Source organism: Tympanuchus pallidicinctus, unplaced genomic scaffold, assembly GCF_026119805.1.
Source record: "Tympanuchus pallidicinctus isolate F22 unplaced genomic scaffold, pur_lepc_1.0 scaffold20, whole genome shotgun sequence".
Classification (NCBI taxonomy): Eukaryota; Metazoa; Chordata; class Aves; order Galliformes; family Phasianidae; genus Tympanuchus; species Tympanuchus pallidicinctus.
In genome coordinates this window covers 5,750,798-5,876,112 of record NW_026294722.1, presented here as the reverse complement: position 1 = coordinate 5,876,112, position 125,315 = coordinate 5,750,798, and the positions used below count along the sequence as shown (strand labels likewise).

At 45.8% G+C, this 125,315-nt stretch overlaps 1 long non-coding RNA gene across 7 annotated transcripts; it reads left to right on the top strand.

Annotated features, from left to right (window-relative positions):
• Nucleotides 1–79,634: 79,634 nt before the first annotated feature.
• On the top strand, nucleotides 79,635–124,027 carry LOC128080917 (uncharacterized). 7 transcript variants are annotated; one of them, XR_008206918.1, is made up of 4 exons: nucleotides 79,635–79,975; nucleotides 80,101–80,259; nucleotides 114,264–114,437; nucleotides 117,350–124,027. It is a non-coding gene; the product is annotated as an uncharacterized LOC128080917 (long non-coding RNA). The 7 variants fall into 7 exon arrangements; XR_008206919.1 differs by having other exon boundaries at nucleotides 114,264–118,522; nucleotides 121,387–124,027; XR_008206923.1 differs by having other exon boundaries at nucleotides 114,264–121,593; nucleotides 123,038–124,027.
• Nucleotides 124,028–125,315: the final 1,288 nt, after the last annotated feature.

The following is a 125,315-nucleotide window of genomic DNA, read 5'->3' as shown; positions in this document are numbered from 1 at the left end:
TGGGCACAAAGGCATGTGGATGGTTCCCTGGTGTTATCATCCTTCTGCTCTCATTTGCTTACTGGGCAAAATGAAAGTAGCTCACTCTGAGTATGAAAGGAACTCAGCATCGACTCCTACCTCATATCTATTAGCTGTAAATTACTTTAACATGAGTGACATCACACTTGACTCTTGGTAAAACAGTGTTAAGTTAGTGGGTAATAAAACAGCTTGACACTAATGATGGGTTCTGTGTGATAAATTACTGTCAGTGATCAGATAAGGGTTCTTGAGACTAACCTTGAACTAAATCTGTTTTGTTGCTACATCTTGTGTGCAGCGCTCCACTCCTTACAGCAGGGATTAAGGGCTCAGAGCCCAATCCTGCTCTGTGCTCAGAGGCAAAGGAGTGCTTCCAGCAGCTCCCACCAGCCTTGGGGAGAGCGGGTCCGCTGCCAGAGCAATTTCTAGCAGGGGCTGAAGTGTCTGAAGGTCTGCTACTTTCTGTAAAAAAAAAAATAATAAAGCAACATAAAGGCATTGCACAACACAGCTTTTTTACATTTTTGTGTGCGTTTGCTACGATGGGTTTCGTTATCGGATAAATATTTGTTGGCCTGTGTAAGAGCTCGGCAGTAGTCTGTCATGCTCACCATAGATAAAGAATCACAGGATCGTTAAGGTTGGAAAAGACCTCTAAGGTCATCAGGGCCAGCTGTCAGCTCCTCCCCACCGTGCCCACTAAACCACGTCCCACAGACACTGGTATCAGCGAGGAAGTGCTCAGCAGCCTGCAGGTTCAGGCCCTCATTCAAAGACCTTGTTTTACTTGCAAAACACTGGGAGAAAGCTTTCATACCCAGGAGCTGGGAGCTGGCCAAAGTCAATGTACCGCGTGGGATTTTGAATATTTTTTGCATGTATTTTCTTTGGAATCTAACCAGGGTGCTGCTTAGAAAAGGCTTCACAAATTGTTTTACATTGTTATTATTACTTGAGGCTCTGTTTTCGTTTATCATTCAGGTAACGTGCTTGGGAGATATTTTTGGGTACTACTTCATGTATAAACCATTGTCTTAAAACAGTTCCCTTGGTTCAATTTCATGCCTAATCGCTGTTTATTATGACTGGTCTAATCTTGGTGTACCTGTGCATGGTAAATGGCTTCAAGGAGCTTTCATTGTGTTAATGTAGGTACCTCATTCTTATGTGATTATGGCAAAGCTCATATTAAGATGTACTAATTTTAATGCAAGCCATAATGAATGCACCACTCTGGAAAGGGCCCTTGAGAGGATGGCTTTCGTGCAATAGAAAGAAAGGGCTGCAAGGAAACGTGCCTGGGATGTGCCTGTAAAGCAGGGATTGCTGACCCATGGCTGAGAGATGCAGTTTATTGATGCCTCCAGGGGAGTGGTCAGGACACTACTTACATTGAAATATTAATCCAAGCCCAGTATTGATATAGGTTATACTAATAGTATTAATAAGGTTAATAAGGTTTCCAGGAAAGTTATCCACAAGTGTGATCTTGGGGATGGAGATGAGGGCTGAACCCCGCTGTGCCTGCAGTTTCTGAGCAGGTGGCACAGGAGCCAGGCTGCTGGAAGTCACAGGTTCTGCAAAATGCCTCTGATGAAATGAAATGTTTTTTCTTTTTTTCCCCATGCATTTTTCACATTAAATCACTGTTCTTTTTCTTCCCTGAATTTCCTCTCCATTCAACACAAAAATTATTTTTATTGATTCTTTTGTTTCGTTCCATTATTTCCTATCCTATCTCCTGAGTCTCTCTTAGAAAAAAAAAAAAAGAAAAAGAAAAAGGGAAGAGAAGGAAAACACTGCTTCTCTTTGCAAGAAGGGATGTAGTCTGTGTGGGAGATGTCAAATGGAGCAGAAAATCACTGGACTTTCTCCAGAAACTCATATCCACTTGAGCTGCAGATACCATCAGTTTATCACAACACCTCTGCTGCATCACTGGGAGGCAGTTCAGCACCATCCCTCCATCCAGGAAAGGATGCCCTTTTGCATATCTACTCATTCCACCTGTGCCAATTCTGTGTTGGGGTGAGAAGCCCTCAGCCCTCCAGACCCATGATGAGTTTGCTCATGTTTGCATGGAGGATGCCTTCACCAAACCCAGTGCACAGCCCATGCTGGGAGCCTGGGGTCTCACTGGAGACATGACCCGGTGGTGATTGGGGCTGTATGGCAGATTTCCCCACTGCCAGGAGGGGAAGCAACACAACAGCAACATTTGGGCAAGATTTGCACGCGCTGTGGAATTCCTTCTCGCTTCCACCCTTTGATTTGCTCAACACGGCTGGGGGCTCGGGTTTTGCATCCCTGCTTCTGACAAACCGGCCCATGAATGTGTCACACATATGCTCACAGAACTGTCCAGGCTTAAATACTTCTGCCTTCAATGTGCTCCTTTTTTCTTTCCCTCATTCCATCACCAGACGTAACATAGCCCAACCAACAGACACTGCCATGATGTAGGAAAGAAGCAATCCCTGGCTGACGCAGCGGACTCCAAACAGCTTATCCAACAGATGCATGAACAGGAAATGCAATATCATGTCCAATTTCTCATACCTCATTCATGACTGCTGGAATCATGGAACACATGTCGCCCAGCGATACACATTGTGTAATGCTTTTGGTGAGAGCCTGCTCCAAACCACAGGGAGAGAAGAGGGCTCCTGAGAGGTCAGATCTGGATGAGAAATACCCATGGGCGTATGTAAAGCAGCCCAAGCACCGAGAATGGAAACGTGCCCACATTTGCTTTGCTAATTGACCTTAGCTTTGGCTCAGAGGGACTCGTGTTGGAAGGAGGAATGGGAGGAGATGGAGCAGAGCCCAAACCCTGCTTGTCTGCTTCTAGAGCTGCCTCTGGGGCCCAGCAGTGTTTTCTCCTTATCCTCTCAGACCCAGATCAATCATTCCTTTTACCAGCAGCATCCTGATTCCATCCAGCAGTGCAAGCTCTCAGTGTCACTGCTTCCCAATGCACCAGGAGCAGCTTCTGACCCATCCAGACCAGACTGCAGGGAGCCTCAGCCACCCAAACCCTACCCCTGCTCCTCCATGGAACCTTTCAAAGAGCAATGGCAAAAGGATTTGTTTCTTTGGTGACCATCATGTGCTAAGGCACCGTCTGGGCAGAGCAGTTCCAATAAAAGATCACAGCATATCCCACATTGGAAGGGACCCACAGTGGTCATGGAGTCCAACCCCTGTCTCCACACAGGATTATCCAAACCCAATATTTGAGAGTGATCTCCTTGAACTCCAGCAGTTCAGGGCTGTGTCCACTGACCTGTCCAGCTACTCCATGCCCATCATCCTCTGGGCCAGAGCCTTTCCCTGATATCTGACCTGTCAGGAAGGAACTGGGACTCATTTCCATGCTGGGATCCTGAGATTGAGCACTTTTTGGGCTTGGTCCTGTATCTCACTGACCTCTCTACCATCCAGTTTCAACAAAAGCCTTTTTATTAATCGAATCACTTTCTCCTCTTCCAATTATAGCATGCCTCAGAAAAAGGGAAGAAGGGACAGGGAAGTGAGGACTTCAGACCTGTGCAAGATGAAAATGATATCTTCATCAAGAACTGCAGGAAAGTTGAGTTTTAAAAAGATGCCACATGAGTGTGTTTGTGTGGAAACACTATTTCTGCATGGCAGCACTCATACAAGAAAAAAGCTCACTCCCATCCACCAGTTTCCAACACCAATTTGTGCAGTCAGACCCCAGTGATGAGGTTTCCCAATAGCATTCACTGCACTTAAAAAAGTGTCCACAGATTTAATAATAATCTTTACAGACTTTCTGCATTCTTGCCCAAATTCCAGGGTTTTCCTCTAAGCTAGCTGGTTGTACTGTAAAAGTTCATCATAAATATCTGTCTTTGGTATAATAAAAGCAATGTTTATATTCTTGACAGAATGCATTTGTGAACTTACAGTCATTAGAGATGTAAACTGAAGGCAAGAAGATAACCTCTCTCCCAAATGTTCTATTTATTTCTGTAAAGTAATTTGTATGATTTATCTTATAGACTAAGGTTTATGGTTCACTTTGAACTCCAGGTTCTTAACTCAGCAATTGCCTGTTTGGGCTGAAGCATATAAGTGATGGCACGACCCAAAGTGCTAGATGAAAGGAGAAAGACAAAAACAAGGCAGGCTTCTGGGATTTTAACCATCATTTCTATATTCCATTGACATCTCTGGGTTAAATATTTTCCTTTAGAGGCCAATATGATCGTTCCGTCTGTACGCCATATCTCTCAGTGACAAGGGAAAGCACAGAACACGGGCATCTTCAATGAGGCATGCCAGGATGCGTGCAGCAGGGAATTCCAGGAGGTCAAATACTGCTTTAAGTCACGACTCCCAATTTACACATGCTTGTAAGCAAGGCAGCATCTACTTCGTGATTCATAAAAGAAGCATTTGATGTGGGTCCATGTATCGCTGCTGTCCTGTGCTGGAAAGCCTCTGCATTTTTTAAAGAATCTTCTAAGCCATGTTTGCTGGAGATAATATTTAATGTTAAATAGACACAGCCTTCCTGACTTTGCAAAGTCTCAAACAAAACAGAGAGATGTGACCTGCCCCATTCATCCAACACCAAACAGTGAAAGCTGTTAATGCAGCAGGGAAGCTGCTGTAACTCTCGGCTCTCGGGCAGCTGGATGCAGGATGGATGGGGGTGCGAAGCTCAGCAGCACCGCAGCATCTGCAGAGCTCAGCTCTGTGACTGCAGGATCTTTTGGCTCAGTTCTGCATTTTCATAAGAAACGTCCCACTGTGGCATCTTGAAGAAGAAGGGATTTACTGAGAATCTGAATCATTTGAGTTGGAAAGGACCCTTAAAGACCACCTGGTTAAACCCCCCTGCAATGAACAGGGGCCTCTCCAGATCCATCAGGTTGCTCCTTAGGACAAATGTCAACCTCTTATAAAATCAGACCAAGTAAGTTTGCATCAATCTTAACACATTAATGCAGAGGGCAGTTAAACACGACACATTTTCCAGCATATCTGCTGTTGCCATCAGAAGGGTCAAACCAATGTTTCCATCTTTTAATCTTGCAAAAGATACTGGAGATTCAAGAGTATGCTATTATATGTTTAATTTTTCATTAATAGGTGAGAAAACACAGAATAAGAACAAAATTACCCCTCATTGCCACACTTGGCTGGAAGATGACATTTATCTTCTGAAGGGAAGTTGAAATATTCAGAAGATTTTTTTTTAAACCAGTCAAAAAGTCAGCCCTTCTCCTAAACAGTGCTCATTAATAGGAAATTGTGAACATTTTCCATTGAGAAGCATCCAAGGAGGACAATAATAGAAAAAAAATGGATCCATTTAGGAGTAAAATTAAAAGCTTTGAATGCACCAGAATAGAAGTGAGAAAGGCAAATTATTCGCTTTATTACATTCCCGCTGAGGACCTTCATAACAAGAGGGTACCTCTGTGTTTTCAAGATGCTAAAGAACAAGCATAGATTGCTTCAGGCAGATCGTTATCTTTTGAGGGGGAAAAAAAAAAGAATTTTTAGTAGTTCAGGGCAGCTACAGCAGACAGTGAGATGGCTTTGAAATTGGTGAATGTGGGAGCTGTAGGCAAAAGGTGCTGTCATGGCACGTGGTGGAGCCACCAATGACAGTGGGCTAGAGGCAGTGCCATTGTTCCATCTGCTTTCTGACTTTCAGTCAGCACCAATGCTTCTCAGTTGCTGGAGCCTAAATTGTGCCCTTCTGCTGCCTGGCATGGCTGAGTGCTGTTTCAGAGGATGAGGGGGATTGCTGTGCTGAACGTTGCTATATTTTGGTGCATTTAGTTATCAATAGGTGAGATTCTGTCCAGTGCTGGATGTGAAAAATCTGTATCTTATCTGGCCTCTGCCAGGTCAACATTACTCACAATTCAGACACCATTTACCCTGCAAGGCTGAGACCCGTGTGATGCCTGGCTCTGACCAGTACTATTATTCACTTACTCTTGAGAACACTATAATTAATCAGAAAAACATGTTAACACCCTGTCTTCTCTCCCCTGCCTCCATCAAAAATCCCCACCAGCCACCCAGCTTCTGAAAACCACCGGCTTAAGCCCTTACTGAAGTTAATGGGAAAAAGCTCAGCAGGAATTCATCATGCTTGGGGTCAGCCTTCTGCTTTCACTTCTAAGGCAGGCGAAAAGCCTGGGGAATGGAAGTGGAGCAAGGCCCTGCCAGCTGCATGTGCCTGGTGCTCTTGGGAGCCATCCCAACAGAAACTTCTCTGCCTTGGTTTTGGTAGAGCTGAAGTTTGATAAAACAATAAAAATTATAGGCTGAGGATAGAAATCTCTTGATTTTTGAGTGAACATTTTCTTTTTCAGTTGTAGGTATAACCCAGAGATGTCAGATAATATTCCCAGTGATGTACCATGCTAAATAATGCGTCATGCTCAGAATTTTCGTACTCTCAGAGCATCATTTGGCAGTTAACACAACCAACAAAAAGATACCTGGCTCTGGGAGCTCCAGGGATCATTTTTTCCCAAAATTTCATCAGGGCTATCAGGAAAACCACCTTGATGCAGAGGATTCTGAGGTGCTGTCCTGCTTTGGCTTCCTCTTAGCGCATGCATTTAACACATGGAAAATCAGCAGCAATAGCTGGCCCCAGCGCCGGGCTCTCTGGAGCCTGTGCTGGAGCACAGGGCAGGAGCAGCACTCACAATGGGCCATCTGTTTCCCTCTGTTTTTATTCCCAGATCGAATCAGCTCGGGTAAAGAAAAATACAGACACTGGGAGCAGTGGCACTCAGCACAGGGTTGGGCACTGGGGTGTTCTGCGCTGCTCCGGGACATTATACTAGCAGGTTCTAAAAGTGCAGCTTATCCCAGCTGGGCAAGGAGCCAGAAATCCCCCTAAAAGCTGGTGTTAAGCGTGTGATCCAACACTTCATTTAGTTAAGCCTTTGGCACATAGATAGGCGCAGGCTGCAAGGTGCACAGGGGTAAATGTCTGCAGGATGCACAGCCCTGTGTGCAGCCATGGAGCAGAAGCATCCTAGGCATTAGCAGAGCCTTGGCCTGTCCTCGATCAGATGTGGAGCTGTGCCTCAATCTGGCAGGACAAGCACTGCTTCTCATCAGGGAAGGCACTTCTCGTCGTGTTTCGGAAAGTAGAACCATTCTGCAATGGCCTGTGAGGGAACTGCACGGCTCCTGGGGTAGAGGAAAGGAAAACTAAAACCAACACTTGCTGCATGACTTGGGGCAGTGTCACAGGAGCTGTCATGGGTATGAAAGGCAAACACTGCACATCAGAAATATCTCTTTTATAAAACCATATAGGAGTTTTGCACTAAAAATTAGCCCTCGTCTCTGAGCTGTGCCGCAGGAGAACCACTGGTCCTGGGCTGTAAACATGATAGGCACCCTGTAAACAAATAACAGCAATATCTCCTTCCTGGCAGTTATACCTGCAGAAATAACACAGGGAAAAGGAACTTCTGCAGAGGAGGATGAGGAAGCATGAAGGCATTATAAACCTGCACAAAGAAGGCAGGAGGAGAGACATGAGTGAATGCAGAGCGTCTTCTCATTGAGATCAGACACAGACTATTTAAATATGTATTTTTAATGTGAGCACATAAAATATTTCAATTTTTATTTGAAAATATATTATTAAGTGACAGCACAATAAAAGGGTTCATATAAATGAAGGTGCTGAGGGCAGGAACACATTTAGTACAACTTAATATATATAACAGAAACGGTAACGCTTGTTAATAGCATGGGAAGATTTGCAGGAATACTATTTTGGGGCAGTAAGGTTATTCATTTCAGAGCTTTTTAATGTCAAACTCCTTCAGAAAAATGACACTCTTTCACTCCAGCTCCTTTACCATGCATGCATTTTTTTCAACAAATAATCTCATTCATGTGTTCAGAAATGCCTTTTTCCTTTATGTGCTTCAAACAAACTTTTACAAATAACACCTCATTGCAACCCTTATTGCTCTGATAAATCACTGAAACAACACTCGAAAATATTAGAATCAGTTGACACAAGGAGTTTAACATTTTGAATTGAGATAAGAGCTGAAAACTCTCTGAAAGGCAACAATTATTTTGAGTACAAGAGAAAAAAAAAGAAAACCAACAATGGAGATCTGAAAAGGGAATTTAAAGTTAATGTAAACACTACTTGAAATATTTACCTTGTCACCCTACTGTATTTTTGCTACTAGATTAGTCTTATGACCACATACACACCAGCCTCCCTGGCTCATGAACCTTTCCAGTGCTTATCTCCTCCAGCAGCCCCATGTCCTTGGGTCGGGCAGCGCGCTCTGGGGAGAGGCTGGGGTTGTGTGTTGGCTCCAGGGGAAGCCTCTGTTGATGGTGCTTCTGCCCAGTTGAGCACTGGGCATATGGAGGCTGTCCTTTGGATGGGACTCAATAGGAAATGCAAGAGCTTCTGTTTGCTCCTGCCTTGGATCAGTCCCTAAAACAATCTGTTGGAGGCACGTATTGGTATGTTACAGCCCAAGGGCGGCGGGCACCCACCAGACATTCTTCTCCATGGAAATCCAGCTTGATCCCATTTCCTCGCAGCTGAGATACCTGAACCCATCCACTTCTCTCCTCTGCTTTTCATAAATGGGATTCCAGCATCTCAAAGTGTTTTAAAAACCTTACAAGCACTTTATTTATCCTTAGGATTGTGCAAGAATAATCAATCCCTGGAGCATCTGGTTCCTTTTGATTTCTCTGCTCCTATCCTAGTCTGGAAACCTGCTGGGGAGCCAGCAGGAGACACATACAGTACCAAGCAAATTCATTTGGATGGCTTATTTGGTAAAAACCACCTCCTAAATGCATCCTGCTGTTAGAGGCAGGAGCTGAGTTAGAGAAAACAGAGACAGACCTCCAACATGGTGGGTGGGAGGAGAGTGAGATGTAGAGAAGGAGCTCAGAGATGTGGTTTAGTGGACGTGGTGGTGATGAATCAACTGTTGGACTTAATGATCCTAAAGATCATTTCCAACCTTACTGATGCTGTGACTCTATGAACCCAGGGCAGTGAAGGCACCTGAGGCTAAAGATTGCCGCTGGGTTTTGGTGTGTGGATAGGGGAGCAGATGAAAGGTGAGCATGGAGGGAAAGGTGAACATGCAGAGAGAGGGAGGAAGAGGAAGTGGTAGGGGGTTTTCCACTGCGATCCTGGTGCATATGTTGGGGGCAAAGTCTTAGTTGTAGCACCAGTGTTTCAATGAAAGTGGCCAGGTCTGCTCCTGCTGGGTGAACCCATGCGAACTGTCTGTAACAATTTTAAGGAAGCACCTGAGAAAAAGATCATTGGGAGTATGAAAGGAACATCCACACACAGCATTATTCTGAAGTTCGTAGAATTCACGGAGTACTCACAAATTCATAGAATCAAAGAGTCATAGACTTGTTCGAGTAGGAAGGGACCCTTAAAGGTAGTCTAGTCCAATTCCCTGCAAGGACACCACAGCTTCATCAGTGCTCAAGGCCCCATCAGCCTGACCCTGAATGTCGCCAGGAACAGGGGAAACCCATCACCTCTCTGGGCAACCTGTGCTAGTGCTTTACCACCCACATCATAAAAAACTTCTTTCTTATATCCAATCTAAATCTCTCCTCTTTCAGTTTGATTCACCCCAAAGTTTATGCAGGAAAGATGTCAGAGAGAGAAAAAAAAATAAATCTGTATTGTGACTGCAGGCTGCAGACTTTCTATCTTGGAGAGATGGAAATAGCTTTTAAAATCTGGGTCCAGAAGCAGCCCCTCAGCCCTGCCACGCAGCCACAGCAGTGGAGCTGCTCTGTGAGTCGTCTATTCCCAAGCAGGCTGCACCAACCCAACGCAAATGAAGGTTCAAAAGCAAAAGTCCCATCCACACCCGCTGGCTTAGGGGCTTTCACCCCGTTTTCTTGGAATGATGACCTCCGTGAAATGGCTCCCATCCACTGCATGGCAGTAAAATAAATAAATGCGTAAATCGGCAGGGCACACTTCAGACTTTGAACCGCAGAGGAGGGGGAGCCCGGTGTTTTCACAAGCTCACAATTAAGCTCTAGCCCTTTGTAAACTTTTACTGTATTGCCATGGACGTGGCAGAAGCAAACAGTCAGCAATTACAGGCACCAGGAGGCTGCGGCTGCCCGAGGCCGTGCATGGCACCGCCAGTTACGGGGCCGGTGACTCACGGCCCCACCGCCCATAAACCCTCTGCTCGCACGAACTGGGCCACCTCCAAGGAGCTCGGAGAGGCTCTGGGCTGCTGCTGCTGCTCCGGGGCTGCCTTACTGACCGCTGCAATCCCCTGCAGATCAAAGAGGGTCTGAGAGCGTCTTCCTAATGCCGCGTGAACTGCGCTGACCTTTCCCTCTGGAACCTCTGTTAACTCCTGCCCATTACTCATTGTAAACAAAAGGGAGATCCAAAGGGTTCCCAATGGCCAAGACGGATGGGAGATGTTAGGAAGCTGGTGAAGGATGCTCGGGAAGATGACATGATTTAGGGAAAGGCTGGAATTCAGCCCCAGCGCGCTGCGATGGTCTCAACTCATGTAGAAATGGCTCTGGAAAGCCATGAGGATGAACTCCAGAGAGGCTTGTTGTGAATTTTATAACTCAGCCGTGGGTCAGACAGGGAGAATGAGGCACCACACAGAGCACAGGTCGGGCCATGTGTGGTTTGTGGCCATGTGGGACAACATCGTCTGATCCTGCCGGGGGGACCTTGAACTCTGCTGGGAGCACTGAACTCTGCTCAGCTGCCAGCACAATCCTTGTGCTGCTGCATGGATCTCTGGCATTGCAGCTGATCCTCTCCTTTCATATCTTATCCTCTGTGGGAAGCACTCTGCTATAGCTCACACTCTCTTTCTACTGGACAGACCCTGTGCATGGGCTTGAAGCTATGCTAAGCCCCATCACAGTCAATTACTCTTGTTGTAAAACTGCCTTTTTTCTTACAGTGCATCAGAAACACCTGGTTCCCACAGAAGGCCCCATAAAGAAGGACAGAGAGCTGTAAAGCTACAGTCAAAGAGGACAGAACCCTTCTCTATCAGTCGGGGGCTGAATTCACTAATGTTGTACTCCATGCATGGTTTCCAGTTTTATTTTGTGTAAAAAGCTCTGGAGCAATTTCACTTCAGGGAATGTACTGGTGCAGAAAGAAGTCCAGAGTAGCATGGAGAGGAAGGCATGGCACATGTGCCATGCAGCAGTGAGAGGAAGGGGAAAGGCTCCCTATATATATATATGAGCAGATATTGTATCTCCTTATTCTTCTCAATCCCTTCACTGCATTACAGGGATGTTGGGGCTCAGGACATCTCCTCCCAGTGCAGATTCAAACCAGAATCCTCCCAGCCTTAAGCCCTCACCAACCCTTTATCTCCCCTGAGCTGGAAACAAAGACTCAGGCTGCAGCATGGCACTGAGGTGTGGATTCCTGCCCCAATAGCATATGATAACATCGCGTTCCTCTCACCCGTGCCTAGGCATGCTACCTCTGCCTGCACCCCGTGGGCTGGGATTGGGAATTCTGCCTGCATTGCCCATGGAGCCCACTGCAGACCCACAGGAAAGGGCTTTTAAGATGCTTCTGTCCAGGTGGCTTTAGAAATGTAAGCATGGTTGCCCTGGGATTTTGCCTTTTTGGGCTTCAGGATGATATGGAAGTGTGCTTTGCTGTTTGTTGTCATGAGCTGTGGTCTGTGGGCCTGTGCTGTGGTGGGAGACTCTGTGTGTGTGCAGAGCCTGGACAATTTGAATGCTTCTTTCTGTTGCGTTTTTGTTGTTGTTGTTCATTTTAATTTTTTTTTTTTTTTAATGCATTTGCAAAATGGGATAGAGGAGAAGAAGAGGGGAGGAATAACTATTCCATAGAGCTGTCCCAACACAGCAGTGTTTATGGCTGGTTCAGTGCTTTAACCAAGCCCAAGTAAGTCATGCAGTGACATTTATATGCACAGAATAAAACTACTTCTGGAGTTTCACCAGAACAGGGATGAAACACACAAGTATGGAAAGTATAGGGTCAGTTTCACCATGATGAGCCCCTGTTTTGCTGGACAGGAGGGTCAGCCCTCCCCCAGGAGCATGTGCCAGGCACACAGTGACCTCTACTGTCCCCTCCCCAGCCATCCCCAGCCATCATGTGAGCAGCCACGCATTTTATGGGCAATGTGAGCCGTGATTATTGGCTGTGAGATGCTGTATTAATCACACTGCAAGTATAGCCGTGCTGGGGCTTGCCGCCCGCTCGTCCCAGCCATTCTTTAGTGCCATCTTCAGGCAAAGCTTCAATATTGCTGAGATCAAAGAGCCCAGGTCCAGCGGTGGCGTGATGGAGCCCTGTGGGTTGTTGGTGGCTTGGCCAAAGTCTAAGGGATATGTCAGTCTGATGGGAGCTGAAAGGGCTTTGTGCTGCCTCTCCCATTCTGCTGCATGGGATGCAGTGATGATGGAGAGATGGACAAGATACATCCCAGTGCAGGCATTGAGAATGCAAATCCTGACATCCTGACATTCACTTTCCTTGGGCTGCTCCCAGCAGTATTCACCAGTGTGCATCACCCAGCCAGGCTGGGTTGATCCCCATTCCCAGACTTCTCTGAGGCTGTGGAGCAGCACAAGTTATCTGGTGGCTGCTGTATGTGCAACCTGGCACACAGATGCTGGGAAGAGCTCCTCTGCTATGGAAGAAAGAAACAAATGGAGTCAAAAAACCCACCTGGAACTGGAGCTCCAGCATCTTTTAGGGCTCTCCCCAGTGCAGCCAGGTTGCTGGCATGATTATGTCTGAAAGCTGCAGTTCCTGTCACCTCTAGCTTTGCCAGCACAGGGTTGCAGAATGAGAAAGGGTTCAGCTGTGCCTGCCTGCTGCACACATCTGGCACAGACATGGATGTGATCCTGCAGGCTGTGGCTCATGCTGCTCTTCCGCTCGAGGATTTTTCAAAGACCAGGCTTCCTACAGCTGATTTACAGCACTTCTTAGAGCAAAGGGGCGATTCCAGAGAAGCCACCAATTATGTTGATGAAGAGCCTGACAGTAAATAGTGTCTTTTCTCCCTCTAAAATAAAAAGACGCAGAGAGAATTCAGCGTCTTCCCAACATCAAAGCTAATAGAAGTGAAGTGAGACTCTGACCTTTAACAGCCTGCCTGTTAGCGTGGATTATATCATGTCAGCAGCCATCTGCAATATAAACTATACCTGGCTTTGATGAGACCTCTTATAGACCTTTAAATGGATGGAAATACTGCAAGGCTTTCTGCAGAGAGGAAACCACACAAATACTGAGGCATTAGCCAGGCAGCACTTGGGATAAAGGCATTTGCCAGAGCTTGCTGGGTCACAGGCACCGAGGATGCTCAGGGAAATGTGGCTCAGGTAAAGCACCACATGAATATGCTGCATTTGAGGTGAAGATAGATTCCGGGGACCTGAAGAGGCTTTTCCAATAGCAGGAGCAGTTTGTGTCCCTGCTCTCATCTCAGTGTCTCTGTGGAGATGTTAGGAGCTTTGGTTTATCAATCTATTGGACAAAGATATCCACCTAGGCCTCCATCCCTGCTTTTGTTGTCTTTCTGTTTTTTCCACCCTGAATGCAATCCCTTCCATGCTCTGGGCTGGACACCTTGCCCCAGGACACAGTGCCCTTCTTCCTTCAGAGTCTCTTGGGCTTCAGTGGGTACTGGAGCAGGTTTCAGGTTCCTATGGTGGTTAGCCAAGCTAGCAACCTTATAGATTTCCAATTTCACTGGCTTTTGCCTTCATCTGAAAGCCAGGGATGAATAAAATATAAAATCACCATGCTAAATATAGCGGGAGCTACTTCCAGTAACATATTAGTCTAAATGTCCAATAATTAAAGCTAAACATGAGCAGAAAGTCTGTGGAAAGCACATGCAGCACCCCTGTGAATACTAAATGCTGTCATTAAGAGCACTGCATCACGTCAGATGCTGGTGGCCCTGAATGACAATGACATCGTACCTGAACAGCAGCAGGAGTTGAACCCATACAAATGTGTGGGAAGTCTCACTGGCACAGGGAGGGTACAGGAAAATGCAGGTGAGATGTAACTGCTTGAAATACAAGGGACATGAAGGGAACTCCTAGGTGGCCAACAGCCAAGTGGTCCAACCCCAGGGCCTTTGGTTAATGGAAAGTGCAGCACTGATTGATTTGTGACCCTGACAGCACAGGGCAGAACTGGAGCATCTCAGCATGGTGAGATGTGTAGAAAAGCATTTCTGCATTGAAGCATTGGTGTAGATAAGGGCAGAGTGGGACTGAGATCATTGACCTGGTTCCTTGGAAGCAGCTCAGTGTGTTGGTGGGTGACAGACAGACACGGCACCCCAAAGAGGACCCAGAAACATTAGGTCTGGTGGAGACACAAAGCCACTGATCCAATTTCTTAACGTGTCAAAACACCTCACCTATTTCTCAGGGCACTTATCCCTAGGATAAGGAAATTTTCTTAACCACATCAGGAAGAAAAGAAAAACGGAGGAGGGAAAAAAGTCATCATTACACTGACACCTGGAGATAACTTTTACAGCCAAGCACTGGATAGGGTAATGCCGCTCCTAAACAAAGCTGATTTATTAGCAAAACTCACCCGTTTACAGTCTGTAAGTTAAGGGTTCAGGGTTCTGCGCACAGCGATGTTTCAGCCATCAAGGAATACGGTGATCATGCTTTATGGAAATGTCTGAGACTTCCTCTCTGCAGGGCCCCGGCCATTTGTGTTATGAAATACACAATGCTTTTGCTTCTCGAAGTCCTACACATTGAGCCATAAAGACAAACATGAGTGATCTTGTATCTTCTGGGGCTTTATGGCGTTATAAAATATGTTTTATGTTCCAATCAGCAGCGACAATTTATGAACAGAAAGGCTCGAAAAGATATAACATCACACTATGTATTTTAATATAGTTTGAGAGAACTGTAATGCCTTGAATGACATTTGCTCTCAGCACACATGGAAAATGAATAGTAATGCAGTGGAGATTGATGGCTTATTTCATCAGCAGGGGTCTTCTGTGAGCAGTGTTTTATGAGCGTTATAGACAATAACGAGTTGGCTCAAGGAGGACGATTTATCGGCCATGTGGCCACCTTCTCCTGGAGCACTAACATTACCTTAGTGCCTGGTTTGGGAAATTTGTTAGCATCAATTCCAAGAGGTTTGTTTTTTCTTTCTTTTTTTTTTCTCCTCCTCTCTGTAAATATTAAAATTAAAGCCAGACGTAACGCCAGGCATCTTTATTAATGTTTCATTTTATTTGCACGATGTATCAATTATAAGAATGTATTATGAAGTAACACCAAAATGATCTATTTTATATGCAAATCCTCCATGGAAGGAGAATAAACCTGCTCAGAAGTGGAGGTAACACAGGCATCAGACAAGAGTTAGAGCACGCTCTTTGTTGGGTATTGGTCATGTTTAAGCATCCTGCTTTTAAGATTACACTGAGTATTTATTGCCACTGCTGGATTTCTGTGAGTTCAGCATGTTTTGGTAAATCACCTTCAAAGCTTCTGCTGTAATTCAGCCTTGGTTAAGCACTGCTGCAAAGCACGATATGCAAAAGGCTGCTGGGGCTGGCAGCAGCTCTGCTGGCCAAAAAGCAGCTGTTGGGTCTACGGCACCCAAGCTGTACCCCTGCTCTACCCCCAGACTGCAGGATGCTCACCACCAGCACACCTAAAACCCCAACGTGAGCCCCCATTCTCCTCGAGGTGTGTATGCTGCACACAGTCATAGAACCATAGAATCATGAAGGTTGGAAAAGACCCTCAAGATCACCAAAAAGATCATCAAATCCAACCATCAGCCCACCTCCCATGCCCACTACACCATATTGCATTCCTTCACACCCATCTTATTGCACCTTCTGATTTATTTTGACTCCAAGAGTTTTATTAACACTGCTGACTCTCCCATGCTTAGTCCACAGCCCTCAACAGTAATTAAGCATTAAGTAGTACCTGCTCAATGCAAAACAAAAGAGAGCTTTATTAGCAGGCAGAAAAAAAGCTGTGTTGAATTAGAAAATACAGTTCACCTGGTAATTTTGGTGCCCCCTTAAAAACCACAGCAAAGTGATCTCTGGAAGGTAATAAACAAGATGCAAAATCACCATGATAGCATAAATCATTGCAAACTCACTTGATATTAATGATTGTGCCATGGATCCAGCCAAGGGAATTGCTTTGTAATACGGTATCAGTACACCATTATCTTAATGTAAAGGAGAAAATGGGATTCTTTAAAGTGTGTGTGGGATTCTATTAAGCTCTCCTCTGTGGAGAGGGGTGGGAGTGCCTGGGTGCACCTCACATTGATGACATCAGCTGAGGTGATCAGTTTTTTCTCTCACCTGAATCCATCTGTGAACAACTTGTCCTCAAATCAGAGCAGGAGAAGCTGAATCACAGAAAACAACGATGAGCATCAACCTTCTTGTTTCAGAATGGGCAGGCAGGGAAAGCTTGATGGACACCTCAAGGCTCAGTCACACCCCTTCTGTTGTCCGTGCACATGGAGCATCCCTGGTTGTCACGCAGTTAGGAGCAGAGGTGGATTCGACCCTTCTGGCAGCTCTGCAGTTATGTTGGCATTACACACAGCTATTCATTAGAGATTTTCCAGCTGCTTTTTGCCTAAATGTTTGCACAACACCCTCAGCATGTTTCATTCCATAGGTTATTTTATCCCTACCAGCCTTAGAAGTGTTTTAGAAAGAAAATATACTTTGCTGCAGTAGGACATTTCATTGAATCCAAATCCACAGGAAACTTAAGGCTGGTTGGAAATACAAAGGGGGTCAGTGTTCAGAGAGGGACTGGAAACCAGTTATGCCAAATTTTGGCTGGGCCCAGTGGCTGTGACAGTCACTGAGGACAGATGCAGGCAGAGCAGAGGTGAGCTCATTTCTGCAATTTTCAGCCTCTCCTACTCCTTTAGAATCAGTAAGGAAAACAATTCCTTTTCTTCTCACTGCTTATTTTTTTCCTCCCAGCGGCACAAGCCAATTCTTCGGCCATTCCCCTAATGCTAAAGGATGAATAAATTCTGATGTCAGTCCAGGAATGTTTCCTAAGGGGCACTGTAGCTTCACAACCAATGTCACCTTTCCCCCCAGCAGAGTCTGCCCAAATGGTGGTGGGAATCATAGGGCAGAGTTATGGGAAGACTGCTCCGTTTTATAGAATTGTTGTTTCTATCTTAAAGTCAACATTTCAAACTTGCACTGAAGTTCTGAAATTCTGCCCAGTAGTGACAAAACAAACTCATAAATGGCTGAAAAATTCTGTGGATGTTTCTCAGCTATCCCAGAACCTTCCTCCAAGCCTCCTGAACATGGGAACTTCAAAGTGACACCAAATTAAATCTCATGCAAACCAAGGTACCCATCAGCCAATGGCCCTGGGAGAACAAGTGCTCAGCAAGGAGCTGAAACCACCACTTCTTTGCCTTAATGCAGCAATGCTGATCCCCCCAGCAATGGGTCTGGTACCAGTGGGCACTGGAGGAGTTTGCCATCTGAAGCCAGCTGCAAATCTGCTCTAAGTGATTTTTGTTATTACAGATCCTTAATCCAATGAGTTAAAGCTGTGCAGACCAGAACAGTTCTGCTCTTCAAGCTGCAGCTGTAGTCATCCCCCTCATCTCAGTGTTTTAAATAAATCCTTATGTGGGTATCTTAAAGAGCTGGCCTAACTCCCCACAGCATTAATGGGTGTTAAGTGGTGTGCTGAGATAAGAATACATCCCATTGTTAAGAATGACTGATAGAGCTCAGGGGTCAAGTGAAATTGTACTTATCTGCTGGCAATTCCAGCTTTTTTCTCTTCCTATGTTTGCTGTCTAGAATTTTCTTCTGGAGGGGAAAAAAAAAAAAAAAGAAAAAAAAGAAAAAGGAAAGTATAAGGCAGCCCTGATTTTAATCAAGGATCAAGCAAAAGATTCTCCAGGGGCTATCAGCAGATAAAAGACAGACACAGCACTTCTGTTGGAAAAGCCAGGGGATACCTTCTCTGCATGATGAAACCCATGGGACCACCAAATTATTACAAATTACTGGGATGTCAGAACTCCCTTCATGAAGGCAGTGGTGCAGGAAAAGTCCCTTTCCACTAACTGATGAGCAGACAGCTGTCTGCTACTTTCTGTAATGAACAGAAGCTGGTACCTGGAACTGCAGACTTCTGCCTGGTGGGTAAAATTTCACCTTGGGAATGAATGCTCAAAGTTGTTCTTTTTTTTTTTTCCCAGCTGTAGCAGCCCGGTGTGTTTTGGATTTAACTGGATGGGAGAAGTCCCTCAGCTCTGGAAGGGACTCTGTGTTCTTGGCAGGGCAGAACCCACTCTCACTACCTGGGACGCTCGCCCAGGATTTGATTAAAAGGTTGTTGTAACCAGGAGAAATGAGGATCTGATGTACTGGGATGGGACCCAGCACATCCATTTCCCAGGGCCAGCTTGTTGGGCAAAAAGCACTCCATCTGGTCCCAAAGTGTGACCAGCAGCAGCTGCCCAGCATCACGTCCTTGGGTCCCACCATGACCCTCACATAGAGCAGCAGGATGCACAGAGCACTCTTTGGTTCAGCCAAATTACTTTTCCCCAAGAACTTATGGCTGAGCTTTTTTCCAGCCTGCAGTATCACTCTGCTTTCACACACTGGTTTTGGTGCAGAATTTGGTTTTCTGCTTGGAGAAACCAGGAGGCAGCAATGGCAACAGGCTGTGAGCATGCAGTGGTGTTTGGGAGTGCCTTAGCAGTAAGGTGGTGTTAAAAGGAAGGGATGGAAGAAATGCTCTTTAAAAGCCAATTCCCAACCCAGCGATGGGCTGTCTATCAGATCTCCCCTTGGGCAGGACTGGGCTCCTCTCCCTGTATTTCTCTATTTCCCTCGGGTCACCACACCAGAAGTTTCCATAGTTCTCGCCATGACTTTTAACAGAAATGGAGAGTTGAGAGTTATTTGGTCTGAGCACAGAAATAAGAGTACGTATTCTCTTTCCTTCTGATTAATAGTTCCAGTCAACATCAGCTAACTTATTCCTATTGACAGATCTATGAAATACTTGCAGAATCAACAGCTATAAAATGTATGGCCATGCACTGGCACCATAAAGCTGTAACGCTCGTGTCTATTGCAATCAAGGCTTTTAAAACCTAATTACTTCTGGGTGACATCAGTCATATATTTTCATGTGAAATTACAGTGGCATGCAAGTGCCCAGCAAAATAAAAGAAAACAAATGATGTCCTGTAATAACGGAGAAGTGAACTATCATTTTTAATCTGGCATGAAAGCTCCAACTGATGAAGCTTAATACAACTTGTTAAAACACCTAACAAGCGAGGAAGTGATTAAGTATTGTCCTTTTGCCTCTGGGAAATGGGATCTGCTCTCAGCAAGCACAGAGTGACTGAGATAGCCCTTTGGAGCTGATTGAGCTGCACATAAAGTAACTTCTAATGATCTCAGTCCACTTTGAGCCATAAAGATTTAGAAGGGACAATATTTTAGAAATGATCAAGTTCCACTCGTTTTATTAGTGAGGATAAAACACCTTTGTGGAGGAAATTAAACAGAATAAATTGCTGAAGCCGTCTGCAGCTTCCATCACTTAGTGGTGTCGGAAGAGCACAGCGTGGCACTGCACTGAGCAGCAGCTCATCCACAGCAGAGGGAAGCGAGGGGAGAAGCTGCCTCGTCTTCCAGGCTGCAACATGAGGAGTTTTTCTTCTCAGAGCAGCGATGAAGTGGCACAGCTACCCAGGGAGGTGGTGGGGTCACTGTCCATGGAGGTGTTCCAGAACCATGGAGATGTGGCACTGAGGGGCATGGTCAGTGGGCATGGTGGGATGGGCTGGGGTTGGACTCGGGGGTCTTAGAGGTCATTTCCAACCTTCATGATTCTGTGTTCTCCCTGGGGAAACTGAGGCACTCAGAAACCACAGCAGGTTTAAAGGCTGCCCGTGCTCCCTCTGCAGTGGGAGTGAAGATGCAGCATCTTTTGAGCATACAGAGGGCTCTGGGGATGCTCTGCCCTGCTCTCCTGGCTGTCAAATCACCTGCAGCACTGATCTCTCCGCAGGGACAAACATGTATGAGTTCCCAGATCTTGACCATGGCAGAACCTGCTCCAGTTCTCCTGACTTTTATTAAGGACACTTTTTTTTTTTCTTTTTTCTTTCTTTTTTTTTTTTTTTTTCCAGGAGATGTTTCTTTTATGGTACTTAAATTAAGTTTTCAAGGTTAATTGTCCAATTTGATGTCTTTGGTTCAATAAATAATTCAGAGACAGTTTACGTCCTCCCATGTAAAGATGCCTGCTGAGGTTACCGTTGCAGCCAGGCACTTCCTCTGATGTGCTATTAGCTAATGTGCTGAAGGTTTTTCTACCTCATTTTGGAACATTTACTCTCTTTGAGAGGACATTTGAATGGAACTGAAGTTCACTGGAAGGGACTGTAGTGAAGACAGCCAAAGCCACGGAGCAATGGATGCCAACACCAGTGACCCAGTGCTTTTCCTGCTTTCAGCCCTCAGGCGATAGCACAGCAATCACTTCAGGCCTAATAACAAGCCAACAGGTCAAGATGGGGAGCCTATTATGTGCTCTTTGGGGACTCTTTCTGCAGAGCTGTGAGCTCAGAAATGCCTTTTCTGAGAGCCTTGGAATTGCTACCAAGATGCCATTAGAAATTTCACGTTGCTAAACTGCCGTGTGCTGTATGCGTCGCTGCTTCCCTTAGTCACACTTTTATAGCACTCTTACAAACAATCTGCAAGAGTGGTTTTCCTACAGGCTTTCTATAATGGGATCATTGCCCTGCTGGGACTCCCGGGTACCAATGCAAAGGAAACTCCGTAAGTGATAAATATCCTTGTGGTGCTCTGTGTGAGTTCCAGCCCTGTGGGGAGGGTGGGGGTCCCTGGGAGCTCTGCAGGGATGGGGCTTTTGGCCCCCCCTAGGACCAGGGGCTGGCAAGGAAGGGCTGCTGCTTTCCCTGTCGATGCTGTAGGAGCCTTGGGGGACCAATTAGTTAATGTCTGCACCACGCTACTGATACACAAAGCAGAAAAAATTGGCAGTGCTTACTAAATGCATCTTTTTTTCGGTTTTAAACTCCATGCTGAGTTCACACTGCTGGTGCCTTCAGCAAACCCTCCAGCCCTGTGGGTGCTTGGTCATGTCAGGCCCACCCGCTCTGCAAGCAGTGGTACCCATGGGTCAAGGGGTGGCAGGGGACTGGGGGAAGAGCCGCAGCTGGATGAGTCCCATTGCTGACACTGCAATGCAGCTCTGATGCAGAGCACATTGATTCGACGCTGTGGTTGCGTCCTTTAAACAAAGGTCACGTTGCAAGGCTGGCTCTGCTCGTGTGTGAGTGTGCACCTGGAAGGTCTGGACCAGGAATTTGGGTAAGAGTGAGCTGCTGTGCATCATGCTGCGACAGGAGCCCTTGGCCCGCACGGCTCATGATGAGGGTGTCAGGGATCCAACTTTTCAAGAACCTCTGGGGGCTCAGCAGAGCAAAAATGGGTGCCAAGGGGATGCCGTTCCCATAGCTGATACCAAAGTAGTGTTACCATCCCACTTTTCAGCTCCTCCACGGATCCCTCTGATGTGACACAGAACCATCAGCTCACCCTCCTTTCCCAGCCACCCCCACCCCCTGCTCACAGCTCCTTGAAACCATGCAGAGAGTCACACCGAGGGGAGGAGAAAGCAGATTTTAGGCCTGCAGGACACAAATCAAAAGATGTGAATTTTGCCTGCTCGAGCAAATTGTGGCTACAAATATTCTCACTTAAAAAAAAAAAAAGAAAAAAACACAACACGCAGATATTGGCAACCTGGCTGTTGGCTGAGCAGCAGATCCTGAGGTTTGCAAGCAGCAGTGTATTCAGGAGGCATCTGATCAAAGCTATAAAAGAAAAAAAATCATCAAAGCAACATAGTAAGAGATGATAGTTGTTAAATCTAATTTCAATACCGTGTGTGCATAACCTCTAACTCGGAGGCATCTAAGCATTCCAGACATGGCCGGTGCATTGTAATTTTTGCATCGTTTCACATTACTCACAAGGTACATTAGATGGACACTGAAGGATGAATTATTCTTTTCAGCAAAACATTTTTGTGGAGTAAGTAAATTTATCTTGCGGGGAGAGTAAAAGGAAGAAATATGGCATTAAAATGTGCAGATCTGAGTTGAACACATCTCTCTTTTACAGGGAAACCATGATTTAAGTGCACTCTATTACTAATGTTTAATAAAAGCCATAATTCAGAATGTCAGGCTGAGGCTGTGTGCATTGAAACTATGATTTGGGGAAAAAATGACACGAACATTTTTCAGTACAGTAGCTCTTCTTTAAGCCATTTGTCTGCTGGCCCAAATTAGCTTCGAAACATACTTCATCTTTGCTAAAAAGGCATTGATACAGCGATAATGTTTTATCAATTAATCTCACCTGGAGTGCTTGGGAGGGCAGAGGGGGGTGGGGTCACCCCTTGTTGGCCCCTCCAGCCTGCAGAACCTGGGTGCCCAGTGCCAGCACTTGGGCTCCTGCGTCACTTCCAGCCCTGAGCCGTCCTTGCAGAGTGTGTGCAGAGCCAACCTGCTCGAGACGCTCCCCAAACGCTCCCCCAGTCCCCGCAGCTCAGGCTCTGACCCCTGGCAGGAGGCGGAGGAGTCCTTCCCTGCCCGTGCTGCTGCCAGCCGATTATTTATTGCTCTGTCAACGTTGGCTCCGAGGGGAATGCGGGATTGACGGATTGATTGGGAAGGAAAGAAGCTGTCTCACGTTGCGTCCCCTGACGCTGCGCAGACCACGCTGGCCGCCAGCCCTGAGCAGAGTTGCCTGAGGGTCGGCCCTTGTTTGCTGCCTGTTCCAAACTGATTCTTCTGTAAGCTGCAAACGTCCAACACTTGGGTGTTTCCTGCTGCGGGGTGAGAGCCAGCAGTGCCTGCGCAACAGCAGAATTGTTGTGCTGAGTTTGGAGCAGCCCGTGGGACAGCAGTTTGGGATCACAAATGAAATACTGCACAGCTACCACACCGGGGTTATTTCTTCAGTGGTGTCATCCTGCAGCTCCACTAGCTTTGCTATTAAGGTCTGCGTGTCATAGAGTCATACAATTACAGAGTTACAGAATCAGAGTCATAGAACCATAGATTGGTTGGGTTGGAAGGGACCTCCCAGCACCCAGCCCCATCCCTGCCACAGGCTGGTTGCCCCCCACCAATTTGGATCCCCAGTGTCCCCTCAGATATCTTCAGGGATAGGGCACTCGCAGCTCTGGCAGCAGTGCCGAGGTCTCACTGCGCTCTGAGCAAAGAATTTCCTCCTCACATCCAGTCAAAATCTCCCCTCTTTTAGTTTAAAGTCACTTCCCCTTGTCCCCTCCTTTATAAGCTCAATTTAAGTACTGGAATGGTGCAATGAGGTCATGCAATGAGGTCGCCCTAGAGTCTTCTGCAAGCTGGACACCCCCAGCTCCCTATTTCTGTGTCATTTGGAATTGTCAGTCCTCATCCAGTTGTCAGCTTGGAGGTGCAAGCTGCAAGTGAGTGTTGGACTGAAGCCTAAATGTCTTCATGGACAAAGGGTTGTTAGAAATGCTGCTTGTTTGGTTTTGCTTTCTAGGGCTCTACTTCTTTAGGTTGGATAATCCAAAGTTATGCACCAGAGGGTGGTGGGCAGGGAACAGCTGCCCAGAACAGCAGGAACAGCCCCAAGCAAATGGACACTGCTCTCAGACATAGAGTCTGATTTTTGGGTGGTCCTACGTGGAGCGAAGTGTTGGACTCAGTGATCCATATGGGTCTCTTTTAACTCAGGATGTTCCACGATTCTGTGATTTTCCTCAATAAAAGCTGAGTTTCTAGAAAATAATGTAAAAATAAATACATAAATAGAAAAGACAAAGCAGCTTGGCTCATGTCTGCTCTACTCCTCACTTGTGCAATGAGCTGAGCTGTGACATCTCCCATAGAGATGCATGCGGGTCAGTAGGATCCAGGTTTGAACAGTGTACTGGAGGATGCTGCTTTACACCAGATGAGGATCTGCGCCATTAAATACCACTTTCATTTGCCACCTGACCTGCAGCCAGGACATTTATTAGCACAAACCAACCCCCACAGGGCTGGCAGAGGCCTCGTTGTTCCTCTCCTAGGGAGAAGCCCCCAGGGCTCTGCTCCCAGGCACCGCAACACCCGCAATTAAACTCCCCTTAAACTTTAAAGGCATACTTAAATGTGTTTTTATGGCCCCATTACTTTCTCTTTATAACCCGAGGTGAAGACTGGAATCCTGTCCGAGACATCTTAAAGGTTATATGTACAATTAGCCACTTCTCATCACGTTCTTTAATATCTCACTGCGTAAGCCAAAACAAACCCGGATAAATCACAGCGGGGCACTGGCGGGGCAGTGTCCTCCATCCCTCCCTCCCTGCTAATTCACAGGGTCTCAGCGGGGACCAAACAACATGGGACAGAGCTGGGAGACGTCACATCCCACCCCCTCACCTGCGTGTGCTGCGTGCCCATGACAGATGTGTACACTTTTGCATGGAGGGCTGCCAATATTTTGCATACTTACACGGCGCTGCCATAAATATTAATGCGGTGCTAATATGGGTAGTTCCACCAGCTGTGTCCATTCTCGAGGGATACTTCAACTATTTATATTCGGGGCAATGAGCAAGCTGTTATTATATAATCAGGCTGTTGGAGAAGCCTTTGGAATAAAAGTCGCGCTGCGAATTAGCCAACAGCCGAAGCGTGTTTGGAGCCACGGGACATTACAGGTTTAATGACAGAGGCTTTGACAGAGCAGAGGCAGGGGACAACCAAATGGGAGAGAAGGAGAAAGGTGCTGAGAGCTCGGCTCCTCAGTAATTAGCACTGACTGGGACTTTGAGGCTTTTCACAGTCGCAAATTTGGCTCCTTCCATAGGATCCATCTGCCTGAGCTACCAAGGTCCCATTGTCTGTTGGTTTTTTTTTTTGTCCTCAAATCTCTGCTGTTCAGAAGGCAAACTTCTTCCTCTTTACATAAAATAAAACCTAGAGAACACTCTGGAAGTGATTTAAACCTTCTCTCCTCCTTTTTTTGGGGGACGATGAATATTTAATTGAGTTGCAGATGGATAAATGATCATTTTCTTCATCCTATATAGTAGTGAGTAGTAAATTACTTTACCAGAAAATCCGGTTATAATTACAAAATTGATAACAGAGGTGTGAAAATTTACACCTGTGATAATAAAGGCTAGCTTCCCTTCGTACATTGACATTATATCTTCTGAGTTATCTCTCGTGCATGATCTAAATATTTCATACGAGCCAGCAATCGGAGGCTTGGGCTCACCAGGTAAGAAATAACCTACTTTTGTATTTCATGTGCATATATCTCTCACAAACAACTGCATTCTGCATGCGCCCACACACCTGCACAGCAGTGCTCTATGGGTGGGTGTTTGCACGCCTGAAAACGGAGAGAGAAACCCAACGTTGTGCTGCAATGCAGAGTTCAGCAGCAGCACGCGACAAAGAAGAGGACAGAGAGCAATAACCTTGGGGACACCCAGGTTGAAAATTGCAATTTGCCCCCCTCCCTCCCCACCACCATTTCAGACTGGGTGCTGTTGAGCTGCAGAACTGAAGGATTTGCCTTCCCTTCTGCTTCTCATTCTTTGGCTTTTCCTCTGGGAAGTGCTGAGTAAAGGGAAGCACCAAACTTCTGCTGGGCTTTGGTAGCAGTGCTGGGGCTGGGGGAGCAGCAGGCAGAGGGGTCCCATCATTGGAAGTTGGCACTGTGCTGGCTGGTAATTAACGCGGCAATCAGCAAGGCTCTCAGCAGAGAATGCAGAAATGAACTCTGCACAGATCGAAATGAATACTGAGCAATCTAATGGACAGAAGTGCACTCGCCAGAATTAACCGAAGAGGAAATCAAACCCTTTGTGTGCAGCATTTGGCAGCAGGAATCGCCCCTTTTATGTCCGGCGAGGGGCTCACTTGGAATTAATCTGTATTTGGGGAAGATTTGGTCAAGGTCATGGCTTTGTGCTGAATCTGACCTAAATCTGCACTGGATGCAGGAAGGGATGGGGGTTCTGGGGGCTCTCCTTGGCATCGGGGACGGTGGGGGGGGGGGGGGGGGGGGATCAGTGCTGGGGCTGCTGCTGCATGCGGTCATTAAGACACACAGATTGGAGCCTTCAGCCTGAATCTGGCTCTAATCCATTACCCCCTTCACATCGCATCTCTAGAAAGCGGAGCCGGTGCCATCAATTCAGGCTAACAGAGACGGGCTGTTTGAAAAAGTTTGGTCTGGTTAACGGCGCTGTGTTCAAGATATCTGTTACAGAGGTGCCAAAGCCATAAAATACGTAAATTGCCTCCTTCTCCTCATTTTAGCATGTCATTTCATGCTTTTATGTAGATATATATATTACTGTTCATTCTGCTTCTTAAGACATCATCACTTTCACCTCGGTTAGTTTATTAAAGATAATTATATCGAAGTCCCTGTGCTGGATGGGAGCATTATGTTAACAAGAGCATACTTTGCTGCACATGAGACAGTTTTTTTTTTGGGGGGGGGGGGAGGAGGAGAGGGGTTGTGGGAAGAAGTGAATCATTCTCCTTCTCCTCCTTTCAGATATTTTTCTTCATACTCATTTCAGCAGCAAGACATCTTCAGCTTCTCCTATACTAAAGCAAGAGACAAGATGCAAGAGCCATTGATTCACCTCAGGGAATACTTTGGAGAGATCAAAAAGTGCTCGTGTGCAAGCTGTTTCCTGTGGGAGGAGCGTGGCAGTACAATCAATCCATGAATGCATTGTAAAATCAATGCTCTGTATAATTAGGGCACTCCAAGGGTAAAAAAAAAAATAAGAAAAAAAAAAAATAAGAGAAGCTCTTCAGTGCATAACAGGACTCTTGAAGGCTGGAGAACTCGCAATCCCCTGAATGAACAGATTTTAAATACGTTTTGGAAGCAGTGAGGGAAGATGTTGGGGGATCAGTGTGAGATGTGGGATGCTGAGCACACCTCAGCACTTCCAGCACGGTGGTGATGGGTCAGTGATTGGACTTGGTCATCTTACAGGTTGTTTCCAACCATAATGATTCTGTGATTCTACAACTTGTCTGCTTTTGGCCACCAATGGAAGGATATCTTGATGGGGACACCCTTGGGTGGGCTGAGGGTGATGGGGTGAGGTGTCTGAGTGGCAGAGAAGAGCTGGGGGAGATGAATCCCTCAGGGTTTGCAGGGGTAGCCAGGAGCAGGCCTTCTCATGCAGATTCTCTCCTCTGTGTGCAATAGAATCATAGAATCATTAAGGTTGCATTCCCATGCTGTGAGCAGAAAAGCTTCGACCTTGGTGTGTCACCCCAAAATTTTGCTTTTCTTGTCTCAGTGTTTCCAGCATTTCTCAGGGATCAAACAGATCTGGATCATAATTCCAAGCTAAACACAAACACTGGCTACAGATCATGAATATACAGCAGGGCGTAAATAGTTTCCTTTTATATGGTGCTAAATTATATGATGAGCCAAGTAAGTTAGAAGACAAGAATTCCTTCAAATTAGCAGTCCCTTCCACAGGTGGAAGCAATAATGGGGTTTTGCCTGAAAAGGCCCCTTTGGAGGGCAGGTTGAGTTGCAGTGGACCCACTGAAGCTTGCAGAGGCACTGATTTATCCATAGATTTCCACCAGACCCTGTCCTTGAGAATCATCTCAGTGCAGCGGGGTTGAGGTGCTGGAATTTATCCTTGGATTTAAAAATGGGGCCAGGGGCTGTGGGCAGAGGGTTGGGAGGGTGAAACCAGCTGCCAGCCCAGGCTAGTGAGCAAAGCTTGACTGCCCAGCACCTGACACATCAGGCTTTAAACATTAAAGCCTAAGCCACCCTTCAGTGCGATTTTTAATTACTCCATGCTACAAGGCCCTGAAGACCCAACTCAACCCCAAAGATCCTTTCCAGAAATTACAGTCCCAAGCAGGGGGCTGAAAACAAACAAATGCAACGTCTCCAATGGCCAGCGCGCCGTTAACGTCCCTCAGATGGGTCATTAGGTCTTTTATGGGTTGTCAGCATGGAGAACCACTCCTGGATCCAGGGCAAAGAAAACTACTTCATATTAAAATACATGGCTCTTGTGGGACACGGCGCTTTCACAGGGCTGCCTGCGAATTTGGCAAGAGCCCTGAAGTTTAGAAAGACAGATAACTCCGCAAATCAGAAACGGCAGATTTTCATCAATAGAAAATTACAGATCCCTTGTGAAAACTCCTATCGTTATCTATCAAGAAATAAATTGGCCTGAGTTCCTCTTAACTGGTTCATCATGCTGGGATCTCGTGGCGAGAATGACCTTTGCCTTTCAAGCAGCCATCGGCTCGCTGGGTGCTTTATTGGTTGTAAGAAAAACCATTGCTTCTGGGGAAAGCTGCTTGTGCCCCAGTTTCAAATAAAAGCCATTTTTTTGGAAGGATTCATTGGGCTGGAGGAGGCTGGCTGGTGGGGAAGGGAGAGGTGCCTGCAGGGAAAGGATGCAGAAGTACGCTCCAGTGTGTTCAGGCACATAAGGCCACTGCCCACCTACATGGAACCAGCCCTGTCTCCAAGCTGGGCTGAGTGTTGTTCCCCAGAAATTCTCAAAGCCAGCTCTGCTGGAACAGCTTTCAATCTTTTAATCCAAACTTTGGGAAATGCATGGATCCACCTTGGAAAAAAACACCCAGGAAGGTAAATGCCCCAAACATCATCCCAGTGTCACCCCAGCACCACCCCAACAATGTCATTCCCCAGTGATACCTTCAGCTTATGAACACAGGCTGTGTACCAGTAGGGTCAAGCTGTCACCCAGCTCACAGGAAGCCAGAAAGATGAACGGCTGCAGCGATGCCGAAATAGCACTTGGGAGAAGTGCAGCGTGCCGCGAGAGTGCACGATGCCCCAAAATACACTTCAGGCTGCGGCTGCAAACAGCCTCTCCGGGAGGACTGCGGGTACTGGCTACGAGCTGAAATACAGCAGCTCTGTACCCGGAGGAACTCCGGAGGAGCTTCCAGGAGAGGGCACTCGCGGAAAGCAGCAGCCCCGGTGCGGGCTCCGGCCCCGCCGCACCGCGATGGGCACCCGGAGCGCAACGGGAGCAGGGAAAGGTCCGGGGGGTTCCTATGGCTTAGCCTGCGTGCTGCTGTGTGCTTCTGCATCCTCTGCCAGTCCTGCGAAAACGAATGAATAAATACATAAAGTGCTGTGTATGTATGCATCTATAGCAATAATCGCCATAAACACTAATAATAGCAATAATAACTGGGCAAAAGCAGCCCAGGTCACCGGTGTGCTACGTGAGTGGGAAACATCTCTGTTTGCTAATTGGCTTTGGGTACTTAAAGCAAGATTGAGACTTGTAGCGTTGCCACGGATTGTTGGAAATTCCTCCGATAAGCTGACAGATGAATGTGTCTCTCTCACGGAGAGGTGAGAGAGCAGCAAAATGCTTCCAAGAGCACAGGCAATGAAGCAGAGAAATTTCAGGCATGTCAACACGCTGGGATGGTGAGAACACTGACCACTCACTGCGGGAAGGAAGAGGAAGGAAGAGGGCAAGGCAGCGGGCGGGCACAGAATGGCGAGCTGCTGGGCATGTCCTGCCACCTGCATGCTGAGAAGCAGCTTTTTGTGTGAAGAGCTCCATCAATTTGAATTAGGGCTTGTACAGCAAGGTGAGAGTGAGCAGGAATTACTGCCAGAATTTGGCCCATGGCACGGCATATGCAGGAGTGCAGCTGGGAGAGATGCAGGCTGAGATTAATGGCCTGGCAAAGATTGTTGTTGGGGTGTTTTTAAGCCATAAACCATGCTTGCTTGTTTGCCTGTTTTGCTTTTTCTTTGTCCCACATGTCTGAAAATTAATCATATCCATTGTCATTGATGGGCTCACCTCTGCTGAGTGGCTGGCCCTGCTGTTTGAGGGCTCCTTCTGGGTCATTTCTGAAGCCTTCATGGAATCATGAAAAGACCACCAAGATCATCTGGTCCAACTGTCAACCCATCCCCACCATGCCCACTGAGCCATGTCCCTTTCAGCTTGGTATCTTCTTGCAGTGCCACAGTGTCCCTTCCCAGACCTCAGCTATGCTGTGCTCCCTCTCCCCAGCTGCACCAGAGCTCCACGTGTCCATGAGCACACTTGCACCTGTGATTTCCCACTTGTTTTTAAGTGTGCAAAGAGCAAAAAATTGTCCCAAGGCATTTTCCTGAGCCTGCAGTTTCCAGATCTATGTTCAGCTCCTGACCCCATGGGAAAATTTCTAATTTGACCTTGATCAAGGTCATCTTCTCCATCCATGCTTCAGTTCCCTTATCAACCAAATGGGGTCAATAATACCTCCCTTCTCCAAATTTCACCTTTTTCCTCACTGTGCCTAGCTTCCTGTCTTGCACATACCTGCACACTGTGGATCCAAAGGGACCCTTAATTTAATGAGCACAAGAGAGCCTATTATTGTAACCTTCATGCCATAGCTCTATCCTTATCTCTGCTTGCTATTTGCTGTGGGAAATTTCTCCACTTTCTCTTTTCCATTTTCATTAGCGATTGCAACAGCTGTGGTGCAGGACCCTGGGATTTTCAGCTGAAGTCTGAGTGCAGCTGACAACTGTATGAATCTTATGGCCAAAGTAAGTAGCTAATGCAAATATCAACAATGTAGTGAGAAACACTCAGAAGCAGTAAGTGACTGATAGAAAAGTGATTATATGGACTTTATGTTGGAAAGTAAATATTTACTCTCCAGCATTGACAGATGCCTCAAGTACCATAGATCTAAAAAAAGACATTGATTCGCTGTCCTCCAGCCTCTCTTATCTCTTACTTACGAAAATATCTGGCAAACAGCACGTCATCTGCTTCCCCCACAGCCCAAGCAGCCATTCAGGTAATGCACTTGGCAGCCGAAAGTGCAATAGTTAACAGCCTAGGTGGTGTCACTGGGGAGCTCTGCTGTAGCAACCCAGAGCCTTTGGCTTTGGCTCAGCCGCTGCCCCACTCTGCATCCGTGCACGTGTTAAAAAAGGAAAAATAATAAAGGAAAAAACCCAAGAAGTCAAAGCAAAATGAGAGGTTTTTCATACACAGAATTATTAGTATTATTATTTTCTTGAAGAAGAAGGAAAAAAAGAGAGAAAGAACCCCAAACAGCAGGAAAATGTGACTGTGCTCTTTAAGAGCCGGCTGGCGGCTGTGCTCCCACCGCTCTCCTCTCTGCCCTCCCAGAATTGCCTTGAAACAACTGAAATGAAGTTGAGCCACTCGTGGGCTGTCATGTTGGTAGGATCTCCTTGGCAGTCAGTTTCCTCTCTGGGTCGTAGTGAAGCTGCTGAGTCAGCGTGGGATGGCCAAGCACTGCCGTGGTGCTGTGCCCTCCCTGTGCCCAGCAGCTTTTGCTGCACCCCGTGTTGTGCCTCTGCTTTGCTATATTTGGAAGGGGCATTCACAGCATGTGAAACTGAGCCATGTGTGAGCACGTTGTCAGCAGCTGTGTCTGTGCCCGCCGTGTGACAGACCTTCAGCATCCCAAAGGACTTTCCTTGCCCCATAGAGAACAACAGTGATTTCAGCCTTCCGTTGGATTTAAAACAGAAAAGCACACCGTGCTCCTGTTCTGCCTCATTCCTGTCCCCTTTGGGGGCTCTCCTGCCTTTAGAAGAACTTCAGCTGCGGTGGCATTGGTTGACATTGGCAGGGCATGTGCATGCACGCAGTGTGGCAGAGCAGCCCTCCTCCCAGCCACGGGTTTGCAGCACCTCACACTGCAGCAGCTTTCCCTACAGTTGATAATTACTCACCTCAGGAATAAATAATCACGAAGTGGAGGATACAGAGAGTCCTTCGCAGAAAAAGGGAGCTAAGAACACTTTGTCTGTGTTTCCTGCAGAGCCTCCACGTTGGGCTGGGGTGACCCAAGCAGTTCTCTGAATGCAGTGTTCGGTAATTATAAGCATGGGAACATTTTTTTATTGCTGTTTTATTTTACCTGCAGGTAGTTACATGTGAGAGTCTCGTTCATCAGCCTCCCACTGTGCTGCTCTCATTTCTTTTCATACCTGGGACAGAAGAGGGGGCCTGCTTTGAAGTGGTGCAACCCAGGGTGATGCCATCCACGAGAGCCAGCCCGAAATACCCTCCGGATGAAGCCCAAAAGCCAGCTGTAGTGTAAGAATAACTGCACCTAGAAGTGTCTTTAAAAGAAGACCAAGAGAAAACGTGCCTGCCAAGTTTATGGCTGCGACCTTGAGGTGTAGGTCACAGATCTCACTGCACTTTGTGGCAGTCGTGGTGCGAGGGGAGGCTCGGAAGTGAGCACGGGTTGGGCTGAGTCATTTCAAGGAGAGGTTTGCTGCTAATTGAGCTTTGGGTGCTCGCAGCACTGCTGAACTCTGCTTTTACTTTCACATGAGCATCTACAGCCTGTGAAGTAAATGAAGTTACAGGAGTTCTGCATCCGTGTTGCTGGCCCCTTGCATCCAAATTGTGCAGCAAGTCAGGGCTGGGTCTCAAGCTGTCCTGCACACATGCTATTTGCAGGCTGCCTGTCCCTATTGCTCTCCTACTCCATCAAGCCCTGCTGCCTGCATGCGGGCAAACACCTCCAGGGCTTTGTATACAACCGTTTCCAGGAAAGAGTCATGCAAATGTGACTCATTTCTTGCAAAGCCAGCACTTCTTTTCTCCTTCCTTCCTTCCTTCCTTCCTTCCTTCCTTCCTTCCTTCCTTCCTTCCTTCCTTCCTTCCTTCCTTCCTTCCTTCCTTCCTTCCTTCCTTCCTTCCTTCCTTCCTTCCTTCCTTCCTTCCTTCCTTCCTTCCTTCCTTCCTTCCTTCCTTCCTTCCTTCCTTCCTTCCTTCCTTCCTTCCTTCCTTCCTTCTTTCCTTCCTTCCTTCCTTCCTTCCCTCCTTCCTTCCTTCCTTCCTTCTCTTTCTCTGGTGCTCTGATGCCTGTTATCAGCCAGGAAGTGTCTGGGCCAGGACAGAGATGTGCAGAGTTTTAATGCCATCAGAGCACAGAGGTTTGCGGACAGAGGGAATTTTCTTCTTGTAGTAAAAATTCAGATTTCTTTTATTTCTGTTTTTACCGTGATGTGAGCAGCTCAGGATACGGCTGCCAGCAATCATAGATGTGCATTAGCTTCCATTTGATTGCTGTACAGCAACTCTTATCTTTGAAATTAACCATTTCCAAAGCAGCAGGAGCGTAATGCACCAGGCATTGCACCACAGACTGCAGAGTGCACCACTCCTTCTGTCAGTGCTGAGTCCTTGACACCTATGAGAAAAAGTATCCTCCAGCCCTGTCAGATGTACGGAGTAATAATACAAAACTGTCTGTAAGAAGACATTATTCTCAGGACTTTTACTTTTTTTTTTCTCTTGTGAGGCAGTATTTCAACCAAATCCTCACCTTTTGTTAGATCATTCTGTGCCAGTTACAGTAAATTATATTGGCGCAGGTTCATTAGCACGTCTATGTAAATTCTGCTGCCCTCCAGGAAAGTATCCTCACACTTTAAGATGCAAAATGATGTTGTTAAGATACAGCATAAGGTAAAACAAAGGAAAGGCAAGCAAGGTGGCTCCTTCCTCTGCACTGACTGCGCGGATGTTAATGAGAGCCATCTCTGCGTGTAGGTCTAGCAGCTGGGTGCTGTATTTATTTTAATGGTAGAGTATTTTTTTTTCCCAAGGAGAAATCCAAGTCCCATTTGTGTCTTCTTATGACACAAACCCTTGCAAATTTGGAAAAAAAAAACTACGGATGAAATGTCCCTGTGCTTTTTAATGGCTCCCTTTTCAACGACAAAATAATATGGGATGTTTTAGAGTGAGTTACAAACTTTCCAGCTCCATCTCTTCCCTGTTCCCCATTCTCCTGGCTGCCTGCTGTTGACTCCTTGTAGGTCATTTCAAGCAACATAAGCAAGACAAGCAAACAGCAAAACTGCAAGATGCAAATGCCCTTCAGTTTTGGCTTTGAGTCAAAAAATAATAAGTTGACAATAACCCTGCCAGCACATGCAGCAAAGGTGACTGCATATTTCTTCCTGCTTGTGTGCCAGTACAGGGGAGCTGGGCAGCAGGAAGGGACAAGCCCGTGTTCCCCTGGAAATGCAGTGTGTGCCTTGTCTTGGAGTTGTTTTGGAGTTTTTCTGGATAAAGCAGAAACTATTCCCCTCAGCCAACAGCTCCTTGTTTCCACTCACTCAGCATTAAAAAAAAAAAAAAAAAAAAAAAAAAGCAAAAAAGCAAAAAAGCAAAAAAGCAAGTGCTTTACCAATAGGTTAAAATAATGGTAAATGAAGCATAGCCTGTTTTTTAAAAGCTGCTGTGAACACAGACAAGAAATGCTTTTCTGGATGATCTCTCTGGTGAGGATGTGAAGGCAGACGGGAACCCAAAGCCTGCACTGTGCACTCCTGCAAAACACCATGCCCCTGGCACGTCCCTGAATGCAGCACAGTGGCTCATTCCTCTATGGCTGATCTTCAAGCGTTGCCTTTTTTACCATATCCCATTTCTCTGTCTTTTTTTTTTTAGCAATTTAATATCTCACATGAGCATCTTCGGAGCCAAAGTGGTTCCTCCATGGTCCTTTCTCTGCAGAGAGCCTCCAGTCCCGCAACATCAGTCCTTTGGCACCAGGTGTGCACAGAGGCTGGGACTGCAATGAGGACATCCCTGTGGTGTGAGTGGGTTCATACACAAAACCTGAGAGCTTTTGGAGGTCAAGATCAGGGACTCGGCAAACATCTTGAGATATTTAGTTGAAATCCTTGGGATGCTCGCAGTGCATGTAGTCTTCTTATGCAGGATGAAGAAACTGCGGGGCCTGGCCATGGAAGGAGCTTTATCTTCCAGAATCTCATATTTATCTGAGGTCCAGAGCCAGATCCTCTTTATCTCCCGCCAAGAGGAGACAGCGGAGAAGAATCCTGCAGTGAGCAGCACTTTGGAACTTTGTGATAGATGCTGTCTACCTCGTTACTGAACAATGAAACTTTATTGTTCCCCCCTCTTCTATTGATTTTTATGTCTCCAGAGCGCACTGGAGAATTCTGAAATGAATATCTGTCATGGGAAGAAGACCGCTGTTGCTGATTTGCATCTTTAGAGAGAATGGCCACGGATCGAGCGTGGGCTGCAGTATCTCTGCTGGGGCATCCCCAGCACCTCCAGAGCCTCACAGAGACCCTTGCCATAGGGGCACAGAAAGCTTTTGCCCTTCCTTAACCCCTCTGCTTTCTCTGCACACAGGTTGAGAGAAGGATGCACCCATGGAACCATTGGCAACAGTGGGGAGAGCTTCACCTCTACCTCTCTGCTGGAAAGAGGCAGTGTGTTTCGCTTATATATAGCCCTCCAGTGGAGAAGCTTTTGCCCTGCCTTCTATGTATATATCTGGGAACATCACAATTAGTTAATATTTTATGCATAATTCATAAAATTATACCACATTTTCTGGGAGCAATTAGCTGACTCTGTACCTCTAATGAACTGCGGGTTCAGCTCTGACAAATACATTGGGTGACTCCAAGGGGTAGCAACACGCAGGCGCCTTTAAGCAAAGTTCAAGCAGCTCCTAAATTAACCAAAGCGAATCCCCAAAGATGCTGTATTTATGCACCGAAGCAAAAAAGGAGGGCTCTTGTCTCACAAGCCTCATCAGCCATCAAGAGCCAGAAGCAAAAGAGAGAAAAGAGTTGTTCACCTTGTGCTAATTGCACCGCTCTGGACGGGAGCTGCTGTAGCGCTGTGGTTGTGCAGGCACTCCTATGGTTGTGTGTGCAACTGTAGTGGTGTGGTTGTGCACATGGCAGCAGAACTGTCCTGCTTTTCCTGTATTTGGATGATTGCACAGAACTGTAATGGAAGCGATCCTTGCTGTGCATGTGATATGCATCAGAGTTTTCAAGCTTCAGATGCAAACTTTCCTTGTAATTCCTGTCTGAATCAGAGGAAAACCAAAATCTGATTGTGCTGTTCTGTTTTGCTATATTTTTTTATTTTTATTTTTATGAACAAAATGCTCATTTCCACCACAGCTCTCTGCCTGGGTGGCTGCACTGTGCCTGTGGGCTCAGCTCCAGCATCTATCTCCTTTGGGGCAAAACCACCCATGGCTGCCAAACCAGCTGTGCGTGGCAATAGCTGTCCATGCACAAGCTGAAGTCTGGGGTGCTGGGGGTGCAATGCCTGCACACACAGACAGCTTTCCCTTCGGCCTCTTGCATCCAGGCCAAAAAACTGCAGCTTCACCGCCAGCATCTACAGGGCACATATCTCCTCCCAGCACATGGGGAGGTGGGCAGCACAGAGCTGCCTGCTGCAGGTGACCTCAGAAACATGGAGATCTAATACACCACTACCAGGAGGCTAAAATATTAAATTTTCCCTAGACAGCAAGCTCCCGAAAAGGGGAGACAAGACAAGCCTGTCCCACAGCAGCAGGGCATTGCACATCCACCACTGGTAATTGACTGTAAGTGGAAGGTTGCAAACTGGTAAGTCTATTAACTTTATGTGCCTCCCTGACATTAAAAAAAAATTAGATTTCTGACTCAGTCATAGGTACAAAAGGAGATGCAGAGGAAAGCTCGGCGTGTCACAGGGTGAGCACATTAAGGCAGCCGATGATGACACATGTCTGGTTGAGTTTAGGCTGACAAAATTCAGCAGTGAGACCCGGGTGAAAGGAATGGAGTGCTCAGAGGGTCCTCCTCGCATGCAAAACATATTTTTTTAATTGGGTTATTAGTCAATTACAGGGCTCTTTATTCCTAACAAGTTGTCCATAATCTTAATTTGATCTCGTGTCAGAAGGTACCTTCATCTGGTCCCCATCCTAGCTAAGAGTTTAACGGGAATAATAGCTGATTAAAAGGGGTTAATAGATACACCTCAAACAGAAGTAAATTAACAGGAGACGCTGTCTGTTGGCTAATGGGATCAGAACAGTATTTGTTTAGTTTATGAATGATTAATCTCCCTCTCTCAGCATTCCTCAGATGCTAATTGCACTTAGGGAGCCTGTGTTTGTTTTTGCAAGGAGTGGAGGTGGCAGAGGAGAGGTGATGCTGGCCCAGCAGGACCCTGCTCACCTCCGGTAATGGTATTTCAGCTGCATCCAAACCAGGGGCAACACCAGCAAACCAGACCTCACTCCAAACATGCCAAACTCTTGAATTAAAGACGTTATTAAAGTTGTGCACGGATTTAATGAGTGAAAGTCGAAAGCACCTGAATGCAGCGGGGGGTGATGCCCATCGCGCTTCCCAGCCCCAGGCACCACGTGCCCCATTGGGATTTAATGTCATGAAAGCACTGGGATGTTTCCCTGCAGAAGTACTCCAGACTGATCAGAGGAGAACTGGAAGAGATGCCAGAGGAGGGAAAACACTCTCTCATGACAACTTCTGCATCTGAATATTCCAAGCGGGAGCCCAGCAGCATTTGTCAGACGTGCTGGGAGGACGCGGTAATTGCCTGGAAGAACCACAGATGCAGGGCTCACTCCAGCTGCTGCTGCATCGCTAAGAGGTGACCAAATCATTTTCCTCTCTGCGCTCTTGTCAGCATTTTAATACTCCATTATCTTTGTGCCTAACAACACAAATGTGCTATCTCAGCCATACCGTGAATTTACTAGCAAACAAACCATTTCAAACAAAAAAGTTTTCATCCTGAGCTTAGCAAGCGTGAGGCATTTTCTAAATAAAACCCTGCCAAAAGGGGCCCTGATTTAGCGACATACTAAGACACATGTTTAGCACTGTGCTAGGAGTGCATCAAGATTGGAGCCAGGGGCCAAATTATCTTTGAAGCTGTGGCAGCCATTTGCAGAGATCAAGGAACCAAGCCTATCCAAATCAAAGCTGTGATAAAGACAGTTCCTAGTTCAGTTTAGTTCCTCACTCTAAGAAAGACATTGAACTTCTGGAGTGTGTCCAAAGAAGAATAATGAAACTGCAATGGGCCTGGAGCACAGCCCTTACGGAGAGTGGCTGAGGGAAATGGGATGGTTCATCCTGGAGAAGAGGAGGTTCAGGGCAGAACCTCATTGTGCCCTACAGTTCCTGAAAGGAGGTTGGAGTGAGGGTTGGTCTCTGCCCCCAGGTAACTGCAATAGATCGAGAGGGAATGGCCTCATATTGCATCCAGGGAAGGTCAGGTTGGGTATTAAGGAAAAAGAATTTTCTGAAAGAGAAGTGATGAAGTGCCCAGCTGCCCAGGGAGGTGATGAAGTCACCATCCCTGGAGGTGTTCAGGAATCATGAGCATGTGGCACATGGGCAGTGGGCACAGTAGAGTGGGCTGGGGTTGTACTTGGGGATCTCAGAGCTCTTTTCCAACCTCAGTGATTCTATGATGTCTCTGTGAAAAGTCTCATCTGCTAGTGGGATATTTCTTTATGGATAAGGAAGGCTTATGAGGAAAGCACTATGGAGATGGAGGCTGAGGTACCCAGTCTGGGTTCATGGTCTTCAGCTCCTTGCCTTGGACAAGGGTTAATGTTTGAAAAACGTGACAGTGAGAAGGCCAGGCCAACACCACTTCTGCACTAGATTTTTAAAAAATGTTAGGGATAAATTGGAATGATCTAAAGGAAATCTCTTTTTAATCTCAAAATTCTGCTGTTACTGAAATTGCATGCTAAGAAATGGGATGCTCTTTTACTATTCTCCATAAATAAAGGCACTTTGTACTGTTCCCTGGTATTTCATTCATCACTGTATCATATAGAAATCCTGAGATGAATAAAGCCTTGTGAAAGAAGATGAGGAGATGCAGTCTGCCTTATGGATTATTCTACAGTTACTGAAGCCATTCATTTTCTCTGCCTGCTTTCCACAAATGTGTAAAATAAACCATATACTGGGAGGCGTGACTTTTGCTTTTTGCCAAGCAACATTGGAATAAATTCTCTATTAGGGGAGTCACCTAAAAATATCACTTTTAATAGTAAATTACCAGATTATTGGCTTCCCAGCTCAGTGGTGCAAGCAGTGTGCCCTAAGGCATGGGGATGCTATGGAAAGGGTCCAAGCTCTGCCTATGGGGTTCATGGTGAAGGCAGAAAGCTGGGAGAGCCTTTGCAAAGCCTGAGTGAGGATGCAGGCATTGCTTGGTGCTGGAATATGGGAGTAGAAGGGAAATGGGAAGCATCTGAGTATTCATTCAATATCCCCATGTATCATTTTCCTGAGCTATTTGGTCCCCTAAGCTGTGAGTATTTGTTATCCAAACCAAACTGCAGCTGTGGTCTCTGGAGAGCTTGTGGAAAAAGTGCTGGCCACAGTGCTAATAAAGCCGATGAGCTCAGGAAACGTGTGAAGGAGAACTGGAGCTCAGAGGGACACTGGATATTAGAAGTATAAGAGCACTTTGGAGCACATATGAAATGGCTGTGATAAAACCTTCCTCAAAAACTATCAAACTCCAACAGAGGCAGTGCTGGAGGAGTGGAGGAGGCACAGCGATACACCTCTGGGCTTTGGGATCCCAGGGAAGTGGAGGCTGATGGACGCTGCTCACCTGTTGGTTACACAGTGCCTCCAGCCCTTCTGCCTCGCATTGACCGCCCATGTCCACAGTCAGATCAGACATTTGCACAGCCCACAGCAGCAGTGTGAAACCATTCAGGCTTTTTCAAGGGCTGACAGCTGCAGCTGGCTGCCTGCTGAAACGTCCAGACATTCCTAGGCACACAGAGCACCTCACTCCCATCCCCACTGGCTGCCTGCCTGCCTCATTATGCACCTGATTGCTCCTGACACCCAGCTCTGTGAAGCATTGCTCCTGGCCACCACTGCAGCTCCAGCCCTGCGGTACCCAGCAGGCTGCTCCTGCCTCAGTTTCCTGGTACAACAGCCACATTATTTGCATGCCTTTGAGATCTCCTGCTGTGAGAGAGAAGTGGGACCTTAGGGCTGAGCATTGCAGTTACTGCTAAAAGAAAACCAAACACCTACTAATCTGAAGTGCAGTGTGGTACCAATGCCAAGGAACTGGGAGCTGGGTGGAAAACAGCCTGGCAGAGGATGACAGGAGCTGCCCTTTGGCTGTCAGTGTTTCTAATGTGTCCTTGCACAGAGGGGCTACCAGCAGAGGAAGTTTTTGCTTCTTGCACAGTGATGAATAGTCTGGCCAGGTAACAAATTCTGGGCTGGAATATGCCTCCTCAGCAGCCCAACAACGTGCGATTGCAGTGGACATTGCATTAATTCCTGAAATGTCCTTTTAAAATTGGTTTTACAGTTCATTGGGAGTGTGAGGTTGCAAGCTCAATAGCGAGCACCATTGGTGCTGGAGGAAATAGTGGCAGGAATGCTCCTTGTCCAGGATGCTGACCCCTGTGAGAGATGTGTGCCTGGGGATGTACCCAGAGCAAGGAGAAGGGAGTCAGGTGTGAGCTAAATGCATTTACATTGTGAGCAATGAGCATGCTGCATGCATAAGAAGATACACAGGTGCATGCAGCTTTGTCGCTGAAAAATGCTCCTGCTAAACTCTTCTGCAGCATCCTGAATTGTGTCTGCATGCACATTGCAAGGACTTTGTTCCCAACAGTGCAGTGCCTGGAGCAGAAGGAAAGCTTAGGGGATGCTGTGCTGCTGCTTGGAGCTGCTGGTGCAGGGCTGCTCAGCTCCATGGAGTTTGCGGGACCAAGAAGGACTCCAGAACCTGACCTGAGTCTGTGGGATTCCCTCTGGCAGGAGGAGGCCAAGCAACAGTCCTAAGCAGCCCAACTGTGAAACCAAAGAGATGAGGCAAGCAGCACCACTACTCCACGATGCACTGATGCTCTTCCGTATAACTGTAGATACGTATCAGATGTGCCTGCAGCGAGAACCAGCTTCTCACCCCAAAGGGATGTTGCTCATGCTCAGATCTGCTGACTTCAGGGATAAATGCTTCCCATACTGTGCTTTGCTCCTGTTAGCGCAGCACAGCAGGGATGGGAGCTGCTCCTCTCATAGCACCACGTCCCATTGCTGGGACACGATGCGGCCCCTCTGCAGCTGAGCTTGCTGAGAAAGCAAGCAAACAGAGGAAAAAAAAAATCAACATGCAGAAAGAAAAGAAAAACCTTCTTTTCTTTCTTTCTTTCTTTCTTTCTTTCTTTCTTTCTTTCTTTCTTTCTTTCTTTCTTTCTTTCTTTCTTTCTTTCTTTCTTTCTTTCTTTCTCTCTCTCTCTCTCTCTCTCTCTCTCTCTCTCTCTTTCTCTCTCTCTCTCTCTCTCTCTCTCTCTCTCTCTCTCTCTCTTTCTCTCTTTCTCTCTTTTTCCCTTTCTTTCTCTCTTTCTTTCTCTCTTTCTTTCTTATTTTTTCCTTTCTTCTTAACCTGAAAGATGAACTGGAGCCCATGAGCCCAGAATCCCACAAGGGCAAGATTGGCAAGTCACTTTGTGGAGTATAATCACACTTGGAGAGACAAATATCTGCAGCGTGTCTGCATGGGCAGGATTCATACCCAAGAGCTGCCGGGCTCATTCAGCCCCTCTGAGCTTTCAGAAAGATTTGAGAGACCCTGACACAAGCTGCTGGTTTCCCCCCATTGCATTTTAATTTAATTTTATTTTTTTATTTTAATCTTGAGCAAATCCTGCTCTTGGGAATCATTTGCTCTTTATTCTAATATGTCTTAACAGGCAGGAGGCTGCGCCGATTGCTGCGTGATGTGTCTATCATCTTAGTCCAGGCATTTTAATTTACACTGCAGTAAAAATATTGGCACCCACCATTTTCTCCTTTGAGCAACACCAGAGAGGCTGTGCCAAAGGCTTGGCTGAGCGCATCTCTCTCCCATTTGGGGGGTGTGCCTGGAAGAAGGACATCGGAAAGAAAAAGCCCCAATCTGACATGTCAGTTTTAATCACGTCTGCTTCGGATTGCATTGCTGGTGTGACTCTGCCAGATGCATGTCTGTCTGTCTTTGCAGCACAGAGCACAGGTGATCCATCCCGAAGCACCGACTCTTTCAGTCCATATGAGTTGCTTTGCACCAGGAGGTTGCAGCAGTGCAGAGGGACTCCCCGGCCCCTTTGGTAGGCTTCAGAGCTGGGCTGAGGTGAGCAGTGGAAATGCTGTGGTGGGACACAGGGCTCAGTGGGTCCCAATCTCCTGCTCTTCTCCCTGGGCTGTGCGCTGAGCTCGGGAGCGAGCCAACAAGGGGACTCCTGGTGCTGCAATGCAGGGCTGAGTGCAGGTTGCAGAGAGCGAAGGACGTACAGACACTGCAGAAAAAGGTCCAAAGCTGGAGGCAAGCAGCACAGCCGGCTCTGGTGCCACTTTCTTTTTTCCTTCCACTTAAAGCCAATGCCACCATCCGTAAGAGAGCAGCCAGCAAAGGGCACCTTGGGCACCATTGCATTTAGGATGCAAAGGGGCACAAATGCAACTGACGCAGAGAGGAAGCACCTCACCCGGGTGCCAGGGCTGAGCTGCACACACAGCCACTGCTTAGCTAATGCTTTGGCAAAAGGCTGGAGCCAATTCATCATTGTTTGTCCCCCAAACAGCTGCTGCCTTTGCCAGCTAACGTCTGGAGGGCATTGCCTCTTCCCTCTTTCAGGGCTGTTCCTGCACTCACACGACCAGGCATGGGGAAAGTGTACCAGCAGGAAGGGACAGGACCAAAACTCTGAAAAAACTTCGGAAAAGAGAGAAAAAATAAAAAAAATAAAAAGTAAAGCAGTTTTCTTTCTCACTCCTCTTGCATATTTATCACTCACTTTTTTTTTTCTTTTTTTTTTTTTTTCCCAATGCAAAACAAGGAAAGGACCAAAAAGAAACAAAAAAGCCCCTGTGAGTAGAAGACTAGCAGCCTTCCCATGGCATTTGTGCATGTGAATTGTTCCCATGAGTTACAAAGGATATTTCTGTTTTGTTTTGGATGCAAACTCCTGCAAATTATGAGGAGTGAAAAGCTAAAAAAAAATTGATAGCCAAGTGCCCAGGCAGGAGGTTGAGTGTACTGATCTTCTTTCCTGATCTCACTGCTCATTGCTGATAGCTGATGGCTTCATTCACTCCTGTGCTGCACAGTCTGAAGTGCATGATATGAAGACTTTTTCCTGCAGTAACTGAGCAAACCTCTGGACATAAAGCAGCCTGGCTTTGTTCTACAAAACCTTCTCTGGCACCTGCATGCATGCAACCATGGAAACTTAAAAGAAGAACACACCTTCAGGAGATGAAGATGAAAGACAAGGAGCGGAGTTGTAGACGACGTATGTTTGCTATTGTACAGAGCGATGGGGGAACAACCAGCTGGGATCAGGGAACAGCATGAGGAATGGCTGCCAGAGATGTCTTAAGGACAAGAAACAAATGATCCATGCACTGGTGATGGGATGGAGGGTGATGGATAGCGGGCATGGCTCTGCATTGAAGGAAACTGTTCAAACCCAGCTTTGGGAAACCTCATCCTTTTGTTTATTGGCTCTTTCTGTTGAAGTCCTAATGGCACAGCTAAGTTTTGGGGCATTCATGGAGGGTGCTGAGGAGTGGCTGGGAGTCCAGGAGCAGCGGGGCTGTGTGGTGTGTTATGGGATTTTCATGGATGCACTCCATGGGGAGAGGGAGGCTGGCAGGTCGGGAACTCGTTGTTATGGAGCATGAGGGAGGCAGAAAGAGATGGGCAAGAAATGAGCAGCCATAAATATTTCAAGGCCCGTTCTGCTACTGACAGCTGAAACAAGCATATATCAAAAGCTCCCACAAACCCAGGAAATTTCATTAAGAAGTCCACATTGCCTGGACACATATGGAATTATGATACTCCTCATCCTTTCCCATGTCAAAAATCTTCCAAGCCTCAGCTACCTTAAAAAGTTGTTTATAATAGATCCGAGAGTTTACATCTTCTTAATGCTCCCATATAGGATATTTTCAGCTGGCTATATTTGACTGATATAGTGCATTCTTTATGGTGATCATTCCTTGATTAAAAAAAATATTTTTTCTGTGTCAGGCTCTTTCTGTTGCTGTCTCCCATAAATCAATTTGTCACATAGATGGTAATAAAACAAGAGGTGTTTGTGCTCTTAAGCACCATATCCAAGTGGTTTTGCAGCATTGTCGTGCTGTGCTTGGGCACGGGTCCACATCCCAACCTCTGTGATCCTTACTGGTCCCTTCCAGTAGGAGATGTTCTATAATTCTATGAACTGGGTGTCCTGATCCAAATTCCTGCGCATCGATCTCTGAGCGATGGGATCGCAGGGCATGGGTGGATATGAGTAAACCTCTGAATATCTCAATGTCAGAGTATTTTATTCTTTAGCAAAAGCCCTGTCCCTTACGACAACGGCATGCAGAGTTCCACGAAGTGATGCTGGAGCTGCCTCTCGCTTCTGTTTCATGCTCTCAGAAGCACAGCTTTGCAACCACCCCTTGTTTCTCAGCATGTGATATCCTTCCCAGAAGTCAGAACTCCTGGGCCAGGCCAGCAGAACAATCTATGCTGCAGAACCCATGCTGTAAGCTGCCTGTGGACCATCCATCTCCCACTCCTCACTTTCAGAGTGTCTCAAATTTCAGCCAGGCATCTCCAATCGTGAGTCTACTTAACCATTTTAATAGCACTAAATGGAGTCTGTGTTACTGCCCTTATCTGCTCTCTATGTCTTCCGGGTCATACATGCTTAGTTTGCTGTCAGAGACAAGTTTTTACTGCTGTCAGCACTGCGGAGCCGCGGTACCTGCAGAGCAGCAGGCTGTGTGCTCGCCTCTGCCGTGTTCGTTGTCAAGAAAATTACCACCCGCAATCTGATTCTTGAATATTTGTCTTGCGGTTGCTTAATTGGTGCCATCAACAGAATGCGGGAGGAAAAACACTACACAGAGCAGAACAAAAGGTGATGTTATCTATTTACAATCCTTTTGTGCAACGGTAATAAGAATTAACATAACAACAATGACTAATAATTAGAATTGCCTGCATTAAGTTAAGGACGTTATTTTGTTTGCGTATCTGGACCCATTTTCCTCCTGTCAGCGGGGGGGAAAAGTCCCCAAGCAGGCACAAAGCAGGCGAGCAGGAGATGCAGGGGGAGATGCAGCTGCACACCCAGCCCCTCGCTGGTCCTTGGCACACAGCACATATATGTTGCACAGGGATTCGGTGCAGGATGCCAGGGCTGTGTGTGCTTGCTTGCCTGGGTTTGGCCCCTAGGAGACCCAAAGCAGTACAATGCAGGTGGAGACGCGAAAGATGCAGAAAAGATGTGCACGTGGCTCCACTTTCACACCCCTTCTCTCTGAGCCCTGCAGGCTGCATCTGCAGTTCCAGCAGTGAGGGAAAGCCTTTGTGAAATGAATGGATTTAGAAGTAGCAAGCACTCACTGAGCGCCCAAGCGCGCTTGTATTCACATGCTTGCATTTTACACCAGCAGCACCGATGGAATTATTTTTGCTTTACAGCAGCACAAATAAGAGCAAGATCGGGTCCTCTATCTGCAAGAAAAGGATGAAGTTTTACAGCCTCCCTGTCCTTATCACCCCCAGCCCTGCTCCCCCAAACCCCCAGCAGAGTGGGGCCAGGCTTATGAATGGATCATTTATTAAATCCCATTTGGCTAAAGTGAGTCCTGCCGGAGTGAGGGTACAACAAATTACAAATGAATGATCTCTGCTGCTGCTGGCAGGGGTGAGAGACCACGCTCCCCGCCTGCTATATTTAGCCCAGGTACAGTAAATGCATTCCTAATGGAAACTGATCTCCCTCAAAGGTCTCTCTTTGTGGCTGCACAACACTTGGAGAGCTCTGTTGCATTATTTGGGTGGCTTCTGCTCCGGGACACATGCAGTGGGTATGAAGTTGCTATAAACCTGAACAGAGATTTTGGAGTCACGAGCAGAGATAAATGTCTCACGGTGTGGTTACTGTGCATTGCAGTGATCCAGCATCAAGCACGTTGACCCTGCTTCATCCAGCACCTGGCCTTAATGTAACTTTTACATCAGCCCAAAATAAACTTTGCATTTCATTTCCTTGGACTATGAAAAAATACATTGCTGTATCATGCCCTGGGATGGGGATGGAGACAGCTATTTATATCATTTCCAGCAAAACACCCTGCAAAACATAAAGTAAACTGGAAAATCAATAATAATTATTATTACAGTGGCTGCAGGTCTCCAGCATGTGGGGTAGATCCCCACTCCAGGAACCAGCCCTGCTCAGAGCATTCACCACTCTGTTGTGTGGAAAGGAAAGAAAGCAGCAGGAAACTGAGGCAAGAAGCTGGTTCTAAAGGGGTGTTTATGGCATGGCAAAAATATTCACCCTCACTGACAGAATATCTCAGCAGGGAATGAGGGCAGCAAACCAATGGATGGATATCAGGCACCTTCACAACCCTGAAAGAGGCACGGGGCTCTGCAAAGCACTGCAGGACTGATGTTCTTTACTACTGAGTGACACTGACAGGGATATAAAGCCACTCAGGTGGCACAGCTATGTTCTGGTTCATTTGGGTCAGGCTTTTCTGCCGTTCCCCCCAATTTATCCTCCCATCCCCAGAACTTCCATTCTTTCTGCTTCCACCCCCTGTCTAGGAGCACTGCAGGAACATCCTGGTGCTTTCCACAGGGTGCCTGCCCCATGGAGTAGAGAAACCCGTGGCTGTTGCTTGGGTTGGTTTCATCCAGCTGGGCTTACGGTGCAAAACCTCCTGACAGATGGACGACAGCTCATTGATGGGCAGGGAGGAAAGGAGAGATGGTCTGGGATGTACCTAGGACAGCAATTGGTGCTGCTCTGATTGCGCTATAGTGCTCTAAAAGCACTGACCGATGCATCTCACTCCACCACCCAAGCACCTTTCAGGTAAAAAAAGCCATGGGTGTGAAAACCCCAGGGGATCTCCCGGCTCACGGCTCTCACACATTGCTTTAAGATCAATCTCCTCTACTTGGAAGGCAGCGCTGCAGGAAAAAAAAACACATCATCCTGCTTCTGTATGGCTGAGAAGCAATGGGCTCAAGAGGAAGATGAGGTGGGGACGGATTCCTTTTCTTTCCTCCCTCCTTCCCCTGCAGTTGCGATGCAGCTCTGGGTAGCACCGCCGTGGGCTGGGTGCACGAGCCACCTCTTGCCTGCTTTATTCTCAGTGCTTGCCCAGAAGGTGGATAATGGCGATTGATGTGTTTTTTTCCTCCAGGTTTAGGTTTCCTGTCAGCTGAGCCGCAGATAAACCATAAACACGAAGAACAAACAAACAATTAGCCTCCCTCGGACCCAGGCGCAGAGGCACTCCGCTCAGGTTTATAGCCCTTTTCCAGTTTTACTGCCAAGATAAATCTTTCACCACCCTCTGCCCAATCAACCCCAGTACAAAAAAGAAAAAAAAAAAAAAAAAGAGGTGTTTATTATTATTATTTTTTACAGGAGATATTTGATTTGTTATAGTTAGGAAACATTAAAACAATGGTGCAAACAGATACGTGGGCACTGACTTGTAAATTATAGATCATTCTGGAGGATGTGCCAACTTAATTCTTCCTGGTGTGGGACCGGATGAGAGGATATCAGTGCCTGCTTCCTCTGAGACGTTGTTTCTGCTGCTCTTAGACCAATACATGCAGCATCTTTTAGTTTCACACACTCACTGGCATGCTGTTCACATGCCAGCGATTGCAGGAAGCCCAAGGATGCTGTGAAGCTGAAGAATGCTGCCTTGCACATGTCTTGGTGCCTGGCTACTGTTCATTTTTGCAATGCAAGCATTTCTTTTTTCTGTTTTCTTTTTTTTTTTTTTTCTTTTTTCCTTCAAGGAATGAGAGAGAAAAAAAAAATCACATTTTGCATCACTATCAGTACTTGCTCTGGCAGCATCGAGTGCCAGCATTCCCATGGGATTTGCTCGTGTGGGATTGCCGGGCTGCTCAAAAGAGCCCAATTAAATGCCCATCTCAGGAAAAAAGGATCCAAGGGCAGGGCTGAGACATCCATCTTTGGCTGCCTCTTCATTACCCAGATTTATTTTCCAAGCAGAAGAAAATTAAGATAAATCTGTTTGGGAGCTTGTTTGTTTGTTTGTTTGCCTTCCTGTCATTTCTATTTACTCACCCAGGTAGGCGTGTGGTCTCTGGATGATACTTTGAGCAGCCTGTGGTGCAGAAGGGAGAAGGCATTTTCTGTTGTCCTTACAGAGGAGCAAGGGGGTTATTCCAAATCATGCTTGGATTTGGGGACATGTAGTCCAAGAGACAAGCTATAGGTGGATGGGTAACGTCCCTGGATCATCCCAGGAGCCTGCCTGCCTTGCTGCAGGTGCGGAGGAGCATCAAAAGGGAGAGGTTATGTTCCTGCAGTGGAAGAGACCAGTGGGATGGGGTGTGGGGTGGGCTGCATCCCATCCTGCAGAAACCCAGCACAGCATCTCCTGTCCATCGGCCATTATACGCCCAGAGGAGACATTTCTGTTTCCCCTCTTGGCACCATTGGTGCATCAGTGTCATAAATGGCTGATTCAGTTTTGGTGGTAAATTACCCATGGGCATTTTTTTTATTTTTATTTTTTTAAACATATGACTGTGAATTTTTTTTTTTTCAAAACTCTGTGTGGCAGCTTCATTTTGTGTCTTTATTGTCCAGAGAGGGAGAGCTGGGTGTGCTAAATTAATTTCCGTGGTGAGACCAATAAATTCAGTTCTCCTGCTGTAAAAGATACATTAATTCTGCTACATTCTCTTTTTTAATAGGCACAAAGCCACCTGGATAAATACAGGTTGCACACAAAGAGCAGCCATGGGCCTGGGCACTGACTGTCAGCTGAAGTAAAGTCAAAGCTAAGAGCAGAGTATCTGCTGATGGTTTTCACTTTATTTGACTTTGTTTTTTCATATTTTCAGGTGAAGTGAGGGAGAATGGTAGGCTGTAATGATCTCCTCTACCTTAAAGATACGAAAAGGAGGTGGAGGGTATTCCCTGCATTTAAAATATTCTGTGTTTTGATGGTTAATATCAAATATGTTGGTTTTTATCAATGCAGCAAATGAACTGTTATTCCTACATGCCATGAACTCACACTCAGGGCTTTTCCCTCATTAGTGCTTCACCAGCAGCAGGGAATCCTGTGTGGTCCGGACCATTTTTAGTGAACTTCACAAGGATGGCGCTTGCACAGAGGATCAGAATGAAGAGGCAGTTCTTCAGCTGAATATCATCCTTTAGTGGGCTCACTGGAAGATCTTCTGATGGAAGCTGAAAGTGGCAAATCTCAGGATAGTGGCTGCCCTGGGACAAATCCTTTCAAGGTCACCAAGTCAGAGCACTGTGTTTGGAGGACGCTCTCACATATTTCTTGTTTTTCAGTTGTACTTCCAGCTTGGTTCTGATCTGGGGGGGGCTTGGTGTTGCCTTTCCAGAAGAAGCCAGGAGCAGTGGCAATTAAGATGCATTGGACAACTTTCTGGATGAAGGGCTGTGAGGTTCTTTAGTTCCTGAGTCTGAAAATCAAAGCCAGAGGCCTCCAGAGGCTTGCAGAGGCGAGGATGGGCAGCGATGCCAAATGATGTCTCAAAGAGTTCTGTGTCCACAAGAATCCTGCTCCCGGCAATGTGTTCCCATTTCTTAGATGGATCTCTGTCCTGTGCTGTCTAGCCAGCTCATAGATTTCCTGCCAAATTCTCTTTGCTGTGCTATTACCTCATCCCTCTGATACTTCACTTGTCCAATCTGAACATTATTCCTTCTCTGACTCTCAGAGGATGACTCCAAAAGAAGGACTTCATGTCCATTGCAGCTCTGCAACGTGATGCTGAGGGACGTGATCTGGTGGGCACAGTGGGGATGAGCATATGGTTGGCCATAATGACCTTAGTGATCTTTCCCAGCCTAATGACCCTATGATTGTTTGATCCCCTGATCCAAGCACCATGCAGGTGGGTGAATCTGCAGTCCTGAAGGGATTTCTCTTCAGAGACCCTGGGAAATACACTGTAGTGCCAGTCCCAGCCAGCTGGTTTGGGGAAGGCAGGGAGAGCAAGGGGCAGTGCCTGTGTTTGTTGAATGCAGTCAGGGAAAATCAATAGGAGAAGAGATAAAACCATATTTCCTTAAAGCTTATAACGTGACCCCATCAACAGCAAGGAGGAATGAAGCAAAGCAGGGAAGTGAGGAAAAAACCCTCAGACCTTGCAGCTTTTGTGAAGCAGAGAGCAGACAGCAGAAGCACTGCATGTAAATCGCCATGCAAATGAGGCTGGTGAAGCTGTAAAGAGATGAAGTTACCACCAAGCTTCCAATGCAGCCCCAAGGCTAGAGAGGAGTATTTCACTCTTTACATGAGCATCTTGCAAGAAGCAGAATAAAAGGGGCAGTTTAAGACAAGGGTGGCCATAAGTAGCAGATGAGAAAACACAATAAAAAGGAAGATTTCTTACTCTGCAAGTGAATCCATTTACTTCAAAGGTACTATATTTCCGTGATACAATAGTGTAACATTTTTATTGGGGACTAATTGAGCCAGTGATATAATTACGACAGTAAATTAAGGACTGAAGTATACTCTGAATTTAGGAATAAATTTGTAAATACTCCCTTATCAGTGGCAGGTAGGAAAATGGCCAGACTGATTTAGCAAGGAGGAACACTTACATATTGGCCACCTTCAGCAAATGATGAGCCTTCTCTCCATATAAAAATGAGTGATACACTAACGGCTTTTCTGCAGCCCTTTTATTCATTGCTCAGTACAGTCAGTTTTACTAGTGGGTTAATAAAATTTAATTAATACTTAATTAAGGTTTACAACCAAGTATATCCATTTTTGATTACTTTGTCATCTCAGTGTTTACATAAATGTGCAAACCACAGGCCAGAACGGATCCATCTCTCTGGGTGCTGATGTCTGCTATTTGCCCAGAAATTGTTTGCAAATCCAGGCTCAGCCCTGCCAGCAATGGGACGATCTTTGCAGAGGTGCATGCACATCTCCTACATGCACTCGAAGTGGCACTCAGCCCCAGGCATCCTTCTCTCCCATCTCACCCCCCATCAAACCACCAGTGCAGATGCAAGCATGGAAGAGAGGTATGATCATTTTGTGCTTGGGGAGGGAGCAAAGGGTGGTCAGAAAACCTCTTTTTGGGAGGACTGTGCGTGGGTCTTTTGCCTACAAGGCTGAAACAGAATTATTCAGCACCAGTCTGGCTCTCCTTTCTGGTTTCAGCCATGCCCAGCCGAACCATCACATTGTCATCATGCAACCTACTGGTCAGGAAAATAAAAAGGCAATCAACCAACTAGCCAGCAACATTCTCATCAGTTCTTCCTTTCCCCATTGCTGTGCAGCTAATTACCATCCAGGATATACTTCAAATTAGATTAATAAATCCAATTCCTGCCTTTTCACTGGAATAAGTTTTTGCAGTTCACTGGTAGCCTGAGTGTCTTGTATGTTGAAGGAAGCTTCAGCCACATGAATACCCAGCGGAAACTAGATATTAGAGAGGTGAAAAGCTCTTGTATAATGTGTTTAATGCAGAAAATACCATCAAACTATTTTTTATGGAAGTGTATCCTCAGAAACTGCTGACTTCCATTTTATTATATTTAGCGATACAAATAGCTGAGGACTGCATTTGGACCCATTGCAGATAAAGTGCTGGAAAGACAGTCGTGGAGTGAAGGGACATTTATTTCTCCTACTGAGATCTGCGCCGCGCTGCCACAGCTGGTGAATCTTATCTCTCAGGCTTTTCTCAGGAATAAAGCATTTAGCCTTTGTAGCTGGGTCTTGTTACAAGGAGGCTAAGAGAAGATTCAATTATGTGCCACAGTGCGGGGAGAGGGAGTGAGTAACAACTGAGTCCTGAGGCAGAGGGAAGAAAGTCAGGCAGTAATCACAGATTCCCCGAACTGCACACTGGAGACCTGACTGACCACAAAAATGTCAATCTAGAGAGAAAAAGAAAGATGAGAGCCTCAAATACCCTTCCAGACAGACGTGATGCTGGGACTGGGTTGCCTGCAGTTGTGCTGTAGCGTGCTATTAAGATCTCTCTAGTGTTTCTCCTTGGAAGGGTTACAGATGGAGAAATATTGCCCTCCCCAGAGATTCCCCCAGGAAACAAAAGCAAGAGCTCAATGAACCTCTCTCTTCCTCAGCTGAAACAATGTAGAGCACTGCTAGCACAGTCTAAGCGTTTGTTGTTGTAATTGTAATAATTATTGATGCTCTTCTTATATCCTTGCTAACCTTGCATGGTCAAGACCAGGGAACTATATTACAGGAGTGCATCCTGTCAGGCACTTTGACACCACTGCAGATGGATCTGATGGTATTGTGCCCTGTCTGGTGCCAGCCCCCCTCCAGCAGAGCTGGAGCCCTGCTCAGAGCACAATGCTCACCTCCAGGTAGATCCAGACCCAGGGCAACTTGCTGGCTGTTCATCCAGGGCTCATTTGTCTCTTGTGAAAGTACATGACGTGTCAAATGTTTTGTCTTGATTAACGGTGCTAATTAAGCTAATGGATTTGAGTAATTTTACAATTGATATTTTTATGAAATTTGGTTTTTGGTCTGCAGTAGCCAGAACTTACTGCCCTGTCAGCTTCTCTCCGTCATTCAGCATTACGTATGGACATCATCTCTAAGGTCATACAAATAAACAAAGCAAGAGAACTCTCATATTCTCCTCAGCATTCCTCTTGCCACCTGCTGCACGTTGCCAGGGTGTGCAGTGAAGCAGATTTCCAAAGCAGGGGGAGAGGAGCTGCCAAAAAGAAAGATGCAATAGAGAGAAAGTTTGGATTTGGAGCCAGAATACTGGGCTAGGCTCTTAGAAGCTCAACAACTTATCCCAGCTGAGCAAATTTCTTGAGGAATCACGAGGAAGCCACTCTGGTGTCCATCGGTGGTAGGACAAACAAGGTGGATCAGCTTTCCATGGCAGAGGCCGTGAATGAATTCTGTGTGCAATGCAGGCATAGATATGTGACACAGGGTTCTGTGGGTGCATTATTGCTCATGCCAAAGAGGCTTTCAAGCCCCTGCAATTTTTATGCAATGCTTGGGACCCCACGAGAAGAATTGTTATGTCTTTGTTGCTTACAGGACACCACCAGCCAGAGAGTGACATAAATACTGACCGTGTAATTACACTATAAGGAAAGTTCTATGTGTTGACAGGGCAAACAAAATACCAGGTTATTTTTTACCCTCTGCAAGGGAAAGGCTTATTATGAGGTTTCACAGCTGCAAATTATATAGTAATTATTGCTTCAATAAGTAAGCAACTTCCAATAATACTGCTGAGTGACTGTCAGGGACAGGGAGTGTTGTGTGCTGTGGCCACGTGAAGCACAGAGACCAACCTGGCAGCTCAAAGCACCATTCTCACCAGTTTATTTTCCAGCTTTCTAGTGTAGTTTTGATCATCTCAAAGGACAGTTTCCAAAATCACTCCTGGGAGATGATTACATCCCACAAGAGGAGAAATGTTGAACTAATCTACAGTTCTGATTGCACGTGTGCCTCATTTTTCTCAACAGCATGAATACTTTATGTCCATCCTTGACTCCATCTTTGACACCCCTGGCTTCAACTCCCTGTCAGTGCCCCACTCTGGTGGCCTTAGAGGAACCAAGCAAGAAGCTAAGAGCAAGAAAACCTCTGACCAACCTCACTCAGCACCCTTGAAATGGAACTAATGGCATCTTTAGGGCTCAGCTGATAGCACTGAGTACCACCTGTAGGCTGAGATCTTGGCCAGAATTGTATACATTTCTGATCTCTCACAGTCAGTGTGCTTGTAAGATGTGGTACACCTGGGAAACCAGAAGGCTGTGTGGGTGAGAGAAAGAAATGAGTAATGATTTGGACTGGGAGTTCATGTACTTCAGGATTTGTGCTTTGGCTGAAGCAGAAGCTGCTTACTTATACATGTAGGAAGCCTAGAAACCTGATCAATAGGCCAACAAGTAAATAGCAAAGAGGAATCAGGATGTGTGCTCTGCTCTGCACGGGGACTCTGAGAAGCAAAGCAGGAGTAAAAGTGCTGCATTTGCCTGAAATGCAGCAAATCCTACTGTGAGAAGATGACTGTATTGCTTAGAGAGTCACTGGGATCTGAGTTCTCTGCCACGCAACGACACATAATTTTCCTTAAACTCTACAGTCCTTTAATTCAATTTTTAATTATTATCCCTTATCATGCTCAGCGCGTTTCTGCTGCACTTATGAAACCCTCTCTTGTGGTTAATTTAACACCTGCAAATTCCCAAAGCTGTTAACCTAAATCTAGTGGATAAAGTCTTTGCCATATGTTTAAGAGATCATGAGGTCAAATCTACTTGAGGCTGTGAAGTGTATAGGATATCTATTTTACTTCCTCCATGGGACAGATCAGCGCAGGCTTTGCACTTATTTATCACCACTGTCAGAGACGTTGTGCGTTTGACTGAAGCGTTATGCAACAAGCAAAATCTCAGAAATGAGTGCTTTCAGGAATAATTCTTTACCATATCCTCTTCGAGAAGGATAAATATTGATTTGGAGACTTTGGGTGCATCGATTATTTTTTTAGGGAAAGCGTGATAGCATTAATAAATCTTGGAATTTTGCTTTCTGTGTTTCCGAGAGACTCTTTTCTCAGCCACATGCTGAATAAGTGATTAGAGTCCCTTTTACTTGTTTTGCTTTTTCTTTCTACCAGTGCAGTGCTGGCTCCACTGAAATGAATGTGAGTCTTTCTGCTGCCATTGCATGAAGTCCTGACTTCCCCCCTAAGCACATGTACAGTACAGAAAGGGTCACTAATCTCAGCTCATAAACCTCTGTCAAATGACAAGCTATTATTTTCCTAGCCTGTGGGAGCTAACACTTGACTGCTCTTTTTCTTAAAGTAGAGGTAAAAAGAAAAACCTTCAGGGGTAACCCAAAGCCAAGCATTTCAGATGCTTCGGGATGCTTGCCTCAGTGCCAAGGTCACCACTCATCACAACACTCTCGCCATCCTCTCTCTCACTTAAACTAGAGAACTGTTAATTTGATCTTCTCAGAAGCTCTATAACTGGCAGAGGAAACTCAGTGTTACCAGTAAAATGGGAGGAGAAACCATGAGCTCCCTCCCTGTATCAGAGCAGTGGTGTCCAACAGGTCTTCTCAAAGCCTTGTTCCTTCTCTGAGGGTATGGACAGCAGCTGGTGGGTCAGAAGGGCTGGGGAAGGGGGTTGGTGGGCCATAACATCTCCTGGCAGTGGCCCTAATGCAGTGGTTGCTTTTCCTCTTTGGGAAGCAAACAGGACAACCACCCTGAAAGCAAATGATGCTGCTCTTCTGGAGCCAAGAGGCAATCTTTCAGAGGACATCTGTGGCACTAAAAGATCAATGGCAGGTCAGATACTGCTTAGAGACACGTGTGATATTGGCACCCTCCTGGCCGCTGCTCTTCAAGGAAAGCCACCTTGGCCAATGCTTCCTGAGGATGAGTCAGCTTGTTTGGGCTCATAAATCATGGATTGTAGGGAATCACATTGGAGCACCAGACCTGCAGTTCATTCTTATCAGAGCTTTTCAGGTCTTTGTTTGCTGTCAATAGCCCTCCTTCTGATGTGGCAAGGGGCATTCTAACATGGCTGTAATTACGGTCATCTTGAAGCAGCTGTGAAAGTCAAAGGACTTGTGTTGATGTACAGCTCTTCAGGATCTGGCCTAGAATTTTAAATCACTTTTAATTTGCTTCTATCATTTTCCGGCAGAGGACCAACATGTCAAACTATGATCACGGAGATGAGAAGCTGCAACGAGTATTTTTCCCCACTTCTGGGTAGATTTTTGGGTGTCAAATTATACTGAGGGCATGCATAACTCACTGGGCTATGAATCCAGGTGCAGTGCAGGCTGTACCAACTTCCCACTGGAGAGTGAAGCACTCTGCTTGCATTTTCTTCAGTGCATGCGGCATGCCACAATCAAAAAGAAAGCAAATATGGAGAGTTTCCTGACGTTCTTGTCCTCCAGAAAAGCAGGAAAGGGAACTCACCAAGGTCTGAATTCAGACCCATGCTGCCTGGCTGAAAGCTGGGTGGGTGCCAGGGCTGGGTGCAGGGTAGGGGTGGGCAGAGACACATGCATCTGTCTGCAGCTCCCCAGGGATCCAGTTTCCATATGACAGGAGCAGGCATCTGTAGGATATGGGTGATTCTCTGGGATGACATGAGCTATCTGGGGGAATAGAAGCATTTTGTGGTGCAAGGCACTCCCTGGTAACAGCCCTGAGCTCCTGTTCATCACCTTCCCCAGTTCTCCTACAAGGACTGCCCATGCTGGGGCCAGGCTGGCAGCCCAGGATGGTTCTGTGTGATGTCCTTGCACCTGCTACAGAAGGAAGACATCTTGCAAATGTTGGCTGGGATGCCATAGAGGCTGTTGCTTTTCCCTAGCACTCACTCTGTCCCTCTCCAGCAAATGAGGAAGCCTGAGAGCCCATGCTGGTGAGAGCAGTGAGCTTGACAAGCTCATAAATACCACACCAGGTACCCTTTCCTCTTTGTCCTTTGAAAGAAAAGCCCAACGCTGGGAAAATATTTGATAGCATTGGATTTGTGTCATTCTGAGGCTTACTTGAATGAGCTCAAGAGGAGAGCCAGGAGCAGTGGGATTTCACAGCTCCAGGAGAGCTGTGGGTAGAGAAGAAGGGCAGCCCAGCCCTGGGATGGGAGAGAAGGGTAGGCAGTGTGCTGAATACCCTGGTATATTTACAGCAGGGAGAGCATGGCTGCTCCAGCTGCACTTGTGTCATGGCTGTGCATGGTGTGCAAGATAATAGGTTTCACCCTGCTGGTGTAGCCATCTGCCCCATATGTGCATTTCTAGCCCCATTGCCTTTTGCTGTACATGTACACACTAGATGGAAGAATGCATAAACAGCTCTGTACTTGCAAAACAATAAAAGGTGTTTAGAAAAAAAAAAAAGCCAGACTGTTTCTAACAATGAAACTAAGTTCTCTATCTAATTTCTCCTGATTTTAAGGGTTCATGGCTATAAATTTTGGCTCTTGACACAGCCTCTATAGTTGGGACAGATGGCCTTTTGAAAGCCATTCTTGTTCCACTTTGGAGATCTGGTTTGCCTGAAGATATGCGCTCTTAGTTTGCAAATGCAGTGTAAATTTATAGTGCTATGCAGAAGAGGAGAAATGATTCTTTATACTGGGTCCTTGGATTTTTTACAGCTCCTATGAATAAAATACAAAAAGGCTTGAAAGGCTTTATTAAATAAGAAGGTGGGTGTCTTGAGAATGATCAGTTATAGCACTGTGCTGGTGTAGCGAATTGTTGGTTAGAAAGCCTTTGGGGCAATCTATAGTTGATGCAAAGGTAAGGCCTTTGTAGGCTTCAGGGGGCTCTGACAACTGGGACTTGTACTGCATTCCCAATGAGAGTGAACATTGTGATGCTTTTTTGGCTTTGTTTTGGCAAGGAGCTATCTCCTAATCACCCAAGAGAGAGGGAAAATCGATTCACACGTGGACAGGTGCTTGGTGCATGATTGCAGCACTGTGCCCATGGAGCTGCCAAGGGCTGCAGGAAGGATCTGGGGATGATGCCCCAGCAGTGGGCCAGAGCTGGAGTGCAATGTCTTCCATCCTTTCAAGCAGCCCACTGTGGGCTGTAGGTCTGAGCATCCTTCCTGGTACATCTCAAGGCTGGACACGGCTGGGTTTCCTGCTGCTCTTCAGCTCACTGGGTGCATGCAAATGAGCACATAGAGCACAGGGCAGTCTTTAATTACCCACTAAAGAAGAGAGCTCAACGGCTATCCCATACTAATGCCTGTCCAGCTGTCATTTCTTTACATCTCCTTCCTCTCTGTGGGAATGTAAGGGTATAGACAGAGAGACGGGAACAAAGTGAGAAGGAGGAAGACATGCATAAAAAAGGTTTTATAGGTGTACAAATGTGTGTATATAGATAAGGTATGTACATGTATCTGTACATGCAGGCAGACATTTGCAAGAGCTCTGCTGAATGACTTGCCTGGCATAGCAATGATCCACTCAAACAGCACAAAGAGCTCTACCAAGAAACTGCAACAGTAAATACTTCTATCATTATTGCCACTGAGAAATGTTTTTCATCGTTAGATGAAGAGATAGAACCCAAAGACTTCACCAGCTGCCCTTCCCTACTGATTGTGTTGCTGACCATGCTCTGTGTCCTATACTCTGTGACACCTCTTTCTTGCTAGGGAAACCCCAAACTGAGCTTTCCCTTGCTGTATTTGCCTTCCTGGCCACACACAGTTGATTTTTTTCCACATTATCACTTTCTAAATATATCACAAAACATCATTTACTTTTCTCCGTCACTCCAAGACCTCTGTATGCCTTTCTTTGACTGCACAATGAATCACTGGCTCAAATATTTAGGTTTTCAGAAGAATACCATCATACAGTATACAAGCAATTTGTTATCACAGTGTGCAAACAAGGTAGAGAGGGGAATATGCTAAAGTAAATTTTATGTATAGCTACTGTGTAAATTTGCCTATTTCCCAGGAGCAGTATTGTCACTATTAATCGTAATCGCACTTCTAATATGGCATATTTCCAATATTTTGCCCTTAATTAGGATTCTGATCATACAGTCCCATTTCATTCCCGTTCAGCTCTCTGAAACCCACTTGGATCCCATACAGGGGTTTTGGGCAGCAATAGGGAGGTCCCAGCACTGCTGTCCCCTTGTTGCCCAAGGACGTGGAACACCTGCACTGTGCTGTGCTTGCATGAGCTGACCCCAATCCTATTTCCTGCAGGAGATTTCTTCTGGTGAAGGGCATGCTGTTATTTGCTATGTAAAATGGATGTGTATGCACAGGGTTAGGGGAAAGCCAGCAAACCAACCCCATTTGGATGCCAAAGCCGGAGCTCTGCGGGAAGGGAAATAGAAGCAGATCACTTTCAAGTCAAGATCATTTTCAACTGTGCAAGTTGTCCTTGAATGCGACTGCGAAGGGTTTGTGACAGCGTGAGGATGTGCTGGTCCTTCCACCTCAATGAGGAACAAACCTCTGCCTTTCACTGTTCCAACGTGCAATTTCCCCATTTATACACACACGGTTTGACAAGGACTGACCTCACACCGTGGCTTGTGCCCCTTTCACCCTTTTCTATTTCAAAGCTGCGTGCCCCCATGTTTAAAAGAAAGACACAAGAAGCACGCTCACATACAGGTTGTGCAAAGCACGCCTGTGAGCTGCTGTTGGCATCAGGTGCAGGATGCTGACTCTGTGCCAGCAGGGGATTTTCATGGGAAATGCGAACAGATCGATAAGCCCCAGATGGAAAGACAGGCAAGGGCAGACAGCCAGCAGCTGTGATAGCATTGAAATAGTTAAAAAATTATAATTCTGGGTTTGCCTTGAAGGTGAAGGGAGTGCTATAGGGATTTTTCATGTATTCTCTTGGTGGGAGGGTGAATTTTTTGCAGTAAACTTGGTGACTTCCTGTTCTGCGGCCTAGAGCAAAACCTTTAGCCTCTTCTATGCCTGTGTCCTCCAACATAAAGGGAGAACACCAGTCTGATCCTGCTGTGGTACACTGATGCCATTGTGGAAGCACATTAAACAATGTCTCACAGCCCTGTGAGATGAGCAGGGCAGGGCAGAAGGTCTCCTGTGCACCATGGGGAGCTCCTCTGACTTCTGTGGAGCATCATCAGATTGTGTCTTCGGATACTTTATTCCCCTTGGAAAGGACAGAAAATGGGTCACCCACAGCTGGACTGGGACCAGGACTAGGAATACTCCAGCGGTTCCAATATTAATCCCCTGGGGTCATCATCAGTCCTTAGAAAAGGCACAGAGCAGAGACTTTCTTAGTCCTCAAAAGGCAGCAAAACTAACTGGCAGTCCTTTCAAATTCCAAAAAGACAAAAAAAAAAAAGGGAGAAAAAAGAGAGAAAATATTCAAAGCTCAGTAAATAAAGAGGGCACTGTTGCTATGACCTGTCCCAGCCCCTCCTGGTCTGAGTTCCCCACTCTGCAGTAAATAAAGAGCTACCTGTTCCACAGCTATTTTTTAAAATAAAAACACCTTGAAGTGTTTTGATTTTCCTTAATTAAAAACACATCAAGCCATGGATAAAGCACTGCGGAAGGTCTTGTTGTGGCGTTGCATTTTACAGCTGGCAAGCAGATTTCTAATAAAATGCTTTTTGAAAGGAATATTGCTTTCATTCAAATCTCCTATAAAAACTACCCATCCATTAATTCCAATTAATGACACAACACCATTTCCACTAACACTGGTAGTAATTCTTGGCTAATGGATGATTTTCAACAAAATCAGAATCAATGTAAGTTTGGACAGGACCTTTGCAGAATTAATTTACTACCCTGATGCTAGCTGAACCAGGGCGCAGTGGTCTTCTCAAGTGTATAAATCACAGTGCTTTGGAATGGCCTCTCAGCACCACTGCACGCAGCCTGTGCTGAGTTTGCTGTGGCTTTGCAAAGTGAAATGCATCCTGTACAGCTGGTTGGTGTGCAGGCACAGGAATAGGGGTGTTAGTGGGAGGACTCTGCGTGTAGGGAATCAGAGTTAGAACAAAACCGTCCTCTCCCAAGAGCCCCAAATCTTCTTCAGTGTCCCTCAGCTTTTGTTCCGTCCAGCCCCAGAGCTGCTGTGCCCTCTCTTCTGGGCCAAGGATCACAGTGGGTTCCCAAGCCTTCACTGATAGACCAAATGAAGAATGGGATCTTCTGTGAGTTGTGTCTGATTTTACAAGAGCCAACCCCATCCACGAACATGCTGGGAAGGCTTAAAAATAGTTATTTATTTTTTATTTCATGTATCAGTACTGTCAGAAAAGAGAGAGGAGAAACACAAGAGATTCTTAAAGAAAAAAAACAACACTAGGGCAAGCTGAGAGATCAAAAATGTAATTCTTTTCTTCTTTTCTTTTCCCCCAAAGTATTCATTTTCTAACAATTCAGCTGTGCAGTTCAAGTCAACTCCCCTTTTATATAGTGAATTTAAGTAGAAAACCCAAAGGACATTCATCCTACAATGTACTAAATCAAATGGCACAAGCACAGCCAGGAGTCCTAGGATGGAGAGGACAGAGGTCCCACAGCAGCATCCTGTAAGGCCAGCTGGGTCCTGGTGGGGTGCAGGAGATCCCCATCAACATCCCTCTTGCTGCTACTACACGAGGAGGCAGTTTAATGGAAACCCTTTCCAAATCACACAGCCCTATAACCTGTCATTTTCTGGATGGCTTTATTATAGCTTTCCTTTAGTCTCCACCACTTGAGAAAACAGGTTCATCCTCTGTCAGGTTAGAGGGATTGTGGGGTTTCCCTGCTGACTGCAACTCCGTGCTGTGCAAATGCTGGCAGGAGGGGGAAGAGTTATTTCAGCTGACAATAAGGAGCATTTGGCAAAAGAAGCCTCATGTGCTCTGAAGTGCTTCTGCTGTCAGAAATGCTTGTGGTGGCCCTGGGGAGGCTCGGGTACATACTTGAGGGTTGCAGAGTTTGTGCATGGGGCAGAGCAGTGCCCACCATGATTTAGGTGCATGATTTTTCACAAGCCTGGAACTATGCAAGTGCTTAAGTGTTCACCTGGTTAAGTGTTTCCTGAACTGGGAATGAGTTACAGTGTTTTTTAAACTGATTGATATATTTGGAGTAAGGCAGTATTACTGATCATGTAAATTAAAACCTGGAAGACCTCCAACTTTTTAAAAGCTGCTTCTGACACTGCAGCTCCTTGCAAATTGACTTCGTGTTCCAAAGATACCTACGTGGAATTATGCTTTCACTCACAAATATTTTTGGGTCCAGGCTGCCTTTTAAAGAATCTCCAGTAATTACTATGATGAAGTGGCCATGAAGGTCACCTGGTGTTAAGGCTGATTTGGAATGCTTATCATTCAAAATAACCTCAGCATGCCTGCCATTAATAAACTGTCCAAAATGGCAATAATAAGGTGTGTGTATGTTCTTTGCCATTGGGATGACCCAAACTATATGGCCCTCAACAAGAGGGGATCTGCCTATGGGTGCGTTGCAGGAAAATACTCTTCATGTAGAAAACATTTAATTCTGTATTATGTGTTAATTCTCAGAATAAAATAAAGCCACTAGGTTTCCCCTCACTGATTTCCATTTATTACTCATCCAGGGAAGCTTGGCATGCCAAAAACAAATCTGTTGCATTAGTCAGGGTTAATTATCAGCCCTACAGAATGACACAGAGCTGCCCTTACATCTCACAGCATATGCAAGAGAATTCACTTTAACAGCATCCAAACAATGAAAAGATGGGCTGAAATCCATAGCCACGATCTGACCCAACCTCAGCATCCTGGTCCCGGGCTCCTGGGTCAGCTGCAGCCATGTTGGTTGGGTTGCTTTTGCCTGAGCCCACAGCATACTTCGTCCTTCCAATGTGCCAGGGGAGGGGATGCTGCCAGGGTTTACCCAGCTCCCTCATCCATGCTTGCTAGTGACTGAGTGTGTTCCAGGATTCACCCTTTGTGCAATCAACAAGTTGTTTGCATGGCTGGAGGCAGTTAATGGCACAGTGCTTGGAGCAGGTTTTCTTTTCCTAAAGAGGGAAAGAGCAGTGGCTAATGCAGGCACTGTGGCTTGTACAGATAGACAGACAGGCAGATAGACAGATAGATAGCATGCGCTGCCTCAGACAAGGCGGTGGGACCTGCTCAGAATGGGAGCATCAAGTTGTGTCAATGTCAGGTTGGATATTAGAAACTACTTCTGCTCTGAAAGAGCGGTGATGCAGCTGCACAGCTGCCCAGGGAGTGGTGGGGTCATCGTCCCTGGAGTGCTCCAAAGCCAGGGACCTGTGGCACTGAGAGATGTGGTCACTGGGGCATGGTGAGGTGGGCTGGGGTTGGACTTGGGGATCATAGCGTTCTTTTTCCAACCTCAATGATTCCATGATTCTTTGATTCTGCCAATTCCTGGAGCTCTGGACTCTCCACTTGAATCACAACAGCAATAGCCAGCAGATGTGCAATAGCCAGCAGATGCTTTCCCATCCCTAGGCAGCATCAGACCCAGATGCTGGCATCTTGCAGAGAGGCGAGGGCAAGCCCCAAACACACACTGTAACTTCTTGCATCATCTCTGTCCTTCAGTGATGTCCCCTTCGCTCCAGGCTGAGCTGTTCCAAGGGACAGATTCCGGGCCACTGCCTATACTAATCTTGTAAACGCTACTCATTTTTGCCCAGGCTATCAAAGTAAAATGTCTCTACAGTGCAGTACATTTATTAAAGTCCTAATGGAATTAGAGTCCTCCCACCAAAAAGCCAGATGGTTGGTGTTTTTATGTTATTAGTTAATGCAATTTAGTATTAAAGTTTTGAGTTAAAAATAGTGTGTGTTGTTTTCTTTATGGCATCTACTTATATTCTGCCAGAAAGATGAATTTATGTTTAAACAGGGCTTTTCCTTTATTAATGAAGTCAATTAAAAGAATGACCCAAACGAAGGCGATTTTGGGTTTGGGGAACAATCACCTATTATTACTGCAGGCAGTTCTAGCTCTGGGAGCTGCAGTGCTGAGCAGGCACTGGAAAAATGCCTTTGTTGTCCATGATGTTCAGCATCCACAGAGAAATAGGGGGGAGGGGAGAATCAAAACAGAATACTGCAAGAAACCTCATATTGTTTTCACTGCAAAATGCCTTCTTGGCATTGAGTGGCAGCTGCCAGCAGCATGTGTGGGAGGCGGCAGGGCTGTGTCCTTGGGCTGCTATGGCCCATGGATTGCTTCATCCTCATCTTCCCTTTCAGAATCTATCATTTGAGGTGCAAATGTGGCTCTGAGGACTTTCTCATGTGTGCAAAAAGTTTGAATTTCACACAGTGCCACTTCCTTGTTTTATTCCATTCTCTATTTTTCCTTCTGCCTTTTTAAGGCGTGTTTTATGGTATGACCACAAGGAGAGGTCCCTCTCAGCTTTAGTGCAGTATTGGGAATAGGGAGGTGTTTCTGAGCATCCCAATCTCATCAAGGAGCTGCTCCGGGGGAAGCAGGAACCTCCATCCCATTAGAGTCCGTCTGACTGTCTGTCTTACCTTTCTTTCTCCATTTTATTATTCTTCCTTTAGAAATGCACACATCCCCAAGAGCCATCCAAGCACCAGCAATGCAGTCAAGCTTGCATGTCTGCAAACGCTCCCAGTAGTCATCACAGTTGTCCTGCGATGTGAAACTGTGAAATTCCCACTGCATGACACTGAAAATATTACTACAGCTTTTATGGATAGACACTTCCAAGGGAGCTGGGCCAGATTTTGGCTGGGTTAATTTCTAACCTGACAGAAGCCAGTGCAGAAACATCAAATTAAACCAGTTCGGATCTCAGTTGTAATTCACCTGCTGTTTCCTGCATATCAGGCTACCATTGCTTCTAAGTGATTAAATAGCTAACAATTAGGAAAGTAAGAAAGGGCCTCAGCTCTATCTCAAATAAGTAAAGTGAATCACCAAAATAAAATGAAGTCACTTTTTTCAGTTGCTTAAACATCATCCTTTCTTTGGAACACCCAGAATGGAATTCATTGCTGCAGTTCCTAGAAGAGTAAAAAGGGTGTCTTAGAAATGGACATCTGGAAGATGTATTTTTAACCTGCAAAATACAGACTGATACATAGCTATATATAATATCTTCTATTCCACCCCATCCCATCCCATCCCATCCCACCCCACCCCACCCCACCCCACCCCATCCCATCCCATCCCATCCCATCCCATCCCATCCCACCCCACCCCACCCCACCCCACCCCATCCCATCCCATCCCATCCCATCCCATCCCAAATTTTACTCATCACTGTTACTCCTCACTAAATGCATCTTAGCAGGTGCGCACCAAACAGTGGTGTGCATGGCAATTTCCTTCCTTGTACCTTCTCCCCTGGCCCAGGGCTGGGTTTCTGGCATGGCACTTTGCATGGCTGATGCTCAGCTTCCCAGGTTGCTGGATGCCTGTGCTACTCTGGGTTTACAGGAGAAAACAATGTAACAGTGGGCTGTGCTGCCAAGGGCTGAGCACTGGGGGGTCTCAGAGAGGATCCTTCTTGCCCACAGTGCTTGGAGAAGCACAAAATAGTTGGGCTAAGGAAGGCGGAATGGCCACAGCTGCAGAGGTCATCCATATACAGAGCTCTCTGCATCTGGGAATCTCACACAGCCTGATGCAATTAAGATAAGGTTTGTGCAGAAAAAAAAAATATTAGAACTCAACTGATCATTTGCATGCCAGCAACCATCTTGGTTTCCCCGTCTCTTCCCATCCACTGGCAGTTTGCCGGCCCTCAGCAAGGGCTGCATCGTGCCAAAGCAGAGGCAGATACAGCTCTTTGCGTTCCCCAAAATTCCCAGCACAGCGTGTCCCAGGGTTTGCTCCTTGAGCCCTCTCTGGTGGGAGGCAACATCTTTCCCCAGAGGGAGGGGATGTTTCCTTGCAGCGGTGCTCGGGCAGAGCATGGAGCCCAGCCAGACCCTGGGCTGCAGCTGAAGCTGCCTCCTCCTTTCTGTTCTGCTACAAGAGAGAAGTGCTCTGCGGAAATCATCCCTTTTTCTCTTCACTTGAAGCAGTTCCTGTAAACCAGAAGACATATGACTGTTTCAAAGAGTTTTAATACTTTTACCAGTAACTCCGTGGTGCAGTTACGAAGAAGTGAGGCATTGCGGGTGAAGAAGTGCACGGCAATTTAGAAGATTTAATAGAAGTCGATTTTACACTTACACACATTAACATTCACATGGACTTGACGAGCAGAAAAAAAAGGCACCACCCGGTGTTCTTGCTGCTACATGATGCTGTTTGCCAAAGCCTTTAGTTATAATTAGTCAGATTAAACTCTGTCCATAGACAGATTCAACTCCATCCAGAAAAGCTACCTCACTTTCTATTTTTACAAACCGTGCTGACAATAAGTACTCTCACATCTGACAGGATATATTGTCTTTGCCCATTGCCTCTTATAACCTGACAGTGAAAAATGTACACTTCAGCATCCAGGGAGTCATTTGTTACCTCTCCACTTCCTTCTAATTAATGAAAACATAAGGGAAGAAACAATAACCGGGCAGAAAATGATCATTGCTCTGATGAAATAAAAAGAAAAAAAATACTTTTGGCACCTGATTGCCTCAGCAATGACATAATCAGAGGGGATTTTACTGACTCTGCAATAAAACTACATATAACAATAAATGCAAAATGCTTAAAGGTTTCCCCTCACTCCTTCCTTTGCATGCAGTTACACCTCCCATAAAGGCTATCTTGAAGATGATAAAGAAGTGTTCTTTTACTGAGGCTAATGGTCTTTTTGCAGAAAAGTGGAAGGCTGTACCCAAAAAGCAGGCCAGCCTGGCTTCCCTCACCGAGAGGCACTGTTTGGCATAGAGCACTGTGATTGCTGTATTTGGGCCAGGTAGCATATTTTTGTGCTAGTACATGGAGAAATGATTGATACAGATGAAATTTGGAACACGGCAGAGCACGTTCCAGGCTTCTTTTTTTTTCCCCTGCAAGTATAATAGGGGCTGCAGGGGCTGGGAAAGCCGTTGTCAATGACACAAAAAGGGTTCCTTAGCAGCTTTGGGGTTTCTGTTGCAGAAGGTAGAACCTAAAGCCTTTTTTTTATTATTATTTTTTTATTTTTCTGCCTCCCTGAAGCACCACACATAGCCAGGGCATTTCTGCTTGAGAAGTTCTTATCCATCTGTAACACATCTCTGGGGTATCTGAACTCATTTCAGAATTGAGATTTTCCCATTCATCGTCCATTCCTTGGGTCTTTCTATAGAGGTGTCCTGAATATAATGACTTTGCTGACCTCCATAAAAACAGGACAGTATTTTCTCAGTTGATCAAAATTGCTGAAAGAGTGCAGCTCCATTTCTCACAAAGCAAGTTGCAGAGAGCTGTTGGGCTGGGAAAAGATGTCTTCATTAGCTGCCAGAAGTAAATGGAAAACCAGTGTAATCCAGGGGAGAAAAAAAAGGAGAACAGCAGTGATACGTTGATATTCTACTTCAAGTTGAGTGGTACTTTATTGCACGGTCTTGAATAAGATTATGTTCTGAGCAAGGTGCTTTAGTACACCCAGATGCTAAAAACCAAGCTTTGTGTAACCTGGCTGTGGCTCATCTTCACTGTAAACCCAATGGTTTGGGAATAAACAACATGTACAGATGGGAAAGCACCATTATTGACCAGACACTGGGGATGGCGAAAGTGGATGCACTCAAAAGCAGTTCAGCATCTTTTATCCTGTTAGAAAAAGGGTGAATACTCAAGTTAATAATTGTGATGCACAGCCAGAAATAATTAGAGACTGCAAGACTGGCAATCATAAATTACTTTTCTTTTAATAACATAACGAAGGCAGAGGCACAGAGGCAATAGAAAAGTGCAGCTTAAGCACAGAAGTTCAAATGAATAAATCAAGGCCAAATCCATTTCTTTAATTTCTTTCTTGCACAAAGAACAATATAATATTCACGGTTTCCGACGGACTAACTTTAACTGTAGGTGATTTTGTCCATGACTAACTTGTCTAAGGGAGAGAAAGAAATCAAATCTTAAAGGAGAGCTCCACGGACTATTTAAAGCTATGAAATATAATGCTGCAAAAGTTTCCTTCCCATCTGCAGAGGATGCCCTGACCAGGTAATGGTGGTTGCAGACAGGAGTGGCTCTGCTCTAACAAGCTGTTTGCAACTTGAAATTCCAGGAGAAATTCTGGATATCAGCCAGGCATGCTAATGGGAGCTCCAAAAACACCGTGCTCCCGTGGGATATTCTTGGGATACATCAAAGTGATAGCTCTTCCTTCGCTGCAGACGTGTTGTTGGACTCCTGCCCAGTTTGCATCCAGAGCTGGTGCAGAGGAAATTAATAGGCTTAACACAGGTGGCTAAGTTGCATGGGACGAATTACCCTATGAGATTCTGAATGATTGACTTAGCGTTCATCTTCAGAAGCTGAAGTTGGGGGCGATGAATCCTCCTGAGAGCAGCAGCCTGGAGAGTGGCTTTGTTTCAGTTTGCTATACAAGGGGCAGGGGAGTTTGGAGCAGTGGAAGCAAGGCCGTGGATGCCGCCGAGTTGATGCTATCCAATGCAAAGATTTTCTTTAATTATGGTAGGAGCTGAAAATCCTTTTTGTCTGCGCAGTACAACAGACTTATTAAAATACAGTGTAAAACTTGAAATGTAACAAAGGGAAGTGAATGGATTCCTAAGTTACTGTGATTCTTTTGGAAAAGAGGAAAGGCTTTGCTCCCATGCCCAGACCTATCTTGCAGAGATAGTATCAGTGTTTCCATTACAGCAGCATCCGAAAGCCCTGAGCTCATGGCTCAGTTGTCTTGGGTGACGTCTTGCAAAAAACTGTACAACCTTTTACATGAATATAATTAAATACTGTTTAATATATTTTCCAATAAGAATGTAAACACGTCAGAGCCAAAAAAGGGTTCTGTTTGAATTGAGTAAGCAGATAACGTGGGCTGGAGGTTCCAGTGTGACTTTTTGGTAGTAGCCTACAATTTGTTCTATTTTAATTTGGCCCATCCATTTTGATGGGTAGCCTCATTAATACAGCGCAGTTTCACATTAGAAATATCTCCACTGAATGCTATGAAGCCTAATGCATTCCTCCCACACCGAAAGAAGCATAATAGGTGGCAAACATAGTGCACCTGGTGATCCTCACTGTAACTGAGCGATCGTCAGCTTTCAAAAAGGAAAACCATCGTTGGGTAGAAAATGGATCAGCTGTTGAGCCAGACAATTATCTTCTCTCCTGAATGAGATGCTGTGTGCCAAACCAGAACGGATCAGCTATTTGGCAGAACAGTACACATATAACTAATATCTTTAAGACACGTTGGACAAAATTATTTACTACTAATGCTCCAAGGACTGGAAAAAGGCTCTGGGACCAAAGCACGTGCCCCATTAGTTGCAGAAAACCACTTGACAGTGGTACGAGGGCTCCTCGCCAGCCTGCTGCTGTCCCTGCTTCCTGCTGGAGGTCTCAGCCTCGAGCTAGAGTAAAGTGGTGGAAGTCCTTCAGCAAAATGAGATTACCAGCTGTCGCAATCCGGTTTGCTCTTTTAAAAGATGGATGTCAGCTTGCATCAAGCCCCTGGTTGGCTAATGGAATATATCAAAAGCACACTGTCAAGGGTTTTTGGGCCACAGGTCTGACTTATCCTAAAATAGTTGATATAAAACAGGAGGGTTATTTGAAACTCAAATGTCTATTTTTTATTTTTTAAAGAGGAAAATGACACCCTGCTCTTGTAAGTTTCATGCCTGCAATCAAATATAAATGAAAACAAAAGATCCAGACTGCCAGAAAAAGAACAGCGTTCTTTATTTAGTTGGGGTCTACAGAAACACAGTGATTTCTTCCTTCCTGTCTTCCAAGCCTGGCTGGCTGAGCAGCCTGTTGCTGGAGCTGTGCTGTCACTGCTGCTGAGGCTGATGCACACGCAGAGAGATTCTGGCATGATGCTCCCTGGCATTAGCATATATTTTCTACGAGTGACACTGTTTGTCCTGCGGAGTGGAAATTCCCTCTGCCTGAAAAAATGGTCTCGAGGGATTAGCTCTAAAGGGAAGAAAGAAATTTATCCTCCAAGGCTCACGCGGTCTTGGTCCCTCTGCTGAGAATGACAACCAGTGTGACTCTATGTGTCAGTAGAGGTCCTGGCTCAGGAACTGGGCTGAGAAATATGGGGTAATTTGATGTTGACATTAAAACCTGTCACCATCTGAAACAGCAGGGGAAAAATAACAATATTTGCTAAAAGGCAGAAGATAAAATCACCAGATGAAATTACTGCTTCGGAATGACCTTCTAAAAATACCTGCGGTGATCAGTCTGGATGGCTGGAGAGCTCCAGACGGAGATGGCAGAGCCTCTGCTCCAAAGCCAGGTCTTCCCCGGAGAGAGATAATTTGCACCTTGCAAAACACTGTCCCCAAATAAATTATGGTCATAATGAGCCACAAAGACAACAGACAAAAAGAGCCCTTTCCTTGTAAACAAAAGAGCAGGAGGGAAGGCTCCAGCTGCAGCCAAGAGCCTGCTTGTTTATCTCTCATTAACGCAAAGGTTAACCCAGGAGGCACACAGGGCTGTGACATGGGCAGCCCCAGCAGCTTGTCCTGGTGCGTGCTGCCAGCACGTCTCACAGCCACCGTGATCTCAAAACAGGCTGTGAGTGCTTTGCTGCTCTTCCTTTCCTCTGTCTGATGACACATGCTTGAGTTTTCCGGGGAGCTCAGTGCAGAGGGAGCATTTCCCACTTGCCCTGTTGTAGGACTGCATTTCCCTTTCCTTCCCGAATTCTCTTTTGATTCCACAACCTCTTTGCTATAGGCAGGTGCAGAACATGCAGCTGGATACAAACACCCCGTGAGTGAGTGTGCACTCCTAAATTCCAGTATATTAGCAGCATGCTCCAAACCTCCATTCCAAGACACAGCCAATAAAAATGAATTAACTGAATAGTCATTAGGATATAATGTGGTAGTGTTAAGATGAGCCACAATATAATTACCATTATTTCTAATGGCGTTACCATGCTGTTACTGCAGCACAACACACCTCACCTCTGCCTTCAAATGGGCACACACCTCATTGCACACTCACTTTGGGGCATGCTTGATTCAGGCACAAAAATCAGGAAGTGATTCAGAGAACACTTGGAAAAAATGCAGCTCCAAGCCAAATGTGTGAAAAAATGCACAGGTACTGCTACTGGACTGGAACAGCTTGCCCAAAGAGGCTGTAATTGCCCCATCCCTCGAGGAGTCAAGGCCAGGCTGGATGTGGCTCTGGGTAGCCTGGTCTAGTGGCTGGCAACCCTGCATATAGCAGGGGGGTTGAAACTAGATGATCATCAAGATGCTTTTCAACCCAAGCCATACTATGATTCTATGATTCATTAGAAAAACCAGGTCCGTGTAGGTGGCATCAAAAGGAGTTTTCATGGAGCATGGTGGGTTTTGGATCAGGAACCTCAGATCTCTTCACTTGTTTTTTAAAGAAAAAGAGATTAAGAATTCCTGATCTATGAGCTTCTCAGTAATTTTGATCCTGAAGGCCAAATTCAGCCATGTTCATTGGAGGAGGAGCAGGCAGCAGGTTGTTTCTCCTGTTGCACTAAGGCAGGTTCAAGACAAGCACAGACTCCCAGTGACCCAATGGGGGAGAAGGCTGCAGTGTTTGCTCCTCACTTCAACTCCCAAGGAGACCTTTAGCTTGATCAGCGTCTCACACAGGCATTGAGGCACCCCCAGCAGGGCTCCTGCTTTACAGCATGGTCCTTGAATTTCTCACCAGGTTCACTGCACTGCCAGGTTTGGGTACATGGGCTGGTTTCTGAGAGATTCTCCACAAGCAGCCTGCAAAGGGGCAGGAATATGGGATGTGACATAAACGTATTCTGCTAATGCTGTAAATTAGTCATATCAAATATGTATTTAATATAATAAATTTAGAAGACAGCTACTGTAGGTTTAGTGGCAACTGACAGCACTTATAATGAGGATTAATATACATACTGGTCCTACAGATTCGTTAAATTTCAATAAATATTTATTATAATTCACCAGTTCTTAACTTACACTTGAATAAATTAGCTAATGTTAAATAAATAGAGAAGCATGACCGAAAGGAATGGGCAGAAGTCTGTCAGTACTGGGGCGAGCTCTGAGCTCATGAGGGCTGTGCTCCAGCAAGGAGCAGCCTGCTTGGGTTTGGCTCCAATGACTGTTGGTTTCACAAGCTTCATGTCAGAGCCTGTATTTCCTGCAGGGTTCCTGATCAGATGATCCTTTTAGGTCAAACATTGCCGTCTCAGGTTGAATATTAGGAAAATTTTTTTCTTGGAAAGAGCAGTCAGGCACTGGCACAGCTGCCCAGGGAGGTGGTGGGGTCACAGTTCCTGGAGGTGTTCAGGAAAAAGTAAATGTGACACAGAGGAACATGGTAAATGCGACATGGTGGGATGGGTTGAAGGTTAGATTTGATGATCTTAGCGATCTTTTCCAACCTCAGTGATTCAGTCATCCTATCATTCTATGATTCTATGAACTTGTGTCCTTCAAGGAGAGCAGCCATTGCTGCGGCTTCTCTGAAAAAGCTCTGTCAGAACTAGCTTGGTTGCAACCAGCTCAGGCTCATGGCGCTGAGCTGGAGGCAGCTGTGTGCCTGGAAGGAGCAGGTTTGCAAAGCACAAGGGTATTTGGGTGTCTTTAGGTGAAGAAGGAAGTTCTGTCAAATTTCAGAAGTATTTTGCTGTAAGTAAGTGGCTAATTCACTGCTTGCCTTTTTGGAACTGTTGCCAAGCAGCTCTGTGTCTGCATGGGTTGGTGCCTAATTGCTGTTAAAGGTCTGGCAGGGGAGGCCCAAAAGGAAGCTGCAGCAGCAGCAAACACGCAGCCACAGCCACCAGCAGGGCACTGGGACCAGTCCTGGGGGGCGAGAAAGCAGGAGCTGCTGTGTGCAGCACACTGTGAGACCGGCCCTCTGGGGATTCCCATGCACAGAGCAACTTCTGCTTGAAGCACAGACCTTACGGCATGGGGACAGCAGCAGTGAGATCAGAATCTCGCTGCAGGAAACCTCAGTGTCTTCAGAAAAAAAAAAAAAAAAAAAGCCAAAAAAAACCCAGTCCACATTGCCTGCAGACACATGGCTGCATTAAAGAATCCTCAGACATTTCAGAGCAAGTTGTAGATGAAGAGGAGTAGAATTTTTTTGAACTGATCAGCTGGATGAGTATGGAGCGCGTTTTAAACATTATTTTTACCCATTGCTTTAACTTTTTCTTCCTGGCTTATCAAAGGATTCCTGAGTCTTTCAGAAGAAACTTTTACCAATATCTGATGATAAATCATCTTCTCCTGTAAATGCAAGATGGTGTACACTCTGCTGACTGCTCATAATCATCTTTCATGGATCATCTTGTTGGCTTCCTCTCCCATCATTATGCTTTTGCCTCTGATAACCTCCCTGACATTGTCTTACTGATATTTTTGTAGCCAACCTGGACCCTTTCCTACCTCTTCCATACACACAGGCTTGCAGTGAATAGTTCTGCAATCTCATGTGACAGATAATAATGTTTTTCTTAATTTCTAATCACATGTATTAGTGAGTTACATGCAGGAGAATTGTTAATTACAGGCTGCTTGGGAATTGTGCAGAGGGGTTGAGGGGACAAGCCCAGCTGATCTCTGCACCATCAGCATCAAACCTGGAAGTGACATTGTGGCAAAGGAGAGTGAGAAGTTTGGCTTGAGGCTGATGGCCACCTGGCAGCACAAACCCTGTGCAGTGCAGTCTGAGAGTGGAAAACAGATCCCAAAAGAAAAGTGGGGCTACAAAAGGAGGGGATCTGGTGTTGACCGAACACAGCATTGGGAAGTGGGATGGGGGCTGCATGTGAGACTTATGCCTGCATTGGGCTGCTGGTTTTTAACACTCCTGACACAGCTCTGCAGGATTTCCTTGGCTCCAACACTGTCAGAAACTCAGAAATTTTATCTAATCCTCAGGGATTAGATAAAGGTGGGGGTGACCCTCAAGCCTAGAGACTCCTGTCTGCTTCAGAGAACCTAAAGCCACACAGCATGGTCTAATGGGGAGGTAGCAAAGAGAGGGGAGAGAAAAGCAGGGGGAGAAATAAGCAGTGAGTGTTGGTAAATGGGAGTCCCGAGGAAGTGAATATCTCTCATTTTTCCTCCAAACAACTGCTAAATAAATGGTACTTCTTGTCCCCCACTGGTTTCCCTTCCGCAGCCATCAGCCCCCAGGGATGCTCTTCTTACTCCTCGAAATGCAGTAGGAGGCAGCACCCTGCAGCAGGCTGCATTCAGGGTGCGAAGGGCAGAGCTGCACTTTGGGAGGGATTTATTGGAGGCAGCAGCTCCTTGCAGAGGAACGTTGCAGTGCTCCATTAACTCTGGGAGATATTTCTGCAGCGCACCACGCCGCAAGCATCCTTTTTGCTGTTAAGCACCAACAATGTTGAGCTGGGAGGGAGCAGGAGACTTTCTTGCTCGAGGAAGATGTGGAAAACCAATTACAGGTCCTCATACAAATCCAAATGTGTCTTCCTAAACAGAGCACCTCGCCAAATGAGCCCGAGATTTAGCTCTCACAATAAGCCTGAACTGTGAACTTTTTAATTTGCACATGGTTTCAGGAAATCTAACTCATCCTATCAGGAAAAAAAAACAGCAACTTTAAAAAATGTTCTTTCTCCTGTTTCTTTATTCCAGGAGCAGAGTAATTTATGTACTCATTTAATTTTGTTCTGCCACAAAGAAAACCACAGTATATAATGCGATCTCCATTGCTGGAATGCTCATTGTTGGAAGGACATCGGAGAAGACATAAATGTCCCTGACACAAAAGAAGATCCCAGGTTTCAGAAAGATCACACAGATTGGAAAACACGTTTTTCACTTAAATTTATGAGCGGCCCTTTGTTCTTTCCTTTATGGTATGATAGCATAATAATATTTTAAAACCACAGTAAGAGCGAGGCACCTGAGAGATTGGTGCTTTATAAATACTTAAACAGATAGACTGCTATGAAAATCTTTTGTTCTGCTGCATTTCTGCCCATTCTTAATACTGCTCCAACAATGCAGGGAAAAACCTCTAATAATTGGAAAACATTTGTGTTGGGAGGTGAGGCGGTTAGTGTCTTCAGAGAAATATCTTCCAAAGCAAAGAGCAGTCCATTACGCACACAAACTGCAGAAACTACACGCTGGTTTTGCATAGATGTGCATACAGAGATGCTGGAAACCACCCAGGCAGCGAGCGAAGCACTCATATTTCATCGTTATGATAGCATCGGACAGCTGCATCTCACAACTTCTGAAAAGTGCTGGAAAAACCCAAAGCAGCCCTTATAAATGTGGCTGAACAAAAAGCCTGTGCCGTGCGAACGAACCCAAGTCGGCCGTTTGGTAATTGGCTGAGTTATCTGGAATGTCACTGCTTTGTCTGCCAACAGTGCGGTGCTGATAAGCCCCAAAGGTTCTGAGCTCCCCAGAGGACACAGCACAGCAGCCCCTCCTCCTGCCTCAGTTTCCCGATGGAAAACAAGCAGAGCAACGTGCTGCTGTCTCCCATGTCAGGCTGTTTTGAGGAAAGCTTGTCCACGAAAAACCCTTCTGATTATTGACAGTTTCGAGAATAATTTTGTTTTCTTTGTCTTGCCAGAAATGTGAAATGAATAAAAAAGTCTCTGGAAAAAAAATATGTTTGCACAGTATCTTCAAAAATTCTGTGTCAACCTTGTTATATCCGTGTGTATTGGACGGGGTCCTGGGCAACCTGATCTGAATGTGTACGTTTGGTGGCCCTGCTAGGCAGGGGGGTTGGAACTACATGATCCTTGAGGTCCCTTCCAACCCTGGTGATTCTGTGATTCTGTGATTCTGTATTGGGAAAGGCTGGAGAAATCAGGAGAAAGGTGGTTTTGAACATCATTATGGGGATGCTACTGCAGTGTGGCTGGGGTATTCTCCAGTGATTTGAAACCTGGAGCCCAGTAAAAGGAGAGATGGGTTCCTGTACACATGCACACGCAAGAGTATTTTTTATTGAAAAGAAAAAAAAGCATAACTTAACAAAATGAACACAATTACCTTAAGGAAGATGAAATGAACAGCCTTCTTTCAGGTCAAAGTATACAGCAGGTGCTGCAGCCGTGTGATTTAACTTGTGCTGACAGAGCACTCTTGGTGAGGCTCAGCCGGACCCAGCACCATCTGAAGGAGCTGCATGTGCAGACCATGGGCGCACAGCTCGGGGTATGTTTTGTGGAGACTTTGCAGTCAGTCCCAAAGCCTGGATTTGATGTTTCTCAGTCACTAATAAAGGGCAAAACCAAGAAAAAGATTTGCTTTTATAAATCATGGAATCATAAAATATCCCAAATTGGAAGGGACTCATAAGAATCATTTGCCAGTTGTGAGGTTGGTGCCCCAACCCTGGAGACAACCAACGTCAGGCTTGAGAGGTTCTAAGCAGCTGATGGAGCTGTAGGTATCTCCGTCCATTGTAGGGAAGTTGGGCCAATTGGCTTTTAAAGATCCCTTCCAGCTCAAATGATTCTATGATTCTGTGATTCTATGCTTCCATGACCATCAAATCCAATTCTTGGTGCCACCTTTCACCACCACTTGAAAATACACAGACACCATTTTTTGTGTCATGTAACTCACCGCACCAGTATTTAAAAAACACCACTGATGTACAGATGTGTCAGTTTATCAAAACCTGAACTTTTAGTAAGAATTCACCTGGGTTGAGACAACCTCTATTATCAAAAGCTAATTCCACCTAGTAATGGAATTGCACATTGCACATAGTGATAGAATTTTGGGTCAAAATAAGAGAGACAGAAAGAGAGAAGGCACAACCCCAGTAACCTTATCAGCCTGGAACAAGGCAAAGCCACGGGACAGAGCTTCTGTACCAATAAAAAATAACAACTTCGGGTCACTTGAAGAAGACCAAACCCTAGGTGGATTCTGCAGGACGTGGACACTGGAGTAACCTGATTTGATCACAGTACACTGCCCAGTCTTTTGGATCAAGAGAAGATTTTGGCTTATAGAAAACCAGAAATCAACACCAAACAAAATGGTCCAATTGGGTCAATAATCGTCAATTTTAGGTTGTTTTTTTTTTAATTATTAGAAATATTTATATTACAGAAGCTTGGTATTTTAGAAGGCTATAAATGCATTTTTATATAATCAGCATTTTTAAAAGTCTATAAACATCCACTATGTTTGCCTAATGTACTATAAAAGCCTCCAAAGGAGCTGTTATTATCCAACTTGTCACCTCACACATGCTCCAAGGAGGATTTTTTTCTTGTCTGCTGTTAATAAAATGAAGCAAACCATTAACAGCTTTGGAGCTGCAAGGAGAAGTAAAGGGGCTTGTAATCTTGGACTCCAAAGGAAATGTCTGCAGCTTTGCTCCTCGCCTCTTTGAGATTCCCAACACGCAACAACAATTTCAAAGAGACAAAATCAGTTTAGGTTACATAAATTCAAAAGCCCAAGCCTGCTTCTTTTAAAGTAACATCTTGCATTTTGTTTGTAGTGTTGCAATCTCTCACATAACATTTTGAACTGGTTTAGTTTTCTATTCTGCAGTGCATCTTCCACAGGTTTCATTGGTTACGGAAGCTTTAATGCAGAATTATTACATATATGCACGCATACATTATTACTACACACACATATTTGTGCATATATGTATGTGTGTATGCAAACACATGCATATATTAAAAGTCTGGCTTGCTGTGGTGGTTGCACACTGAAGACCCATCCCTCCTGGCACCCTCTACACACCAAACTCCCATCTGTATCTGCGCGTGGAGCAATCCAAAATGCCATGCATTTTGGAGAGGAACATGGATATTTTTGTCCCTGCAAGCTCAGGCTGAGTGTGGTGCAAATCAATTAGTGCAGGGAAGAAATCTGTGTGCAAAAAGCAGAGTCGGCATGAACATGGTGTTTTAAACAATCCCTTAATTCACATCTAGGAGATCAGTTTTCGGTTCATCGCCATTTATAGTTTGCTCCTGTTCCCAACATATCTCGGTGTCGGGATAGATTCTCAGCCCTGGGGAACCTGTCAGGGACGTGATAACAACTCACTCAGCCCAAAGCAGGGCATGATTGCGCCTGCGACAGCAAGCGGTGTTAGCAGCTCCCTGCTGCCGGCGTGGGGTCCTGGCTGGTGCAGGAAAGCACAGGCAGCCCCACGAGCCCCCACCATTTTCTGTTCTCAGATAGGGCTGAAAATAGTGTGAGAACTTCTTGTTTTTCACATGTGGGTTCTTGTGAGCCTAGGATGCTCCAAAGTGGGGAGCAGGCAATGCGCAACTCTGGTGTTTTAGGTAAAGGATTTTGTGGATGACTGTAGGGTGGCTTTCACAACTTCTGTAATTGAAAGGCCGTGAGATGGGAAAACATGAAAAGTCCTGGTTGGCCCCTGAGAGAAGCAGCTTGGGTACCCCAATGATAATGGAAGAGGATTAAAAAGCAGTGGGTGTGGTTTATGCCACTGCAGGAAATTTCCATCTGTTTTGCAGGGCAATGGACTGAACCTGCTGTATGGGGTGGTCACCACAAAGGTGGCACTTCTGGGATGCCAGCATTTGTGTGATCTGTGGTTTTGTGCCATACACCCAGTCTTGGGTGTCCAGATGGTGATGACACAGAGCTGCCTCTGCTCAGGACTGGTGGGGATGGGGAAATCCCGGACTTCAGATTCCAATTTGAGTTCAGAAGGGCTGTGACAAAGAGGACAAGCCACAGGGGATGGAGAGCAGGTGTATCAACTGAGAAGGTGACTCTGAGAATATTCTGACATGCCTCGTGGTGCCTTGGAATCTCTTAAGAGCCTTTCACAGCTCATGGCACTATGAAGTGGTTCCTTCAGGCATTTCCCATTCCTAGATGACATGCTACGAACTCCCAACAAGCTCAACCTCTGTTAAATGTTGTCTGACAGTCCCATGTGGATGCTCTACATGGAAGTATCCATTATGATCGCCTTCCAAACTCAGGAATCAGGGAATTCTAGAATTGCCCCTTGTTGGGGAAGATTTGGAGGCTCCCATGGCCAAAAGGCCCAAGAGGTGTCTCCATGTCGGTGTCCCCCATCAACATGCTATGGCAGGAGGGTTTCTCTGGACTATGGTGGAGCTCTCCAGCCCTCCCTGCTAAGGGTAGAAGGTCAACACTTCACTGGGCCCTGGCTCCTTTGGAGACACTGGAAGGGAGATGTGGCTGGACGATGGGGTGCCTGGAACAACACAGTGGAGGTCTCAGTCCCAGTGTGCAGTGTTTCTCTCTTGAAGGTGAAAATTAGGATCCCTTGACCTTCTTCCCCACTTTCTCTTCCGGCTACCTTTTGACAGTGGAGGAAAAAATACAAAAGAAAGAAGTCAGAAGAGAGGAAAAAGATAAATAGAGGAGGGAGACAAAGGTCTTCCAGCACGGACAAGGTCTCCGCTCCGTGTCTCCCAGTGCTGGTGCTTACCAAACATAGCCAGGGCCCCCGTGAACCCTCAGCCCAGCAGAGTAGTAAGATGAGCTCCCTCTTCATTTGGCCTCGCTAAAAATAGCGGAGGGTAAAAAAAGGCAGAGTCAGGACCCTGCTGGACCAGTAGTCAATGGGCTGAGAGGAGCGACTGAACTCCAAATACTGCTCAGCAGCCTCCAGCTGACAGGCTATTTTTTGCCATGGTTGACTAAATATGGTCAGGGAGGGAAGAGCACGAGCAGGGGCCGCTCGCCCGGCGGTGCATGTTTCGGATGCTTCGCTGGGTATATAAGCACTGGAAAGGTGGACCCACTTCCTGACCAGCGCTTGCCCCCCTCGGTCTCTCCCCCCCCCCCGGGTGCGTGTGTGCGTACCCCTCCCGGTGGCTGACCCCAAGCCAGGGCTGACCCTTGGGAAGGAGGGGATCTAGAGAGGGGACAGCCCCATTCCGCAGCCAGGTGTGCTGCAATCCGGGCGGGTTGGGTCCCTTCTCCTTAACCCCCGCCTCGCCCGCCGCCGCCGGCGCTCCCCGGAGCCCCGCTCCCCCCGCTCAGCCTCCGCTGCTCAGCCTCCGCTGTACCGCGCTGCCTGCCGCCTTCCTCCCCCCACCGCCCAGCCGCGATGCAGCAGCAGGGATGGAGTTGTAGTGGTGCTGGGCGGAGGGGGTGAGGTAAGGGTGGGGGGGGGGAGGTTTGCCTGATGATTTTTTTTTTCAAATTTTTTTTTTTTTTTTTTCCTCCAAGTGAGGACTAATACCATCACTGGGCCTGCTCTCTTTTTCCCTTCCTGCATTAGAGATTGGCTATAAGGAGAAGGCTGACGGCTGCAGCATGAAGCGCATTATTACCTTGTGATTCCATGACCCTCCTCTATGCATCCCTAACTCTCGAAAGCTGATTCAGCTTTCAGCTAGTGCTCTGGTGAGTCCTCTGCTGCAACAGAAGCTCCTAACTGGTATGTCTCTTTTTTTCCTTCCCCTCTTCTGCTCCCTTTCTTCCCTCTAACTGCACCAGCTCAGCTCGTTTTTAAACACTTTTCTGACTGATGCAGGACTGAGTGCCCATCCAACTTACCGGGGACTCAAATGTCTGCTTTTGCATCCGGCAAATGTGTGTGTGCTGCGTGTGTGTGTGCCTGTGTGGGGATGTGCCGGCTGCCTCTAATCCATGGATGAGTTGGGAGACCTTCCCCCCACCTTTATTCTTTTTTCTTGTTGTTGTTGTTGTTGTTCTGCTGTGGCATAATGTGCATTTAAAGGGGAAAAAAAAAAAAAAGAAAAAAAAAAGCAACAAACTGCAGAGCAAGCAGTGCACTATAATAATCTGAACTGAAATGTTAGAACTTTGACATGCAGCCGTTCTGCAAGGTTAAACTGGCCTTTAAATGCCTAATTCAGAGCCAGGCTGGCTAATGACACCTAGGGGGATTGGGGCTTCATTTATTTATTTGCACCAAACTAGTGGCTCTGAGCTAATACCAGACAGAGCAAAAGGGTGAAATGTGGTTAAACTTAGCCTAACTTGCAGTGATCTCAGTGCTGCGGTGATTAACTGTTCCAGTGCCGAAAACTGAGCGTTAATTGTGGACGCATGGCTTGTGGGCAATCAGAAAGGAGATGCAAGAAGAAGTTAGGTTTTCCCTGCAAGGGGTTTGAATTCAGGTTACACTTCATCCATCAATCGGCTGTTATTGCTTTTGCAGCTGAGAGTTAGCTGTGGTCATTATGTTTTATATGATAGTGGTGATACCTGATCACATAAATGTATATGCATTGGTATTGTGCGAGGAGTACTGTGTTATATACGTGCATGCACACAAATTGGGCTGTATTTTATAGCATGCATATGTATATTTTACATGGCTTTATACAGAGATATTAAATGCTATATATAAGCAGGTGTAGCACATGATCCTAATACAATGCACCTTCAGTCTGTGCTTGGAGTATGGCATTTGCATATGTCTGTGCTGGAGAGAGTGTGCACTCAGCAGCCGTGTGTAATTGTGGAGGCAGAGCCCTGTGATCTGGCTGGCAGTTTAATTGCTGGTTCCCTGGCGCGGGTGGCCATGCTGCCACCCCAAAGGACTGAGCCTGGTCCATTCACTGCAGCTCAGTCCTGCTGGGTTCCCTTGGCCATGCCCAGCCCCAAACCAGGCTGCTTCCAGGTGCCCAAAGTTTTGCGCTGCAAAGCTGCAGCCTGACTTTGCCACTGGGACTCGAGGAGCTCCCCTAGAATGGGACAGAGGGCGCAGTTGTACAGCACCGTGCTTCCATCCTTCACACCCCCTCCATCCCTCCATCTCCGTCCTTCCCTTTTATTTGCTATCTGCATTCCCATCCATTTTTTCCCCCCAGAGCAACCACAATTTTACTGTGCAGCTTTTTCTGCTCTGAGTGAGCCGAAGTGGGTGGAGGATGCTGGGCGATGCTCACCCTCCAACATTACTCCTGGTGCTCACAGCAGGATGTGGACCACAAAGTGCCTCTGGCATCACCATTAAATCACTGCCACGCCGCATGTCTGCTCCTCCACCAGCAGAGCCAACCCTACAATCACAGGCAGATTGAAACCTAGATCCACCACCTTTCTGGGAGCAACCAACAGATAAACCTGGCTGCCGCTGTTGTTCTATTGTCTCCAACATTTGTAAGGATTTTATGTGACATCTTTTAGCTCCCTGTAGTGGCTGGCATCCCATTCTCCTGCTCATCTGCAGAAGTTTGGGACAGTTCAAGACAGTCCATGGAAGGGGGATTTCAGGAAAGCGAATTGGGAATGAGTTGAAATGTGCGATGGTCCAAGATGTCAAGCAGCTGTCCTGTTCCATTGCATGGCCTGTTGGTGTTTACCTAAGGGGAATTCAACATGGCCAAGTGCCTTGGCCATGCGAAACCCAACTGAACTCAGTTCTTTGTGGGCTTTTGAGGAATTCTTTTTAGAATCTGAGCACCAAGACGTTTCCTCGCACTCCTCACCTCTCCCTTCATTTTAATTTCACTGCAGTCACGCATGGTGCCACAGCTCAATCTCTCTTGCCCTTACTCCAAACCAGCAGTGGAAATTTACCTCAAAATGAGACGGATAATGGCATTTAGTGGGGCTAGAAGCCCTGTGGCAGTGAGGAAGGGCACAGTGCGGAGCCATCATGGGGCTCGCGCCCATTCTGCTGCATGGTGCATGGCACTGAGGGGCTGGGGTGAGCCCATGGGTTTGCACCCGGGCTCTGCAGGGCTTTGCAGCCTGATGGTGTGGAAGTCAATCAGCACAGAGAAATATTTACTCCCACTCTCTCAGCAATATTTCACAGAGCAGCGGGGGGAAAAAAAAAAAAAAGAAAAAAAAGAAAACACATCGATACAATTAAGTATTCCAAAGTGCTTACTTTGCCACTTGCTAAGTTTACTTAAACCCTCTTTAAAGGCTTCATTAGAAACTGGTGAGAAACGGCCAAATTCATTAGCGTCGAGGCAGGCGTTGTGCATTTCGCCTGCAAATTGCAATCGAGCGGCGGCGGGGTGAGGGGCGCAGGTGAGCGCGCACCCGCTGTGCTGAGCGAGCGGCAGCGCCCGCCGTGACCTCCGGAATGCCGCCCTGCATTCAAGCCAGCCACATTGTTCCAGAGCTTTAAAGCTCAGCGTGGCGGCTGGCGGAGGGCAGAGGCAGCGGGAACCGATGGCTGCGTGTGGGGATGAGCCCCACGAGGAGAACTCCGAAAGACTTTTTTGGCCTAAGCTACCAGCACAGGGCTGGGGCTGCTTTTTAGTTTGCGTCGCTGCAGGTGTCTATCCCAGGTGTGGGGCTCCGCTGGATGACTTGTGAAAAGCAAATTGTTTTTTATATATGTATTTTTAAATACCCTGAACTCCCCCCGCCCTCCTCCCAAGGTATATTGGGGATTGTTTGCTGCAAGGTAGTGTCACGCTCACGGTGACCAGCAGAGGAAAAACCACTGGATTCTCTAGGTAAGATGCTTTCTTCTTCCTACGCCTTAATCTCTACTGAGTGCTGGAAGTGATGGCATGTCTGTAGCTGGTGAGTTCTCTTGCTCTGCCAGATGGAGCACTTCTTGCTGGTGTTGCTTTGTAAATCAGTGCTATGCTGGATTTTGGCTTTCTAAAAGCAAATTGGCTTCTTGTTTCTAAATTGCAGGATGGAGGCAGTTGGGAATTGATATCTACTTAACCTCTACCCACATGGCTTTGTCTAAACCTGTATACACATATATATGTGCATATTTGTCTTTATATATATTTACAAAGAAATCAAATTCCTTCTACTAAAGCCATTTTAATCACTGAAAGTTTACAATTTCAGTGAAAGCATCCTCTTTGTAGGTGGGCTAGGAGTGTGGCTTTTCCTCTGTGCCATTCCATGACAAAGTGCTGCAGGCGCTCTGGGCATTGCCCTCTACTTCTTCCCAGCCTTAAACCCCAGCAACCTGCAGGGGCAGAGCTGGGATGACCAGCAAGGGGAGTGAGGGTGTGTGTGTGTGTGTTTTGCACATGTGCTGCCTCAAACTGTGCTGTAACTCACTCCTGGGAAGTAAATGGCACGCCAGCCTTATTTCCTCCCGTGTGCATATAAATGCGCATATTGAACCTACCTGCTTGAGAGACATACTTCTTTATATGCCCATATGAACCTGGCAATCTATGGAATGTAAAGAAGTATGTATTTCAGGTGGGAACTCTTCTCGGAGGAGCAGTGTGTGACCCCGTGTGAAGGGGGGAGAAAGACAGACAGATTTTTGTCTTTTTTTTTTTTTTTTTTTTTTGAGATGCCTGACATGGCAGACTGGCTGGGGAGTCAATTGATGATCTTGTTCCAGTGCGTGTATTGTTCTGTCACTTTGCCTGTGTCAGCAGGTGGAAATGCTCATCAGGACATTAAATATTCAATATGCTGACTGCGGCATGGGCTTTGAAAGGCGATGCCAGGGGAAAGCTGGCTGTCCACTCCTGGTTTTCATCAGGGATGCAGACCAGTCCCTCCAGATTGCTGCTTCCCCCTTGGCCTTTTTTCCTGAAAATGAGGCTGGTCCTTAATCCTAGGGAAAAGGAAAGGAGTTGGAGGCAGGGAGAAGAAGGGAAGGAGTTGTGACTTGGAGGTGCAGTGTTTTGGCTTCATGTGAATATGCAAAGGGCTTTGGGGATGTTTCCTGTGTTAAAACTTTTTGTGCTTAATGCTGGAGAGGAAGCGATGTTCACTGTGTGTGTGCCGGCCCTCGGACACAGCCATTGGGTGCCCCCGTCACAGCTGGAGGCAGCAAGCATCCCTAGTGTGTGCTGGTTATTAGGGGGAAATAAGAAAATTAGCTCCTTGAATATGGGAAGCTTTCCTGGCACTTTGGTTTTCCTTTATAACCTTTCTCATCGTAAAACACCTGGTTATTCTCCCAGCATCCCACAAGAATGAGATGTGGTGATACAGATGGGTTAAACATTCCGTGTGAACAAGCAGAACTTTGTGCCTGGGGAGGGCAGGTGAAGCTTTCAGCCCCCATTTTCCTCAACCTTACAAAATGCACATATCTAGGCTGATAGATGCCTGCCATTTGGCACCTCATTTGTCCATCCCACCTACCAACTCCCAGACTTATCCCCATCACCCTGCTGTGTAGCCAAGGGCACAGCAATGTTCTGCTCTGAACAAATTCCCCGTGGTTTCAGCACATCTCTGTGCTCTGGAGGCCTTTGCTGAGCCTCAGTTTGGTGTGATTCATGGCAAGCTCTGCTGCCACTTGTTACACGTACACCAAGCACTTGAGAGAGCAAGTACTTCTCAATTGCAGTTTAGGAAAGGTGCACTGGGCTCTTAAGGAGATTTCCTATGCATAGTATTCCATAGGTTTTATAAATCTTTTCTTTAAAAATAATATTAAAAAGAATGATACAAGTGGTTGGTACACGTGGAGTACTCAACCTCTGCCTGGGAGAGGAGGGTTCTCTGCTTTGCCACGTGCTTTAGGAAGAGGCATTATCCCCTGGACAAGGATGGATCCCAGCCACTGATGGTGTTCTGCCCCGATTCGGGGCCACAATTAAATACAAAGAGTAAGGTGCCGGGAAACAGAGACCGAGCATTCGAGCTCCCAAATGGGGCTGCAGTTTCTCTCACTTGTACATCACTGCTGGGAGCTTGAGCTGCTGGGTGAAAAATAAGGATGATTCTCACCATTCTGGCCACAATAATAATTTCCCTCCTTTTCCAAACGTCTTTTTTTACTACTTCTTCTCCCTTCCCTTTTCCTCTCTGCTTTCCTCCCTGTCCTTTCCTTGTCTTCTGCTTACTTGCGTGCTTCTCATTTTCTCTTTATTTCTAGGTTGCTTTCTTGCTTTCAACTTTGCTCTTATGTTTTTCTCTTTTTCTTTTCTATTTCTTTTTTCCTCTTTTCTTTCATTTTCTCATTGTCTTGCTCTTTCTTTTTCTCATTCTCTTCCTTTTCTCTGCATTCTCAGTGTGGGTGTTACTGAGCCTTCCACACCACTATGCAGATCTCTAGCGAAGGTGCCCGCGGTCTGATTTACAGCAGATACCTGCATCCGTAATGCAATTTTTATCTCCTTCCCCCCTCTCTGAATTAATATGCTTGTTAATCACACGGAATTGCTAACTTTAGGAAGTCACTAAGTGCTCAGATTTATTTTTACGTAAATATTTTCAAAACTGTAAGTCAGCTCTGTCTCACCATGTGGGATCCATGTGGTGGGAGGTGTGCGGGTGCAGGACACGTCCTGAGACCCTCCCCAGTCTCTGATGCAGTGGGGCAATGCCAAATATTAAATAGGAATGCTGTGTATAGATCCCAAAACCATGGCAGCCCTTTAGCCATTAGCATGGCCCACCAGTTTGCGCCATTCTTACTCTTTGCTTCAGCTCCTTCTTGCTTTTCCTCTTTTTTGGATTAAAACTGCGACCGTTCCTCCACACTAAGTCCTCTCTGTTTCTCAGCTCGAAGTGAGCCTCTTCTCCTTCGCTCTCCTTAGAGCGGAGCTGCAGGTTCTGTGCCGAAGCGAGGCGCAATGCTTGGCTGCGCCCATCCGTCCAGCAAAGCGCGCACCAAACGGTCCCACCGGCAAAAACGGGAGCTCTGAGGACCGTAAAAGCCATAAATCCAGTGGACCAAATTAGTTACATTTTCCTATTCTATGCCTCACAAAACCCAGCCGTTCTTGAGATGAATTTTCCGCATATAAACGGAACTACGGTCAGGTACAGAACGGGAATTTTGCGCGCGCGCATGGGAGCACAGGGATGAATTTGTGCCGTGAGTTTTTCCCCTGGATTTTTTACTTTCATGCATTTATGTTGATGAGCTATTATTACTTTTTTTGCTATTACTTAATACTGGAAGACAGGTGGTCTAATAAATCCCAGCACTCTTTTTTTTTTTTTTTTTTGGTAAAAAATAAAAATAAAAAGGGGGGGCTATATTTGCAATTCAAGTTTAATAGTGCATTCATCAAGAGCAATAAAGCATTCATTTTATTGCACGAGTATTTCAAGGGATGTGCTGGCCCTGGTGAAAGCATTAGTAAAGGGGTGCATCAGCAATCTCATTTAAAACTGTCGACCCAATGTGAAAAATGTTGCGTTGAAGAATAAACTGCTATTAAGCATGATTAGATTGACCTGCAGGACAGATATTTTAGCTGCTGCAGCACAAGTCGATCAAAGTGAGCATCGCTTAGATTGCAAATTTTTTTTTTTTTTTAATGCTCTAAATTAAAAATGAAAGAGCCTCAGAATATTTAGGGCCAGAGAGTGACTTTGGGGGTGAGATTTGTGTGTTTGATTTGAGGAGGTTTGGAGAGGTGGAGAATGGGGGGAAAACATATTAATTGCTGCCCCTTTAGCATACATTGAAAGTATGTTACTCGGATCAACCAATCAAAAAAGAAATTGTGCTGACTCAGCATTCGGGCTAGTCTGCACGTCCGATTGCAGAAGAGATCAGCACTGCACTGCAGTATCTTTCCCTGCCTTTGACACCAGCCTAGCTGGGCAGGGCTTCCCTTGTGCTTCTCAGGACTGGGTTAGGCCAAGAACAAGAGCGGGCTCTGAAGAAATGAGGAGAGAGCCAAGGTTTCAGGTGCCTTGAGCTGCTCTGAGGCTTTTTAGTCTGTAAGCAAGAGCTTCCATGCTAGGTTTGCCCTGCCAGATGCGAGCGGCATGTATTGCTTGGGAATATATCTATTTTTAAAGAGTTTCACCACATCTTGCACTTCGCAGTGGCTGTGGGCGAGGGGGTGGTGTGTTCCTTGCAAGAGAAATATCCTCACTCCGGAGCTCACATCCCTCCCCTGAAAGCCATGCGCTGATTTCAGCTATTCCCTCCCAGTGAAGATGCTCAGTTTAGCGCTTTCTGCTGAAGTTGCTCTTGACCCGAAGCCATCATGCAGCAAGATGCTTCCCTGTTGGGATGCAGGGTCATGGTGAGTGCAGCTCATTGCATCGCCTGCTTGCTGGGCTGCAGGCAGACATGCTGCTCCCCTGCCTTTCTTTCCCCCAGAGAGAGGGGGGCTGCTCATGTAGAGATGCTGAAGCCATTGCAGGCATGAGACTGGAGACTATCTTGGTGCAATTACCCAAGGACAAGCTCATTCTGAGTGCCTAGTGGCCAAAATGCACAGTCTTGTGCAGCCTGTTCAACAGGTAGAGCTCCAAGCTGACTGCCTCCTCTGACACCCTGTAATGCTCCAAAGGAGGTTCTGCTCATACGGTGTAAGCCATGTCAGCATGCACCCTTGTTTTGAGCTTGCATTTCTTGCATAGATGTCTGTATGAAGGAACAGAGGCCAATAGCTGTGTGCACAGGTGGAAGGTTGTTAGAGGACAGACACACTTTGAATAAGAGGCAAGTTTATAGTGAAGCTTTTAGCAGTTGGAGCAGTTATTGGTGGTGCTCAGGATGCTTTGATGGAAGCGGGGTGTTTGACAACTCAGACAGATGCAGCTTTTCCTTTTTTCCCCCTATTTTTCTTTCCTCTTTTCTCGAAGCAGAGCACTCTGTTTGTAGGTGCCTTGCCATGCCCAGATATGGCCTGTGCTGGGAAGGGAGCTGCTAGCTAAAAAAGCCACAAGCAGCCCAGTGGGGCCAGCAGCAGCTGGTATAAATAGTGCTCATTCTCAGCTGCCCCTCTGCTGGGCCGGATTAGGTGGCATCTGGGCAGCCAGGGGCTCGTGACCACCAGCCGCAGAAGTCCCCAAGCAGCTGTGAGGACAGGAGCTGTCCCTGCAAAGCCCTTACATAGGCACGTCGACCCTGGCATTTGGGGAGTCGGGTAAAGCTACCAGAGCAGGAATCCAGTGACCTAAGAATGATCAGAAATAAAGTTCACTGCGGCACCCAGGCAGAGCTTCCAATCTGGGATGTGGCCCAAGGTTGGAGGCAGGATTTGGCCTTCTGCTTTTTACCCTGTGGCATGCATGTGAAATCTGCAGGGACGGTGAAGGGGAGGCAAAGCGTTGCTCAGAGCAGCTGAGATGCAGTTGCGTCCCTCTCTGGGACACAATGAGTTAATTTACTGTCAGTGAGGTTATTGGAATCTGATTTAATACTTGTGTTTACTTCAGGTCAACAAATTAAAAAAAAAAAAAAAAAAAAAAAGAAAGAAAACAATACCACAACAAAGCTTAATAATTTAAGGCACTGGCTTGATGGAGGCTAATAGAAAATAATGCATCTCATGCAGAGATTTCCATCCCAAGCTTGCGGAGCATGCAGTATGTGCTCCTCCTGCCATGCCTGCAGTCAGTGCCATGGGAAGGGGCAGTGTGGTGCCTGGAGGAAGCTCATGATGTATGGAAGTGAAAAAATTGAGCAGTGAATGGGATTGATTTGATTGAGTGGAGATAAACATGTTGCAGGCAATAGCTGAAATGCGATGTGTATAGTGGGGGGGTGTGGGATAAAAAGCTGTTGGCACCACAGGTCAGATTGGAGGGTCTGCTGATGGGCAAGGGATGCATGGGTGGACACAGGTGATGCTCAACACATGAGTAAACGTTGTTGCAGAGTGTGTTGGGGTTGGTCCCAAAGTGATCAAAGGCTGGGCAGGGGATGCCTGGAGCCTTCGGGTGCACCGGGAGATGCGGAACTACTCACAGGGTGAGATGGCAGTTCTTTAGTGGGGAATGGCTTCCCCGCTAAATCAATGCAGGGGCTTTGTCCCCTCCCTTCCTTGCTGTGTCAGGACTCTGAGCCACACCAGGTTGTATTCTTTAATTTAAGCTGTGTCCTAATGCCTTGTCTCAGAGATAATAAGACGCACACACATACGTACCCGCTAAAATCCATTGTGCCATTTTTGCAAAGAACAGCAGAAGCTGCCCGTGTGCCTTCCCCTCTCTGTCCTCCACGCTCATTTGGCCTATTTGAAGTGGAATTTATTCCTGGGAAGGTCCCCATCAATTTGCCTTGCTCTTTTGTTGACAAGTTTATTAAAAACCTGGGCAACTCCATATTAAACTTTTATCAGTGTCGAGGAAGAATACGTCCTTAGAGCGGCCACAAAAGTTATGGATTGGATCTGAACATTTCTTGTTCCACTGTCCAGCTGAGTCAGCTTAACAAATAAAAGCTGCCACCTCCATTTTTTTCCCTTCCTCAAGAGACAATTCCCTTTCCAGTGTAAGTAACAGCAGCAATAACACAAGGAGGTTTCAGGGGCGGGCAGACAGGAGCTTTTCTTTGCACCCATCTGTCCTTACTGCTGATCAGAATAATTATATTAACAGGAAACGTGAATAAAATAAGAGCCCTGCGGGTAGTTATAGTCTCTTATATCTGAGCTAATTGTTTGTGTAAAGTAATCGACACTTTATAGATAAATATATGAAAAAAATGCCCCCCAAAGTTAATACTGGTTGTACCGAGAGCGACGTGAGTAGTTTCACATTTCCATACCCTGCAAGGGCATGGAGGGTTGGCAGCGCGGCCGGCGGCGATGCTCGGTTGGGGATGTGCAGAACCGTCGCTCTTTTTCCTTTGGTTGTAAGATTAAACCGAGAGGAGGCCAACGTGTTGCAGGAGAGATGTTAAAAATAAAGCGCTGGCATCGCATAACCTAGTTCCTGTTTTGCCTTGCAACGGAGTTTTTATGAGTTGAAAGAAACCTGCAAAACAATTGGTGAGACGGGTTTTGAGCTGCCACAACAGAGACAGGCAGGGAAGAAGCAAACCGAGCGGTGGTTCTTAACCTCTGCCAGATAAATAAATAAATATCTGTCCCCAAACAACATATTTCTTGGCCTGTCACCGTGTCCAAGGATTTTTTAGTTCTTAAACAGGTTTGCTGGCATAATTTGTCAAGTACAACAGGGAGGTTTCTGTGTGACAGAGGATCATTTTTCACCACGCACGGTGGGGCACAGAAGCCGTCCTGCAGGCTCAGAGCAGCTCCATAATTAGATAACGGTTAACATACGTGTATTAGAGGGATCATCCTTCATGCCATGGGGTACAGCAGAGCCTACCACTGCCAATACCATGCTGTGCTGAAAGCAGGCAAGGAGTGGGCCGGACAAATGCATCTTACTCCAAGAGTTTATCTGCATCACCATTTGCTCCAATTATAACTAATTGGACACATATTGCATTTTCATAGCATCTAATTTTCTATTGATTTGAACGGGACTGATGGTGTTTTGTACTGTTAAGTGGTATCTCGTACCCGTTGTTGTTTAAAAATGCTGAGTACACTCCCCTGTATGGAATTATGCAGTCAGCAGATGTTTTAAAACCTCTTTAATTGTTCGGTCCATAAAATGCACAAAGTGTATTAGGGAACAGCTTTGTTCTCTTTGAGTATGTGAATTTAAAAATCCAAACTCCAAACTATTTCTGCTTCTGGTTCCAGGAGCTGCAGCTCTCAGCAGGCAGCCCAGTCCCAGGGTTGGACTCCCTGCTGCAATGGATGCTCCGCAGTTCTTAGGATGTGTATGAAGCAGGACCTTCAACTTCAGGGTGAAATTTGGATTAAGACAGAGATGTTCATATTGAGAGCTAAGATTATGATAAGGTCACTTGTGGTCTCCTGTACAGCTAAGGAATAAGCCAGTAATTGGTAGAGTTTGGGGTTATGTTCTCTGTTATAGATCTTGCTGTCTGTCTCGACAGTAAATCCAAATAAAACTGGACTATCAGATTAGCCATTGCATTTCAGCAACTACTCAGTGAAGCAGGATGAAAGCAATAGTCCTCTGTTCAGCATCATTTAAAGAAGAAAAGATTAAAATGAGATATTTAGTGTAGGAGCAGAGAGGCAGCCGGGGAAAAGCTTTCCTAGCATTGATCATTACAAGCATGGTGGAGATTTGAATGCTTCGGATAGTGGCATATAAGGAAGAAGTTTTTTATGCTGAGGGTGGTGAAGCTTTGGCACCATTCTCCCAGAGAGGTGGTGGTGCCCCATCACTGGGGACACCCAAGGTCAGGCTGGAGGGGTTCTGAGCCATGATATGGAGCTGTGATGTCCCTGCTCATTGCAGAGGGTTGGACCACATGGGCTTTAAGGGTCTCTTCCAACTCAAGCCATTCTATGATCCTATGATTAAAGGTAGATAGGGCAGGCAATAGGAGGTGGGAATTGTTGTGCCTGGGGTGCCCGTTGCCTTCACCAGCCATTAGCAGGAGCTGCATCGTGTTGGTGGGAGACAGGTGGGATCATGGAGGTGTATAAACTAAATAGACACTTTATTAAGTTCAGGTAATAGTTTTGAAAGACTGAGTGGCTACTGCACTGTCAGCAGCTCCTTTAGTGCCCATAGGAGCTGAGTGCTTTTTAATTAAGTCAAATAAAATTCAAGCGGAAGACTTCCCAGCCTTGGCTGAAGCATATTTTTTGGGTTGAACACCTATAATTTTAGAAATGTTAATAAAACACAGTCCACTTTTTCCCCTGTAATAATATAAATTAAATTAATATTTTATGTCTGTAAGAAAAAAGGATAAAAGCAGCGAGGTTGTATTTTCTGGCTTACAAATGGCACATTGTGCAGAATACAGCAACTGTGGCATTGATTTAAACATGCTTGCAAAGACACCATGCAATAAAGTTGAATCATCTGCAGTACAAGTATGGCTGTTTGGGGGAAAAATAGCCAAATGAGAGAGCAGACATTTTCCTGTATTATCAAAAGCCACTTCATTTTGGGAAAAATTCCTCAGATTTAGTGACATTTGGATGGAAATCAAATAACACATTAACTTGAGGAAAGGGAAAAAAACCTTCCAAAGCTAATTAAAAGGGAATGTGCACTTCATTAAGATAAAGCTGTAGGAAATCAATGTTCTGTATTGTTGTTTTTTCCTTTTGATTGGATTTTAGCATGATAAATTGTTAATGCATTTGATCTAAAAATGATTTGTTTATTCAGACGAAGAGCAACAGTACTTTGTCTCATTTGGCCTTTTAACTTATAATGATAATGATTTCAAGAGATGTTCATTTCTCAAAAGGGTATTGGACTGGAATAAGCAGGAGATTTCTGGACTCAGAAGGATGGGCCCTACGCAAGGGTTCCTTGTAGGCTAATTCTATTGCATGTTGAATCTTCTGCTTCATTAGGAATATCGACAAATGTTGATAAATTCTTTGGCTGTTCTGCGCTGTCTACATAAAATGTCTTTATTAGAATGCTGAAGCTAAAGCACAAAGATCTTCACTGCCCCTGGTTCTCTTATGTTGTCCACTTTCGGCCCCACTTGCCATGACGGTGCTTGGATAACACAGGGATCTGGCTGCTCTCAGAACTGTAATCATGAACAGCAAAGCTGACATTTGAACCAAAAGCAAAACGGAGGGAGGCACTGCACAGCGATCAGCAGAGAGGGGAATGAGATGTGCTGTTTTATTTGGCTATTTTGCTGTGGATTTGCTTCAGAGATGTGTTCCTCTATCTCCCCAGTGCCATTCCGCTATGTGACCGTTCCTGGCTGGGGTGGTGTCGGTCCCATGGACAGAGTCCTAAGGGCAGAGTGACCAGAAAGGACCTTCCCAGTGAAACCCAATTCCAAGCACTGCTGGGAGGAAACAACTGGATGAGGATGACCTTCAGACAGCAAACCTACATTTGGTGGTGCAGGATTGCCCAGTGCTTGAACCTGGGAGGGCAGTGGGAAGTGTAAGTGACACCAAAGCCCGATCTGGCTGGGTTTCAGCACAGCTCACACCTTTGAACACATCCAGCAAAGCCTCTGTAGCTCCTCTTGCTGCACTGCTGGCCAGGCCCAGTTGTGTGGGGCTGTGAACCCTGTGTGCTGCAGCCCTTCAGCGGAGGTGTGGGGATGCTCTGCCTCAGTTCTGGGAAAGCCTCACCGCCAGAACCATCGTTAGTTGTGATTAATGGCATCTAGGAGAGAAAACCTAATTTTCTAAAAAAGGAAAACCTCACTCATAACTCACTGCAGAGAATTCAAACAAAACGTTATGGAATGTCAGTGCGTGCTGGCATTGATTTTGGATTTGCTGTGGGGCACCCCCTGAAGCAAAGCGAGGGGAGCAGAACAGCACTCAGCTCCAGCAGAAGATGTTGTTTTAACACCCTTGCTGCCAAAACCAATGGGATGGGGACAGAACAAGGACACCTGAAGCACGCTGTGCTGATGTTCAGGCAGTTCAGTGCTCTCTCTCCTAAAATCCAAGTGCCTGTCAGGGTTCAGCTTGCAGTCTTAGTGCAGCATCGGTCACCTCTGGCACTTCCACCTCCTCCTGATCTCTGGTAAATAATTACTTCCCTCCCTCCTATAACTCACCAAAGGATGAGTTTAATACTTCTAGGTCCTCACTGACTAAGTTTCCATTTAGCTCCTTGGCTTGATTGTCTCTTGAAAAGGTACCTAGAGATAACTCAATTAAATTAATTGTAGAGCTTTTTAAAAAAGATGTTCTCTCTCTCTTTCGCTCTCTCTGCATTTATTTATAGGCAGCTTACAGTACTGAGGCTGGGCAGTTAAGTGATCTGCACTACTTACTGTTATAATACAAAGCCTAGATTTCTTGGGGAGCAGCGATGCTGGCCCACCTGCAATATCTCTGCATGCAGTGCCTTACAGCACAGGTGCTTTTTTCTCGGTGTCATCCTGTGGTGTGTGCGGTGGGCTGTGAGGGAGAGGGGGAAAAAGTCACCTTTGCCTCGTGATGCATATAAATTCTTTAAATAGGTTACACACATGGCGATGTGCAATATCTGCACGTGGCGCTGGGTTAAGAAGGAAAGGTCTGGCTTTATTGGCTCCTGCTGCTGCGATTAAAAATCTGATTTACTGAGTTATTGGGAGCAGTGAGTGCTCACGATGCGGGGCTCTTCAGGAGCTGCAGGCTGAGCCCTTGCAGATGGGCTGGGAGAATGAGGGACTGCTCTGCTTTCTCTTGCATTCTGCGCCCTCTCGATGGTGGTAAATACAATCCTTGCTTGTCTTCAGTGGATCGGAAAGCACTGGTTTTAGAGGTAGATGAGAAAGATTGAGTCACCAAAATGCAGGGCACGGATGGGGATAGCAGACAATAGATCTGAAAGGAAGAAGACAGGAGGTGACAATTAAATGACCTGGATTAGGACAGTACTCAGTTGCACCGTGGTAGCAATGCAGCTTCAAAACAGAACCAAATACCGGGTTTAAAAACGCTACAGGCAGGCATTGAGTGCTACAGACTGTTCCACTGCTTTTAAAACTGCCTCTTTAATTCAGACTCGCTCTTCAGCCAGAGCTGCTAAGAAGCTTAAATAAATCCTGAATGCCTGAAAGCGAAGCCATGTGAACCCGCGCAACGTCAGGCAGCAAGTTCAGAAGAGGTCCTGGCGACTGTGAAGGAAAAGACCCTGAGGAGTTCCCCTCCTTGCTTTGCAGAGTGTGAGGCCAAATGCTTTGCTAAAGCTGGTAAAATGGAACCAAATCAACTGTTCAATGGATTTGGTCCCCTTCAACCAGCTGTAGCTGTGCATTGATCTCTCAGACGCACCTCGGAGGTTGACCCGGACAGCAGAAGAAATGGGCACGTGAGAGTGGCCAAGGAGGGATGCTGATGGCTGGCTTCTGCAGATCTGTCACCCGGGCTCTAAACTGGTGGGCTGAGCCCGAGCCTTTATGTGGCTGCCAGTCAATTCAGTGTAACGGAGACCACTCAAGATTGATAATCTCTATCGTCCTCCTGTATTGATCTCGGCTGTGATTCAGGTCTGTGTATTTCAAGTGCAAATGCTGTACGTTTTACATGTGATTGCTCACGCCCCCCCCGGGAGCCTCGTGCTTGTGTTTCATCTGCTGCAATGAAGAATAAACATTTTGATCTGAAGTTCCCTCCTTGTGTTTTGTTCCATGCGCTGAGCTGCTCTCAAAATGGGAATTCTGAGGCTGTCAAGGCAGGGAATGGGGTGGGAGCACCTGCTGCTTCCCGGCTGCCCCAAACTGGCCAGCAATGTTGGGTGGTTTGAGAGATAATAGCTTTGTTCCAAATAAGGTCTCAATTTGATTGTGTTGGGCTTATGCTCCTAAAGACCTGTGAAGTGTCTGCTGGTCTCGCCCTTATAAGCACAAAGATTATGCTAATGGACTTGAAGAAAATCACTGGTTTTCTCCATGTCATAATGATTGGTGGGAAAGGAAGTTGGGCATCATCTCTTCCTAACTACTGTGAATCTATAGGACTATCACAAGCTATTGCTGCTGGTATAATGAGCCATTTGGATGCACGAATCTGATATGAGATTGTCCGTATCTTTACTTCTTAAGGATACCTGGCCCAGGATAACCCCTGGCATTAGAGGAGACAGAGATTTCTCTCTTTTTGTGTGCAGGAAACTGGGTCGACTGACTCCAGGTCCCCGGTCCCTCAAGTACGGATTAAAAGTTCTTACTAGTATCAGGAGTGTTCACATGCTTTAAGAGATGGATTTCAGGTTTAACATGCATCTAATTTTTATGTCATTAGGGGTTTTAAAGACAATGACATGAGGAGCGGTGGAACTGCAGGAGCATCCCTCCTCAGCTAAAAGGAAACCCATGCTTTCCCCTGTAGCTCATTTTTCTGCATCTTAACAGTGTCAAAGCATCTATTTCCTACTGAAATCCTAATAGTGCTTTAAGTTTGTTTGTTTTTCTTTTTTTTTTCATGTGTTCCATTAAATCAGGCAAATACCTGGTATTTTTTCCTGAGAACAGGTTGGGGTTGAGGAGCACATGCAGGACTGAGGGCTCAGGTCTCCATCTCTCCCCTTTGGGAAGCAGCGATCACTTCTCACACTGAGAAGAATGCTTGGATGTCAAAAGTTCTCTGAAAGTGAACAGCATACAGTGAGAATACCTTCCATGCTGAAATCCCCTCTTGCTGCAGCCTGGGCAGTGATGACAGATAAGTTTCTAGGGAGCTTCTGGGAAGATAAGTTGTTTGTTCTGTTATTTTCTTTTTCTGTGGTTCATCAATCTCTTAGTGTAAATATGTCGGGGTGAAGCAGTCCTATCAGAACTGATCAAGTATATTTGCTGTGTTTGTTCTGAAAAAATGCAAAAGCTGGAAGAAGTGCATGAGCTATTGGAGAAGGATATTCTCCTTCACACCATCCTGGAAATGTATGAAAGAAAGAGTTATGTTTAATTTTTTTTTTTCCACAAACGCAATATCTCTACAAATACCCACCAGTGCATCCAAAAGGGTTTTATCCTGGTCTAATAGATGCCCAAGCCCTTGCAACATGAAGTTGCAAATGTTTTAGACTGTAAATAGAGGAAAGTGATGAGCTCCCATAAACCCCTGCAACATCATGGAGTGGAGTGAAATCCATGCAAAGGAAGGATGCTTGTGGCTTTACAGCCACAGCACTTTGCAAAATAGCCAGTGCAGCTGCAAGCTGCAGGCACACAGTTTTACACACTGTTTTCCCTGCTAATTGTTTGCTTTGCAATCAACAGCACTGGTTTCTGGGCATTATCCAATCCCACTCCCTAATTTTGCATCAAGTGAAAGCATCAGTGAAGACAGGAATGAGTGTGCATGCAGAATCACTGTGCAAATGCCACCCTAAAACTCTTGCTGCCAAACTCAAGATTCATAAGCAAGGAAGGATGGGGATGAAAGCACCAGGGAAAAGGAATCTCCAGCACAAACTGTCACTTTGGCGTGTGGGTGATATTGGGACAGGTTGAGTAGAACCAGATGCTTCCAGCAGGCTGTGGCTTGGGTTTCCAAAATAGCATGCTCCCCACTCCTGCAGTCTGGGTTATTCTCCCTCACTCCCCAAGGCTGCCTCTGTTGTAAACAACACCTTTATTAAAATTCTTCCTTTGGAATGTTAATTAACTTACTAAAAAACGTCGAGTGGGGAAGCTGAAGGCATCACAACTGGAACAAAACCATGGAATGTAAATGAAAAAGTTTTCTCCTGAAGAAACATGGGTGAACAAGGGTTCACCTGCTGCAGCAACTCAGGGTGATTTCTGTTAATAGGCTTTGGCTGTCGGCATCTACACAGATCTGTAGGCAATACTGAAAGCATCTGTAGTCCCAAAAATCCTCCCAGAAGAGTTCTGGATATATGTGGGAACATTGGTTCTCACTGTGTCCATACAACATGTTATGTGGGAGTACATGATATTTTATCATCTGATGCAGTTGTTGTGCAATGATGTTGCACTACCCTGGTCACTCTACAAACTTGTGTGCCAAAACATCACCTTGGTCTTTTGGTGTTTTGGTACTAAATAGTAGGAAGCTTCCAGTTCTCTTGAAGCAAGAAGAGATATATGGGGATTTTAAAGTCGGGCCATGTATTTAGGAGCTTAGATATGGATCTCACCTTCAGACACCTATGTTTGGAAATTTCTGCAGATATGTTTACTGTTTAATTGTATCTTAATGAATGGGAAATTCAATCCACTTAACAAGAAATTTCTAGAACAATACAGGCTAGCATGGACTAAACAAAGAAATGTGGGGGCCAAGCCAAAGGCAGCTGTTAGACTTTGGGGGAACTTTCCAAGGACTGCTTGTATCTAGGGACAAATCTAAGACCAGGGCCAAAAAGTAATTGCAAATATTCCTCCCAGCAATTTGTCTCTCAAACCTGTTCACTCTCAGATCCCTTCTGATGCTCTGCTTAGGAGCAAATGGAGCTTCCATTGCAACCAGGACACAGACCTACCCAGGGTCTGAAAACTGGATCCTCTCCAGTTGGTTTCTCTCATAAAGCACAGCCCTGAGTGGAAGTTTTGCCACTGACTGAGTGCCCCAGAATCAGGCTCTGGCTCAGGGACTGCCATCCTTTAGCCAACCACCCTATAAGTCCATCAAGCCTAATTGTCCCTCACAGCCACTAAGAGGCTGATCTGATGGCCCTCCAGACCCTGCTGGTTTCCTAGAAACCCTATTAGCTTCTCAAACAAAGCAATACTGAGGACTCTGTCCTGCAAACCTTTTGTGCAAATATTAAATAGCAGTGGATAATTAGCTGGAATAATCTTTTTTTCTTGACCTCTTCTGTAATAAAGACCTTTGTCAGCAAATGCAAACGTTATTTTGAGCAGTAATTCATAACCTAAATCTGCTAAACGCACCAGACTAAATACACCTGCACTCTACTATCCATAGTTTGTACAGGACTTTTTAAAGGGATAAAAACAGACACATTATCTATCCCAAAGATCTGAAAGCATACACCTGTCAAATGAGGCAGAGAAGGTGGCAAAAGAGGTGGTACAGAAGGGAAAAAGGAAAATAAAACAGTAAAAAAAAAGTGCACAAATTTACGCACTAATTTAGATTACACTTCTTAGGGCTCTACACATGCTTTGTGGGTGTTCTGCAACCAAACTGCATGGTCCCATTAACACGAAGCTGGCTAACAAAAAATCAGGTTGGTTCTCTTCCCTAGACATCACCCCCATCCTTTCTTACCAGGAGAGAAAAATCAAATGGTTCCTTCAGCTTGCCGAACAGGACACAAGCTTTGGGCTCTTCCAGCCTGGTTTGGTTTCTCCCTCAAGACAAGCAGAGGGGGCCAATGAACCTTGCCTCTTCCTCCCTGATGCCCTATTTAGCAATGTCCTCTCTGGAACTCCCCCCAAAAAAGGGGCTAGAAATTGTCCTTCTCCTTTAGCATTAGGCCCTCTTTTACATTTGATGGTCCACCAATGCATCTCTGGGTGCAGCAATCAGATTAGCTGGATTTTGCCCATGCAGTTATACTATGCAGGTCCTTTTCCTTTGTATTTTTTTTTTTTCTTTTTTTTCTTTTTCCTGAGAGGAGAAAAAAGAAAAGACAAGCAAACCAACAGGCAGATAATTGTTCTGTGCTGACAGTTTGTCAAGTGAAGGAAGTGCAATTTTAGTCAAAAGATCTACATTACAGCGGCACTTGAGCAGAAGTCTCTTCTTTTACTCCCAGATGGCATTGACATATAGCCTGGAGGGGCTATCAGGGTACAAAGCTAAAGACTGTTAAAGACATTAAAAACTGTACAATGTGAGCACCATCTACACTGGGACCATCACCTAGGAGGAAGATTCACCCTGACGTATTGGACAGAAGGCAAACTGAGCTGAAGACATTTTCGAGATACATGAAAAAAAATATATATATATTCCTGCTCCTAACTGTGTCTTTTCTAGTGGGTCTTTATTGACTCTTTAAAAACTATGACCAATAAATGTAATGATCTGCCTTCCTCTTTCTTCCTGGGTGAATGATGGCTCCTGCAGGGTGTTTATCACTGAGCGTAATGGCTGGTTGATCTGTTCGTGTCCGACTCCACTTCCCAGCAAGCTATTGAACGCCTCCTCCTCGTTGCGGGGCCTCCAGCATTTCCCCCATCCTGCCAGAGGATAGTCGTATAATAAATATTGCACTCAGAACAAGATTGTAAATCGTGCCGTAGGACAGATGGAATTTGCTTTTCTGCCTTTCTTGAGTTTTGTCTTGCCTAAGTTGCTGTAGTGTACTTAAGCAGAGAATAGACTTAATGCTCTTGTGTTTTTTTTAATAAGATGCATGGCTCATTTATCCAGTGGGTGCAGCTGGAAGGGAAGAGAACTGCAAAGAGGGGACTACACCTGCTGGAAAATATTCTCTACTTCCCCCAAAAGTGATGAAAATGTCAATACTATTGACATAATCACTAATTAAAAATGACTGCCATAATCATGCATATGACAGCCGTAGGACATCAGTTTGGATTAAATAGAAGCAGCAAGTTGTGCTGCACATGGTTTCTAAAAGCAGAAAGGTCTGGGTGATGTCATCTGCTGTACATCCAAGAGAGAGAAGAAGGATTCTGTTGTACATAGCTGCTCTTCTTTGCACAGCGCCGGTGCTTGAGTGGCCTGACTTCTTTGCAACAACGAGAAAAAAACGAATCTGTTTTTACTTCCTTGTCCATGGTTACTTTGAGGTTTAAGCAGTGCCCTCTGCTCTCTATGTAGTGTGGGTAGCCAGTGTGCACACAGCCATCCCAGCAGCTCAGTGCTCATGCATTGCTGCCATTGAGTTGTAGTGACCAACCAGGCTGGGTGTGCACAACTCTTCCTTTTTCTCTCAAAGAGTAAAATCCTTTTATTTAGAGGTTTTAACAGGTGAAATTACAACAAAAAATATCTTGTCAATGCCCCGCGTGGATTATATCCTTATGCATCTAAGTGGGTGAGAAAGAGTTCCCACTTTAGTGCCTATCTGTTCTTGCATTTTGCTTATGATATAAATGCATGCCCTGTCATCTCATCTGCTCTAGGTCGTTGTCTTTAATGGGACAAGACCAAAAATAAACATTGTGACCTTCCACAAGTTCCTGGGGCTGCAGGGTGGGATGGAGCCTGTTGGTTCTTATTTGAGCAGGAAAGTATAGGTGTCTTTTCATGGTGTGGAGCATGGACCACTGAGCCCTAAACCTCAAGAAGGACAGAAAGAGGGCCAACCCTTTGAGCAGGGAGAGTTGTTAGTCTCAGACAGAAGCAGGACAGCATTCAACAACTGACACTTCTCAAATCCAATCAGCCTGACCCCAAAGCTACTATTGGAAAGGCTTACGATACGTGCCCATCTCCATTGTACAGCGGGGGGAGGAGCTGTCAATAAAAACTTTGAAAAAGGAAGATTTTAAGAAACCAAGGAACAGAAAGAATGTCTTCACTAAGAGTCGGGCAGAGCACTTCCATCCCCGTAGTGGTGGAAGAGCCAAAGGTTTCCCAGTGATACACTTTCTTCATTTGAAACCTTTGGTTCTTATATCAGCGTGCAGTTTGGGAATTTTTTATGTGGCATGTTAGGAGGTTCTCAAGCATGAACTAATTGATTCATGAGTGGATGAATCCGATGCATCTTTTAAATGGAAAACCGACATCATTCTCCATCAGAGATCCGCTAATAAAGCACATTTACTTGGTTAATCCATTTTTTTGTCCTGCGCTAAGTGCACTGTATAAGGTATAAAAATATCAAATCAATAGGCAAAGAGCATATAAAAACATATAAAAACAAGTGAGCAGTGTGAGCCACCCTTGGGTGGGCTCCTTGCAGGACCTCAGTTGGATCCCACTCCCAACACTGCACGGAGCAGTGGGGCTGCAGCTCACAGCTGTCCCTGTGAGCCCCAGGGGACAGCGGGTGCACAGCCACCTGCTCTGGGGCCTCGTGGCACCACACTACTCCCTATTTTTAGCAGTAACTGGGTTAAAGGTGTTGGGCTTATCTCCTTCCCTCATTCGTTAGGATTATGATATTTATTGTAGCAGAAGGAGCCGAGAAGCAGGAATGCATATGGAAGACAAAGGCATCTTCCAGCTCAGCCTGCACAGATTCCCAATTTTTAATTTTTCCAGGGGAATACAGCAGTATTATTTCAGAGCAAATGCCTGCACAGCCCCGTCTCTGCAAACACCGCTCGATCACTGCAACTCTCTGGTGTGAGCTCATTTAACAAGCAGTTGCCTTGCAGGCTGTGGAGAATTGCCTCTTACCTAATAATTCTGCTAATTTGCTTAACTTTCCCAGATTGCAAATGGCCCTGCCCTGAACAAGCAGCTTTCTAAATGAACCCCCAGACAATTTCTTGACAAGAAGGGATCGGAGAGGTGCATGCTTGGGGAGCTGAAGCTCTCAGCCTTTTTATTTCTGACCTTTGGGCTAGCATTCAGATTTGCTTGTTGGGAAAACTGCATTCCAAGTGTATTTTCTTCAGGGATTTACAATACCCTTCTGCTTGTAATTATTCTCACCTGATGTCTTCCATAAATTAGTTAAAGATGCTTCTATTAGCGAGCTCCTATCCTGTTAATTATCGTGCTGCAGTTCCTTGCTGGTGGCCGCTCTGCAGCACTGGGGTTGTGTCCATGCAAAGCTCCCGGATGAGAAATCAGGAATTTAGTGTGGGTAATACAAACGTCTGAGCAATCCGGGAAAGAAATGAAAACTGCTGCAAAGGTAAATGTCAGACTATTTAAAGACAATGTTGACTATTGATTTTTCGGAGGAGACTACCTCTTCAAAGGATGGCAAGCATTCCTTCGGATCCAGATGAGGTAACTTAGGTGGAGGGGAAAGAGAGGGAGGCGAGGGAATGGGAAGGGCAGAGATTTTCCCTCTCTGCAAAACGAATGCTTTACAAAACCCCTGGGATCAAAGATGTGGGTTGGGCTTTCCACAAAATCCACCTTTCAGCCCATTTAAGCACCATGCCTTTCCCAAGAAGCAAAGGGCAGAGAGGTGCTTGGAAGCACTGATGAATAATAATGAGATGAGTAGCAAAATACTCATTTCACTACAGCTTTCTGTTGAAAAATGAAACTTCAGGCACTCTCAGTCACTGCTTATGTGGTAAACTCACCAACCTACCTGGTCTCATCCACACCTCCTGGCACATCAGCACTGCATGGGACGATGAGCAGAAAGGGAGAAGCAAAGCCACAGTTTTCTCTGTACCTGCAACCCAAAATCTGGGGGAAATTACAGTCAAACGGGCAATTTTGGGTCACCTTTAGAACTTTGGTTTCATGTGGTTTAAAGGAAATTCAGGCCTAGAATAAAAGCTTTGTTGTTTTTTTTTTTTTTTTAATGAGATGCGCATATATATATATATAAATATATATAAAATACAGACATAAACAAATGGAAACAAATTTATTAGGGATCCTGAGTGATTCTGTGGAAACGACCATCTCAGGTGACACTGGTGTGACTCTGAGCCTTGGCACATGGAAACCACTCGAATCTGTAGTTAAATCTAAATGAAAAGCCTATTACTCATAAATAAAGGGGGCTGGGCTGCTGCAGTAGTTTAAAGCAGAATTCTTCATCGGTTTTGGAATTTAAAGATTGTAAAATGCCACTTTGAGGCATTATGCAGTTGTGCAGAAACACTTCTTCTGCAGTGAATTTAGTTCCAAGAACAGATCTGGACCTAAGAGCTATTACCTCTTGGTTTTAAGGTGCAATCTGTCATCCTGCAAGCTTCCTCGCATGAAGAATTTCAGGATTGGGTATTGAAAGGGCATCAGCAAGAGCTGCAAATAGCCTATGGGTGATTCAGGAGCAACTGTGCTCCCAGTAGCAGCTGTTGGGGTGATGCTGGGCAGGCATTGAGGTGGGAACACGGTAGGACAGACCCTCCCTGCACCTTGCCCTCCCCTCTACAGTGTTTTTTGGGTGCTTGAGTTTAAAGATCATGAGGGAACTTGCTTGGCACTCAACTCAACCTGCAGAGAACCCTGAGTCCCTGCAGGTCCTAAGAACTGCTGCCTGGGGTAACTTCTGGTTTCAATGCATTATTTCAATGTGGAGGTCTTCAAACAGCTAAATGACAGATGATAGAATTTCCACAAGTGATGTTCATCTGAATTTTATTTTCTGATGTTTTGACTCATTGACTTGATATCTCTCTATTATGCACACACCTCTGGAGATGTTACTGGCAATGATTATGCGTGGCATCGAGTTAGTGAATAAAACCACTGCAGGAACTGCTTTACAGATCACAGTATCATTTTCTCTATAATTGTCCCACAAACGGTGGAAGTTATATGGAGGGAGCAGCGTTCCCTGACAGACTGCATATTTTTGCAGCACGCATCAGATCTCACTTTGGCTTCTGAGACTTATTTCTGATGGTTCTCAGGGATTTAACTTTAAGACCAATGTTTTTTAGTATCCATATACACTCCACTCTTCATGTCATCCAGCAGCACCAGAGGATGAGCTGTCTCCTTAATATGGATGAGATACCAATTTATCTAAGTTATCACCTCACAATCTCTCGTTCATCTCCGCTGTTAACTGCTGCGTTTCTGACATCCATACCTAAACAATCAGCAACTTCTTCTCCTTCAATTGAAACCATAAGTAATTTTTGGCTGGAAGTTCTTGTTGTATGTGTATAACGACTTCTGCATCTCCCAGCTGGAATTCAGTGATCCTGTGACTGAATCAGACTCTGGACACCTCATTTTAAACCCACAACATCGCACAGACCCACTCAGCGCACTAAATCAAAAGTCAGGGCATCTTGCCACCATCTGAAGACATATGAACAAATTAACATGTCCCATGCTCACTGTGAGCAACACTTGCAGATGGCCCAGGCGTTTGGCTGCAAAGTCAGCAAAGCTTTCCCCCTTCCTGATACATTCCCAGAACTGTGAAACTTAGCCCTACTCCTGGTATTCTCTTTATAGAGGGCCCCGGCTGTATTATGTATCAAATAAAGGTCTCATTACTTAGTTCCTGGCTCCTTCTTGCCATTGCTCTCATTAATCATCCTGTTCTTCCACCCCATGCTGCAAGCTGTTGGGACTGCCACAGTGTCCACCCCTGAATTAAAGGCTTCATTCCCTGATCCTCCAAACTGGTGGTCTCCGTCCTTCCATGACCCACTGGCGTACAGCCCCACATTGCTGGGGGCTCTTGGCTGTGATGTCTGGAGTGCTAGTGCAAAGAAGTGGTCCTCCCAGTCGCAGGATCTTCCCAATCTCACCCAGGGGTGAGCAGGGTATTGCAAAGAGCCTCGTGTTGTGCCTGCAGTGAGAGATGCAACATGAACACAAAATGGAGAACTCTTTGGTTGTGCCCCAAATCTGTTAATTTCACCCCCAGTCTCCTTCCAAAAATTGTTGCCAATTATTGAGGACAACAAATGTACACCACACACTTCTGCCCTGCTTGGTTTCACCTCCTGCACGGGGAGTACCCAAATGAGCCCCATGCCCTGAATTCCCCCCAGCAGAGCAGCACAGCTGCTTTCTTCTCCTCCTTGCAGCACTCAGCATAGGTCCCATGGGGTTTGCTACTTTCTGTGGGTAATATATTTTGCAGAAGCACAAATGACTTGCTTAGAGCCTTGGAATCTAATTCCCTTTGTGCCAAGGCTGAAATGCAAAGAGGCAGAAATGCAGCAGAGAGCAAACTTCTCTCAGCTGCACAATTTTACCAAATCTGTCGGTTTATTCATTTTAATTACCCTTGGAATTCATATTTGTGTATACATATACATGAATTCATGTAATAACATATAATTAATTTAGAGTTTGACATTTCAGAACAGGTAATTAAAAGAGTTTGTTGTTGATTAATCACTTGCAAAATAAATTATTAGCAGTATCACTGTTAACGTTATGTTTATTACTACAATTTGGAGAAATTAAGGCAGTTCACTTACATTAAATTAAACATGAAGGCACAGATGTAATGTACCCTAGACAATATCTATTTACCCAGAGAACGAATGTGATGTGTGCGTTACAATACATTTGCTAGGTCATACATCTTGGATGGCCTCTGCGTGTCAGCACCAGAAACTTAATACCTACACACAGACAATTCCCATTTCTTTCCATAAATAGAAAATTAGGGTATGCTGGACCTCAACCCCTGCTCTGCACTGCAGCTCTGCGGGATCTGCGGATGCTGCAGGATGCTCGGAGCTGCCTCGGGAAGAAGGAGCAGCCAAGCATAGGAACTAGCAGGGGCATGAGAGACCATGCCAAATGCAAGCCCACAAAGCCTGCATGTGGCGAAGAAAATCAATTTTTTACATCCTCAGCAGACCCCCAGGCCATTGTCATGAACCAGATTATAGCCAAAGTGTGCAGAAAGGGAATAAATCTCAGCAGGACTCAATGAGGTGCTAAAGGCTTAAGCAGATTGCTTAAGTGTAAGTTGAATTTGATCTTTAAACAACTATGCACAGGCTCTGCTGGGATGAGGAGAGGTTTTGTCCTGTGATGAGATAAGGAGACCTTGCTTTTGACAACTGTTTTGTCTGGAGGCCTTCTGATCGAAGTCTGAGAGAGCAAAGGGAGAAGTTAGTGGAGATGAAAAGGATGTTCTCTGGATCTGTCCCTCTGTGGTTTTATAGCTATGGGAAATAATCTATAATTAGGTGTATAAAACAGCTCTCTGATCTCTTCGCTTCTGGCCCAAAAGAGCACAAAATTGATAACTCAATTATCGCTGCTGGAAATACAAATAAATTACAAGCACGTTGTGGGAGGAACTCCAATAAAGGGACACCCACGCAGCACAACGGGCGCTGCTCTGCAGCTGTGGGACTGCAACGCTGCTGCTGGGTGAGGCAGTGGGTGCTCTTTGCTTGGGGCTTCTTGGGCTTCTTGGGACTGAATGTCTTTCTGGATGGTGGCACCCGTTGGCAAAAGCATTGGAGCAAAGATGGAACCTTCCCAATTGGACCCAGAAGAGGGTGCCAGAAGGGCAAAAGCCTGCTGGAGAAAGGGACATTGACCTGGGAGAGGGTGGCTTCTTGAAAAGGTGATGAGTTCAGCTTGGGAATGGGTGAGAAAAGCAAGGCTGGGTTCAAACAGTTTTCCACAAATGAGAATAATGGGTGACTTATCCTTTTCCTGGCAAATTCCTGGGACTTTCCATTTGGAATTTACAACCAGAGCAGTGTAGGATCTCAGGGATCTTCTTCATGTTCTGCCAAGCCATCCAGCATCTACTCCAACCCTTCTCCCCACTCAGGCTTGCTTCTAATGACTCCTGGGCTGAATTAACAGTCTGTGCTTGTGTGACAATGACAATCAGCGCTAATGACCACTCTGTTTGTCTAATCCACATGCTGAGCACTGATTTCAGTCCCTGCCTCACACTCCCTTTCCAAAAGAATCTTTTTAAGCAGTTTAAAATGTGCAGGATGCACTGGGCTGTCCATCGCTGCTCCTTTGATATTCTGCTGCCTGGAAGTGTCCTTGAGCCAACAGGCAGCACCTGTAGCGAGGTGTGCCCTACGATGATGCAAAGAGCAAGATGAGAAAAGCCTTTGCATTTCATATCCTGTTCGGTTGACCTATTCAGTAATCAGGAAAATTATATTTAAACAATTTGCCCTTTGATGCAATCCAAGCAGCTCTGAAGGGCAAGTGCAGTATCACGGAAAGCTCCGTTTTTATTCTGCAACACACTTTGTGACCCCACGGAGAATGTGTGACGGTGCAGATCCATGGTTCATTTAGAAAAGGAAAACAAAAGCACTCAACTGCCCCCAGAACCTTTGTGCCCCTTCCAAAACATCCCCCAGTTCACACGGAGACGGAAAACCAAACCAGCTGCTGTTCCTCCCATTTGCTCTGCCCATTGGCATGCATTGCTTCACTGCTGAGGAGAAACAAGGCAGCACAATAATATTCACTTTATGGACTTGACTTTTTTATTTAGGCAGCAGCATCACCCGTAAAGAAGCCTGGTGCACGTCATCCTTCCTCCCCGCCCAGGCATGGGGCAGACCGTAGAGCAATTCTAGCTGAAAGCTTTTAGCTCCTGTAACCGATGATTTATATTTGTGCTATAATAGCCAGATACAGCAATAATAGTAAGGATTTAATTGTTTTAATGAAAGTAGCTTTTTTTTCTGCATTCGAATCAATTTACTAAGTTTGGATGATGGAATGTAAGAATGGATTTCGCTGCGCTTTCCGTACGCTCTGAACAAAAAGGCACAAGCCATTTCAAAAGAACCAGCCTGACATATTAAAACTCTTAATAAGTAATATCTGCATAACTAAAGGCAATAGGAACAGTCCAACCTGAAGAAAAAAGGGTTTTACAGGAATTAGCGTCTCATTGTCACATTTGTAAAAGGGACACATGCATTTTTCAGATCTTTGCACATTAATGGCTGTATTTGATTCAAAATACAGTCAGTGAACCCTCAGTAAATGGAATTAAATGGTATGTGTCTGATTTGAGGGTGACAATCCGCCAATTGTTTCTTGTTTGAATTACTACCTGCGTGGCTGGGCACAGCAGTAATTGAAACTATAATGTTTCATTCCTCTTTAGCTATAATTTATCTGCAAAGTTCACTCACTGCTATTCTGTTCTCCTTCCTGAAATCTCTCCCTTAACCATTATCGTGCTGTATCGGACTGCATCCCTCCTGCACACCCTATGGAGCTTTGGGGAGCACACCCTCACATGGCACCACAATTTCCCATCAAAATTCAGAGCACACGGTGGCTTTGAGATCATCTTATGGACAAACCAATATATGGCATCAGCAAAAATTGAACACTTTGTGTAGCTGGAATTATTGGCTGAATGGAGGAGAAGGCGTTGTTGCTCTTTCTTCTATCTATGCCTTGCTTTTCTGTTTTAGTCATTTACATTGCATTCTATACAGAGGTGATGGAGCTGGACTCAGTGATCCTCATGGGTCCCTTCTGACTCAGGATGTTCTATGATTCTATGACCTGTGGCTGCCACAATAGGATCAGTGCTCAGCTTCTGCTGTGGATAACAAATAGATGGCAAGACGTGTGGAGATGCTCCTGAAAGGCATTCCTGGCATCCACCCTCCAGCCCATCACCGATCTATTCACCAACCTGCACCTGCTGGCACCTGACGGGGCTCTGTGCTTGAGGTGACTGAGCCAAGGAGATGGTTGGGGAATAGAAGTGGGCTGGCATCTAAATGTAGAAGGAGTAGGCAGCCCACAGAGAGAGTCAGGTAGGGATGGCGATATGAAGCACAAGGAGGGCAGTTGCTGAGAGGAACATCACCTGAAGGCATTCCTTCCCTGTGTCATGCCCCACAAAGAGGACCCCTGGGCCCTTCAGGAATTGGAAAGCAAGAGGAGGAAGCCTTCTCTCCTCCACTTTCCTCCTGTCCCAAACTACATTTCCTCTTTGGAAACTGAGGGAGCCACTTCACCATCCCTCCTGCAGCCCTCGATGGGCTCTGAGGCTGCCTCTGATCCAGGTCATGGCACTGTTTTCTCCAAGCAAATCGTCAGCAATGAAAGTAATCCCTTGGGTGGAGATTTCACTCAAACTGAGGCCTCTGGGTTTGGTCTGCAATGGTGCCCCACTCCTCCTGCAAACCTTCTTTACACATAGGCTGTGTGTGAGGGGCTGTACTTCATACTTTGGGTCACAGCCATACTGATTTAAGCCAGCCCTTTTCAGATGTACCTACAGAATACTCTTTTTTTGCTCACCTCAAGAGTGCAGGCTGAATAATTGGAGCGAGTGGCTGCATTTCTCATAATAAAAGTGGGATCTGTATGTGGCAGAGGTCGACGGTGCTGGGAGGGAAAGGTAATTGACATTCCCTTCGGGAAAACTTTAAAAATTTGGACAGTGATTGCTTTGGATTTATTGTCTGATAACAACATGGAAACAAACAAACAGCATGACTAAGTGCAACTAAAGCAGTTCAGTTCTGCTGTGAGACTGATAGCAGAGAGGGGCTGGTCAGAACCTGTCTGTTGTTCAGCTCTTTCCCACCAACAACGATGTTAGGGCACTACAACATGAAAAAAAAAGAATAAAAATAAAGAAGCCAATGGAGTGGCTCTGAGTGGTGCTGGAAAGTGTCCCTGCTCCCATGGGGCTCCCTTCGATGCTGCAGTGCTGACAGGCTGCAGGTTGCCCTGATGGAATTTGTGCAGCTTCCCACACCCCATCGTGGTGAGAGGAGAGCCTGTCTGCTGCCCAGCCCACATGCCTCTGATAAAGAAATATCTGTATATGTGATAGAAATACATGTATATACCCACATTGCTGCAAATCTGGTGTGGATGTGCTAGGTGTACAGCTCGGATTAACCCTTGCCTGGGTCACCCCTGTTCTTGGAACAAAATGTGCATTAAATTAAAATGTTAAGAGATTAATTTGTAACAGCTTTTCATCAGCTTCTGCTTAAAGGGCAGCTTTGATATCCTTGCTGTTGGGATATTTCCAAAAGGGAGCAAATTGCTGACCCTCATTCCACTCTCTCTCCTCCAGCATTTCTGAGCAAGGCACTCGCTGTGTGTATGCAGGAGGGCTGTCAGTACCTGGCAAGGCAGCCTTGTGTGTTGGGACACTTTGCTCTGAGCTGGGCTGAAGTAAAGGCTCAGATGTTGCTCGTTCATATTGATTTGCACAAGCAGCCATAAGCCCCCTGCAAAACGATGGAGCATCTCTGCTGCCTCAGTGTCGTGTGTATCAAACTGATGCGACATTAATAATTAAAAATATATATGCTTTTCAAAACTAAAGCACAGGAGAGCAGTTCTTCAGCTGCTCCCTTGCCAGAGATAGCATCTCTTCCTTTGCTTGCTCTCGTAGGTGCTGCTGCAGCACTGAGCTGTGCAAGCCTTGGACATTGCCATGCCTTTATCACTCACTTCTGCCCAGACTCTGTCTTTTCCCATTAGGTGACTGTGCAGAAGTGTGTTCCACGCCTCCTCTCGCTGTGCCTCCATCTCCAAACTGCAATTGGGTTTCTTGGGGTTTAATGGGAACACAGCAACTCTGGTGCATTTAAATAGCTGATTTCTCCACGCCTGATTCAGGTCTTGCCTCCAGTGATATCAGCCTGGCTGCTGCTGAGGGAACATGGCATTCAGTGAAGGAGAAAAGCACTCAGACACATTTGTGGGGCAGGGCTGGCAGGTTTGGATCCCACCTTCCCCATGGTAATGTCCCAGGGCCCTGCTGCTGCCCTTCTCATTTAGCAGACACCCCAAGCTCTGCGCAGCGCTGGCACTGCCAATCGATGCTCGGGCAGTTGTGGCCAGCCCAACTCACCATTCAGTTGAAATTCTAAGGGGCTGCCACCACACTGTGCCTGTGCGTCCTGTGCATTTTTCTTCCCCTGAGACCCCTGTGCCACCCCATGCACAACCCTCCTGACCCAAGGCTGTGCCCCACAGTGGCCGTGCTCTGCCCACCACCCGCACACATCGCTCCTGACCCTGCGTCGCAGGGATAATTCCTGCTGTCACGTCTGACATTTAGCCATCCAGTGACTCTTGCCAGGAAATTGCCATCATTTCAGTTCGGCTCCCAGTTCCTATTCTGATTTATATTTTTGTTTTTATCCAATTTTTCTGACTTGTTTTGGTAGGGTGGACAAAATGTTCTCTCTCAAGACGGATGACAGTTTGCCGATAAGAGGAGCAACTTATCACGAGCAGCTCCAATTCTTTCTCAAATGCTTAGTCTGTTGGAACGGCTTTAAAGCCTAATGCGATATTGTAGGTTAGCCCCAAATCTGCTTCCCCCCCTGTATTTCATACTTTATGACTCCGAACATTGCCCCTTTTAAAACAAAACACTTCAATCTTCTCTACACCATCTACAATTTCTTCCTTCTTTTCCCTCTCTGTTAATTTCACTTTTTAAAACTTATTTTAGGATGGCAAGTAAAATAAACAGTGTGGATGGGTGACCTCTTGGAAGCTCAGTGTCCTTGAGGCTAACTTTAGAAATCATTTGTCACAGGCACAGAAATGTGCACTGCAATCAGAATTAGCTGCCAGATTTTTTTTTTTTTTTCCCAGACAATTATATTGTAATTTGAGTGGCATTCTTGACAATAGTTCAGGTTCTCCAGCCATACCCAGCAAACTGTGCACTGCAAAAAAAAAGTTCTGTCCTATTCTGGTTTAAAAATCCTTTTATTTCAGTATTTTTTGGAAATAAATTAAATAAGTTGTAGAAGAGAGGCAAGGAAACCAAAGAGCTTTGAGCTCTGGAGATGAGCCCAGTAGGCTAGGAGGTTATAATATGATGGGGTTTAGTCCAGCAAAATGGATACTCTACCAGAACTGGGTGAATACTGTGAAATTAGTCATCTGGGCCAGAAAAACTCAGGTTATTTCATGCCCTCAAATAGTCCTCAATTTCTGTGCATACAATTTTGGGGCAAAGCATCAGTATTTATGATATTCGCTAAGAGGAGCAGAAGAAGCGATGACCTGAAATGAAGGATCTCAAGCTGCAAGTCTCAGTCCCATGGGAGTCAGCCCTCCTGGATTTTTGTTCCAAAAGCCTTCAAGGTCTGAAGACACCTGCAGCCAGCACAGTGCCTCTCTTACACACAATTATTACTTGGAAATAGGGATGTGGTGTCTTGCAAGGGCACAATCCGCCCAATTATCGTCTTTCCTCTGCCTTTTTTCATCCTTACATTATAATTTAATGCATCCTGTGAATTCAGATCCCAGTTCAGCAAGGTGCTCGGTCTTTGAACACCGAGGGCACTCCTGAAGTGCCTCAACATTAAGCCCCATCCCACAGGACAGATACTAATTACCTCTCACAGCTTCCATGAAAGATGCAGCATTTTACCTCTGATTCAGAGCATGTCCATAAATATCAGCCCAGCTCACAACCAGGCGATGGTTCTGTGATCTAAATCACAGAGCTGGCCGGGGCTCACCCATGGTTCATCTCTGTACAGGAGGGTGCTGGACCAAAATCTCTGCAGGGCAGGAGGTCCAGAAGACATTATCACATGGTGCAAACAGCAAGGAAGAAATATCCCATCAAGATGCTCAGGATAATCCCATCTCCTCTGGACTCCATCAAGATGCTCAGGATAATCCCATCTCCTCTGGACTCCCAGGGAAGTTCATAGAGAACTCCTGAATGCGTGGGTAAATTTAACTGCAAAACCTAGGAGGATTTCCAACCCTTCAAAGTTTTTTCAGCATTTTGTTTGCCTTTTATTGTCCCAAATAGATTTTTTTTTTTTTTTAATGGCACTGCTCCCTTAGAGAAAGCTATCCTGTACAACACCCTGAAAAGCCCTTTGAGAGCCAGGTGGGCTGTGTGCTGGAAGAAAAAACATCTCCCCACCTTTACAACCCCACAGCAGGTGCTCACCTGAGGGCTCCTTAGTGAAAAGTGGAGAAGTTATCAAACATCAACCAAGTGTGGTGGCTTCAGTGCATGATCCCAGAGATCTCAGCTTCCAGCCATGCTGCCTTACCACTAACTGCGACAGGCTCTTGGTCAAACCTCAGGGAGATGACACCTGGAGGAAAGGGAAAGGTGCTGGGAGTGGGCATACATGGGGAGTCCCTGAGGAAATGCGGGCTGATATGGAGTGACAAAGCTTCAGCAGCTCTTCCAGCACGACAATCCATCTCCAAGGCAGCACCGCCAGCCCCATCCCATAAAGTGCTGGCGGATCGTAGGGGCGAAATGGCGATTTCACCCACTAATTATAAAAACGCCAGCCAAAAAACCTGCACGGGATGATTTCTTGCATTAAACAAATTTTATAGCAGACAGGACTTTTAGCGGCGCTATTTGCAGCCCTGGCCTTTCGCCAGCTCGCTGTCATTAAATCCGCCGATCTTAAGTATCAGCTGCACTTATTCGTAGGGGCTATAAATAAAATGCTGGAAGCCATTAAAGGAGCCTGCTTCCCCTGGCTGTTTGTCACGCCTGCGGACAGACGGACCTCAGGAGTATTTGGGGGAACTTCCCAGCACCGCGGGGCTGAGCGTGGGACTGAGCTTTCCCATGCACGTGGATCTATCTCTCACCCCTGGCTTTGCAAAACCCAGCTTCTTTCTGCTGGTGCAGCCCCTGTGAAAAATGCCCACGGCACTAATGTGTGCCTAATGACCCATGGCCCAGAAATGACTAAGATACAGGAATTAAATTTACGATCAACCTCTCTTTTTTTTTTTCTCTCTTTTTTTTTTTTTTTTTTTCTTTTTTTCCCCCTTGAAACCTTTGAAGCAAAGTTCCTCATCACAGAACTCCATGAAAATCCTTCTCAGCCCCCAGGCAGAGCGGGTGCCTGTGTTCAGCATGGAGGGATATGGCTGTCACCGTGCCAGGTGTGACGTGGGGCTGCATCAGATCGATGGCACAGTCGCGGGAGAACTCACTAGTGATGCCAGGTTTATTTTGGTAAGTGCAAACTAATGAAATTTAGAGGTTTAATAAAAAGAATAGCAACTATCCTTTAGAAACAAAAAGCAAAAGTGAGACGTGCCAAACACATTTCAGAAATGAGAGGGTTGGGCTGTTTCCCAGAAGAGTCTGTGAGTTTTTTGACCATGGTTTGCTCCAGTGATGCTTGCAGCTCTTCACCAGGGACCGGGGCTGTGAGCATTGTTCCACTTCTGTGCCCATCTGTCCTGCATGTGCACAGGGAAAAAGCACTGCACAGGGCTGCAGTGATGCTCACCATGCACTGAGCTGCTACCAGGGACCGTTTATCCCTTTCCCATCATCTGAGTGCTGAGCTGAGATGGGAATTCATTTGTCGTGTTCTGAATTATAAAAGGTGGCAAAGAAATGGTTGTAAAGGCAGCGAAAGGGAAGGAGATGTAACTGCAAGCCCAGAGCAGAGGCATCCCAGCAAATGAAGGTGAGGACCCAGGAGGAGCGCTGTTCACAGGAAAAGACAACCTTGAACATCTCCTAACAGGAAGGATGCATAATTTAGAGCAACCTGGAGGCATTTTGTAGCACGTTTATTTTACAGCCTTATGCTTCCTTCTCTTGTACTTCTTCACTTGCAGATATGCACCCAAACGTTCTGTTAGATGAAAGGAGATGCAGGGGGTTATTTTGAAGAGGGGGTGATGGGCACATCCCAACAATGAGCCCAGTGAGGGCCAGACCTGCAGAACTGCTTTGCTTTGATTTTGCTCTAAAGCAGCTCTTCTCTGCCCATTCTGCATTAAAATGCATCAAATATAAATAAAATCACCCAGACAGGAGAGTTCTTAAAGTCTCTGTTCCGCCCTTGGAGGCAGACAGTTCAGGACCTGCAAGAGCAAGAATGGTTGGATTTTCTGAGGGATATTTTTGTGTGTTTTGTTGCTGTTGTTCACAAAAGCGGGAGATGAGCAGGTGAAAAGAAACCTTCAAACCTCAAACCACAGTGAAGCTGTAAGCCTGCAGGCTAGCTTGTGCAGGTGCCCTAAGCATAGGTCTGCCTCTCTGTTGGCTTTGCCCCCAAATCCGCGGGGTTTGCAAAATCCCAGAAAATCCCCCATAGGCGTGAAAGCAAGAGAGCACAATCCAGATGGTTTTTCCTTGTGGCTCTGGGTGCCTGGGGAGCGGTTGCTGTAGGGCAGAGCTGGGGAATTGGCTGCCAAAAGAATGTGGGAGATCAGACACTGTTGCACAATGGAGTTTTGAATCATTCTACATCCATGATGACCCCAAAATCATAGAATTGTGGGGTTTGGAAGAGGTCACTAAGATCATCTAGTCCAACCATCGCCAGCAAAACTTGTCAGTGCTGTGATCAGCAGAGGTTTTCCCTTCTGCTGTGGTGCTCCTGAGGGCTCTGTGGGCTGTAGCTTTTGGGAGGGATGCTTGGACTGGGTTGGAGAAACAGGCACTGGAAAGCAGTGAGGAAACAGAATTCATTCCACATCCGTCCCCGTCTCTGGCTCTAGGAAGAAAATGATGAGGAGAGAGCTAATGAACACACGAAAGGATGCGAGAAGAACTTTAATTGCCTGTACGGCAGCGCAGGAGGGCTGAGCCATAAAAAAGAGTGGGAACGACTAATTTATGAGTACAAATTCTATCTGGAGAGCATGACTGAAACTTGGGGAGAAAATCCATGTGCCTGGAATATTAAAATCAATAGTTGGAACCTATCTGCAAAAAAAAAAAAAACAAAAAAAAAACAACTGACTGGGCAAAGAAGGTGTAGGAGGGACAATCAATATGAGAAGTGACATTGCTGCCATCCAAGTCACTAGGAGCTCAAGGGAAAGTGACCTGAAGTAAATGGATGACACTGCTCAAATCTCACCAGAAACCAGAAATATTAAAGAAAAATTCCTATACATTGTCCTGGAAAACCTGACCTGGAATGACGTGAATTGGAGGGCTTGTGTTGCCAATTTTGGGAATTTATAGAAGTCGTTGTTAACCAAAATCAGGAGGATTCTCTGCAGGATGGTCTTGACAGCTGAAGAGCTGATCACAGCTCTAAAAACCACTTACAGCCAACATAGAGGGGATGCCATTTCCATCTCATGTGCAGGGCTTAGACAGAACAAAGCCTGAGCTGATAGCAGACACTTTTCAACACTGTAAGCCAGGTCACTTGTAGCATTTTGAAGAGAAAATGTGTGTGATATTTGGCAACTCGTTGTTTAAAAGCACTCTGGCTTTTAGGGCATCTAATGAAATCTCAGAGCTCAGAGAGAGAAGGTTATTCTGGTTAAAGCAGCGACTCGGAGGGGAGGAAGGGGAGGTCTACATTCACACAAAGGGAAAATGTGTTAACCAACAGCAAGCAGAAGGCCGGCAGGTGAGACCTCTGCTAGCAGAGCCGAGAGCAGCAGGGATGTGGTTTTTAGATATCAGTGGCTGAGTGCAGTTGTCTAGACAGAATAGTGGACGATAAAAAGGAAATACATAAAAGGCAGACACTAAATATTTCATTCCTCTAATTTCGGGGGAAAAGCTAAGTAAATTAGCAATGTCACAGAACTATGAGAAATATCTCCAGCTCCAACTCGTGCCCCAAACTCCAAGAGTGCAGCACACCCGAGTGCTGCTGACTTTGTGCCAGCGCAGGAACGTCGCTCGTAATTATAAATCTGATTATCTGATGTTGATTTTGTGAGAAATAATGGAAGAGCTGATAAGGGACTTGATTAATAACAATTTAAGGAGAATAATTAATTACAATCAACATGAGTTAATGGAAAATATATCTTATTAAACGAAATTGATATAATTTTTCAAGAATGTGATTATAGATTTGATTGATTTAGTACATTTCATCAGCACTGTTACGTTTGACTTCTGCAAGGCGTTTGACTTAATGTTGTCTCATTTATTAGGAAGCTAAAACAATGTAAAATCAACACGGCAGGCACTAAACGGATGAAAACCCCACCGATATGTTTAAATGTACGGCTGCGTGCAGACACTCATCACAAGTGGCTGTGTTTCAGTTCATCACTTTTAGCAAAATGGTAGAAAATCAAAACTAATTACAATCAAAGCTTGCTGATGAGTTCGATTTGGATCATGGTGGGGCTGGGGATCAGTGTCCTCCTGAGCCAGATAGAAGCAAAAACCATCCAGTTCAACACACGCGCATACAAATCCACACTTGGGAACTGGAATTTCATGGCATCTGGGGGGAGGAGAGATCCTATAGCACAACACTGGAAGCTCAAACAAATAGCAAAGTGGAATACTTCTGGTGTAACATCTGCTGGGACCCTGCAGCTATTTCTGGTGCCTGCAACTGGAGAAGGATGTTGATGAATGGGAGAGGGCTCCAAGGAGGCACACAAGAATGACTGAAGCGTTGCAAGACATGCCTTATAGTGACAGATTCAAGGACCCCAATGCGCTTAGCTTAACAAAGAGGAGGTTAAGGGATGGTTTAATGACAATCCAGATGTGCTCAGACAGACAGAAATGGAAAGCTCTTCAATCGAGCAGACAGAGCGATAAAAAGAGGCGGTGACTGCAAGCTGACACTGCGAAATTCAGTGGACAGGAGCTGGGACAAGTGCACTCCTTAAATGGACAGAATTATCATCAGAACAACTTCCCAACAAGTATTTTCGCCATCTTTCACCATTTCAAATTCACAGAGGATTTATTTTCATTTTGTTTTTGTGTGTATCTCAGATCCACCAAAGATCACTCTTTAAATGAACACTCAGAGACCCTCAAAGCCTTAATAGGATTCTCCTTCCTTGATTTCCTAACGGCCTTAATTATGAGTACTTAAGACATCACCCCTGAGCACTGAGTGAGACGACTCCCTCCTTTCGGACTGTGATGAACCTCAGTGGTGACTCTCACAGACCCCTCAGCTTTGCAGAGGAATGGCTGTGTGGTTCAGGAGCTGCTGGAATTTCTCCTTTCATGGAAATTCCTCACAAAAGCCCTTGGTGCAGACACCTCTTGGGCATCTCCAGAACTACCCGTTGGCTTCTCCTGGGGCTGGTTTGCAAGCCCTGATGACATCTTACAGTGCAGCTGGGAACAAACAGGTATATTTTATTAATACTATTATTATTAATGTAATATTAATTTGGGCACTAAGACATTATTTCTGGGTTTTCAGGCTCTGAAAATAGCATGAGGGGAGAATTTTCCTTCCAAAGAAATGTGATAGGTGAAAGAGGTCAAATAAGAACTGATACCCAAAAGCAAGAAAATAAAAATTGTTTTATAACCAACTTATATAAAAGGGACTTTATCTTCTCATAATGTCTTTACCTTTAAAAGCAGGCCTTTACCTTATATAAAGGATATAAAAGACATATAATTTGTTATCTTAACCTGTAATGAGATCAGCAAAGATTTTAAGCTCCTCCACAGCCTACTCACTGTTTCACTGTAGTTCATTAATAACTAAACCCATCCCACTGTACATATAAGGCCTCAACTCTGCAGCTTGGAGGCTCTGCTTCATCCCCCTACTGACACGATGGGGCAAATGTGCAAGAGTCCTCTGCTCCAAGCACCACTGAATCCAGCTCTGTGTTGGCCAGCATTGATTTCAGGGTTGGGTCCGGGAACCATGCAGATGCTTTTGAACTGGACAACAACTCAGCTTTTATATTTTATCTGAAGAAGCCTGAACCAGCAGAAATGGTTTTAAAGCTAGGGCAACATCATTATCATACAGATAAACATTACTTTAATGTGGTTCACCATAACAACAGACCATTTATTAAAACACTTCACCATTTAATTTATCCAGCGTTTTATATTGAAGAGTATTTTCATTAGGATTCCACTGCAAAACTAGAGAAGGCATTAAATCATTTAATATACTGACAGCTCACTTAATTTATTTAAGCAGGGGACTCTAATTTAAAAAAGCAGACCTTATACAGTGCCCTATCTTTTCAGTTCTGGCATGCAAGGTCCTATTAATTTCAGGGTAGGGTGTTACATTAAATCAACTTGAGATCCCACCGTGTGCTTTCCTTTGGTCAGCAGCCCTCTATATTACTGCACTGCCAGAGCTGCCTGCAGGAACCTCTCTTGATGCACAACATCCTTGCTCCATCCCTCTTGCTGCTGCTAATGCCCGTGAGCATCTCACCTTTTGCAGCCCATGGTTGAGGGATCAGCAGGGAAGAAGAAAGCCCTGAGATTCTTGGTGAAGTCTTCCATTTAACTCCTGTTAGTTGGGATTTAGAAATGCCTCTTGGCTTCGGAGCACTTGGTGAAGCCTGGGAGAATCACTGAAACTTACTCCTATCTCAGTTTGCACTGACTTAGCAAGAAATGTGCAGTTATCACAGAGTCATGGAATGTTTTGCGTTGGAAGGGATCAGCCCATCTGGAAAACTACTGTTGTTCCCACATTTGTCATAATAAACGGAGGAGAAGAATATTGTTACCTGTGCCAAAGCCCTGGGTGACTCTGGGGTGCCTGATGGCCACTGGTTTCACTGCTGTCCAAGACCGGTTTTGAAGCAAACCCTTGGAAACAACAGCAGATTGTCAATAGCATGTGGGACATTATTAATAAACACTAGGGAGCTTGATATGATCTGGCAAAAGCAGCACAATGAAAACAGGTACCAAAAGAAGGATGGAGAGAAAAGGAAGTGATCTGAACAGGGTGTTTAATGACTCACCAGGCTGCGAAGCGCAGTGGAGAGCAGGGATGGAATAGAAAACATTTTAATTAATTCAGCATGCGCACCCTTAGAAGGCTCAGCTCCCCATTCCCCAGCAATATTTGACCCACCCGAAGATACTGATCACACCGAAAATAATAACCAGTAAGTAATAATAATAGTAATAATAGGAAGAGCAAGACCCTCATCTCCAATTCATATTTATAATCCAGCAAATATCTCACCTAAATCCGGAAGATTTATGGGTTTGCATCTATAATTAATATCCCTCCTTAAGCAAGGAAGGGTATATTTTCATAAAAATAAATCTGGTGCTCTAGACTGGATTTGGAAAACTAATATTTAAATCCCCAGCAAGAGATGGTTATTGATCACATATATGTGTCTACAACAGAGACACACCATGCACATATAGAGAGCAAGAAAATTGCATATTTATGTTTAGAATAAACAGATAAAATTTCTATTTTAAATGCAATAGATGAAATTTAAGCAGGAAAAAGGAGGAAGATGGGCAGCTCCGAACTGCCCGTTTCCCAAAGATTCAATTTGCATTAGGCCTGCTGCTAACGGCGGGGCTGCAGTGGGCGCCAAGATGCATAAAGGACCTCGAGACAAAGCAATCGATCTTGTTCTAGCTTTATGAGCAAAATAAACAGTTGGGCTGATATAACAGCAGAAGGGTCAAGCAGAGCCAGGACTAATGAAGTGACTCACAGGAGCTCAACATTTAAAAAGCCTTCCTGTTCTCCATCCTCCCTTGTGGGGTACCTGCATCTCCCCTAAATCCCACAGGTGAGTAACAGCAGAGCACCAGCTGAACTTGGAGCTTGCTCGATGCCTCAGCATGCCCTGAGCAATGAGAAAGGTCTGGCCAAGGCAAGCTCTGCCTCAGCTCAACAGAACCTTGCAGGCAGCTGTATAAGTTGCACGAGGGAAGGGACAGACTGGATATTATGAAAAATTTCCTCTCAGAAAGATTAGTGATGCAGTGGCACAGCTGCCCAGGGGGGTGGTAGGGTTTGGTAGGGTCACTGTCCCTGGAGGTGTTCTGGAACATGGAGATGTGGCACTGAGAGACGTGGGCAGTGGGCACGGCGGGGCGGGCTGGGGTTGGACTTGGGGATCTCAGAGCTCTCTTCCAATCTTAATGGTGCTATGACTCATGATTCTACGATTTAGGGGTCACCTCACTTCCTGCACAGTATCTACATCCAAATTTCGTTTTTTTTCTTCTGCTCTTTTTACCTCCTCAGGTTTCTTTTCACTTCCCAGAGCTGCAGCTAGCAGAATGGGAATGTGCCAGGTGAGCAGTTGAAACACAACTAGAAAAGAACAACTCCTCTGGTGCAAGCATGGATTTAGATGAAAAATACTGAATTACTGGAAATCTAAATGTAGGCACTGTTTCAAGGTCAGGAGACTGAGCGTCACCTCACTCAGTGGTGCACTTTCCAACAGAGGTAAAGCACTTCTGCTGTCCTGGATCCAAAGTAAAGTTATGAGCAGAGCCCAGACGCTTGTATTTATGTTGTCCTAAGCTGTATAATGACTCTATTTCACAGAGATTTTAATTATTCATGGTTAAATACTATGCATCCAAAAAAAAAATCCCTTATGCAGGCAGTTGTTGAAGGAGTTGGTGAGGGACCGTGTGCCTCACAGCATGGGAGTGGGCACAGAGGGAGCTTCTTTCCCCCAAATGATAGACTTTGAGAAGTGCTATGGCACTGGCAGAAGGAAGGAGAAAAATGCCATAGAGGATGTGGGTGCCTTGCCCCTCTAGCCTGCGGCCATGAGATGTGGAATACATCCAGGATCACATCTCTGGAAGGTTAAATGCAGGCAGCCCATGGGCTCGGGAAGCTGCAGGCAGTGTGGGGTATTAGCCAAGGCACAGCTTTGCTGCAACCTCGTTTTCATGATTTAACGTTACTGCTGTAAATAATTGATACTAATGTAAGTGAGATAAGAGACAGACTGTCTGTGGGCCAAGAGGAAGTGGATCCTGGTGACATCCACCCAAAAATGTGCTTGCAGATTTGGCTGAAGTGAAAGCTCTGAAAAGCCAAACACCTGATCTGAGAGGCAGGGAAGGGAAAAGGGATAGGAAAGGCAAGCTAGATCAACTCATAGGACTCCCATTTTTCCAATGAATGCTCCCTGTATCAGTTCCTTCAACAAGCCAACATCAGCATCACCTATCGCTGGTTAGTTTGCCAAAGTTTGCTCTTGCATTTGTCCTTAAGACATGTTCATGCATTGTCAGACGTGAACCTGGGTGGATATGGGCATGATTTAAAGAACCAGCATTTTGTAAGAAGGTTCAAATGCATCCATCCTCATCAGAGAGAAGAGAACCCTAGAGTGCTCGATATACCTTATGCCTTTGGCTGTGGTCATCTACAAATCAGCTGAGCACCAGGTAGGAGATATCCAGCATCTCAGTCTTTGGAACTGGAGATGGATAATTACCCATTTGGTTCAGTGAGGACAGATATGAGCCAGGCAATGGATTCAGCACTACGGAAACCCACCTGAGCATGGGACGAATGGGCCATGATGGGACTGGAGTTGAGGATATCCCTGCTGGGAGCCTCCTGGGGACATTGAACTGCAGTGGGCTCTAAATCCCAGTGTTGATGCTGCTCTTGGCATTTCCCATCCCTGAGCAGCCAGCATGATGTCACACCGGCTTTGATCCTGCCTAGCACATAGAAAAAGAGATAATGCCATCTGAAAAAAAAAAAAAAAAAAAGGAAAATGGTGTGGAGCCATCCTTAAAGCTCCCTGCTAAACTTTCTGCTGCATCACCACCTTCACATAACCCCTGTGTTTCTCCCCAGCTCAAGGACCTTCCCTTACCCTCAGTGTAAGGTAAGCGTGCCTAATGGCTTTAAATTGCAGGAGGATGCCACAAAGGATTGCAAGAAATCTGCAGAGCCCATTCCTTCATTGTGAACGATTTCCTTGTAGAGGCAGCAGGTCACTCTTAGGGCAGGTAGGTTTGTCGCATGCGCGTCCCTAAGGCCATGACTACACATTACTCTGGTGCACAGATATGCAGAGCTCTGACGTTGTGTTTTTTTTCTTTCTAAATACCTCTTAGCCAAGTGATTTGAGCCAGAAAGCTGGAGGAAAATTGCCATTTGGAAAATGCATAGAAAGAGCAGCATTCACTCATGAGTGACACAGCTGGAGACAGCTAGCGAGACTTTCTCATCTCTAACATGACTTTATGATTCAGTGAATAATGCATATTAGCATAGTACTAACTAAAAAAATCCATACTCATCATTTACTATTAATTAGTTATCAACATTATCCTATTATTAATTATTAACATTTACACTATCAGCCCCCAGCTGACTGATAGCTTAAAATCTTGCATAAAGATTGTTACAACAATGCTACATTGCATCCCATAACATACTTTGCAGTCAGCTTGTCATATCCCCATCTATAAAGCTTTTTACTAATGCACTCTACAACAGATCTTACAGTACACGGATGAGGAATGTGGCTACACCCAGCAATAATTCCATTAATTATGAATAAAGCATTTACAAATGACATCCTTATTTAAAAACGGTGATGAACTCATTTTGTTTTAACGTGGAAGTGCTGTGTTATCTGTAATTCTGTAAAAAGCAGTGCTGGCAGCATGGGACAGGGAGAGGGGCCCAGAGCTCATCTTTACATCATAAAGGAAAGAAATAAAATAAAATGAACAGAAGGAAATCATTGACAAACAACAAAACTTTGGGATAAAGCTGACCAAACTCCAACCTGATGGGTGGAAGGGATGTTTTAAGGTGCCGTGAAGAGCTAGAAGGCATTATTCAGTGACCTTGCATTGTGATTGTGTCAATAAAACTCTCTCCGCGTTACCAGCAAGGCTGTTTCCATGCTTTCTCTCACTTGTGATGTTTTCAGCTGGCTGGCAGCTCCCCAACACTCGTTAGCTGCATAGGGTTTGTCTTTGCAGCATCTCGGTACTGTTTGGTCCTGAAGGCTTCCTGAGATGGCAGAATATTTATTGCATCCCATATTTCACTGGGGATACTTACGTCAAGAGGCTATAAATACGTTACTCTTCCGAGTTTACATAAGGGATACAAAGTGAGTAGCCAAGTTTACAGTCTGGGCTCTGTTAGCGTGGGGTCTGTTCTTCCTCATATCCATCTCTGTTGTTTGAAATAATTTGCCAGATTAATGCTGGGAGAGATTTTTGACTCACTGGTCGCTCCTGAGCGCAGCAGTCGTGTTCAGGTTATTCCACGTACTACAGAAGCCAGGTTCATTTAGCCTTGCATCCTTTTTGGTATTAAAGCCATGAATATTGATGCTGGCTGTAGCTTTAAAGTGAGAGCCATGATCCAAGAGCTCCTTATCCCAAGGTTCACACATCTAAGTGTATGCCCACTAGGGATGCCAAAAGCCTGAGAACCCTTTGCATGCTCTCTTTCAGTGCCTCATTCTGATGCTCACGAGTGACCCTTGCATGTACAACATATCACACCTGCAGAGACCTTTCCCCAGATTCCCAAGCCAATAAGTGATAAAAACAGAATATATGGTGGTTACAGTCAGCACTGCTAAAGGGCCCTTCTGCAGCACCCCTCCCAGCCTAAGGAAGAGCAGGAAACCTCTATCACAGGTCTGCTAGTGTCAGATCTGAATGTTAGTGGCCCTGCCTGTGGCAGGAGAGTTGGAACTTGATGATCGCTGGGGGTCCCTTCCAACTCAAGCCATTCTATGATTCCTGATGCTTCTTCAAACCACGAGCACGTTAGTGTTCAACTGTAGGAGTTATTTATTGAGGCTTTGGCTGTTTGCAGCAGTGGCTGGGGAGAAGTTCTGCAGTTATCAAAAACCTATTTCCTGCACCGTCACAAATAAAACAGCAGCCCCCCTCCGAAAAGCCGAGCACAACATTTACATTTTAATCTCCCTACACACTTTGGTTTCTGACAAACAGTGTTTTTCAGTGCATGTGTTACAGTGGGGATGCAGGAGAAGGCATCACAGCCCAGGAGGGATTGTGGGTGGCTTTGTGAGCAAAGGATGTGACCCTTCAGGAAGGAAAGCAATATCACCACAAAAACCAGTGGTGCACAGTCATCCAGCACTGCATGATGCTATGCATGTGTAAAACAGGGCTGGGCTGGAAAAGCAGGCAGCC